Source organism: Pararge aegeria, chromosome 4 (assembly GCF_905163445.1).
Source record: "Pararge aegeria chromosome 4, ilParAegt1.1, whole genome shotgun sequence".
In the NCBI taxonomy this organism is placed as follows: Eukaryota; Metazoa; Arthropoda; class Insecta; order Lepidoptera; family Nymphalidae; genus Pararge; species Pararge aegeria.
Genome location: NC_053183.1, coordinates 12,739,557 through 12,863,418, shown reverse-complemented (window position 1 = coordinate 12,863,418; position 123,862 = coordinate 12,739,557). Strand labels below are relative to the sequence as shown.

Genomic DNA, 123,862 nt, shown 5'->3' with positions numbered 1-123,862 from the left:
TGACTTAGCAACAGAGACTACCTAGCGTAATTTTATCAATGTTAAAAGGCCTTTAGGAGGTTTATAGCCCGAGCTAAAAATATATGTGCTGACGTATTTGCTCTAAAAACTTTTATTTTACGTAACGTGTCGGTTTCCACGACATTTCATGAGGTCGCAGGGATGGGGAGTATCGAGCTTTGGGCGTACAGCGTCGTAGGTCGTGACGCGACGCCGATGACGTCACTCCCGCGGGTGGAGGGTGCGACAACCAGCCAGGGTAGTCACCCCCCAGTGAAAGTCAGCGTCAGTACGATCCGTACCTTCAAGTAAAGAACTCGTCGCGCTTTTTTTTTCTCTATGTACGCCGATAATATAACCTGCAAACTTTTCACAGCTTCAAATCAGTGGTACAGTGAAAATGTATTTCATGTCTTGTGGCGTTATATGATCACATAATAAGTTGGTTTATATATTTAATTCCTTGATCTACATTCCTTGAAGTGCATCTAAATTAAGAGGCTGAGTAACGACAAAATCCCACTCGACTTTAAATTAGAGGTTTAATTTTTATAAAACCTTAAATAATCACCACTAACACCTACGTCATCTAGAAAATAGAAATCCCTAGAATCAATAACAAATAATAAAAACAATAGAGATATGTTTTTTGTTAGCATAATTTAACCTTGAAAAATATATGTATTTATTCATAAAATAACCATAGCTCTCCTATTTACCTAGGTAGGCACTTTGGAAGTAGACATAATTTAATTATCATAACCCTAATAGGGTTCTCATTTTCCAATAATTAATGTGATTAAATATGGCCCATCGAGTTTGTCCAATGGGGACTACGACTCCTGTTAACCCAACATTTTTATTTACAATCTAATTTCAGCACCAATGCACGAAAGCTGCTAAAAATAGCTGGGGTTCGCGCGCTCGCGTCGCCCGCAACCGGCACTCGTTTTCACTACTCACACTATTTCTGTCTATAGAAAAGCAATAAGATTACAATATATGAAAAGAAAAATAGATCGACTCATGTGCGGACGATGAGAAAAGTGCGAAAAAAATATCGATAGTCGCAAAGCGACAGTGATTCCCGATGTTACAGTGATTACAGTGACTTTATTTAATTTTACAACGCAAACGCCGCTGAAAAGTAAGTAACGTACTTAGAGCTGTGTTTCAATTCATACCGTATGTGCTTATATTTTTTTTTTTCGTTATTCCACTTGCGGTTATAATAACCGAATCATTCAAAGATAACATGAACGTCCTTTTTTTATAATATTTATTTTTTATTATTGTTTAACAATATTTCGTTTAGGTTTTTAGTTTTAAACTCAGATAGTAACATCTTAAATCAATGGTTAAATTACGTTCTGAAGGAAATGTTAATAGTTAAGGATTATACTGTAATATATTTATAGTAGTAGTACTTATCTGCAGATTGACTTGATTTTTCAAAAGTGCCTGTAAAATAGGTCCTTTATTATTTCCAAATGGGATCAGCCGGGAATCAAACCAAGATCTAGACCACTTACTAATGATGTTAGTTGCGCGGTGTGGAACACAGCAAGAAACATTAAATACTAGTTACTTACTTCTATATCTATAAATTTTGTTACTAATATTGAAAGAGTCACTTTCAATGTTCGCCGAAGAGTACCGATTTCCACATGTCATTGATGTTTATAGGGTAAAACAAAACTGTATTTATAGTATATCTATACCTGATAACTGATAGCAACAAAATGTGTTCCCAATATGGAAAGCTTATTATTGTTAACTTGAACGATAACACGATTTGAGAATTCATTGTGTGTCCTATTCAAAAAACTAGAACTAGGCTCTTTCTACATAAGAAATAATATTTTGGTTTAATTAACTGATTTTAATTATTAAGTGCAATGCATTTAAACATAAGCTCGTATATAACGTACCTACGGCCGACTAAACTTAAAATTTTTGGATTAAGAAAAGAAGATAAATAGGTAATTATTATTAGTATATTGAATGAATGAATGAATACTTTTATTGTACACCAAAGAAAAAAGTAGTTACAGAGATATAAACATAGAGCAAGAGAGTACCTACAATTTGGTGGCCTTATCGCTACACAGCGATTTCTTCAGGCAACCAAAGGCGTAAAAGGAAAAATCATAGAAAAGAGGTAGGTAGTGCAATCAATAAGATTAAAAAATCTTTAGGTATATTCAATAATATTTAATTATCTTTATACTTATATTGATTTTTTTATATTTTATGGAAAGTATCAAAATGGAAATGAAAAGTAAATAGTTCGTCTGAATCTAGTTTGATTTCAAACTGTCAGTTCTCAGTTACATATATTTATTATCCCATTAAATTATATGTAATGCTGAAGTGCTTACTCGTATAATATACGGTTTACCTACGTGCATACCTTCCTATGTGATCGCGCTCACATTTGGTAGGTATCTAGCTACGGCCTGTCATAACATTACATTACGCACACATTGTGTGAATCAATATTGCATGTCTGTATAATTTCTAATCAGTTCCAATCGCGTTTTAACCTTGATGGTAATAAAGTTAGTTTAATATCCCGTAGTTTCATTTATAAGCGGTGAGTAACTGTTTGAAACATGTTGAAATTTAAAAACATTTTGCTTATTTTTACGTGTTATGAAACCAGAATAACAAAAACTGATTTCGCTTCAAATTTATAAACTGTTTGGTGATAAGTAGGTACAAAAGACTTTTACCGGTAAAGTGCTAACAGGCTGCGACCGAAACCTCCCACCAGACACGATTTGATACAATTATTAAGAATTTCTCCAATTTCGTAGAGTTTTCCGACATGGCACAGTGATTAGAGTTACGGTCTTATAAATGTATGGTCCCGGGATCTGAATTGCTTCTGCTGTGGGAGGCTTTAGCCGCCGCCAACGTGCCGCCAGCGAAAAGTTTATGAACGGGATAACGTCTAGTGAAGTAAAGAAATTACATTCCCTAGTTTGATATTTTTTTACCCATTTGATTGTATGGAATCTTAAGAACGACGTCTACTTAGTTAAAGTTTGTGAATCAGTATGTCACTAGAAGAATCAAATGAAGAAAGAAATGTCACCTTTTATTTCCATACATATTTCCATTCAAACTTTTACAAGATCGAATTAGTAGAAGATCGCACACTTGGAACTCAGTTATCAGTATGCATCGCAGCACCAGCGCCATTTAAACAAGTGTTTTTTTAAATCTAAAGCGAAGGTTTTACGGCTTATGAGGTAAATAGCTTAAGTTAAAGACAAAATCACCAAAAAAGTATTTAGAAAACAATGTAAAAATATGCAGTTCCATATTTACTTACATACATAATCATATGTTTCCCATGACATCGTCTGCGTATGATTTCTGATGTGTCCCGTACAAACTTTAATTACTGCTCCAAACAATAGGTAAGTATACCTTTATCCACCGCGTCAAGTCAGTGTAATATCAATGAAAATTGTCATGAGGTAGACAATAAAAAAAATCAGGATTTATAAAAATTCCACCCCCCAACGAATTAGATTCGCGCTTCGATTTAAAAATCTTTTTTTTTGCATTATATTTTTGCCCTTATTCTTGCCTTATTCTTGAGATTCTAAAGCAGGAGGCGATGACACGGTGTGTCGGGTTATATTATGTGGGATACCGGAAGAAACTTGAATGGGAAACTTATAGAAAGTTGTACAAGGACAAAGTCGCGGGAAACCGCTAGTACTTTTATTATAATTGGTGTAGTATGTACATACCTACGTAGGTATTCGTATCGACTCCTCATCAGTGAATAGCGAAATCTCTAGCACTTCTGGCATCTGGGTAATGTAAGCCGTTAAGTTTCTGATTCGGAATGAGCTAACATTAAAACATTTTAACGTAGATACCATTCTTGCCTCTCTCCGGGATCGGCCTGTTCATATAGGCGAACGTGGTAAAAGGCTGCACGACGAGGCACGGGGCGAACTTGAAAATGAATATAGAACATTTTTTTTAGTGCTGTGAAAGACACCGAATTTTAACTCATTTTATCTACCATAATTTTTTTTTTCTCTCCAAGTAAGTAAGATTTCTGCATCTATGCATTGTCTAATGATTGTTAGATCCCGCCAACACGCATTGGAGCCGGGTTTTTATACTGTGAATTCCAGTCACAGCATTTTTAGAGAACCGCTAGCAAAATGTCTTAAATTAAGCTTGTCGATGAAATTACGAAGTTAGTCCGTCTGACATACCTAATCTTAAACTATTAAAGGTGTTTTAATGTTATCGACAGTGTAGTAACATATTAAATGAATGGCTATCGACTTGAAATATGGAATGTTTATAGAAAATGCTTGTTTAACTTGAATGCGATTTCTTTTAGATAAAAGGTCAAGAACTTTATGTACGTTAAACGAAAAGGGATACGAAAAGTACGTATCCAATAACGTGATACGAAGTGTACGTATCCATACGTAGGTAAACCTTAACCTAAGCATAGTGATCCATCGTAGGTAACTCATCTATTTCATCCACTTCAGTCAACGTTAAGAGACCAGCGTAATTGCTGTTATAACTAGTTCATAATCTTTTTATTCAATAATCTAACATACAATAACTCAACAATAATGTTAATAAGCAGAATATTATAAATTCCGTCAAATTCTGCCTTCATTGCCATTGATCAACTAATAACAGTTAATTGACGCCTAGACTCTTGAGCAGAAGTCGATAATCTCGATAATTTTACCACAGTAGTCGTTCCAAAAACATCTGTCCACTGTCGTGTTTTTCGTCATACCTACCTACGTCAGATGTCGCAACATGCGTGTAATAATCATCTAAGAATTTGACCTACATTATTTAAGCTAGAACTATTTATCGTATGAATGGAACAATTGGGCGTTCACGTTAATTAAAAACAAGAGTGGTTTTAGCCCGGTGGTTAGGACTTCGGCTTCACTATCGGGTTCACATTCTGGCACGCACCTCTAACTTTTTCAAATTATGTGCGTTTGAAGCAATTAAATATAACTTGCTTTAATGGTGAAGGAAAACGTAGTGAACCTAAACCCTTCTCATTCTGAAAGGAACCCCAGACCCCACTGCGCCAATCGGCCGTCAAAAAAAGAGAAGAAGATAAGTTTTTGTTTAGTATACTATGTGATAAAGCCACAGAATTAAGAACATACATTACAAAACCAATCCACCTCAGTAGTGTTTCTCCAACAGGCGGTTAGTCACTTAATTCCATTTAGCAGTTGACAATAATTATTTTACCTCTAATGTTCTAAACGTTTACCATAAAATGGGAATATTTTCTGAGATGGCAAAATTCCACGGGTGTAAGACGTGCGCGGGGCGTTTTCACTGTTTTGGACACAAAGAACTGCATGGAATAATGGCTGAATTAGGATTCTGTATTATCTTAGTTCTGAGGATAAAGCCAGCCAAATTCACTCTCCAATTGTATCTAGACCATAAAAATTAACTAAAAAATGTAAAGGCAGTTTGAATAACATGTGTATGTGTACATAACACACTGCTATTGTATTCAAAGGAAATAATAACAAAATAATATATTATATTTATAAACTTTATTAATAAAAACAATTCAACAAGCAAAACAAAATAGTATACCTAACAAATGACATTTTCTTGTGTAAACAATTGGTTCTTTATATATTTATAAACTTATCTAATAACAAAGATTTAAACAGGTATAAAAATTTTATTTTCATAACATTTACCACTATTTATTTGTGCTGATTCATGCTGCGAATAATTATTATGGATTTCATCCATCATACTTAAAATGGGATAATGTGAAATTAGTGTGGATGTTGACTAAAATTATTTTGAGACAATAAAACTTACTTAATATGACTCTAAAACTGATTGTGAAACCTAAAGTATTATTTTCAATTACCTACATCTAATATTTTTAACGAATATGAAACAAATGTTTTAACAAATCCAAAACCCTTATTGTATTAAAATTTGGTAACTACCGTAGGTACACAGAACTAAAGGTTACACATAATCTACGACTCTAAGTCTCTAACAATACCCAAAACTGTTAACAACTACTAACTACTGTTAGCTATGAATAGCTAATTACCATAACAATTATATAACCTTAAATGGTTAATGAACTCTTTTCTTAATTATATTAAAAATAAGGCACATAATTACCATCATACATTAAAAGATATTATTTCCCAGTAAAAGATATTGATTTATTAAATCCATTTGAGCGCAAACCAATTATTACTTTAGGTATATTTGTAGGTATGATAAAATCCTTCAAAAGTATATATTTTAAACAAAAATATCAATTCATATATAAACAATATGTATTATGACTAGAATAAATAGGATGTAGGCCAATTCTTCGGTCAAATTTTAATACCTAAAAAATATTTAAGTCACAAATAAAAATCTTTGAAATATTTTTACAAGTTTTTATGGCACTCACTCAGCTGGCTTCAACAGAAAGAAATATTTATTAGTAAATACTATCAATTATACCTTAAATTTTTTGGCTTTTGTGTAAATATTATAATCTGAATTGTCAATAGGACCAGTTTATTTGATGGTATGGTAATATAGACAAAGTACATAATCAATAAATATTATCAATGCTCTCTACATTACATTTTGGTATAAAATTAGGTTAACTTTTATAAAAAGAGCATATTTAATAATTCATTAAGATATGATGAATTATTATCATCATACAAATAACATTCTACAGACAACAACAGAATAAAAAAGCAAATTTGTAATGCAAGGTTAAGTACATTTTTAACTACTGGAAGACTAAGTTTACTGTTTTCTCTCTTAACAACTGTTTCATATTTTATACTAGAGCTATATAAACATACAATTTTTTCTGAAACAATAAAATAACTTGTTAGTTTTTATTTCTTGAGAAATAACTTCCCACTGCATAAATACTTCCCTGCTTTAACAGAACCCTTTATCAACATTTAAAACTCCTTACACTTTCAGGAAAATAGGATCTAAGTAAGCTGTTGCTTTGGGCCATATTTCATCAGAGGTTCTCCCTTCAAACTCTTTAAGTATACCTTTCTCTCTATAAAAATTAATAACGGGCCGAGTAATCTGCTCATATATTTCCAGTCTCTTTTGTACGGCTTCAGGTTTATCATCCGGACGCTGAATCAAATCCTCTCCAGTTACATCATCTTTGCCCTCTGATTTAGGGGTATTAAAACCAATGTTGTACACTCTTCCAGAGGGCAAATGGACCCACCTACTTTTCACTCTATCAATAATTACATCAAACGGTACTACTAAGTTTAACACCACATCCACAGGCTGTTCTTTCCACAGAGCATTGGCCTGGGCCACAGTCCTAGGGAAACCATCTAAAAGCCAAGGTCTATTATCTACTTTCTTCAACTCTGCTATCATAAACTTTATCATCACACCATCAGGAACAAGTTTTCCCTCATTAAGGTACGATTTCACTTCCTTTCCTAGCGCAGTCTGTTTTTCTATATGGTCCCTAAGCTTATCACCACTAGAAACATGTTCCACATTGTATTTCTTGACTATTCTAGACGAAATCGTACCTTTTCCAGATGCCGGAGCACCCAATATTAAGGCTTTTAGGAGTTTGCCTTTAACAGTCATTTTCGCTTGATATCCTCAGAGCGACCTTTGATTTGCGTACTTTGATACGATGATATTGCCACTACTATCTGAGGCGGCCTGGCCTTGCTTGCGTCCGTTCGGACTTATAAACTATATTATCGTTAATAATCTCACCGATCGAGATTACGTCATTTTGATAGCAATAATAAAACAATACTGATCATTTCCATGTTTCTGATAAGAATTTAGTAAATCGAAGCGGCAAGCGTAGAACTTTACACAGTTTATACTTACAAGTTACAAAACCTTTCCTTACTAACATATATCACATATTTTATAAAATTTCACATAAAATTCAACACTTCTAATTAATAAAAAATATAAAAAGCAAAAATAAACATTTCGAAGACGATCAACAAAACATACTGTCAAATTCCACTACACAAATGATTCGCCATTCGACAACATTCAGCAATAACATTGAGCCCATAGACAATTTGAGCCTTGGGGACATGCGCCAAACATAATGTCAAACGTCTCTGGAAGCGTTCACAGTTAAATTTATAACTGGCAGTCTCATTCTATATCTGTCCCTCTTTGCTGCTTAGTAGAGTACCTATAGAATGTTTTTTGTAAAACGTAATGCGCAAAGCATTACTAATAAACTGTCCCTAATGTAGCCCCCTCTACCTCGTTGTGGTCCAGTTTTTAACATGTTCGATCACGAGTCATTGGGTTCGATTCCAAGATCAAGCCAAAAATAGACTGGTATGCTGTTAGGATTAATGAAATTTCCCTAATTCCTAGTGAAATTTATCCACCCCAGTTCCTCACAGAGTATCTTAATTACTTTGTCCTTTAAGTTAGGAGACTAGTGTCTTGCGGTGTGGCATTAAGACTGCGAATGGTGATGAGTAAGATCTTTTTTAGGGATCCGTAGAGCCCCTGATAGAATTGACATGCCTGTCTGTTTGTGCATATGTATGTCTTAGTCTAGCTTAGCTCAATAACTTTTCGTACTTCAAAAGCTGTAATTTTGTATGATTAAAATGCGTAAGCATATTTTTAGGGATGCCTACAAAGAGATAAATGAGATCGAAAGAGAGAAAAAACTACGTAATGAAAAGAGTTTCGTAACGTCAAAAAAAGAAAGACCGGTACGATATTGCGTAGAATCCAAGGGTTGTTTATTGAATTTACCTAACTGTTGTAACCCATAAAGATTAGCGTGTTATCGTCTTAGACGGCATCATCACTTATCACAAGGTGAGAGGTGTACTTAGTCAAGGGCTAACTTGCAGTGGAATAAAAAAATAAAAAAGGTACCCGAGGCCAAAGGATTCTAACAGACGGTACGGACCCTTCCACTATGTCTCATGAACTCTAATAGATAGTTGGAATTCGCACAGAATGTGTATTTGTATTGCTTCTATAAGATAAAATGAATGAAAATAAAAATGATAAGTACCTAACAATTTATTGTTTTATTTTGCGCTAAACCAAATAATTAAATGTACTTGGAATCGTCTTTTTATTGAAAATTATTTAGAGTTAAGTTTCGAAACCATGTAACGAAAAGGGTGAAAAAATATAATAATAACATTATTAGGTAATAATTTCTTTTCCTTGTCTAGTGACTTCTTTAAATAATATTGTTTCTTTAAAATATAAATATAACCTAAAATAAACTATTTAAAACTAAATAAAATCTAAAACGTCCTCGAAACCACCGCAGCGAGGCACAGTTCCTAAGATGCTGGCAGCATTGCCCCTTTGGATGGCCAAACTAATTCGGTGGCCAAAGTAACTGCCCGCTCTAGGATCACCGGTAGAGTGATTAATAATCGTAGTTAATAAAAAATAAATAATAATAATTTATTAATCATCTATTATTTTTGGTAATAATCACAATTCACACCTAAACAATCATTATAAACAATGTTCACGTTCTGAATACTGTGGTTCAAAAAACATTAGACATTGGTTGTAGTTCCTTTGTTCAGAGTATCAAACTAAGTCCACATTGTATTGTGAAGGGCAACTAACTATACGGAACTCTATGTTGCGCGTGGCATGACACGCCTTAACCGGTTGTTAAACATTTGTAACATCTCTGTTGTAGGATGATGGCAAAGTTAAGTTAGTTAGTTTTCAACTTTTACAGATTTGTTTGTTATTTCCAGAATGGCGCTTGTAATGTTACCCTGCGACCTTCCCTGGTGGACCTCCGTGCAACGTCATTTAAAACATCTCCTTGTAGCTTCTTCATCTGCAAAATTAACAGCCAGCATGTTGAAAATTCACGATATGTGCAAGTTTGTATCTTTCAAAATTTAAGCTATCATAATAGTTTACCGACGCTTCTTTTTTCGCTAGCCAAACGAGACAAGAAAATCCTGTCATACATTAAGTTATTTTTAAATAGGCTTCCTGTGATGCTCGGACCTGAGACTAAAAAAGACAAATCAATCAAGTAGTTTTATAAGAAATCACATCTCCTACAGTTTCTAAAACCTATAAAACTAAAACTAAGTATCTCTTGCCGTAACAATGACATTTTCTGTTTGAAATTATTGTTTATTCTCGTTTTAGTATAGGGATAGATCCAGATGACGATGTCAGGGATCCGGATCTGATGAAAGGGTTCGAAAAATTTTTAGAGGAAGAATTAACTGATGAGGAACGCAGAACTTTCTTGGACAATACAATCCGAATCATGGTGAATAGAGCACTACATTTAAAAAGATGGCGCCCACCCAAAGGACTTATGTTTAGTTTACAGCAACAAAGTAAGAAATTCTATTTATAGTAGGCATGTGAAAATATTAGCTTTTAATCACTAAATGTTAGTGGGCGGCTTAGCAGAAGTTTCCTTTTGTAATAAATATAATAATATTTAATAAAAGCAGGCGTTGCTTTGCGAAAATCCATGATATATTATGAAAATTAAGCTTAATTTGCTATACTCCGCGAAAAGCAGGAGAATCTGTATGGTGTAATTTATAATTTCTTCTATCCTTATACTCGCCAAACCAAACAGATTCTCCTGCTTTTCGCGGAGTATAGCAAATTTAGATTTATTTTCATAAAATAATAATATGCCCGCGACAAGTAGACGTGGCGTTTTCAACTAAAATAAGGGGAACAATGTACTCGTAGGTAATAAAAGCGTAACCAAGATTTTAACCGTATAAACGAGTCCCGAATTCGTACAGCCCGAAAATAAAATAACGGAGCCCTAATTATCGTCTATTCCGGCCTTATGTCCACTTCAAAATCAAAATCACTACAAAATCCGTTATGTACAGTTAATTGTAATTTGAAAATGCCATGCAACGACTCGATGGTGCCACTGCGTTGTCTCCAGCATTATGGCGGCTAATTTAAATGAACCTTACCGTTTAAGACAGGTATTAAACTTAAGCTTTTCATTGACAAGATCTTTATGAAAATTATTAATGTGTAATTAATTAATTTTCATTTTTCAGGTGACGTGACTGAACTCGACTATAATTTCCTTTCGTCACTTGTTGCCCACGCATTCTTTTCAACTTTCCCGAAACGGACGCTCAAAACACATCCGACATTGCAAGACTTCAATTTTACGCATTTTTTTAAGAATTTACATAGGTGCGTCAAAATTTTCTTTCATAAACTTAATACAGTTACTCTCGTAAGTCATAATGGATTATCCATCCATAAGTATAGCTACCTGGCCATTAAATTATCTATTATTCTTTATTTTGTTACAGAAAATCCCAAAGAAATAAATTAAAAAGTCTCCTTCATTACTTCGAATGGTTGGATAAGAATAGTAACGAAGGATGTATTAAATTAAGTAGACAGGTATAACTTTGGACTTAAATTTCTTTTCCCATCTGTTTCTGCCCGAATACACATTTGTTTACTACTATTTGCATACTTATAATCATTTCAGGTAATGACATCTAAGCAGTGGTTGACAATAGAAGACTGGTTGGAATGCTCACTACCTCTTTGTAAATTGTTGGTAAGGCACGAGGGTAGGCCGGAGCGATGCGAGACCGATGATGCACTAAGAGTCTGTTTTGCTTCTAGCAGAATCGGTGGGGAGGTATTACTTGATGGGGAGTCGCAGGTTAGAATATGATTTTTTTTTTTAAATATAAAATTAGAATTTGTAATAAAATATAATACAGAGCTACTATGTGAATTCCACGATGCTATTGGAAATTTAGATCAAAAAAGAAAATAACACGAAAAATAAATGAAAAGTAGGTATAAGTAGCAACTAAAGCTGTAGCAAATGTATCGCAAAATCATTTTTCAGGAATCCTTAACAATGTTTATGATGCCTGAACTTCTACCTGCCATGCTTTCCGTAGAGGCGCTCGAAGACAACGAAGTTTTAAAAGTAGAAGGTGTTAGAATGTTTAGCAGAATTAGTGACAAAAGGCAGAAAAACAATATAGAATTGCTGGATGAACCAAAAACTGTAAGTACCTCTAAAATCTCTCAGGCACTAGTGGAACAGGTAAAACGCTACCTCTCCCCGAAAGACGTCACACGTGTTCAGTTAAATAAAATCTCAGTATTCGGTTTGCCCGGACACCGGTGTTAGTAATGTATTTCTATCGTCACGTTGTCATCAGTGTTTCTCGTAATTGGCTAATTTCAGGTGTAAAGTAACGAGAAATTAAACATTCACTTATATAGTATGGTTAAATTATTAATACAATTATTACATTGTTTAAATTTGGCAGGTAACGGTGTGTCTAATGGATGCAGAAGATTACAGTGCACTACCACTAGGCCAATGGGAAGAGGATAACATTCTTCGAGAACTAAACAAATGCCTGTTAGCATACCAACAAACTCCAATGAAAAGCCGCGAAATTCAGAAACTTGAAAGACGGCTGTCCCCTATAGGTATTTACGTGTATCCTTACAAGCTTTTAAATGTTAAATAAATGGATTGAGAACCCACATATATTATATTTTCATTTTGTAATTTTCAGGGGAATCGTTTAGCCAAACGCCCGAAGTTGAAACCACAGTAATGATAAAACAAGCTTCCTCATGTAGTACATTAAACAGTATCGCCAGCAGAAGTCCTTCACCGCAAAATTACAGCGCAACTGCCCTCAATCTCAATGATCCAAGTAAGTTCAAATTGACACGAATTCATGCAGTGGAAGAAAATAGTGCCCTCATACTCCTACGTCTTTGTCGCCGTACCATCCTCAGCTTACCCATGCAACGTTAATCGTTAATTGCCAAGTGGAGCTCGTCCTTCCTCCTGAAATTCGACGTAATATATAAACCGATGTAGAAACTGAACTAAAATTGTATCAGTCATTTCAAATAGGTAAGTTCTAACGTAAACATCTTTAGATATGCCACATATTGCGTATTATTATATTGAAATGCAAAACCCAGTAGCAGTTCGACCTTTAGAATGCATAACTAGAAGTAATAGATGCCATCCGTCACAATGAATATGTGTAGCTCATTAAAAATCAATAACAGAGACGTGGCATAACTGTAAAGATAAACTACGGCTTACTGTTACTTACTCAATGTAGTAATGTCTTAATTATATATCCTCTGTCTGCCTAAAAGTCTGGTTTAAAATCAAAAGCCCGGAGCTCGCCATTGATTAGGTATGCGTTATTGTGTTGCTGATTTGCTGTACCTAGTTATGCGTGACAAACCCATCTATGAAGTACTTACCGGCAAGGTGTTCATGTTCAAAAAGCAGCAGATGCGCCAATGATAAGATTGCAATTTTCATGGGGTAAACTTTCGTTTCAAAGCTAACGTGCAACTTACAGGTGTGGAATTACAAAAGCGTAAATGCTGGCTTTCGCCCGATGCTGGCACGTTGAACAACCGGCGGGGCAGATTCATAGTCCTTGGCTCTTCTGGAGAATGCCTGCCCGTGACACGAGGTTCAGGTCTCTCGGACACCCAAGAAGATAGCCTCTATTCCAGTTGCAACTCCAGCGATGATGAATTTCATAGTGCCAATGATAGCTTTGATTACGGTGAGTTTTCAAAACAGGGATACCCCATCTTTAATCAAAACCAAGCGCTTGTATGTTGTTAATCAAAACCACACAATGTTTTGACCTAGAACTGCCTTGTGACTATTTCCACCTATGCTTAATGACACTCCAATTTGTCTGAATACAGACATAAAGCTTCTAAACAATGCAATCATTAGTCGAACCCAGAGTTTTAACAAGTGAAAGTGATCTGTGATTTTCACAGTCCAGCATCGAAATATTAGTACCTAACTATTCTGAAATATATAGGTAGCGAAGACGAAGGTAGAGGAGAGAGCGCACGTCCAAATTCATTCCAATATTCCAAAGATTTATCCACGGAAGAAAGGAGGATAAGTTTCGCCGATCGCCTTAGGGAGGCTTTGCGGAGGGAGGCAGAGAATTCTTGCACAACAAGCACAACCGGGGACTGGTCCACGGACAGTTCAAGTTATGCTGTCGGAATCAGCATATCTGGTGCTGAAGTTAATGACAATGATATTAGGTGAGCATTTTCTTCTACGCCCAGGTTAAAATTTAATATTTCCGCTTTGCACTACCTACTACTTATGCAATACCAATTACTTATTGTTCAAGGACTTACCTTGAATAATAATAGGTAGTGGACAGTCACAGGCAATAATAAATAGTTAATAAGCATTTTATATACCTACTTAGCTATTATAGCTAGACAAACACTTATTTATTAGACGATTATTCGTAAACGTAATAATCGTCTTTATAATGCTTTTTTGTACCTCAGTGCAAAATAATCTCATGCCAAATAGGCGACTATTAAAACTTAAATTGCCCTTGTATTGTAAATTTATAAAGATTTCTATCGGTATTCGATAATTATAGAAAACTACGCGATGGCGGTAGAAAAATGCGTCCCACATTCGCACAACGCCAGCGATTTTTCAATCTTAAGAGTGAAAGTGAGCAGAGAAACAGAAAAAGCGTTTTTATTCTTGCTCGTTGTTTTCACAAAAATTGTGCGAGTGAACCACGCGGGTGTCCCTATACTATAACAGCATGATCTTTTTACAGGGTTAAACGTGGCGGATCCGTAGGTTTTGTATTGACGGAGAAAGATAATTTAGAAAATGGAAACCAGCCCCCGAGACGTCTTCTTTCCAGGAAAGAAACCGGGAATAGTTCCAAATACAGCTTCAGTACAGAATACACGTGAGTATAGAATTTTTACCTTGAAATTTACTTTTGATTACAACTTTAAATTTCTGAATTTTCTCTGGTCCGGCTGGTGACGTTACAATCACTTATTGGCGATTGCGTTTACTTATACGATTTAGCGTTCCGGTACATTTAGCTCCATATCTCGTTATTATTTTTTTCTCTGCATCATCACGTCAAGAGCAAATTTGTAGGGGAATTAAAAAAAATACCAATAAAGCTGAAGCGGTCAGTAGTTATTTGTAAGGGCCATTACTGAAATTTAACAGAATATAGGAACTGCGTTATTGGCAAGTTTTATGAATGGTTTTATTTTAATTTCAGTTCAGAATTAGAAGAAGTTTACGAGCAATTCAATCAGTGGCTAAACGATCCAATCGTTGATAAAGAAAACACAGAAAACAAAAACAGGGAACTGGATTCTCGAGATTTAGCTGTGATAAGGTATGTGATCTATAGGTATTTAGATAAACTATTAGAAATAGTAAAACAAAAGGGCCCATGTTTAACTTGCTTTCAATAATTTTAATTTGAACAAGTTGGCAGTGACCCTGCCTTCTGAGTGTAAAGCCGTGGGTTCGATTTCCACAACTGGAAGAGGTTTGTGTGATGAGCATTAATGTTTTCAGTGTCGTGTGTTTATCTATTTATTATTAGTATTTATGTAAATATTCCTAAATATTCATCAGTTATCTTAATACCCATAACACAAGCTACGCTAACTTCCCAAAGTTACAACATCACACAAGCCTAGATGTTGTTAAATATTTATTTATATATATTTGACAAACTCACACTGAAGATGGGGCGTTACTTTACGTTGTCCATATGGCATAATGGCATGTCACATTAAAGCGTTGCGTCGTACTAATGCACTAATAAGACATCGCCAGGAAATTTGCGTAACGTCTTTGTGGAGATGAATCTCTGTCAGCAAATTAATTCTATTGTTGCTTAAAATTTTCCAACAAATTAAGACCATTTACAGATTTGCTGGCTCACTGTTAAAGAGAACGCTAAGTGAGTCAATGGCGAGCGGCACTTGCAACGCTGGTGCTGATGCGGCAGAGCTGTACGGGCGGGATTCGCGGGATAGAATGGCACCACGTAGCCTCGCTCTCGCCGCTCGCTCGCTGTCCCTCGAGCTCGCAAGACATCGACACCGACTCGCCGCGCATTTGGTATGCACATGACGAAAATACTTACGCATAATTCAAACGCATGAAGCATAACAAAAGCACAACCTGAGATCTACCTTTTCAGTTACCTAACTCGGCAGGACGCTTTGTTTATGTTACCATTCGGTACTGAACAGATCATGGGCTTATCAAATTAGAGATTAGACGAATTCACTACACTGCAAAAACTATAGTCACACAAAAATAAAAAATATAGTTATATTATCGAAATTTTTTGAATTTTTGACGAATTATGCTATGACGCTCAACTAAAACATTCTTTCTTGCTTTCTTGCGCAATAAAATTTACGTATAAGTACCTACCAATCTTATCTACTCTACTACGTGACAAAAAAATATTATACATCTAAAAAATATGAGATACGAGGTTTTTATAATAAAAAGAAAAGTAAATGGGTAAAGAAAAAAAAAACATCAAATGAAAACTAATTTTTTCAGTTGCAAGATCATTTACCGCAAAAATCATAAAATATCTTTAGTAGTCTTGCCGTGATGTTAGTACGATATTTTAAGAACTTTAATTAGATGCTTTGTTGTTGTTAGGATAGTTTTTTTTTTTTTATTGTTATATAGGCACGTCTGTGTTTTTGGACTAACGACATTTCTACACTAATATTTGTATACCTACTTACCTGTTAGTGTGAAATATTCTGAAAATTGGTTTGGAGCTTTAGTCGTACTTATTTTAAGGCTGGTATGTATTTCGAGCCTAAAAATTTAATATGTGAGCGTAGAACGAATGGACTAAACGCGTAAGGACTAAGGTAGGTTAGAAATTAAACCTTGCAAAAATTATTATTTAAGCAAAACAAAAATCTTTAACCACTTAAATATTAAGTAGGTAGGTGGTTACCTCTTGCTATCTAAATTCATAAAATGGTGTATTTTGACAGAAACGTAAAGTTAAAGAATCGATACCAGAAGATGTGTTAGAAAACACGGCTGCCAGTTGCGATATAGATGATAGAGATTCCAATGATAACGAAAAATCATTCAATTCATCTACTGAAACCAACTCTACACAATTATCCAACCCAGCAGTGAGAAAGAAAAAACTGAATTGGGTAGTCAACATGATAGTCGAGACTATAGAAGAAACTGTTGAATGTGAACCAGTGACGATTAAAATAAAAACACCGAAGGTCAGATGTGGTATCTGCTGTCTCAGTTTCAATCTAAAAAGCGTCTAAACCAAATTACCCACTAACATTGTTGATCGAAGCTAACGAAACATAGTTTGAAAGCACTTATCATTTGTGTATGCTTGATAATGCAAAGTACGTTTTTATGTAGCATGAAAAACCGCACGCACGCACTTCTGTGAGTGTGATTTTCGACCTACGTTTACTTATTCGATTGCGATCATATGGAATCGAACGTGCGCCATCTAGTTAAAATACTAAGAAACAGTATATCATTACTGATTTCTTATTAAGGCGGGCCCTAGCGCAACCTCGCGGAATCCAACCCGGGTAAGGAGACGATGCCTCGAAGCCCGTACCCTCTGCTTCCGACCCGTGTGGGTCATCTCCAAGCGGCCAATAGGCCGGTCGGGGGTACGGGCATCGAGGCAGCGCCTCCTTACCCGGGTCATATTGGTTCTGTGCTTCCGACCCACCAGATTTCCCGCTTGATGTTTCAGTATTGTAACTAGATGGCGCTCTTTTACTTTACGTCGATACGATATTATAATCGACTAATACGTACCTAAGTTACGTATCTGTAAGTTAAATATTTGGTGTTTCTGATAGATTTTAAATCTAAATATTACTTATATGAGACAGTTATTTTAGTATTCTTATGCTCGAAAGCACCTCCTAATCCTACTAAGTAACATAATCTGACACTTATACCTTTTTAAAAAGTATAAGATCATTCCGAAGATGTGCTGCTAAAAAAATTCTTAACTAACGGGCGGTTGAAAATATCGATTAATTACCTGTTTAATGGCTTTTGCATATTTTGCTAAAATTCCTAAAAGGCTAGTTGGAAAGAGGGTTCTTAGCTGATATTACCATATTAATAATAATAAAAACATATTGTTCCACATTTTTTTCCTGACATCAATAGACATTTTTAGAGAAATAACCGTACAAAGTTATTCAAAGTAAAAGTCAAAACTACCTTTATTCAAATAGTTTCACAAATGGTAGGTACTTTTGATACGTACTTACATTTCATGAAAAATGTGTAAACGACTGTGAGATGATGGCGATAACCATATTTGTAAACTTAAAACTAATGCTACTAGGCTCGGTTACTGTTGGTGAACCAAGCACATAGAATAATGTATCTCATACGAACTTATTGTTTTTCCCAATTACACCAAACCTCTTTTATTACCACTGGACAGGCTAAAGCTTTGTTTTATCCTCCAATTGACTGTCGCTATTTTAATCTAGAACGAGAATAAGAATGAAAACAAAACACTATATTACTTGTACCTACAAAAGACAAACATATTATAACAAAGGTGACATGCCGGTTCAAATGGGGACAAGAAGCTTTTATTTAAAAGGGACAGCCAGTAGTATGTTAATATTAAAGGTCAGTGTTCTCTTCTCAATCTCACTTTACGGCGCCGAAGACCTCTTTACCGTGTAAAGTCAAACTCAAAGTCAAAAATATCTTTATTCAAGTAGGCCCATAAGTGGCACTTTTGATGCGTACATAACATAAGAATTACACGGTAGTGAGATGATTGCGATAACCATATACGTAAACTAAAGCTATGAGGGGAAAATACATAAAATTTTCAAATATGTACTGACTATACACTGTCATTATTTTAAAATCTTTAAATTTAACTCTCAATGGATCGTAGTGTATTTAAATTGTTTTAATATCACAGAATTATAAACATAGAGAACCCTCATTCTGCCATGATTGCATGCAGTGCATCCTAAAACAGTGAACATGCCCGCGCACTTCTGACTTCACATCCGCGGAATGTTACAAGCTCAAAAACTTTTCTTAGTTTCCTAATTTAATGGTAAACGTTTAGAAGGTAAAATAATAACTGTTTACTGCTAAATTTAATGAAGTGATTAACCGCCAGTTCGAGAAACACTACTAACGAGTAGTGGTTTTTGATACTTCAATATTAGCCCTGTACACGGTTTCTGTATTTTTTTTAATTTTGTGGTTAAAATATAGTTTTTGCTTTCAGTTAAACCAACTGGCTCACAAGATAGTAACGGGAGGTGCATGCCGTCCGGTTGCCACTGGCAACTGGGGATGCGGAAGGCGGCAGCACGGACAACCGCAACTAAAACTTCTCCTGCAATGGTTAGCAGCCAGTGTGGCTGGCGTGCCAGCTCTCATATATTACACTTTCGGGAACGAGAAGTTATTTAAAGTAAGATTTTGACAATTTATATAACAACTGAGTCTTTGTAATAAATACATATTTAAAAGGCATTTTGTTGGCAAAAAAATAAAAAAAAAAGTGACAGCCTAGTAGGTAAGAAATCTAGAGTAACGAGTTAGACCCCGGCACGCCCCAGTGGCGTGCACTGGGTTTCTTAACAGGGTATGCATACGGCAGGAAAATTGCATAAAATGGCATAAATCCTCCTGCTATAAGAGTTATATATAAATTTTTATTTGCTTTTGCGCATGTATGAAGTGCACGCCACTGTACGCCCCTAATACTTCTCGGAGATATGTGCGTTTCTAGCAGTTAAATATCGATTGCTTTAACGGTGAAGGAAAATATCGCGAGGAAACCTACTTGGGCGTTCTTCATAATAAATTCCTAATATATAATCGAATCCGGACTTAGCAAGATTGGTGGACTACGGCCGCAACCTTTCTTATTCCTTATGGTGACCTGTGCTTTGTATCGGTCGGTAATGGATTTGGGATATAATAGACACAGTCCTAATCCTAGATTCCTGATTAAAACTTTTTTTACACAAAACTATAGCTTTCTAAATTTAATAATGACATATTTAGTGTAACTACGAGGTTTATATCTCCATAAGACCGTTCACGTTCCTTCCCAAAAAGGACTGTAATTTGTTTGAATTAATTAGTTATCAGTATTACATAAGTACGACATAGGTAGCTCAAATAGTTGCGAAGCTAAAGTGGCAATGGGCGGGCCGCATAGCTCGGGGAATCGATGGACGTTGGGGTCCAAAGGTGCTGGACCCCAACGTCCTCACACCGTAGACGTAGACGGTTGATATCGAGTCGCAGGCAGCCGCTGGAGCCAAGCGACACAAGACTGTAGTATTTGGAACTTCTTACACTTTTGTAGGACACCTATGTCCAGCAGTGGACGTCCGTTGGTTGACATGATGATGATGGTGATTGGTTATGATAAGGATGATGATGATAATTTAATGCACTCACTTCTTTTACAGTTGGATACATTAGTAAGGGTCCTAACAGACAGAAAGTGGACAGTGGGTCAACTGGCACGGGCAATGCTAAGATTCGCACGACAAACGCTGCACGAACCGCACGTCATTCCTGATAATCAGACACTGTTCGACGAGCTCATCGGCATAGAGAAAGTCCCTGATGATTATTAAAGGATTCTTATCAATTATGTTATAAGTAAAAAGAGATAGAAGTGCAACGTTAAAACTTGGCTAATTAGCCAATCAGAGATCAGTCGTGCGTTGTGACCCAACGTGATCAGTCTTGTTGACACGACCTGCATACACTCGGAGTCTCCGGACCAATAACTCCATAGTCGTTTGTATGCTCCATATAATAGGTACGATGTCATCTTGTGACATTGAAATGATCGTTTCTTGCCATTTCTCTACACATTCCTTTTTACTTATAATATTATTGCAACTTTCTAACTCGTTTATTCTATATATTTTTCTTTCTAGTTATAAATGAAAACTTTATTCTACTAAGTAAATTATTTTTATCATTTTAAATGAGACAGGCTTATGATTACGCCGTATAGCTTTGGTATAAGTCCTGTCACGTAACAAGACCGCTGAAGCTCATTATTTAACATTGACATTGTTGCCAGCATTGGCAGGTCTATTAAATTAGTTAAAGTATTATTAAATTAAATATACATTTGTCTGCAGGTATTAAAAAAAACTGCAACTGTGCTTAAAGTATGTCCCTAATTTTTTTTTACAATTGCTTGCAACATAACCACACAAGCTGTGCCCCGCAGTTTTACCTACGAGAACTGTAAGTCGTGGCCCATTTCCTTCCTCAACAAACGAGCTATTTAACGCAGTTTTTTAGTTGATATATTTATATTAACGCGTAAACATTTAACAAACCAAATCTTCATAATATTAATATAAATAATGACACTCAGTTACATGTAATTGTCCATTAAAATATCTCAGGTCGACCATCGGCGCCCTTTTTACGTGGCATCTAATGTTCAAATATACTTCAATATCTCAACTCTCTTTATCATCAACCTCTTCAAAATGTGTATTATTGTGAATTTATTACTTAATTTAAATTGGTAGAACTACCCACTTATTTATTATAATATTATTTAAGTAAAGTTTTTTAATTACTCATACGAAGTATTGATATTATGTCATACATATTTTTTTCTGCGCTCAATACATGTTTAATGCATTTATTTCGTCATTTCTAATCTCGATGAATCAATCTAATCTACAATTTATAATAGTATGTGATTATGGCAGCTGTGGCTTAGGTAATATAATATACAATGTTTGTGCAATTGAAGAAGTAGTATCTAAATTAGAAACACTTAAAAGCAATATAAAATGAATATTCGAATTAATATTTTTGTACAAAATTATCAGTACAACTGTGTGTATCAATTTATACCTATTGTAGGATTTTTATGAATTTCATATGATAAACATTTAAAAAAAAACTATAAATAAAACATTTTAATACGTATACCTTAACCTAGAATAAATATAATTTATTATACCTACACCTAACAACTACTCTCCATTTTTTCTAACTTGTCTTATACCTAATGTAAACAATATTCTCATTACTTATTACTATTAAGTCTGTTTAAAATATAAAAGTACAAGTGTGATTAAATGAATAAAAACAAACAAAATAAAAAGAGATTCATGTTGTGTAAGTGTGTTTTTATTATTTTCTTAACAATTTAAAATAAACTTTACACTAAAACAGAATGATTGTTTACATAATAAGGCAGGTAAGGAAAAATAGACTTTACATTTAAGTATATAAGCTCTATCTCACGAAGACTGTTCGGCTAAGGTTGTTTTACATGCACATGCAGATTATTACAACAAGATTTAAGGCTCTTTATCACGTCAGCCAACTTATATGCCACTGGTGTGGCAACTACTCGTATATTGAAAGAATATGCAAAGCTGTTCATACTTTGGAAGGTCGTAAAGATTGCATCGGTTTAGGCCTAAGTCATTGTGTGGCCGTAATATCAAGGTAGGTACTAGGAGCTGCAACTCTTTTTATATTTAATGTATATAAACCAAACTCAAATAATGTTAGGAAATTAACGTTTCCAATTAAATAAGCGTAAACCCTTTGATCACTGTGTTTGATTCGGAACACTTTGCACTCCACTACAACAACCGAGCCTTAACGATCTTCGTAAGACAGAAGGGTTAAAAGCGATTTCATTAAAGTCGCGTATAATGTACCTAATGAAAATAAAACCACACGCTAAAAATTAAAACTTTTCCAAATACTTATTAAAAAAAATATATTTTATCGTATGTAAATATATTGCTATCGTTATTATTTCTTTTGAAACATTAAAACTTCTATAACCAAAGAAAAGAAGCAAAGCGAGGTGATCTGAAAACTGAATATAATTCTGCCTGCTAACGTCCCGTTAATTTCGGCCCAGCCGTTCCTTGCTTCTGTACAAACAGACTTACACTTGAATTTTATTTATTTGTTTAAGTATTGGATTTATGTTGATAAACGTTTGATTAGTATTCATACTCCTAAGTAGCATTATTTTCAATTTAATTTGCTGTATGTTATAAGTGATGTTACTAAATGTTGAAATTCGGATAGTGCAAAGACAATTAATTTGGTCAATATTTAAGGTAGCCTTACCTTAAATATTGTCTTTCAAAAACACATAAAATACAATGTAGGGTGCGCTTAACCCCTAGTCAAAATTCAACTCCTCTGCGTTGGATTATAAGAATGTTACAAAAGCGACTTTTACCTACGCCGCCTATTCAAAGGGAATCACTTAGTGTCACGAAGTTCCTTAAATACTAAATAGAGGAACTACGGTATAGTCTTCGAATACATATACTTAATTTGATATAATATCATCAACTGAATGTAAACAATGAAAAAGTCTTGTTGCAAACAAAACAGAGTTGGTATACCCTCCACTAGGTTGCCAGACAACATCAAGCAAGTCTCAGGGAGACTCAGGAAGTCTCAGGGAGTAGCTGGACACGAGCGGCAAAAGACCGTGAACTGTGGAAATGTAGGGATTTCCAAAGGAAGACGTATGCCCGGCAGTAGACGTCCATGGATAAAGTGGATTGAAATGATGGTGTTGACGAATGTTATCAACATTTGCCAAATGTTTTATAGCTTTAGTATAAGATTTTCATGTAAGCTCATGTGCCGAAATTTCCGTACCGCTGATTTTTATTTTACAGCGTCCTGCCTGTGGGTGACACGAATTTGAATCTTAAAGTAAGGTCGACCAGTTTCACTTTACTGTGACGTTTTAGTGTTTCAAGACTCTAAATCGACCCTACTCGTTGCGAGCTTTCAAATTTGATATAAGAAAATAAAACACTAAAATGCAGGCATCCCTGTGTAATGCAATTTTTTACTTCAATGTGTCAAATTTCTATGAACTTCTCTACTTTTTTTTATGGTCCTCCAGTAAAATGATAGATTTACGCTAACTTGGATGTAACGTTAGTTTATATAAAAACTTACACTAAAGAAAAGGTAAGGTGGTGGCATGGTACGCTACGCTACACGATTTGCACCGGCAAACGACACGTTTTTACATTCTGCGATGTATGATATACAGTGTCTTAAAACTCGAAAAGGTCTTCCATAGTATGAATCTCAATGTGTCCAAAGTTTTGTTAATTTTGTGTAATTAATTGAAATAACCAAATACGATGATGCTAATAAAATTACTGCGTCACCTAATCGCTTTTTTATTTTAACTTCTTGAAGATGATTTTTATTTGACTTCAAGAGAACTTCTAACACTAATACTGTGTACACTGCAAGACCTGTTCCGTTTATTTAAGATTTGTTTACTCCTAATCAAATGATGTTTCGACTAGAGGTAAAATGGAAATTATCCATCATGTTTTTATGCGTGTTCGTCGTCATCAGAATAAAGAATTTACGACTCTAAAGCAAAAAAATTAGAATAATAATTATGCTATGAGGGTACAGTGTTTTGATACTCGTCGACGACTCCACGATTGCGAGACAAAACTAATACTAAGCGTTCTGAAGTTTGAATCATGGTCGAAAATTTCTATTGTATCACTGGAGTACATCTTAGGTGCATCTACATATCGATTAACCTCTATTAATATCCCACATTAGGCTGCTGCTATGCAATTGACAGCTTAAATTTCTCACAAGAAGGATGTTAACAGCGATTATAAATAAAAAAATACGCTTGCGTAGGCGTATTTTTCAAAACCTTTACTTACTGTACCTACTTTCCATAGTGTAGTTTGGAATCATAGTCCAAAATATATTATGTTAGCAGGAAGTTGGAGCGACAATAAATAAAAATTCGCCACTTTATGTTATTATTATTTTATTATTCCTAAAAAATAGTTTACATGTTCAGTCGGCATTCGTTACTATACACGCATGGTAACTTTTCTTGACGATCTCTTTAAAGTTACACCACAAAACAGAGATTTGAGAATTCTTTTAGGTTAAGAGATTAATATTAATCGACATAACAAGATGTTTAAATAAAAGCATTATTTAAATTTGGAATAGAATGATGGAAAAAGCGACTCATTCGACTACTTTTTTTTGAAAGTACGATGGTGTACAAACGTACAATAACTCAAAACTTGCTCTGAAAGAAACTGATAACCTTGTATGCAAAACACAACATCAATATCTAATACAATGACCTTTGGAGAAAAGGGTAACAAACATACACAAACAAATAACACACACACATCTTCTAAGCACGGAATACAACTTATAGCCTATTTCTGTAGTTGTGTAGAAAATCTGAAAATAACCATATTAAAAACTTTTTAATTTTTTTTTTATTCCACTAAGTACAAGTTAGCCCTCGCCTGCAATCTCACCTGGTGTGATGATTCAATCTATTATGGTAGCTGGCTAACCTTTTTGGGAGTATGGTTGTCATACCCCTAATCCGTCTTAACGCGACATCGTATTTAATAATATATATATATATAGTTTTCTTATTATATATATAGTATTATTTCAATAACAAAAGTAAGTATCTAGTGACAATGCTGAATCCGAGTATACCACTAGGTAGAAAATCTCACACCAGGCACCCAGTGGCGGTACTACCATACAAGCCGAAAAGCCGGGCTTGCGTTACAATAAATATCTCTTTTAAATTTTTCTCGACTATTCCGAAATGAAATTAACAAAATAATTAAAACTTGATAGCAATGAGGATATAAATATAAAGTTTAACTTTTGCTCAATAATGTATATACTCTTTGTCGACGTTACTGCAAGCACTACGTAACTCTGGCAGATAGACTCTGTGGTAGTAACCAGCCGAACGGCGCGGCGCCGCGCCGAACTATCACTACCGCGCTCTTCGCGTGTCTTCGTTCACGATCGGAGGTCCCGCTTTGTCTCGCTCACACTCATTTGCTTATAGGGGGCTTTAATTTTACTGCTCTCTCTCATAGAAATTTCAATGGATTTAGCAGAGACAATCTAGATTATTTAATAATTTAGTATGGAGAACGAATGCCAGATTGCGAGTTGAAGTTAGTGAAGATGAATTGAAACAACTTCATGCGTATAACACGCATGTTTGCGTTAGATTTAGTTGACACTTGACAGATTAATTAATGAATATTGATTAGTTAGAAGTTTATTATTGTTTTTTTGAGTTGAATAGTGCATTATACTGGTTTGTTTTCTCATAAATTAAGGTAAACGTTGTTAAATATGAGCTCAAATTGTGTGCAAATTGTTTCTGTGGCGAAATCAAAAAATAATTCGCGAACAACAGGTAATTTTTTTTAATTTCTTAAAAAAAAATACAGCTCTTTACTTCACCGGAACCTACGCCAGACTTGTATATTTCTCATACTAAGCCGATAAAAGACATCCATTAGGATCTCTTTGTTTGATTCTCCCATTCTAATAAATTGTTTGTTGGTATTGCATGTTTTTTTTTTTGATGAAAAGAATGGTTGGAACGCGGCTGGTTATGACATAAATTACCAGGCATCATAAAAATTAAAGAGAGCAGAACTCACAGAAACACTTGGAGTTCTATGATTATTTTTTAATTTTGGCAAACAGCGCATAGAAACTTCTTTATCCAACCAATTATCAATCGAAATTTTCAATCATAATTCGCGCGCTGACCTTAATCGTAGTGTTTTTCAGAGATTGTTGATATTGTTTATCATTTAGCACAACAATAATGGCGACTTAGAGATCATGACGAGTTAAATTGGTCCTTCAGGCAACTGGGCTTGCTCAGATTCAAAACCCTAGGAACGCCACTGCAGGCACCCAGTATACCGAGAGATGTGTGTGAAAGCCAGTTTCTTTAAAAGTATTTACCTATAACTTTAAAGTCGAAATTCTTTACTTCCATACATCCTATGCCATTATGACTGACTGTATTTAATGCTGGAGAGTGACTTGTCTCATATTATCGTCCGCCCTAAAAGAAGAGTCCTCTCATGCGACGGCCCATGCCCTGCCTGTCGTACAGCACGTTGAAACGGTTGACGAGCTGATTGATAGCGTTGCAGCCCTTTGTGATCGTACCCAAGGAGGTCATGAGGGCAACGTCGTTGCATTGCTAAAAAGGAATTTCATTTATTTGAGCATAAAACCGACTTTACAGTAAACACAAACTATTTTGGGTGGACTGAAGTAAGTGTATATGCCAACGTGGGAATATACAGTTTTAGGAATATAAAATGTACATTCGACGAAAACCAAGCAAATCTGCGCGGGTGCCACTTGTAATTTCTTCAATTGTTATGAAAGCAGGCAAGCATTTTTATTCAAGCATGGCACCTATACCGCGTTCATTGTCGTCTTTTAATACGCTTTTGGTTGGGATTACGCTCAATGGGATCTATTCCATGAAGGACCGAACACCTTTGAGAACATTATGGAGAACTCTCAGGTATGCAGGTTTCCTCAGGATTTTTTCCTTGATCGCTAAGGCGAGTGATATTTAAGTGGCTTAAAACGCACAAAGTGAAGTGGAAGTTCTACCCACTGAGCTATCACCGCTTCCATTTATCATAAATTATTTATTTTTGGTATTCAAATGAATTTTAGCTTATTAATAGACGACATGAAATAGTAGATAGTTGGTCAAACAAAAACTGAAATTTACCTTAAACCAACCTTAATCACATAAACATCGGCTTGCGCAAAGTTTATATCATCCGTGAGCGTTTCATTCGCAAAAATTAACCATCATTTGATTTTTATACAGTGCAAAATGAAGTTTAAATTGTGTTATATACTGTACAGTTCGCAAACCTAGTCTAATATTGCTGTAGTCAGTGGCATGCACAATATTATTGACCAGAGTAGGCATAAAGCTGGAAAATGGTATAAAATGGAAAAATTCTCCCCCCATTCGAGTTATATGAAATTTTAAGGGTAGGCAGTGCATTTGTGCATATACGTAATGCACGCCACTGTGCACAGTGTACAGTGTGTAAAATAATTAAAAAAAACTTACATTATAGAAGTGTGTGCGGAACTGTTGTGAGGTTAGCAGGGGGAGTCTGTTCGATAGGGCTTTTGCCTCTCTCAGCAGCGCAGGTCTGGGAGGAAGACTGCCATCGCGTATTGCACGCACTGTGGCCAACACCGCTCGTACACGCGAAACTAGCATTTTAATAGCCGACCGTTGAGCTGTTAGGTGTTCTGCCACTGTAACAATATAAGGAAAATGTTGTATTAATTTTATCAAAGGCTCAGTGATATATCTTAAACACATCTGGCCAACACTTATGCCCGTTTTCACTATGTTGCTCTGTTTATAGGATATGAATGTCTCATAAATCAGCAAATTATTACCATTTAAAAAACTCTTGGTTGTCGATTCCAACCAGCTCCAGCTATTTTTGTCAGCATTAAAATGCAACGAGTTAAATGCAATTTGCTTTGCAACAATATCATGTAGTTTGAAGTTTTAAATTTAGACAATAGTCGATTAAAATTTAGTGATAAAAATAGTATGAAACAATTTTTTTATGTAACTAATATTTACTTATGATTCTTAATTTTGTTTAAATAAAATGTTTTTAACAATTAATCGTCTAACTTGCATAATTAACGATCTCAAACAAATCTGGGATCGTGAACATCCTTACCCAAGCTGTTAAGCGCTGCTTCGCCAGAAGACACCCTAGCAACATGATCAACGCCGATCCTCTCTGCCTCCTCTGCTGCCAAGGTGTATGACAGAGGTGCAAGAAGCATGGTCGCTCGACCATTGACTACGTCAATAACTGACTCATACAGCACCACTGGTAGTTGCTGAAATGATAGTATTATTTATATAAGTATTAAATATTTATTAAGCATATTTATTATTAATATGAGCCTTGGGGTTCAACTATTTATAACCTGTGGTTTTACCAACGTTTTTCAAAAATACACTATAGACCAAAACGAGCTGATGTGCTCGACAATTGACGGACGGTTGAGCGATGGCTCCCTCGTCTGTAAATGCCAATAACTCACCCAGCACATCTGATTATAGTCTCGCGACTGATTGCAGATTTATAAAATTAAAAAAAAAAAAAAAAAAAACTATAGACCATAAGTTTCCTCAATAAATGAATAATAACTGGCAATTGACATGGTATTTAATGATCATCGTTACCATAACTAAACTAAGGCATTGAGGATTGTGTATAACTTATTGTTGGTAAAATAATACATGAAAGAACAATAGGCCGTAGCACCCCAGGTAAGCTTCTGACATCCAACCAACTCCACTGGTTCAGGACACAGTGCAGCAAACTTTATATGTCAAATCAAAGTCAAGTCAAATATTTCTTTATTCAAATAGGCACATAGATGGCACTTTTGATGCGTTATTGTATACAAAATGTGTACATAGCAGTGAGTAGTGATGGCGATAACTACAATCGTAAACTTAAAACTAAAGCTACGAGGGTTCCAATCGAGCCCTGGTCTAAGAAAAAGCCCACAACAAACTTAGCCAGGTGTTCTTTTTGTTATCACCATCTCACATTGTCATTAGAAAAAATTTAAGAAGCAACCTGGTTAGAGCAATTGTTTACACCCAAGCTTTTTTATCGTTTACTTAATCCTTTATACTATAATAGGACTTTTCTATAAGCTTTCGCTTAATACAAACTTATGCACTCGCTGGAGCTATGAATCCATACAATATGATGCTATGGGTGTAAAGATATCATGAAGGAGGCCCTAACCAGCTTCAACAAACAAAACAACAAAACTCCTACAACTATACTGAGTCTAACTCAGAACAGTCTTTGGGATTATAACAGGGCCCTGCATACTAAAGAAACACTTTCATAGGTATAAAAACAGTTTTCCATGCAGAGCAATACAAGTAATGGAGTATCCAACCAATGCCCAGCACATCTTGGCTCTATATATCTTGGAGCTACCTGGCCAATGCATCTGGCCAACAAAAAGTTTGAAAACAGGTCTAGAAAGAAATAAACACATCAAAAAAAATACATACATCTCCTTTAATGCCAGCTGGATTTAGCATTAGCATCACTGGACACTCATTTATATCACAAATTTGTCTGTGAACTGCAATGTCCCTTTCAGTGGGAGTGTCTCCAGTTGTGTACCAGCCCAGAAAGTCCATGTCAGAGAACACTTGTTTAACTGTAAGCCGAATATGTAATGGGATTAACTTATTTTATAAAAAAAGGAAAGTTACAATGTTACAATGTTACTTCAAGGACCTGAAGTTGGATGTTGTAGCAGTTCATACTCTTACCATATACAATGTCACCACCACTGAATTCCTAAAACTGGATTTGTATGTACATATTCAGTAAGACTAACTAATTAACACAACAATTTAGGTTTAATTTTTTAGTAACTGGCAACTGCTGTAATGCAAGAAAATCAAGTTACTTACAATCATTAAAAACAGAACAACATTAAATAAAATCTATAGATAACATTAAAAGTTATTCACTAATACTCAGTCAAGTAGTCATAAGTTAACATTATTTTAAAAACATGTTTAAACTCATGCTTAAGTCCATATAAAGCCAACTACACTACACTAAACCCTACTCTGCATGTGGGGCACTTTTCCTTTAATATTTTTAATATGCATCCAGTACTTACATTGTTCTTCCTTTAAATTGTAGTAATCTCTGTCTATAACAATATCACCATCGATAACACTAAAAACCAATTCGAAAGAGTTCATCACTTCTATGTTCCGGCCCTTTTGTTTGCCAATGAGAGCTCCAATAACTAAAAATAAATATTAAAATTAAAACATTTTTGCAATTGAATGATTAAGTTATGCCTATTGCCTCTTACGATTTGTTAAAGCTCTATTTTCATTACTTTTTAGTTCTCATGTTAAGATTACAAAACATGTTAAAATTCATTATATGTTTAATTATACACCATTTCACTTGATTACCTGCACCTTTGCCTATGTACAACATCACAAGTTACAAACTTTACTCACCTAGTCTACACAATACCCTGACCCAATGAAAAAGATAGATATAAGCCTGTTAAACAAACCATTCAAAGGGTCAATTTCGGAATTTGTAATTTCTAAATATTCTCTGGTTGGTCTGGAGGGAAGCTTCAGCCTTGGCTAGTTACTGACAAAGACATGCCACTAAGCAATTTGGCATTCCAGTATGATGTTGCATAGAAAATGATTAGGAGTATGATTTAAATATAACTGGCAAACTCCCTAATAGGTTAGCCCACTACTATCATCGACTGCATTATCACCATCAGGTGAGGTTGCAATCAAAGACTATCATAAATAATAAACAGTATAAAAAAACATATATAAAATTTTTGTATGTTTTTAACACAATTGTTTATTTTCATCATTTTAAATATTATTCTTAAAGTATTGGAAAGATTGTCCAAATTGTTAGAACGGTTAGAAGAAATTTACTGTAGTTAATAATACTACCTGTCTGTGGTGAACCTTCCTGTGCTCGTAACCTCGTCCAATGCTCAGAGACATTCATTATAACCAGCGGGTGGAGAGATACTGTAACTGAGCCTGATGTAGCAGTAGTTACAACCACGCTCTTGGTATTTCCAGTGGCAGGAGGAGCTGGGGATGTCGGATTTGGCAAATCTATCGGCGGTCCTGATGAAGCACTCTCCACTTCTACCTCCATTTCAAAATCAATTCGATCGGCACTAGACATGCTTAGTTTTATTAAATTTAACAAGTACTGAGAAATCGTCAGTGATGGAAAAACATGAATTTTGACTAAGACGAAAAAAACAGCAAAAATGTTATGTGTCTTACAGAATCAGCACAATAGATAGATGTAAGTAATCCTAAATTCACAGTTCACAGTTTCGCACTTCGCACCACCTTCACACTAATGTTGACGCCTGACGGTGACTTTGACAGATTTGTCGTTGTTGTTGTTTCTTTTTTTTTTAAGGGGTCCCGATCAGGTAAGGCAAAGATCGTTGACCATACAGCCAACGACCTTGGACCATACATGGATAAATAAGCAGTACCGAATAGAATAGTGAATACAGATATATCTCAGAGATTAGTTTCACAGACCAGTAAATAACTCATGCTGTGGTTCTTTGTGAAGTGTGAATCAAAATGTGTTTTCGTATTGTTGGCTAATCGTCGTAATAAATAATTATAGAATACAGAGAACCACGATAAAATAAAGCAAATTGATTTGTTACTTATATTCACTAAATCTACGCAGTCTGCGAAGGAATACGGCTGAACTGAAGTTGATCCACAGGTCAGCCAAACAACCACTATTGTTATAAAGTTCCCATCATGGCATCTGCAGCAGTAAAAGTAGCTGGCGCTGCTAAGGATATATCGCCCCTGTACTACAGAATTTTGTCCAAGTTCCCACAAAATTTCACTTTTTGTTTTGCCTATGGATCAGCTGTCAAGCCTCAAATAGGAAATGAGAAGAAACACAATATGATCGATCTTATATATTGTGTTGACAACTCGTACCGCTGGCATGGTGCTAACATCGAGATTAATCCATCACACTACTCTGCTCTTCGTTTTTTGGGCAAAGGATTTGTTGCAAGATTTCAAGAAAAGTGGGGTGCAAAGGTTTACTTTAACACACTGGTGGACATTAAGGAAGAAAATGTAACTATCAAGTATGGTGTTGTGTCCCAAAAAGACCTAATTGCTGATCTGCTTGATTGGAACAACTTGTATCTGGCAGGCAGACTTCATAAGCCAGTTGAGATTATCAAAAAAACAAACAGCTCTCAACTGCAGATTGCCCTCCAGTCGAATTTACGCTCTGCCGTTCATACAGCCCTTCTGATATTGCCGGAAACCTTTTCAGAATATGATTTTTATTTTGCAATATCTAATTTAAGTTATGCTGGAGATTTCCGCATGACCTTTGGTGAAAACAAAAATAAAGTTCGCAACATTGTCCAGCCACAATTGCTAAACTTCCGTGAACTTTATAGACCAATCTTGCAGCAATTCCATGCCTATGTAGATTTTCCAACTGGTGATGCTCAGTGTCATCAAGACATACATCCAGAAACAAAGTTGCACCATTTAATGCAGTTACCTATGGTTCCACAACAGAGAATAGTGAAATTCTGGAACCATGGAGGGCTTCAGCAGGATATGGAGGATGTTCTCCGTGCTGTTGCCTATGATATTGATTGTGCTGTAATTTTGAGGCAAATACTAAAAGACTTGGTATGGCAGTCTAGTGTGAGGCAGTCCCTGAAGGGTATTCCTACAGCCGGCATTCTTAAATCTATCCGTTACAGTGCTAAGAAAATAGCTAAAATGTTCTGATCAAATTATTTAAATAACATTTACTGTGAATAGTTTAGTTTAAGGAAAATAACAAAGTGTATAATAATAAATCTATTATGATGCTTAATTTAAAATTTGTTTTTATTCCATATAAGTTATTACCATTTATTTTTGATTTTAGGTGCAAATATGCTATCTGATGAATCAAGCAGTGATTCAGAAACTGGCAGGTTCAAAGGTCAAACAAAAAGCCAAGATGATAAATCACATAATTCAAGTTCAAAAAGAGATAACTTCCACATTAGACCAACAGGGCGAAACAGGAGATCTGCTGACAGATTTAATAGAGATGCAGATAGGAGGAGAAATGAAAGAGAGAAGTTTGAAAGGCAATTGGGAGATAGAAATAGATACTCCAGGTATTCTCCTATAAGAAGATATTCAAGAGATAGAAGTAGAGAAAGAAGTAAAAGATCCTCAGAAAGGCATAGAGACATAAGAAGAATAAGTTCGAGGTCCAGAGAGGACTCGGAGAGGACTAAATCAAACCCGAGAGAGACTAGAAGCAATAGTGAAGATAAACACAGGCATTCTAGATCTAGATCTCATAAATCGCCAGTAAAAATAAGGAATTTAAAAGATGATATCAAAGATATAGTTACAAAAAGAGATAGAAGTTCAAATAAAACTGAATTACAATCCAGTAAAGAAAAGTCAGTATCCCCAGAACCTGTAGTGAAGAAATCTGTTGTACATATACCCATATCTGAGACTTTTAGAAAGAAAAGTGAGAGCCCTATTTTAATTGAAGAACATGAGACCAGTGATGTTTCTGATGAAGTACAGCCTGGCTCATATTATAATATGATACCAGCAATTGTTAAAGAAAAATCTGAAGAATTAAAGAAAAAATCTGATGAGTCTAGTGAAATTGATTCTTCTGATGATGAGAGACTAAGAGCAAAGTTACTGAATTTAGAAAAAGAGTTGCAAAAAACTAAAAAAAAGAAACATAAAAAAAAGCATAAAAGAAAATCTTCAAAGTCTGATAAAGATAAACGTGAATCCTCAGCCTCTGTAGAAGTTACCAGTACGACAGATATTCCAGATGTTGTTATTGATTGTACTAAATTAATTGAAAGTGCTGAAGTTTCATCTACACAAAAAAATAACCTGAAAGAGAGTAGTGAAGAAGGTGAAATATTAAGTGATGACTCTCAAAGTGATATTGATCCCAATGACCTAAGACATAAACTTAAAAGATCAAAAACAACCCAAGATGAGCAAAATATAGATGTATGGGGGCCAGCACTGCCTCCACATTTAGAAAGGCGTATTATAAGAAGTACGACAGCTCCCATTGAAGGACCTTTATTACCACCTCATTTACAGAGGAAAGGTCATCAAAATATAGGTACATATAACAAACTTAGCTTATTGAATAAGTTTATGCTTATCCATTTTGTAAATGATTAATTATTATGGTTTGTTTTACAGGACCATCAATACCAGAAGATATGCGTAAAGTTTTGGCAGAAAACAGTGAAATAGTCCATGAAGTAATACATGACAGTTCAGATGAGGATGATGGTATAGGACCATTACCTGTAGGAGCTGAAAATAGGTGGTTGGAAGCCCACCAACATCTTGAAGAGAGAGCTATTGAGATAAAAATAAAAAAACTTGATGGGTATTCATTACAGAACTCAAATATCAAATCACGAGAACAATGGATGTTAGAACTACCAGAAGGCAAGACAAAGTATTTAGGTTTAGAAGCACGCAGTTTTAGGGCTAAAGCAGGGCCTGATATGTCTGACAGGTATGTAAAAGAAATATTACTAACAAATTAATAAATCTTTATATATATATTTCTTGTGTGCCACTTGTATGTCACTGAACTCCTAGACGGCTGGACCGATTTGAATGAATGTTTCGGTATGAGTTAGGGTGGCACCCTGGATTCTTTAGATTCACAAATGAGCCCGACAGATGGCGCTGGGGTCAGCTAGTAATATATAAAAATTACTGATAGACACTAAAGTCCCAGAAAACATACTAGGCGATAACCCATTCCTGAATGTTGTTAGGTCAAGGGTGAAGAAGCAAAATCTTCTCTATTAGTCTACAAGTATATCCTTTACTTTGTTATTCATGTTTTCATGTCTGAAGAATTCATTACGAAAACACTAATGAATTTATATGAGGCTAATATTATAACTGCTATAAGTAAGGTCATTTCTGGTAATTTCAAAGGTCAAGCTGGACGGACACCCCTGAAGATAAAGCTCGTAAGGCGTTAGGAATAGCAAAGGAAGAGGACAGCAATGTAACACTGCAAAGAGAAGCAAGAGAGCGTCACATCGCAAATCGGGATGAGGAGCAAGAGAAAGCTGCCAAGTAAAATCCTTTTGATTTTATTGATAACTAGACGTCCAGTTGTTAAGTATGGGTCGTAACGAAATGTTATATTAACGCATGCCGAGCGGTGATAGCGAATTGGGTAGGAGCTCGACTTCATTTTCGGAAAGCCGAGTTTGAATCCCAGCACGCACCTCTAACTTTTCTAAGTTATGTGCGTTTTAAATAATTGAAATATCACTTGCTCCAACGGTGAAGGAAAACATCGTGAGGAAACCTGCATGCCTGAGAGATCTGCATAATGTTCTCAGCGATGTGTGGAGTCCACAAATACGCCAGGGTTGACTTAACCCCTTCTCGTTTTCTGTAGTTGGCCGGTAATGGATTGATGGGATAATGGTAATGATGATGCCACGCGGGTACCTTCCTCATAGAAATTAACTCTACAAGACGGGTCCCGTAGTTAATAGAATCATCTTCAAACTATGCATGCTAAACAAAATGATTTAAATTGCAATATTTATTTACAAAACGTTATCTTAATACATATATTGAGTGGCATATGACATTTTTGTTTACTTTTTCAAAGAATTAATAAGATATGCCTTTTAACTTAAATTTTTCTAATTATTTATGACGTTAAATTCTTATTAATAATAGATAGACTTTGCTGACTTTTTTAAATCGACTAAAGAGCATTTTTTGACATTTTTTGTAGTACACGCTATAGTGCATTTTATTCTTCCGGCTGAAATTTTAATTTTTAATACTGAAATAACATACAGCCTATGTTACTTCTGAATGAGATAATTTTCTAATGGAAACAGATAATAATTAAAATCGTTTCAGTAGTTGATTACAATCAAAAAAATAAATCTTTCTACTTCATAATATATAATTATTGAGTGGAACTACAAACTTCAATTTTTGAGTCTCCAAAAAAATATACCTAAAATGTCCTATATTTTAAATCAGATATTAACTTTCAGAAAACACAAAAAGAAACATAAAAGAGAAGAAAGTTTATTGGATATGCATCAAAAGAAGCTAAAAAAGAAGAAAAAGGTAATAGTGTTAAATAAATAACACCAAAATAGTATTAACAAAACTGTTGTTTGTAAAATGGTATATTATTGTTTTTTTTCTGTATAATTTTACAGAAAGAAGAAAAAGACGAAGAGAAAAAAGAACGCCGTCCATTCAGCCGAGACCAGGACTTGCAAGTCAACCGTTTCGACGAAGCTCAAAAGAAATCCATTATCAAGAAAGCGCAAGGCCTTAATTCTAGATTTTCAAGCGGCGATGCTAAATATTTATAAGGAAACGCTACGCTGGAACGTATAGGTACCTATTTATGAAAAATGTACATGACATCGTTGATAGTTCCGTGACAATGATGATACCATAACAATCCAGAAACATATGAAAAGATAACACAACTGTAATTTTTTCAAATATGAAATTTTATAATTAGTGCAATATTCCATTACTAATGAGGAAAACGATGGTAATAACTACCAGCATGGCTAGCAATGGCAGGAGACAATTATATCCCCGGGGAAAGGATATAAATTTATCTTCTCCCACAGCTTTATCAACTCCCAGAGCACTGGTACACAAGTGGAAATAATATCCAAATAATATATGTGTATTAATAAACGTAGGTAAGCTTCTCCTATTCCATGTTCCGGGTATTTAGCAGGTGGGCACGTTAATTATATCCCTTGTCATAATCGGGGGATATAATTTTGATCTCCCGCCCGTGCTAGCCCTGCAGGGGGTTTTCTGCTTTCGGTTAAAACAGTTATTGACTTACCTTGACATCCTTATAATAATGTCCTTATAGTTCTGAAACAAGAGCGTCTACTTAATGAATACTGCTTCGAGCGGTATTAATAAACCGCCGGTTGGTTATTTACGTTTATTCATTAAAAGAAAGTTAGTTTAGCAAGTGTACTTACTCGGTATTTAAACATGTTATAATGTTGATGATGATGATGATGAGTTACTAAATATGGGGCAATCAACAAATATTATATATGAGCAATACAATGCATCATGCATTGCAATGTTACAATAGTTTACAATGAATTAATCCAGAACGAAATTTGCAGTACAGCAGTCTAGTAAAGCATAAACCATATAACCATTTTTAAGTTTCCATACAAGAACAGCATCAGGAATTCGAACTAACCTGAGCTATAGCGATTTTCGAAACGCATTATGCCACGAATTGGGCACTTCGTGTCTTAAACATTTTGCAAAATATATACGACCGACAGAAGAGCTGCAAGCATCGAAACGCAACGCATAATTTAGTCAAAATTTCCGACCTCCCAGAGCTTGAAAATTATAAGTTTTTTAAGTTACAAAACAGTTTCTCCTTAGTGAGACGAAACTTGCGCCCCGCTGCGGGTCGTTATATATATCTATATTAATTTCTGCTTATTTCACCAATATTTTAATAGAGCCCGAAATAAGTTTTTTTAGTCATCATCTTTTCTTTTTAGCCTTGTTGGTTTTAATAGCCTGTTCAGTAACGGATCACAAGGTCCCCGTCGGGTTGAAATCCCGGATCGGGCATGACACGGGGGTCATGCGTTAATCCGTCGGTACCGATAATAATCACTCACTATCAGTGGCGTGTACAGGGTTTTTGACCAGGGTATGCATAAAGTATGGGCTTGGCATAAAATGGAAAAATTCCCCTTCAATACGAAATATATAAAATCATTTGGGTATGCAGTGCTGCTTTTGGGCATATGAAGTGGACCTCACTGCTCACTATTAATATAAATATAAATTTATTAGTTCTGAACCCTAAATCCCTCTTCCCTCTAAGATAAGAGGGATGTGCCCAGCTATAGGACAATAATAACTTGATGATGATGATGATGATGATGAAAAAATCCTCTCAACTTTCTCACAAAACCGGGTAAACAATATGCACGGCGCTTAAGACTTTCATACCGCGTAATAACAATGTTAGCAAGGTACAGGGTATAACACTAACTCTATCTACGCGAAATTAGCTTCATATGTAACACATATGTCAAGTTATAATATGTCAGATCAAGCCTAACGCACAGTTATGCCGCTTCCATGCCACATAAGCCGGGTCCAAATTTGTAACGTGTGAACGCCATCCATATCATACTATCTCGATCGAATGTCAAATTATCCAGTTGTGTCATAGCTTTTCTTTGGTGGCCAAAACCGACTGGATATGGGACGAACTGTATCGCTTATCCATATCATACAATATATTGTGCGAACATCATAAGCTTCGGCGTTATGGATACGTTGATCGATTCGGGAAAATGACACATAGTTACTATCTGAATCCGGCTTAATATGTGAATTGACTATTATATTATAAGGCTTTGACTTCTTGTGGAATTTTGAATGCATATTTTAGCTGTCATTTCGAAATATTTTTCAGTTTGATTTGATTTGCGCATATTGACTGCAATTCTACTTAGCATAATATTTATGGAACAAAAGAAAATGTTATCCTCTATACCCAAGTAAGTATTAATAAACAGTGACAATTACTCGATAATTTTTCTTGGGGTGATTTTGGATATAGGTAATTAACAATTAATTATTTAATTATTTTAACTTCACTTTATGCACGTGAGGAATGCTATGAAAAGATAATCGCGAATAGTATAATTAACGACTGTCGTAATGCAATGATGATTGTTTTATATAAATAGGAATTTGGTTATTTTTTAACATTTAAGTTTAGTAATGGCCTACTATGTATACATTTAAAGAAAACGGTCTTTTAACAACCTAACATCGAATAAGCTGGCTTACTTGCCGGTGTGGAATGAAAAAAAATATAGTGAATGTACACAAAAATTTAAACACTTCGTTTAGCCGGATTCACATTAGAGTACTGTGTGGTATTCTTAAGAACACGATAGAAGGTCCGTCTTAACCTCATATGAAATTATGTGCACTATATTATGATGCACAGTGCACACGTATCAAGACTGATTCATATAAAATGCATGTCTCTGGCATTAATGTGAGCCCGGTGTTATTTTATCTCATGCATTGAATTTTATATAGGTTAATAAGAATAGGCTATTAAGTAATTCGTGTTGTTACATTTGATGCATTAATGTATAAAAATTTTGTAAATAGACACGAGATTTTCAACTGTATCAGACTATTTCTTTAGCGGGAATCCTCTACTTTGATCACTTTAAATTACTGAATCGCCATGTTATTATAAATATAATCGCCATGCAAGTCTCCCAATTGCAAGCTATAGGCGAAAGCAAAAATTTCCTTATAATCCGTCTAGTCGGTAAGCTCACAAACAGATGGTATCATTTTTATTTAAGACCATTAGCCCATTTCACAAAGCGGTGATAGGCTGGTATTGGACTGCAGCCTCTCTAAGGTTCGATCCCTGGTTCGAGTACCTCTTTATTATTCAGAGTTTTATGTACGTTTTAAGAAAATTAATTACCTTATTAAATAAAATAAATAAACAAAACTATAAGAAAATTATAATCATTTAATCACAATACATTCAATAATAATTCATTAGCTAATATTTTTGGATGGAAGCATTAAAGGTGGACAACGTTGGCTGGCACCTTTAGAATGCAACAGCTGTAGTGGTGCTGATGCTTTTGGTAACTTGAGCTGATGCACAAACTTTGATCTTCGAATTCTCGCAACAAAGGGGCTCGTCGGCTGTCATGTCTGCGTAGGTCCAGGGCTTATCGCATGCTTGGTAAAATGCTGAAAGCTAAGATAAAAATCTTTAATATTCAGTTGTGTACCTGAAGTAAGTACTTACCTACCTAAGTTTTATCAAAAGGCACGAAACGGAACTATTAAATAATTTAAAAAAGAATGTCTTTGCATCGTATACCGGAACGCGATTGGCTCCTATTTGCCATACCACTTCTTAACATGTTTTTTTATTTATACAAAAGCTTAAATAGCGGTACCCCGTGACTATGTCCGCGTACAACTTCTGAGAACTAAACATCCGCTATTCTACTCAATACAACCCGACCCAACGCTTCGCATCGCCCGTCCGTCCTATTCATTAGATGGCTCGGCTTCTCAGGTTTGTAACGTGATGTTGAATTGCCTATAACCATCCTCAAGATTTGGGCTATCAAAAAAGATTTTGTCAAATCCAACTACTTAGGTACCTACTTAGATCAAGGGCTCCGTGCCTGTAAAAACCAAACTCTTCAACTTAACATTAGTATGGATAGGTATTATACAGGTACGCTCACCTTAAGCTCATTAACGTCGCCAAGTCTATAACACAGGATCTCGGGTCCCTTGGCCTTTGTAGCCGTGGCTAACGCGAGGCAGAGACTCTTGCAAGTGGTCTCGCCTTCATCAGTGCAGACCACAACTAGTCCTGGCGACTGTGATAGAAGGGGAGCCTCCTCTGCACGAGGAGTTGAGGTAGGGAATCCACCGCACGTGCAATTGCCTCTAACGCCATCGGTGAACGCTCCTGAGCTGGATAAGTGGAATATAAAATTTGCTACCAATCATCTCTCATTATTAGACGAGACGTCACGGATTTTGCTCTGTACACTAAACTTACTTAATATTTATGCACTGAACTAACTTAAACGTGTGGCGCAACTAGTATAATATGTAGACTAGTGTAGGTACCGTCCAAACGGTTTTGCAATCTACCCCGATATTGAGATAGAGCTCTGATTCACAAAATTAGAATAATTTTGTAAATCTGAGTTGAAAGAGATTCCGTAGAGCTTTAAATTCGTAGAGTACCGCATAGTGACATATTAAAATAATGACAGCACTAATATTTGAAGCGAAGCAGAAAGTATTGATATGGACAAGGTGCAAGGATTTATTATTGTTCTTTATAGGGTAAACTCTACAAAGTGTACCCTCTTCGAATTGTGATAATCAAAAGAGCAGTATTCAAATCATAAAATATTATACGAAGTCTCTTCATGGCTTATGCCGCGTAAAGACAGATATACCGCGAGGCACCGTAAGGATCTGCATCCCTACGTGGTCGCGTATCGCTTCGCATCTTCGTTTCTGATCTGGAATGCTCTTCCAGCTTCCATTTTCCCCAGTTTCTACAATATGAGTACCATCAAATCAAGAGTGAATAAGCATCTTCTAGGCAAGCGCGCTCCATCATCCTTAGGCTGCATCATCGCTTACTATCAGGTGTGATTGCAGTCAAGCGCTCGTCTATAAAAAAAAAAAATACACACGGACATGAGGAAATTCATAATTACCTATTGGTAGCAATTGTTTCTCCATAAGCTATTCCTAGAAACACAAAGTAGACGTACAAGCTTCTTGATGACATGTTGTCGCAGGAAACAAACAAGCAAGACTAATGAACTGGAATTTGCTGGGGTGTTACTTAAATACTTGAACTTCTGTAAGTCAGTAGGGCGACCACAAAGAATTGAGGAACAATAAAAATTCAAATTTATAACGGTCTTTATTAGTGACCAAGTTAATCCTGCGAATCTCCACATTACTAGTCTTTCTGGAAGACTACTTAAATACCCAATGTTAAGTGATATTCGAATTCGACCCAAATAATTTGAAGCTTGTGGCAAATAACTGTGGAATGATCGATCGAAACGATCTTAAGATTCTGTGAGACCTTTGAACTATGCTTAAGAATGTAAGTATCCATTTAGTAGATCTACCTTTCAGTTATTTCGGATATTATCCTTTTTTAATTATAAAAAAGGATGGGCGTACAAAAAGGAGAGGTAAATATAATTTTTAGTGCGCTACATCTATAGCTATAATCTTAAAATAGGAATAAGTAGTTATAAATTATGCTTATCCGACTTAATCGAACAAAAGGTGGCGATAAACATTAAAGAATCATACCAAAATCGTTATTTTATAAGTCCTCACTCTGGTTTGCACTTTTATTTTTCACCCTATGTGATATATATAAGATTTTTCTGATAAAAAGCACCACCAACAGGCATTGGAGACTCGTGGTGGGTCTATGCTGTAAAACCCCCCCTACAAGCCCTTCGTTATTAGGATGATGATGACTGTAGCTACGAGTTGGCACTATACCAGATACTCTTAACTTATGGACGTCTTATTGATAATGGTACAATGTTTTGGCGTGTATATACGATCAGTTGTTATGATAGTATCAGTTGTACAATAAGCAGTCACAGGTCTTGTTTCAGTTGTTTAGGAAGAGGCGGACACTGATGTTCTGAGTGTACCTTTACATCTTTTTGTATTATATTAACGTTTTTAATATGGTATCTATTATCCATATATCATCCATATATATAGGTATCTATCTATTAGCTTCCGATAACAATTTATAAAAATAAGTAGGTATGATAATATGATAAAAATCGGAAAGGTTCTATACCTAGAACCTACATAATAAGTATCTAACTCCTAATAAAGAACGCTGGTACCATCGTCACCACCAAAGCAAACGGTCAAATTCGAAGTCCGACGAGACTTTACGGAGGCTTTTCGAAGTTCGGATACACTGTGGAAGAAACATCATGGGGTAACCTGCATCACTTAGAGTTCACCTTAATGTTCACAAAGGCGCGTGAAGTTTACCAATTCGTACTTGGCTAGCGTGCACTACGGCCTAAACCCTTCTAGAGTCCACTGTTCGATCCTCAGTTTTAATCATACAATCACTTCTCGTCGCTCTCTTTATATTAAGGCGATGTCGGTCCATTATGCGATATTCATTCGTTCATTACACAAACTACTTATATTGGTATAAACTATTGCTCAAGCCAGCTTGCATTTTGCATGCAATGTGAGATGATAATAACAAAAATAATATCCGTCTTAGTTTGTGGGCTTTTTTTTGTGATCCCTGGGGATCAATGTAACACAATAAATTACCCCAATGTTGAGCAGTCTATAATATATACATAAGATTTTGTCTTCTTATTTTTATTACCATACTAGCTCATACCCGCGACTTCGTTCGCGTGCATTAAAGTTTTGATTTCCCGGGATAAAAGGTAGCCTAGTTTCTTTTCCATGTCAAACCATTTGATCTAAATTCGTTCAGCTGTTTTTACGTTATTGGTTAACAAACATCCACACTTTCACATTTATAAAATAGGGTAAAGGGACTGGCTAATTCTCGGGATACAATATTTTTAAATAAAAGAGGTTTTACTCGAAAAATAATTGTTATATTTCATCAAGCTATACATAATGCTTGGAAGTATGGAACATTATCTCTGTGGGGCTGGGCATGGTTTTGGAATTTTTCCTAAAAGGCCTTGAATTTCTTTCTTTTCATCATAACTCTTCCACATTTCATACAAATTAATGATAGTTCTCACTATTTCTTGGATCTATAACAAAAAGAATAGTAAAAGTTAATAGTTGTCACAACCTTTACAGTTCTAGCATTTTTTTAATGCCTGTATTTAATTTAATATAATAATACAAATGCTTTGTACGCATACAATTTGGTTATTATTCAAAACAAAAATTTTACCTACTTTATTTTTTACTAGCTGTTTCTTTCGTGTTTATTACGGAATTTTACGAATCCCTTGGGAACCGTTTGTTTCCTGATATAAAAAGTAGCCTATCTTACGCTCCATCCTTTTCACTAACTCCATTCCAAAAATCAAGTTATGGTGTGAAGGAATAACAAACAGACAAAATTTTGCATTCATAATATTAGTTTGAATTGTTTTTTTAAGATTTTACTGAATATGAAATATTGACTAATAGTTACTAGACTTTATTTAACTTACTTTATCCATATCAACGTTAAGCTCAGCGAACCATGGCTTTAGGTTCTCTTTACCGAGCATCACACAAGCAATATGAAGAGCACTTATAGCAATCTGAAAATGATAATTACATTTTTATCCTAAAGCTCCTGGATGTTAACAAAACTATTATGCCTACAACAAATAACTTACAAATAAATATTGATCTTGTCATAAAAAAGATTTCTCACAATCATCCTAGACAGACACAAATATTACTAATAATTGCAAATGAGTGTTATTTTTGAATTGACTCACAGGCAATCTAGGCCCATAAAAACATGGAATAACTTGCTCTCAGATGGAATACAGAATACAGTAGGGGCATATCAGAATGTGAATGTATTACTATATTAATAATACAAAGATAGAACAGTATGTCTTATTATTACAGTTAGTTTCAGGCATTTTAAGGGAAAAGTTGTTGCAGTAAAGCTGCTGGGCATGTCAACATATTTAGTTACCTGAACCTTGTTCTTAACCTACTCTGAGAGATAATAAAATAAAGTTAGTAAGAAAGTTAAATTTGTATAAAACATTACCTGGTAAGGAGGATAAAGTAAGCTGACATCAGTTCGCAGTGAATCATTAACGATTCTCCAAGCATATGTGAGAATTTGATCATCTTGTACTTGTGTGTGTATATCTTGCACAAATAATAACAAAGGTCGATATGGTTGGTAGACAATTAAACAACAATCCAAATTTTCAAGTAAATAAAATTCACACTCTAATATGTGGTTTGTCCTGTAAGGAAACTCCTGTTGTCCATATGCATAGCTGAATTTGTTCTTAATTACTGTTTGACATGTGGTTATTAGTCTTGAATTAGAAATTACACCAAATTCTTCTACTTTAGACGCTAGGAACACACAAGTGGGCGCTAAAAGTAACGGGTCTATACATTTTAATGAATTTCTAGCATAGAATCTTTTAAAATAAACGGTAGCAGTTGCTATGACTTGCTGTCGAAGTTTAAGCTGTTCCCCTAATACTTGTATGATGCTTGCGAAAAAGTTAAATACTTTTTGGTACTCCTCCTCAGTCAGCTTTGCTAAGTCATGTTGTCTATCTCTAAACAGATCTTGTTTATCGAGTATCCATTGTTGATGATGTGAACTTTGCCAAAAGTTACCAGCCATTGTCAAGATCAGATTTTATGGAATTTTCACTATTTCTATAACTATTTAGTATAATATCATTAAAACATATCTTATAGGTTTTGTTAAAAAAATAACAGTTGTCGTTTCTAGTGCTACTTTAATTTAAGGTAAATATAAAACTTTTATTTACATTCATATTTTAACACCGATTCTTTCAATTCAATTCTTGTTTATGGCTTTTGTCTGCGCCAACTGGGCACAAGGTATTTCGCCAATGTCTTGTAGATGAAGAAGGCACGAAGGAGATTGATCGGTGAAACTAATGAAAAGTTAATTTTGAATTTGTACCAAGAAATAGTTGTTATTAGCTAGTTAGCTCTTTAACCTAAGGACACAGACAACACATGCATATATATCTTACACGGATATTTTTTGTACATTATACTTTAATTTTATTACTTACTATATATTTACATAAAAATCTACAATAAGGACTGAAAACAAACATTAAAAAACATTTAACACTCAAAGGACGGGGGACTTTGGGAGGAAGAATGGTGGGATTATGAAGGTTAACTCATGTTTCTTGGGACGTAAACTTTTACAGTTCCACTGTAGCAGGGTTATTGGGCCCATTTTGGAGTAGTTTAAAAAGTTGGCTTAAGTTTTTGGCAACGTTGGGCGGTAAGGGAATTTCACTACATGGAGCGACAATACTAAGTAGAAATTCGGAGATAAACTCAAGCATTTTACCTTGGGAGGGAGGGTTCTCAACATTGTTGTTGAGAGCGCATCCATTAGGAAGGGATGAGGAGTAATCACCGACAATAGTCTGAACAGCTTTTTTATCGTAGCCCTTTGCTAGAGGAGCTCGGGGACGAGGAGAGCGGAAAACTGTTTGCCGGTAGGAGGTTTTGGAGGAAGTTACATTAGTAGGAGTAAACATTTCTTTTGTTATCTCAGCATAGGACCTGCGGACAGGAGGAAACTGAGATGATGCTTCAATGTAAGATTTATTATTCTGAGACATGACCATTTTAATAGATTGCTGCCTGGAGAATTCTGGGCAGTCTTTATCAGTAGCAAAATGACTACCAGAGCAGTGTAAACATGTAGATAATTCCTTGATGACCAAACATGAGTCACCTGTATGGGGCTGAGCACATCTGTAGCATCTGGGCTTAGATCTGCAGATTGTTTTAATGTGGCCAAAACGGCAGCAGTTCTGGCACTGTATTGTTGGAAGTTTATATGTTTCAACTGGCAGTGAGGTGTGGTATGAATATACCTTAGCAGGAAGCATTTGCCCCCTGAAGGTTAGGACAACAGATTGGGTAGGCACCCAAGTGATGACACCCTCTGTGACAGATTTTCTGTTCAGTCGCCTTGATTTCAGAACCTCACCACAGCCAGGCGGGAGCTCTAGCGAATCAACAAGCTCGTCCATCGACCAGTCCACGGGAACTCCTTTCACCAGCCCCATTCTGGTTATGTTGTATGTGGGAATTATAGCTCTATATTTGCATAACTTCAAAACTGGACTAACCAGAAAGTTGTTGGCAGCTTGGGCAGAAGTAAACTCTACAGTAATTTTGTTGCGGCCTATATTTTTGACGCCGTCGTGGATAATTGAACCAATTTTGTGTTTGTGCAAGAATTGACCGAAATTTATAGCCCGTAATGACGCTCCAGAGGATGGGTCCTCCACTTCCCGTGAGACTTGGACGATAAAAGGCCCATTATCATCGTCAGAGTATGACTTGGCGCCTTCGGTGAAGGAAGGATGTATGTAAAGGCTTTGAACGGATGGGTTTACCTGAGTAGGATCAGTTATAGTTTTTTTGGCCGCATATACGTTGGTATCCTCTCCTTGTCGTTTGCGAGACGAGGCTGATGCCCCCGGGTCGGGCGGCTCAGGAGGTGTATCTAGATCCATTTTACTGGAAACACTATAACTACAGACACATAATAAATATTTAACCAACACCAAATACGGTTAGATTTATACGAATATCACCAATAACAACTATTTCTGCTGCTGTGTAAATTCACATAAAACACCGAAATTACACCGGAATCTCACTAACACGTGTGCACAAATTGACAGGCCAAGTTACAGTTCAATATAAACAACACCAAATCCTTTTCAAGACGAGTTTACAGTAAAATCAAAGAAAAATTTGAGAAAACCGCGTCCGCCATGTACGAAGTTTCCCGCCGAAAAAAACACACCGATTCTTAAAACCAAAGAAGTGACAAGTGACAATGCAAAGTGACAATTGACAAGGATTTGAATATTTTTTTAAAACTGGTTTTTACGGCTTACGATTCCGGCTTCTAATCTTTTTGTGCCTATTGCTTAAATGCATATACACACAAAAATACAAAAAGTCCACGAGGTTATATTATGTCTTACTATTAACTAAGTAAAATATTCTCTAGCCCAGTAAAATCTTGGCTAGAGGATATTTTACTTTCTATAAACAGCGTTAAGACGAAATATCTGTGTTTCAGTATATACAAGCGAACTAGCCCTGATATAGATTTTACTTTTCCTATACACACTTTCTCTTGTAATCACGGTTTGCCAAGTGCTAATTCGAGTTTAACTCATCATATGCTTATCATTGTTTTAGTAATGTTAGCAAAAACTTAAAAAAAGTAAGTAAGTTTAACCTAACTAAATTAGTTAAATCCTGGCTAGTAGCTCTAGACTAAGACGCTTACGAAAACATTTTAAGAGTTATAAAATAATTTAATTTATTTAAATATTGGTTTATTGTCTTTAGTGTACGTGGAACTTTCTAATTACAAACATTACATATACGCACACACATACAAGTCAATTACACACGCACTGACACCCAGAGAAGCATACGTACATGCTCATTCTCATCTACAAATACACAAACACGCACGCACACACACATAAACGCACACACTATCACTCACACACCCACACACAACAAAATATAGATACCTACAACAGAATTGGGAACACGCTGTGATGAATTTTGTATTTTTATTATTTACTGGCTGTTTCCCGCGACTTCGTCTGCGTTTAATTTAGATTTTTGATGTGGCATTCAATTTAGTTGTAGAAGTATTCAGTATCACTAAGCCTTACATGAGGGGTTTGCTGTTGTCCGCTGAGGAGTTCTGTCCTCTATCTTCAACCACAGTTTGGGCAAAATTAAACACATATTATAACCTCTATAGTACAAAAATAATTAATTAAATGGCTTATAATTTGTCGGAGTTATGGTGTAAAATCGTCAAACACTCATCCCTTCTCCCAAAGGAACCGAGCTTAATGTCGGGATAAAAAGTATCCTATATTACTTCTAACACTTCCAAGAATATGTGTACAAAGTTTCATGAGGATCGGTTAAGTAGTTTTTGTGTGAAAGCGTAACAAACAAACTCACATTTATAATATTAGTAGGGATGTACTAGAACTGTGAATTGTGATAACAAACGTTAATATAATATAAGGCAAGTATACAAAAGAAAGTAGACATGAAACAGAAAAGTTTGAATGAAAACACAAATAGCAGCGAATTTTGATATAACTAATGACAATAAAGTTAATAATAAAAATTAATCTTGCGTTACCTAAGAAAAGAAAGATAGGTACATTTAAGCCTACCTTACTAAAACTTTTTTAGCACTGTTAAACCATTTTCGATTATCAATAATTATTGCTCAGTTATTATTGCATTTGATGTTATTATTTATTAAGTAGCTACCTTAGATTAAAGCATGAAATTACAAATTTCCGTTACTAATAAATAATATTTACACAACCCAACAGGCAACATGTACTTAATTATTGTAATCTGAAATTAATTTTATGTAGGTATACCTACTAGTTCAAGTATGTACCTAACAAAAAGTTATTTATTGGAAGGATTCCAATAAGAAGTCATTTAGTCTTCATTCTAACAGTTTTGAATCGGAACTAACAATAATGGCATATCCAATTGGAATCTTAATATGGGGTATCTTATTAGTTGTTACAAAAGCAGAACTACATTTCAGCCAATTATGTAAGTTGAGAATTGAGAGAGAAAAAGCCGCTTATTAATTTAATTTGAAGAATAAAACTATCATGGGCCAATTGTTAATTGAATTTTAACAAAAAAAAATGAGATTACATGAAACTGCGGATATTTAGTTTGTCATCTATATTTTTAATATTCTTGTAATCAATGGACCAGACCTGTAAGTAGAAAACTATCGTAAACAGAGCAACACTGCAGTGCATGTTGGAAACCTAAAATTTGCCATTTAATAGTTTGAATTTAGAAGATCACCATTCGCCAAAGTGAGTGTTAAAATTAGGTATAATAATCAAACGAAGGTAGGTAGGTTGGTAAAATAGGTAAGCTTGGTAAAACCACGTAAGATTCTCTTACGAATTTTTTTATAGCCTACGAGACTATTTTTACAAATTGATACTCTCTTGTCTGTGTTGCTATTAAAATAATACCTGTCACTGTTAAATTAAGCTACGATATATTGCATATGATGATAATTACGATTATTAAAAAATATAGCATAAGGAATATCAAGAAGTAGGTAGGTACTTTTATAAGTATTTAATTGTTTACGTATGTTAAATTATTGTAATCCCGACGTGATTACTCAAATCGAATATGAGGAGATCCGTAGTCAAAATTGAATCCCCCGATTGAGGGTTATGGCAGTCATAAATTATAATATTAAAACCATCCATCTGATCGGTTTCTGGAACACTGAGCACTGTTACAACTATTCTCTGGGCAGCACGTCTTTATTGATAGGGTTGTAGCCTAAGCCATATCAGAGAAAATATAGAAATCATAAATGCCCAAATTTTCACGGTCTGGGTTTCCCACTTTTAAGACCACAGCACAGTGCACACCAATACGCCAGGGAGGTAACTTAGGGCATCCTTTCGTTGAGTTGATTATATATTCAATTAATAGAGGTGATGACTAAGGACTGATTAACTATATCTACACACAACAATATTGCGTAATTATTGTGCATTCAAACGTGACAGTAGTGATTGTGAAGGTAAAAAATTAATCCAAAATCTAGATAGGTTTATACCAAAACTCGTTAGATTAAAAGAAACAAAATAGGGCAAGCAATTTTTAAATCCAAGCTATATACTTAGGTAGGTACTAAACTTTTTATGTTGTTTTTACATTGGACAGTAAGGGGGAGAGAGTTCGACCTCGGCCCTTACAACGCAGACCTGGAGATTGGCGTACTACCAGATCGCTACCCGCATATGTCTGCTGAAGATCAAAAAGCCTGCTACAATGTCCGCAGACTGCTGGAAATGTTGCGGAAGTCGTTTCATACTGGAATCTATAAAATTCCTCCTTTAGATCCATACATAAATAATAATTTTTCACCAGTCACTCTTAATGTACCTTTACTAACGTAAGTGAAATTTATTATTATTTTCTCTAGTCTACATATACCATTTGACTGCATTGGAATGTATTTAATAAGCTAAAATATGAAAAGGGCCTTTTTGTAGCGACTCTACAACCCGAGTGGAAGGCATTTAAGCTCAAAATAATAATAATATCTATAGTCTATGCATGTACACAAAAAAAAAACTTATTTGTAACGTATCCAAATATTTTTGGAGGGTAGTGAGGCCTATGTGCAACAGCACATTATTATAATATCTTTGGATTGCGGTATTTACGTAAGTCTAAGTAGGTAACTGGAGGTCTAAATTTCGTCTTATTAGAGTAACTCTAAGGTCTAACTCATATGCGAGGGCAAATTTTTTTTTTTTTTTGGCAGATATTGATAGTTAAATTATTATTATCATAATTCACCCATTACTAGTCCACTACAGACTATACTGATCACGTCTCCTTTCTCAGAATGAGAAGAACTTAGACCACAACGGAAAGCGGATTGGTGCAATCCGCAAGCCTTTGAGAACAAAATTAAGAACTCTCAGGCATGCAGGTGTTCTCACGATGATTTTCCTGCACCGTTAAAGCAAACGATATTTCATTATTTATAACGTATAGGTATAACCACTGACTTTAGAACATGCAGAACCATAATTCAGCCATTATTGCATGCGTTTTCACTGTTTGTGAAAACAGTGAATACGCATATCCCGCCACAACTGTGCAATGTTGCTAGCTCAAAATAATTTCTAATTTTCCCCATTTTATGGTTAACATTTAGAACATAAGTGTTAACTGCTAAATGGAATGAAGTGACTAACCGCATGTTCGAGAAGCACCGTGGAGTTGGTTTTGTTGCGTCAACATTAGTCGTGTACACGGTTTCTGTATGTTCTTAATTCTGTGGGTATAACTGAAAAAGTTATAGGTGCCTGCAGGGGATCGATCTGGTTCCACACGCAACTGAAGTCCTAGCTACTAGGCTATCACCGCTAACAAATAAAAAAATAATAGATAATTTTAATATTTTAGCGGCGAAGTTGATGTTGCGCAAGTAATAGTTACTGGTCTACAAGCTTTTAACATAGAGCTCATCGAGATGCGCTTGGACACCAACAGAAGCGACTTTATTTTCTCAGTGCCTTTGGTAAATGGAGTAGGTAATACTATAGTGTCAATCGACATCTAGTATTCTAGTAACTAATAAAAGTAGACTTTACTGACTTTACTGTGTTTAAAGCAGTAATATCCTATTCAGGTTAGCGCAATACCATATTAGGATGCATCGCCAGTCTACACGGACAACTGTCAAACACAGTCAAGTCGTACCTAACAAATAAAAATGTTTTAAAAAAACCGATTTCGATAATAAAATGTATACCAACTAAAAAGTTCACACATTTTTGCATAAATCAAGCTAGACTTAGTGTGTGCTATGACAAGCTTTCAGTTGCGAACAAAATTTCAACTACGACTACCCAACTCATAAAAATTGTGGGTGTGCCCCGAGATACTGATTACGTCTGTGTAACCTTTCAAGTGTACCTACAGGCGTGATATTATCATATTATGGGGTGTGATTGCGTGAACAATGCATATTTATGAGATTGCAGCAATCGCGGGCGCGGTTTATTTGACAACCTCCTCATTTTTTAATGAAGTCGGCTAAATAACCATTTTAATCAAAGACAGTTAGCTTTTTGCTAACTACACCTATCAGTCGGATGGTTAAGTAGGTTTTTATATTACATTCTTTAATGCTGTATTTTTTTTCTAGTTTATTTTCAAGCAAATCTGGCTTTGGGAGGTTTATTCCCAATGAGTATTAAAGGAAGATTAAGGTTAGAATCAATTAAAATATTGAATGTTTTGTGACTATTTACAAATGCGCCATAACTGTATTTACAAAAGGGACTTTTTGATTAAAATGAGTATTCAATTATCCAGAGTACAATTACAAAATGTAAAAGTTGATGGAGCAGTTGGTGGCCATGAGAATATTTTCCCACCTAAACATTTTTACTCCTTGACGGCGTTACAAACACATTTTCATGCAGACAACGTGAAGGTATGTACACGTATAGCTATTTTTTATTATTGCATAGGTAGGTACTTTGTATTGGTGTTGGTGGTGTATTATTTTAAGATTTCTTTTTCTTTTTGCGAATGTTCCAGGTTAGGTTAGATGGCCTGAATCTTGAAAAAGATGTTTTGGAGTCTCTACAGTCATTAGGCACAAATATTGCACTAGAACCTATTAAAAAGGTCGTTAATTATTATGTAGCGCAAGAGATCCTGAAACAAATGAACAGAATTATCGAAAACTTTTCTGTAGCGCAAGTAAACGCGTATTTACTCGCTCGTTAGAAATAAAAAAATATGTATATTATAAAATTACAAGTACGCACACTGCATTTTTATTTTCCTACCAACTTATGAAACTGTAGAATTGTAGAGCTTGATGCCCAAGAATTTTGTTATTTATTTATTATTACTATTTATTATCTGTCGGTAGTGTAATGATCAAGTCCAGATCTTATGAAACAGATGACATAACTAATTCGACTGTACATAAGTCATATTGGACCTAAACAAATCTCTAAACTGAACTAAATTGACGAGTGTAATTTATATTATTATCTTGCTCTCTATTGTTTGCTAGATAGTGTAATACATTGGTGCCTATTCATTTTTAAACAAATCTCTAAACTAAACTAAATTCTAAAAACAGTGCGATCTTGTTCATTGTTTACTTTCGTCGAATTAGCTAGATATCCGTTTTATAGGATCTTGACGTGAGCAATAGGTACACTAGTGACCGATAATACACTGTAACACAACAAAACCGATGAAACGTTGTTTTATTCGTTCGCTGGTTTATAGGATTGCTTTTCGGAGTTTTTCATCTGCGTAAACTCATTTAATAAAACAATTTAAATGTCAATATTATTTGATATTATTGTTGATAACATATGAATTCTCGCCGATATTAGTTGCTATTTTTAAAAATTCTCTCGGTGTTACTTTAGCTAAATAGTCGTTGACGTATGGTACAGCGTAGTCTTGCACGATATTCACGATGTCTTCGTGAAAGTTTTTTATAATTTCCACGCCCTCTTTGTTCAGCACGTGGTTTATTGGCCATGTGCTATTCTCCAAATCAACCTGCAATATATATTTTTTTCTTAGTGGCAAAGTAATGGACACGTCACAGAATTAACTAAGTGTGCACAACTAATATTGTAGCATCAAAACCACTTTACCTTAGTAGAGTTTCTCGAACAGGCGTTTAGTCATTCTTTCCATTTAGCAGTGGACAGTAATTATTTTATCTCTAATGTGCTTAACGTTTTCCATAAAATGGGAAAAGTTTGTGAGCTAGCAACATTCCGCGGATGTGACATGGGGTGCATGGGGCGTTTTCACTATTTTGGACACTATGCAGTGCATACAATAATGATAGAATGATTGAAGATAGGATTCTGTATATTCTTAATATTGCGGTTTACGTATACTTTCGTTTTAAACGTGTCACAGTGAGATTTATATAGTAAGTATAAGACAATAAACTAATTAAGAAAGACAGGCAAATTTCTTAAGTTAAAACTCAGAGCTTGTTTACATTCTAAAATAATATCCTTTTCCACCTTAATTTTGTCGAAAAATTGCATGTACCTTCATTTATGGGTGCCTACCTATTTATAGCTCTACCCTCGTCCAATATTTCACTGCTGGGCTCAGGTCTCCTTTCGCACAGCAGAGAAGGTTTAGGAACTAACCAGGCTGCTTCAATAATGGTTGGTGGGCTTTAATGATTATTATCAGCTAGAAAAAAATACCGTCAACTAGTAAGCCTAATTCGAGAATCGCACAGATGACATTTTGAGTCGAGCATGCTAACTTCTAGACCAAAAAGGAAGTTCACCTTAAATACATCATCTTAGTAAAACACATTGGAATGTAGGTTGTTGCATTACAACACCACAATAAATTCAATATCAAGGAAACAATTTGAAATTATAAGTGTCGAAATTTTTTACACAAATATTTTATTGGAATGCAAAATGAAATAGGCAATAAATACTCACATCGACCGAGCCAGCACTAAAATTCAATATGAAGTCGTCTATCTTTATACCGACATCACCTACGTTAGCAAAGTTAACACTTAATGATGCATCCACATTCCGGAACATTGCCCTGGAAAAATAATTCTATCAGTAGCGACTACGCTTAATCCAGCCTACTTATGGCCTATTGCTTCTACTAGAAGATGTCCGCGTTCTTTTTCAGTGTTTATTACGGTTTTTACAAATCCCGCTGAAACTAATTCTATGCCAAAAATCAAGTTGATTGCTTAATTGAGGCGTGAAGGAAGGACAAACAAACATACAAACAAACAAACAAACACACGTATAATATAATATTATGAAGTATTATTATTATTACGTGTGTTTCCGCGTGGGAAATAATAATTACAAACTAAAATTAATATTTACAATAAATATAAGCCGTCTAACTGTTCACTTATGGGCATGATACCCAAAACGCTATTCCACTTTGAGTTGCTAGACTTAGCCGTTGGGCTAAGTAAGCGCCAGCTCTTGGATCATTCCGTGTTGTTATTGTGTACGAATTGTACCAATAATATTATGTACACTTTGACTTGTTCAAAGTAATGATAATAAATAAAGTTTAGTCATATCATAATGCCAAAGGTGATAGACGTGATTAGGATAATATAGTTTTTCTACAAAAAAATTTACTCACGACATTTTACCGAAACCTTCCAGTGGATACAAGAAATAAGCACGGCCCTTTAGATTATATCTATCTGAAAAAAAAACAAATAATTAATACAGTAGGTACGTCCCATAAAAAGTGGATCAAGAGGAGATAGTAGCCAATCCACTTAAACTTGACCCATTATTGATGGGACAGCCTACATTATGATACTGTTAGCGACGAGCGACAAGCGATGTCGCCAAAATCGACGTTTAAATAATTCACGCTCTGCTCTGTATTTTTTATTTTTTAGGAAAGAAAATACAGTAGGTATTTGCGTTCCTAAAAAATAAAAATGAAGTCTTTCACTCGTTATGCATAATAATAATTTGATAGCAGGCCAAACTGATTCTTCGTTGATCATTTAAAATAATTGCAAGCGTGAAGACTTACGAATGTAAATCGACTCTCGATTTATATCAGTTATTCTTCAGTTCGTAAGTTTTTGGAATGAATCCCGACTTATAAAGCTAAATAAGTTTATTTTTTATATTAAGTTAACCAACCTGAGCTAATAGTTAAATCGGGTACGAAAACTTTCACAGAAATCCGAATATCATCCAAGCTTTGCGTCACTTTTAAATATTCTACTGTGAAATTGTCCAGTCCACGCAGCTTCATATCTCCAATTGAAAATGTGATTCTAATAAACACAAACAAGTTATAATTATCTAATAGGAAGATATATGAATTACTTAATGAAGTTTGGTTGTATCAAAACTTTAAGTAACTACTTCAATCTATATCTATTCTTATAGTACAATATTCTTGTAAACAGGTCCAATTCTGTTCATTGAACACAAATATTTTGAAATTCTCTTTTTGGAGGGCACTTCATAAATGATACTGGATCCGAAACCGTAATTTTTGTCATTTTGATCTGGTTGTCTTCATCTATCTATTCATTATCATTTGTTTGTTTTTTTTGGGTTGGTCATGGGTTGTCTGAAGGAGATCGCTCGATTGATCGATCTATAAGATAATTTAACACAATACCTCCTTTAAATGAGAACTGATTTTTATGATGCTTTTTGCAATGTAAGGGTTGTATTATCAGTAGGTATGCACCTGTTTTTTCGAGTTAAGCACAGAACTCCTCAGTAGACAATAGTATACCCCCAGTTGAGGCTGAGCCTTCCTCCAAGACCAAATCCGTTTGCAAGAATGTATCATTGGTTTTTGGGAACAAAATAGGTTCTACTTTAAAACATGAAGCATTAGATAAAGGAGGCCAAAATGCAGCCAAAGAACGGTTTGTTACTCAATCAAGCAAAAACCTCTGAACGGATTTTGATGAAATTAGGCATCCATGTTGACATGAAAAAGAACATACCTTGTATACCGATTCCTCAACCAGTTCCCGAGGGAAAATTGAAAATTGTTTACGAGCAAAGCCAAGGCTCCAATTTTAATTACTAATTAATAAGTTCAAAAATGATACTCACTTAATGCCTCTCTGATCATAATAGCTATCTATTGGGTTTATGTTTATTAGGTTTAATGGAGGAAGTGGAAATAAATTAGTTTGGACTCCGCCTTCACGCCATTTGTTTAGAACTGAAAGTATCTGTTTCTCCAGTAGCTGATTTGTTGCTGTTCGAAATATTGAATTAATTATGTTAAAAAATTATTTACATACCTAAATATATAACTATGAATAAAATTAAAGAAAAGCTTAAAGTGAGAGGAAGAAAACATGTTTCCATTTGCAAAGCAACTTGCATGGCGGGAATCAGAATTATTTGAAAAATAAGCATTTCAATAAAATATTATTCAATAAGAAGCTGTTTATAAACTTACGTGTAACACTATCAACACTAGAGACCGCAGCAATAGCGAATAGGACAATGTAATAAAAAAATACCATTTTTAAAGTATCGCTCGATCGATAAAGTCGGTAATTTTATGTGATACCTACGTGAATTCAAACCGTGCATTTAAAGGTTTGTGGTATTTATTTACACACCACTGTGATATGATTACGTTATTTACTGAGCTCAGTGAAATATCCTTTTCGGAAATAAGTACATAGCACGCCAGTTTATTGTTGCTTGTTATCAAATGTTTTACTGCTCTGGGCTCTGTGGACTACACTGCATATACTTAATTTAAAATACTATGTTGGGATTAGATGATACCATGACCCAGTACTTATATTGCTATACAACTTCAATTACCCTTGAACCGAATATTTTCATGGGTATCTATGAGTAATTAGAATTGTACATGGCAATAAAAGATAAAAGCCTCTTGATTTCCAACGCTGTAAGTAGGTATTAACGCTTGCAGCTATTTTAGTATAATGCTTATTTTACAATCGAACGTACTTAACCGCTTACTAAAATGCATCATGCATAACTCATTGAACAAAATGCATTTGACCATCAGACCACGGCACGACCTCGACATGTCTTCATATAAAATTCAACATAATTTTGTTGTTTTAATCAGCAGGGTAACCCACCACAACCACTTTGGAAAGATGCCAACAAATAACGTCATAACCATTGCCATGCATTTCGTAAGTGGATCTGCCAATTGAGTTGACAGGGACTCATGAAACTTCAGAATCAGAATGCAAAAAAAAAAAATAGGGGGGGGGGGCATTTTATACTAAATAATAGTAATAGTATCCTACACACACACAACACGCACACACACATACACACCCGGCTAGTTCTTCCCCGGAAGAGACCTGTTACAAAAAGCTTTAATGTAGTACGAAAACAAGTTTGGGATACTAAAGCTTTGGGATATCTTCCAATTTAATACATGACCCCAATTTGGGGTTTTCGACTGGGCTACTAAGCCCAGTCGAATTCTTGTGACTCCTCAGCCTCCTCAAAGGTTTTCTTACTTAACTTTAATTCTTCTTCTTCTTCTTTTGATTTATGGGGTGCCAAAATAGCACAATGTACTTTGCCAGTGTCAAGTAGGGAACTTTAATTCATATACTACTTCAATACTGACATTTTCGATAGTCATGGGTACCCATCAGTATAACGTATTTATTATTTCACATAGTAATGTGTGTTTGTGTGTGTGTGTGTGTGAGTGTGTGGCTTCAAATTTCCCGAACTGATGAACTCATTTCGATTATGTTTCAAATAAAATAGCTTGAAAACAGCATAATGAACACTTTATTGGAAGTTGGGGGTTTTTTTTAATTAGGATAGGTTCTTGTCTAGGCACAATGGCTAAGACCGATAAGCTAACTACTTCAACGAATATATACCAATAAAATGACTATGTAGTCTGTTACTCGCACTTTTGAGAATTATTTGCAATTTATGTTTAGGCCTCAGCTTTTCCCATTCGAGATCGCAAATAGTTTAGAGTTTCGGAAAAATGCTATCACTCTTTCATTCTCATTTTTATAAAGTTATATCTCACTTCAACCCTAGATATATTTTGCGCCCTTGGTAGTGCACTTGTTTTGAACGCGATTTAAACCAGGAACATAATAAGGGCCAGAGGTAATCTGGCGTGCCGCACAGGGCAGTAGTTTCCTACTCTCAACATTGTCTAACTATGCTAATGCCATTATTGTCACTAGGAACGTTTTATATAAATTTGAAAATAATGTATCGTTATAATAGGCGTTATTTAGAGTATGGATAGTACTTCAATTTTATAAATTTAAAATGCATATAAAAATTTTCGGAACCGACAGGATTTGAACCTGCGACTCTCGGGCAATCGCGGCCTGAGCGTTTTCACCAATTAAGCTACTGCTCTCCTACCGTTGCCGAAAATTAGTATATGCCTTTCACATCAGTCTTATAACGACTGTATAGGTATATATTACTACATAGGTGGATCGTACTTTTTCAGCCTTCATTTGTCAGGAATCGTGAGGGCCACACCACAAGCAGATTGTGTTTCAGGCTTCAGGGCAGGCTTCCACAAAACCTTCTTAATCTTACCTCCATCCCACATAATGTTAAATCAGCACCTACATCTCTTCTACAGACTCAAAGACAGACTTGTTGTTCTGGTTTTAGCATATTTTGTACGACAGACTGCCTTTCTATCGATAACCCTTCTTAGAATTTACAAGAACTTCTGTGATAATTTCTACACTTGGAAATAAGTACAAAGAAGTAGTATTTAAGGTCTTTGTGGAGTTCGTGGTTAACTTCCTAAATAAAGTCAAAAGGCTAAGAACCCAGAGCGTAAAGCAAATGAATAAAAAAAGACAGTCTTCTTCTTCTTTTGCTTTTTTTGGCTTTTAGGTGTGCTAAATCAGCACGTTGTATTTCGCCAATTACGCACGTGTACTTGGGAGATCCACAAAGATTCAAGTAAAAAAATAAACATTATATAAATATAGCAGTATACTTTTTGAGGTTTTGTGACGTTTTCCAAAGCTACGTGTACCTCGGCTCTACCATCTCTAACACTGGTAGGTGTGAAGAAGAGATTCAAAGGAGATGTGCTATTACAAGATCTGCCGTTGATAGACTAAAAAAATTGTGGTGCAACCGCAATATAACTAAGGCCACGAAAGTCCGCCTGATGAGAAGTTTGGTCTTCCCAATATTTCTGTATGGCGCAGAAACATGGACAGTGCGCTTGAAAGTCGCAGAATCGATGCACTAGAAATGTGGTGCTGGCGGCGACTGTTGCGGATCCCTTGGACAGCTTTTCGGACTAACGTGTCGATCCTGGAGGAATTAAAAGTCAAAGAGAGGCTATCGTCGACTGTGCAGATACGAATCCCCAAGTTCTTTGGACACATAACTAGGAATAAGCACTCCATGGAACGACTTGTTGTCCAGGGGAAAGTGGAAGGCAAACGGTCACGTGGTCGATCACCACGTTGGACCGACATAATTAAAGCTATTATCGTCCTTTTACAACAAAACCTCCATAGTCAAATGTTCCAGAAACGCTGAAGATCGTGACAAGTGGAGGCGCATCCCGGAGGCTGCTGTAGGCAAAGAAAAAGAACCATCGTCAACCACGACCATTCTGTCAAGAGTGAACGACTAAGAAGGAGGATACTTTTTATAAATCTTAGTATTCCATAATAAGGCGTTCGTAATGGAGTGTGGTAACTTAAAGACAATTTTTATTATAAATCATAATAGGATATTTAGAGCTTAATTTTGTTAAATTGAATATATTTACATACAAATTTTACATAGCGACTAAATGCATATGAAAACTTTGGACATTTAATGGACTGGGAATATTAGGAGGAAGAACATCGTAAAGCCTATGAAGGAGTTTCGGGCAGGAAAACAAAATATGAGCGACGATCCCTCGTCAAGACCACATTCACAGATCGAGCGGTATGACCGATACGCAGCAGACTTATTGTGGACAGCACTTAACAATTCATATTACGGTAAATAAAGAACCATGGTTTGCGTTGTATATCTCTAATTTCACTGACTTCTATTATAGCGTGTTATAGTATAATTGAGGTCAGTGTAAAATATTAAAACGGCTGTGCGTTAACATACCTTTGCAATTTCACTACGGGAAAGAATAAAGAAAAAAAAAACCAGTTGCCACTGTCAACTTGACAACCTTAATTGCTTTTTATTCAATTTTGTAAACAGTGAAAATAACCTAACCATGTAGCTTGGCACTTATCTGGGACTACTGACCTAATCTTAAAATAGATATACAGAAGTATTTATTCATGAATAAAAAGACCGCTCGCTGTACGAAAACATTTTATAATCATGGGAAATCCAAGCAAATTTCAAGAAGTACTGCAGGAAATAAAGAAATTATTCACATGGAGTAATTTAAAAGGCCTAGTAATGAATCCTGGCCAGGTATATTTCGTCGCATTTTTTATTTTATTGGCTGAATTGGTACTAAATATTATTATAGTAGAAAGAGTGCCTTACACAGAAATTGACTGGAAAGCTTACATGCAGGAGTGTGAAGGATTCCTGAATGGAACACTTAATTACAGCAAGCTTCGAGGTGATACAGGACCATTAGTGTATCCAGCAGGTTTTGTCTACATTTACTCTATATTTTATTTTCTTACCAATCATGGTGAAAATATAAAATTTGCTCAATACATATTTATTGGTATTTACTTGATCTTGTTAAGTTTAGTCCTTAGAATATATACAAAAACTAGGAAAGTACCACCTTATGTTCTAGTCATTACTATTTTAACTTCATATAGAATACATTCTATTCATATTTTAAGAATGTTTAATGACCCAGTTGCTGTTCTATTCTTATATGCATCATTGAACTTCTTCCTTGACTCAAAATGGTATTTAGGAAGTCTATTTTATAGTTTAGCAGTATCAATCAAAATGAACATATTGTTGTATGCGCCTGCGTTATTTTTCTTTTATTTGTTAAACCTTGGGTTAAAAGATACTGTTAAACAGCTAATGTTGTGTGCTGTTGTACAATTGTTACTTGGTTTACCCTTTCTAATTGTAGAACCTGTGGCATACATTAAAGGTAGTTTTGATGTGGGTAGAGTTTTTAATCATACTTGGACAGTTAACTATAGGTTTTTAGATTCAAATATATTTGAAAACAAACTATTTCACTTAACATTATTAACAATTCATATTTTTCTTTTGATTATATTCATGCCTATGTGTATAAAATACTTCCAAAGTTATTGCCGTTTAAAATATGTGCAAAGACAAGTGCAACCACAAATTGATGTAAAGAATCAGGAAAACAAAAGAAAGAGTAAATTAAGAAAAGACATCAAAACCACATTGAATACATCTACCAATCAAGAGGAAAAGCTTTCAAAGGAGCAGGAAGACTTTATAAATTCATTTGAAGCTGTATTGCAAAAGTCTTCAGATAAAGGTGGGAAAAAACAACTTAAGAAAACTATTGATAACAAAAGTAAACAGCACTACAGCATTAATTTTGATGTTTTGTCACAGTTGTTTATTTTGCCAATGTTCTTAGTTAATTTTATTGGAATTGTTTGTGCCCGCAGTCTTCATTATCAGTTTTATTCATGGTATTTTCATACTTTACCATACCTTCTATGGTCCACTAATTATACAGTTATTGTCAGATTTTTAATATTAGCCCTTGTAGAACTATGTTGGAATACATATCCTAGTACTGAAATAACAAGTGCAATGTTACATATCTGTCACCTTAGTATATTATATGGTGTTTTTGATAAAATGTCAAAAGAATTAAATATAGCATCCAAAGTACAATAGTATTAAGGTTTATGCAGGATTGTTGTTTTTAAAAAAAAAGTAATAAAAATATTTATCACCAGTATGATTGCTATTTATATTATTTTACGAATTTTTACCTCTAGCACCATTTTAAATTATGAAGAAAACTACAATGTAAGCGTTTTGAGAAATATTTATTATGAACCTTATTAAATACAACTAAAGGAAATCTAATTAGAGTCCTTAAAATTTAGAGATAGAGGCGCATAATACTTCCTCCTTTATCACAATATCCACTATAAATGGAAACCATCGCCTCTGCCCAGTATTCCCAAACGTATCATATTAGCAGAAAGTGGCTCAGCACAATGCACAAGCATGGTCCAATATACTTTCCATTGATAATTAAAAATATAAAGTTGAGATTAGTATGTATACATAGAAACAAATTCCATCTTGCATAATTATATCTCAAATTATATTAGAATTAGATAAGTACATAATTATCGATGAGAAATGTGTGTGCTCGACCTTGCTAGAGCAGCTCTTTGCTTGTTCTGTGCTGATCCTATATCTATCATAGTCTATGATCTTTTTTTTCTATATTGTAACAAGCTTATAAGGAATAATTTTTAACACTTGCTTTGATTGATCTTAATCAGGCTAAATAAATAAGGAGTTGAATCAAATGCAGATAAATATAGACTGGATCCAAACATATTTATATATTTATATATATATATATATACATATATAAATATATGTATACAATAGTTTATCAAGACAGATCAGGGTAAGGTCAGGGTCCTGTTCAGTTTCAGGAACAGAAAAATAGCGATCATACCTCTATGTAATTACTATATATTGAAAAATTGCATGAGAATTTTTTCTGTTACTGCTGGACCCTAACACTGATGTGTTAATATGCCATTAAAAAAATTGACAAAAAAAAAAGAGAAATTAACATGTTCTAGTTATTTATTAAAAGTGATTATAAAACAATGCCACTTCCCTGTTTGCATTAATATATGCAAGTCACCAGACTAAACAATGTAACAGAGTCAAAATAGGTTATTGAATAGGACATGTACAACAGACTACCATTATATGACTGAATAATGTTAGTATGGCCATAAATTAGTTTTAAATTAAAAACTAAGTTCTCCATAGGACCTATTTTTTAAATTGTATCTATGTACTTGTGCTGTCCAATATTTACGAGGCGTTTTTGTTATGTATTAATGTAATTGAATAAAACTATTCAGTCAAATAAACCCCAGTCATATAATTTTATTAGTGGTAGTTTTCAGTCATATTCGTCATAGGAATATAAATCATACATCAGTATGAACTAGTGCTACCATTTTTCGAACTAAGTTATTTTATGGCATTCTATAAATACAGACGTACGGTATATTAAACCTAACACAGACAGAATACAACGGCAGTCTTAAGTGACTGAGCTTACACCTAAATGAAATACATAGTCACTGCATAGGAGCCTTTTTACACGAAGCCAAAGTTTTTAGTTTTTATTGCCAGTAATAATTTATGCTTGAGCACGTGTCGCGAAGAATATAGCGGTATGTAGAGTCGAGAGATGCAGGTGTTGGCAGTGGGTAAGTGCGCGTCGTCTGCCGGCCGAATCGTGACTGACGGCATCGGTTGAAAGCCTTCCTCTGACGCCGGTAGTGCGGGTGATCCCGTCCAGAAATATACCTGAAACGTTAATAAATTTTATCTTTGTTGCTATAATTTTTCAAATAAAATATGCAGCATTAAGTTTAGCCATGATGAAATGGTGATGGAAAAGCATTTGGGAAGAGATTGTGTTTGGCATTTGCATTAAAAAAAAGGATATTTAACATAAATAAGTAAGCATTCATAATTAATTTGCTTTTAATATTTGTTCATAAAACAAACTCAGTGCATTTAATGTGAGCAATGAAACAAACACTTACCAAATCTTGTCTTTCTAAATGTGTCATCTTATCTACAATAGCCCATAGCCACCGTTTGAAACGAGCTAACCGCTCAGAGGGTTCACCGCTTTCGTCGTTGAAGCTTGTATATGATACTAAAGCAGCTACGTTGATATCGCCTACGCCGTTTAATAGAAGTCGCAAGTCTTCAGCCGTTAAACCTTCCAAAGCCGATTCAGGTAGAACGTCTAGGACACCAACACGCATGGCCTGCAATATTAAAAAGTATTTTTTTTGTCATATCACGAACAGAGTGTTTTATTGGTGGGCATCATTTTATACCACCACTTCATCAAACAAATCAAATATTATTTCACTATGTCAGTATAGTAATTATAATTGAAATAATTTATTATAAATAATTTATTATTGAAAGTATTTATTTGTTATAATCATAATCTTTGCACGCAATGGCAACACATAGTGACTTCGCAATTGCAACACAAAATAAAATGACTAAGACATTAATACTGAAGCTAAAAAAGAATATATTATATGTGAATGTAGGTATTACGATAACAAATGTAATGCTATTTATTATAATTATTATTTAAACTTGGAAAAATTAAGGATTGAACGTATAAACGAATTACCTCTAAGGCTTTCTCCTGTGACAGCAGCATGCGATGCTGTGCGTATTTTCGTACGTAGTCGTACACATTGAGCGCGGTGACCTCAATCTCACGTCCGCCAGGCACCAACTCTACGCACCCACCACCTTCCTCTTCGCACATTTCCAAACTAAAAGTTAAAAATAAATATCATTAAACCTGTCAATACAAAGAGCTGCCCACTGTCAAATAGGGAAAGGGATGTAGTGCCAGATGCTTACAGTGTCTTCCATCACCGAACATCATCCATTTAAAAAAAAATAAGAAATTAAACCTAATTTATAAAAAAAGAAATTAAACCTAATTTATATACTATTATACAAAAATTTTTAAAAATACATAAATTTAATTAAAGGCCTTATTGAAAATTGGTGTCTGACTTTGAGGCTAATTCCGTAAATTTTTAGCACATACTTAGTCGCATGAAAAAACAGCCAAGTGCGTGTTCGATTTCTACGAGTTTCCATATCAATTTCCATCTTTTAATCTTTATATATATTTTTAAAGCAACACAAAATACACTTTCTATGACAATTTCTACTCTTTTTCTATGGTTCATGAGATACAGCCCGCTGACAGACAAACATACAGACAGGGGAGGCTAGAGCTAAGACGCATATGCACGGACTAGATGCATGTACTGCTGCATAACTTCATATTACCGATAATCTTCACGCGAATTAATCCGCAACGTAACGCGTTTCATTTGCATCAAACCAATTCATTACTTCGGGAAATTTTAGTTAACACTATTTATCTCGGGCGCGGTCGGGACCATTGGGAAAAGAAACTTCAAGAACAGTTGGTTGAGATGACAGTTTGCAACTCTACTGTCCATATATAATACAACTTAAAAAAATTACTACACAGTCCTGAATTAAAATACGCGAAACCTTTAAAGGGTTAGGGTACACATGTTTAGACCACTATAGGTACACGTTGTAGCATGGTTCAGGAGACTAATGCTAATACACTGAGCAAGTAAAATATCAAATAGGGTGTCTTAAGCCATGACTTACCTAAAGTTGAGATCAAGAGCGACGAACAATGAATGTGAATCTCCGGTCTCTGCGTCCACGACGAGCTGTCGCAGGCTCTCGTACACCACGGGATCGAAGAAGGCCAGGTCGTGGAATCGCACTGGGCGCCCCAGGATGTACTTTAGGACGTGCCGGTTCAGGAACATAGGACATAGTTCGTTTTGTAATAAGCAAAGGCCGATGATTCTGCGAACAATATATAAAAAAAGTAAATAAAAAAAGAAAGAAAAAATACCTTATTACTAAAATAAGCCACACTCTAAACTCAATATTTTAACGCTATGCACCTAAGATGCCAACCTATCGCCTCCGCTAATTGAGGATGCACACAAAACTCAATGCACAGCAAGCATAAACGCCGGGATAATACTCGTCATGTGTATAGAATGCAGATAATAACCCTGTAGTTAAGAACTCTTATACTTTACTATATAATTAAATACATAACACTCTCAAGTGAATATAAACTACTATCGCCAAAGGTTGTCTGGGAGAGATCGCTTTAGCGATAAGACCGCCTTTGCACACCTAAACTAGTTTTTTTTTTTTTTTTAATTATTTCTGTAAATGTGTTTATTTGTATTTTGTTTTTGTGTGTGCAATAAAGAATTTATTATTATTATTATTATAAACTAATATAAATAGGATTTCTATTGGAGCTACGTATCGAATTATAAATTTACTTGTAGCATGAACACTGTTCGTAGTATGTAGTAATCATTGACGGACCAAGCCAAACAAAATAAAAGTCACCTACCTGCCGACGTTCCGGAAGGCGTTGATCCGTTCGGGCGTGGCGCGGCCCTGTCTAGGCGAGTAGTAGCCGCGCTTTCCGGGCGAGTAGAAGAGCGGCGCGGCATCGTCGGGTGCGGCACCGGACGAACCCGCTCCCGCCGTGCTACCCGCACCCCCTGCGGCTGTGCCTCCGCCGCGTTCCGACAGCGAGAACACGTCAAGATCTAAGTACACATAAAACACTCCACTGTTACATCCATCAATCAAGCAAGCAAAGAATCAGTTGTCACTGCTTTTTGCTATGAAAGACAATTCTCTTGCCGAAATAAAGATAAAACATTTAGTTTTCTCTTTATTTCGTCACGAATATACTACTCATTGAAGAAAAAGACATGAAACGAGATAAATTTATTTCTGTTGATGTACATGAAGTATGGAATTTCGTTCTTGAAGATAATAATCTAATTTTTTTAACCAACTGCGGCTAAAACCAAACGAATGGCGCAATTAACGTATTGGTTGCATTAACATATAAATCTGACTAAAAAAAATAGGCTAAAACAGGCAGTTTATTTAATCTTGCTTTATACCTAATATTGCTTCCGAAGGATGCATGACGATGAGGTCCATGGCTTCGCGAACTTTCTGCCGCAGCGCGTCCTCGCTCGCCAGCAGCACTAACAGCTGCGCCGGCGTTAATTCTAACAACATACCCGTTATCTTGCCAGCGAATGTCGGATGTAAGGAGTGCACCTAAACAAAAAAAATTCTATCTGTTTTATAGTCGCAAAGCAAATAAATTTAAAGATGAGAGATGTAATGGCATAACAATAATTATTTTGGGTGCTTATATTGCAAAGGCTTGATAAACCTTACGAGATTAATTAAATTAATTTATTACAAAATTGTATTAAGTATTAGGCACCCCCAAACTGCCCCACATGAGTATTGACATTGTACTAGTATGAAGCTGAGAGTTAATATCAAAAACATTTATTACATAATAAAAATGTTTAACTATTTTATCTTGTGAAATGCAACCAGTATTCCTGGTACCAATGTTCATCTGGTAGTATGGTAATTAGTTTCCATTCTATTTTGAATTGTAAAAGGTTTTTTAACGTTTCAATAAAAAAGAGGTATAATATTTTAATTAAATGAGTAAAAACTGCCTTATAAATCAAGTTAGCTAGGAGAATGGTTAAATCATGCTTGTAAATTTCAAATTATTTAAGATTTCTTTGACTTAGGCACAGTAAAAAATGGCTCTCTATTAAAGTCAACTGTTGGCCAGAAACGATGTCTTTCTTACCTTAGGGTACAAACGTTCACCAAGTTGTGCTTGATGTAAGGTGAGATGCTCATTGTGTCCTCCGGGTCTGTCTCCACTGTAACCCGCGCCTTCAGTGCCGGGAGCAGCCTGGGCCATTACATTCAATGTTAATAATTGAACTCAGTTAATCACTGACATTTTGCTTGCTATGATATAAGCACAATTCAGACAATAAAAGTCAGAATAATCCAGGTGTACACAATGACCTCACTCCTATAGTTAGTGTAGTTTATAAAAATAGTGTATCAACATTTTAATCTAGCTGCAATTATTATAGTTCGAAATCAAAAAAGAAATAAACAATGATTTTCTTCTAAATTGAAAATGCCACGTTCAATCTAGTAGCTAAGATATTCAACAACAGATCAAGTGATCCTGTGTTGGATTACTGGGGGAGGCCGAGAATTATAAGGCGTTGGGTTTCTGTAAAAAAATTAACTTCAGCAGTCCAAAGGGTTAAGAAATTGGCGGTCTTAAGAAGCGAGCAGCACCTTGAGCAGTAGTCCTAATTATTTCCACTAACGTATAATTGTGGGATCTAATGATTATAATTAAAACCTAATAACCAGCAATGGATCAGCGTGGTGGATCAATGCTCTTCCTATGAGATGAGACCTGTAGCCTACTTCCTTACATTTAAACTTACACACATACACACAGCACTTATATTTATATCATATTAATAACAATATTATTATCTATTTATACAATATATTAAACACTATATTATACACCATATTATACATACATAATATTAAACAAATTATCATAATAACTAATAATCACGACATAACAGTATCAATATTTCACGGCATTCAAATCGTGCAATGGAAACACGCGCGATCACTTCTTTAAACTCGCTTCAGATACGCACACAAGCGCGCGTCGGTCACCGGCGGGGCGCGCGCGCCGTTTCTGTGGAACTTTACTTTTTCTCGATACTTTACACAACACCTGTGTGTCGCTTGTCTCTTATCGTTATCGCTCTGCCATACATTCATCTATTACCGCTAATCTTTGCTTGTAACTGTCACTCTATACTCCTGCGTATTTACTATGGTGTTTATCTTCTTCTGCCTATTTCTAACTTCTGTGCTTGTGTTTACTGTGTACCTATCACCTTTTACCACCAACATTAAACGGATTTATATCTGGACAACTTGTTTTCGTGAATCCCATAGAAGGTATTTATTAGAATAATTATATATCTACCTATAGAAGAAGACAACAACCACCATAGACCTATGCCCAGGTAGTGGGACGTTAATTGGCTGGTGATGGCATACAACGTTACTAGCTATTGCCGAAGCTGTTGGTAAACAGTCAAAATATTAACCTGTGGCGAGTAGGGTCGAGCGTCAACGCTTAGAACTCTTCGCGGCTCCCGTACGGTCGGCGGCCGAGGCGCTGGTCGGCCGGGCGCTCGCCTGGCGTTGTCTTTAGCACGAGCCCTGCCAGCTCCACTCCTGTTCAATAAAAAAAAAACTTATTATTTATAGTTATATTATGTACGTCATCTAAGATAAACTTAACACGTTGGCTGCTGAAAACACAACGTTTGTGTTTGATAACTACGTAACGCGTGTGCGGCTCGAACACGCTAGGCGTGTTAAAATAAATGTACCTACAAGGATGCGGCCGAACACGCTGGGCGTGTTTTTTCGGCGTTCTGCGAGTGCGGCAAACACAAACGCTGTGTTGTTTAAATATACTGTTAGAGCGGCCTTTACGCAACAAGTGTGTTATACGTTACCGCAAGTACGTTTTATTAAATATTAGTTAAACGTTAACGCAATTACGTTTTATTATATATTAGACAGTATACCTACTTAAAATTCGTTGTTTTGTGAGTTATCTAATCATTATACATGAGTGTTTTTCTTAATAATTCCCATGCCATCGAGAGAATCGACCATCACACGTATAACTAACAAGTTCATATAAAAAACATGTTTTCGACCAAATATTTGCAACAATAGTATAATACCATCGATCACTAAATAATACCCACCTAGATAATTGCATTGTTTTAAAATATTTTATAGGGACGCGAAATAGATATTGATATCGATATAGGATCGTCGTCCTATATTTTAGCATACTCTACAATGTTTTTCTGCAATAAAGGTATCCGCAACATAAGTTTGACGTCTATTTGTATATTTTTTAATATTTGTACGCCTGAGTTCGCCTGCACTATTTTCATTGGTATCGGTATCGTCAATAATTTATTTTATAAATATCGGTTTGCATTCCATTATACCGACAGAATTACAAAACGATGCATCCGCATCCTTATTTTTTCTTATCTTCTTAAATAAACGTTATCGGTGCGGCCAGCGGTACCAATAAACTACTCAGGAATGAGTTACTATTGTTTCGAATTTAAAAGTAAATTTAACAATGGTTCTGTATATTTACTGGAAGGATTATTATATTTAAAATGCATATTATTTTAAAATTTGCTTCTTTGTCGGCAATCCGCATTCGTATGTAAGTAGGTATTTAATACTGTTTTTTTACTTATTTTTTTGCGCGATTTTGAATATAGTAAAATAGTGTACCTACCAGATGTAAAGCCACTATATTTAAAGCTCTTTAGAAAATGATTAATTTTGAAAAAAAGAAAATCTGTGTTGACTACATTAAAGTTTTATTCTATTTTATCCAACAAAAAAATACAAATTGCTATTCAAATTCGACAAGTGTTGGGTTTTCATGTTGTTCAATAAATAAATGAGGAAATACGAGTGATGTAATAACACACCTGTTGCGTAAAGGCCGCATAGCTGTCGCGATAAGTTTAAACACGCCAGGCGTGTGGGGCCGCATGCTCGTAGCGCCTGTTTCGAATACGCTTCACCAGTGCTGAAAACACGCCTAGCGTGTAATCCTGCCGCACTCGTGTACCGTATTTGTTAATGTTAGGCAGCAGTCAACGTGTTAATAAACTGAATTTTATGAACTGAACTATGAAACATAAATGAATTTGAACTTAGACCAACAAAGAGTAAGAGAGATTGGTTATGGTGCCTAAAGTACAGGGGAACCAAATTTAGTCACCAGAGTCCAACGGGACTAAATTATAACTTTTATCGCTTGTTTCTTCTTGTAAGATTTGCTTCTTCATATTACTGCATTATATATATGTACCGCATATTAAATCTTTTTTGATATGAAAAGTTCTTTAAGCGCTTTTTGGGTGAACAAAAATCATGGAACTCGCGTCACCGCAGGCTTTCCATGAGCTATATATATACTGTGTATATAGTATCTGTATCTTTTGGGTGAACAAAAAGTGATAAAGCGTCATCGTCACCGCACAATTATGAGTAAAGTATTATATATGTATACTGTTTTTTTATTATTATTGTGGACATACCTTGTTCCACTATTGCTGCTGGCACCACTAGCAGTCGTGCCAGTTGATCCCGAAGTACCATTAGTCGTGCTGTTATTGCTACCACTGCTGGTAGTGGTTTCTAAGGGCGGAAGTTTTTCATTTGCTAGCAACGCCTGAAAAAAATAAATTGTTTGGCATTAGTAATAATTACATACTGATGTATGTAATAAGTAAATGTATTATTTATTTTATATACACTAGGGCATGACTGCAATAACACTTGATAGTAATAATGATGGAACCTAAGGTTAAGCCTTCTAGCCTAGAGGATTACTATTAAATCTAGATTTGAGAATATTAACATGATGATGGGAAAACAGAAGCGAAAAGGGCATTCAATCTTTGGGAAAAATCAAGTCATCAAATCCCTCATATCAATCCCTCCCCCACACATAATAGGGGAATTTGATTGCTTTTTTACCCTCTTAAATAAACCAGAATGCTATTTTAAAGCTTAGTAATAAATATGTTCGTCAAAAACCTTGTCCCAGATACATCAAACAAGTCTGGAATAGACTTACCTCAGCGACACTGGTGTAAAATGAACGCGCAACACCGCTACCTTCGCCTGGCTCGTCACGGAAGGTCACCTTCACCCTGTTAACTACGAGAGGCGGCTGAGTGCTGTGCGCACGACGGTTCTGTCCAGCGAACGCGCTGTTTAGCTCTGCGAACGTTTGTTGCAGTAGTTTGGCACGATCACGCTCCATCTATATTACACGAATAAGTAGATTAAAAAAAATGTATATGTATCTACAAATTACAGAAAACATGACAGATTACCACAATTTTGATAAATTACGCTTGAGGTTCATTGTTTTTTCATAAGGAACAAATTAAATTATAGTCAGAAATGAAAACCACTATTGTAGAATGTAACACCAGCTTATAACCAAACTTTGAAGAAAAAAGAACAACTCAACTAGTCGCTTTGTCATCCTATCATTAAGACATTATATTGAAGCTTTGAAGAATACTTAAAATTTTAATTGAATAGTTTAATAGTCTACAATCAGTAAGTAGTAGGTAGTTATGGGTAGTTTCTTTTCTGTTTTCATAATAGAGAGTACAAGAACAAAGGTACTTTAATGAAACTTAAATATAATTATGTTTAATTATTAAATGTTACCTTGTGCAAAGTCAAATCCCTCTGTTGGGAATTTCTTAGCTTTTCCATATCACGGCGGAACTTGACCTCCTTTACGGGAAATCCACCAAGCTCGGCCACCACGGAACCAGGCTCAAGTCCAACATCTTCTGTGAAGACTCGCCCGAACAAATCCAACGATAGTCGCCATCGACCCAGCAGCAAGTCGTGCGATACTGACGCACCGAGTGATGGGCACGCACGACTATTTGTAACATAACCAATACTAAAAAACATTTATCGGAATCGCAATGATTAAGACACAGGTTACTTCACTTTTTGAGAATGCTTTTTTCAGCAGATGATAATGGCAAGACTTGAATTAGTAAGTTAAATGTAAGTATGTTTAATGTTAAATCAATCAAATAAATAAAATACATCGTTGAAAAAGGTCTCGTCTAAGTATTTCTTATCAAAAAAGCATCATTTTTATGCGTCGCGGTTAGAAAAATTAATAGGGGTGTCCAGGAAACCGGATCAGTTAGCACCTGAGTTTTCCGAAATATATTCTGTAGAATACCAAAAGGCAGACAAAGTTCAGCCATGTCTTAAACTTTGAAGTTTTTTAAGGTTTATAATTTATTACATTTGATATTTATACTCACGGTTGCGCCGGCGCATTCAATACTTGTGGCGGCAGTGCAGGCGCTAGTGGCAATCCGGTAGTTTCTACAGTGACATGGGCTGATATTTCTTGCGATTCTAAAGGGTCTGCCGCGCTTAGCAATTCACCCTAAAAAAGATTTATTCTGTCAATGCAAGATAAAATTATGACTTACGAGTAAAGTTAGTCAAATTAAGAAAGACCCAACTAAAAAGGTATTTTTTTCTACCCAAACAGTATGGTATTGTAACATCAAACCATATTTTTTTAGAGTGATGCTCGTGACGATATATTCAAACTTTATAAACTTTATTCATTTGTAGCTGTCAAATTAATTTAATTAGTTCCGCACCAAGATGCAATATTTGCAAAAGACGCGTTTCTTGTATTTGAAGTAGGTTGGGTATAATTTTGTTAAGAAAAAGTCCCCCAAAAAAGCGGAGTGACTTACAGCACGTACAATAACGCTCTTGCCCGGACTGCGCGATGAAGACGCGCGTGGCTCTTGCGCCGTCGATACACTGCTAGGGCCTGTTAAAATAAAATTATTTTACAACATTCTTAACAATTAATTTAAAAAAAATAAATAAAAGAGTATAAATTACACCACACAGATTTTTCCACGAGTTCGATATCCGGCTCCGGATATAGGAAATTCTAATTTGCGGTCTGGATTCGGCCGTGGCTAGTTAGCACGTCGACCACCCGACAGACAAATATGCCGCCAAGCGATTCAGCGTTCCGATACGATGCCGCCTGGTTGGAGTCCAGTTAGCCCGCTACCAACTCAGACTGCATCATCACTAACCTCTATACTATATATGATTTCGCAGTCAAAGGCCAACTTTTATTGGAACGGAAAAAAAACATATCAAATTGAGTAACATATCAAACATATCGAATTTTCATTGTATTCTTAAATTAAAATACTTAGCTACTTTATACCATTCAAGCTTTATTATTTTACCAGGTGATGGAGACACTGTCTGTTGATGCGGCGCCTCTATGATGGAACACGCTGTGTCGACTAAGGTGTGGAACTCTGATGCGGACGTACTAGGTTCGTGGTGATTACTGCTGTTTAGCGCGCTAGTGTGAGGATGTCTAAACAAAACAAACGAAAAATGTGTTAAGACACAGATAGTTTTACACTTAGACAGAAGATTTATGTAATATTGTATCATAAAAAAATCGCCTTGCTTACCTATGAAGTTTTTTCCAATGCTTTTGATGTCTTGCTTCATTTGAGTCTGAATCTGACACGTATTCAGCATCTGTGTCGATGTCCATTTTTGTCACAGTATCCTTCGCACAGGACAGATCCTAACAACGGAAATGCATGTGTTACATTTTTACTCAATACAGGGACAGTAAATTATGTGGGGCAAGACGTTTTGTGTGTGTGTGTTGCCATTTTCATCGAAAACAACAGAAGCTTTTTGCTTTAGGCATGAATCACATCTGAGCATGCCTCTCGGCATGTACTGGCAGCCAAAACACACTATGCAAAAATCGCTCGTGACGGACAGACCAACAAACTCAGAGTGAGTTTGTGTTCTTAAAATATTACATGTTTACCGCTAGTCTATTAAAGTACTACTGCTGAGTACAGTCCTCCTTACCTAAAGGAGTGTTTTAGAGCAATGAACCATCAAACTGCGCCAATTTGCATTGGTGGGCTTTAAAGATTATTATTATGAAATTTTGCTACGATGTTAACTCTCGCACTTTTAATAGTGGTCGATTTTTCAAAATGTCAATTTTTATTAAAAAATATAATGTTAAACTAAAAAAAAGTAAATACACATGGATGGTATTGAGGCCCGATTGCGAATAAATTGGGAAATGGACCAGAAGAAAAAGAAAGTATCATGTGTATTATTATCCAAGGATTCATTGAACCTTATAGTTCATCAATATCTGTTTTAACCTTTATGCCATTATCTTTCATTCTGGAATATGTTCCAGTACCCTAATGGACAAAGCAGCATTGCAACAATGCTGCTTTCTCCATTAGGGTATCCCTTTTCCACAATTTCAACTTTCCTATTTTCTGTACATATTGTAGTATGCTCTGTAGATGACATAGTAATGTTTACAAAGTTGTGCTAAATGTAATGTTAGATTACCTGTGGCTCGTCTCTAGTCAAGGTGTGATTGTGGGTGGGCGGTGCGGACGCAGGTCGCGCGGGCGGCGACCACGCACGCTCCGTTCCACGGCTCGACAATCCTAACCGTCTTGGTACCACTGTGAAATAATTTAATAAACTGAAGATCAACAATCCAAGACACCGTTATAACCCTAACATCCTACTGCTAAGCTAAGTCCCCCTTATCCATAAATAGCAATGTTATTATCAAATCTTAGTGAAAATAACCGGGACCGGCAGCTTAAAGTGCTCTCCGAGGCTGGATACCATAACCTAAATAAGGTTGGTTTCAAATGCTTTTTTTTAACTCATAACCCCAATAGAAAATTATTACCCTTCATGGGTATTGAAACAGGGTCCCCCTGATCTTAAAAAACCGTAATGTGATATTCTTTATTAAACACCCATATCCAGTAGTATATGTTTGTTGGTTGAGATTATGCTACTATGGTTTGTTAGATATTTACGCGCGGGGTAAGATGACGTATTCGGGAGTTCTGCAATGTACTTAGTTAGCCCAAGTGACGACGTAAAAGTACGTCGTGCGTATATTTTGCACTATTGTTACAATTTCAATTACAAAAATTCGCGCAAATAGCAAAAATGCAGAAGTCTGTTAACAATTTTGTACGATAACAATTTCTTAAGTTTTACAATACCGATGATCAAAGAATTCGCGAAAGCCTATTTGTACGTGCATTTAAATAGTAACGAAAGCAAATAAAATATATTGATAATTGTTTTTTTCCATATCAAAAAAATTATTTCGGTTTGTAAATTTCTAACACCTGTTAAGCATTCTAATTCAAAAAAAATTCATTTTTACCGATATAAAAAAGTTTTTTTTTTTTAAATACAGCTGGAATGCTCCTTGTATTCTATCAACCATAAAAAAATATCCTTTCCTGGATGCAACTATCTCTCTGCCAAATTACATTAGGATTGTGCTCTTCTTGAGCTTAACATAGGTAACAAAAAAACTGACAAATAAATGAACAAACAGAAACAGTTTCGCACTTACAATGTTAGTAAAATAATTGGTTTCATGGTTATTGACAGATTTTATATGAAACTGTATATATTAAAACATTACGTAAAAAATGCATAAATAGCTTATTATTATACCTTCTAGAGGGTTGTTGGCACCAGGCGGCCCATCTCCAGAGGCTGGAACGGTAACCGGTTGCCGTGGCATCCCAAAGAGCTCTTCGCGGCGTGCATTGGGTTGTAGTAGCTGCGGTTGGTCTGCTAAGGGTAGCGCGTCTTGCATTGTCACTGTGAAATATATTTTTTATAGCATTCTCGATCCTAAATTTTAGGAGCTAACAAAGAATAACGCAGACATCTGCTTGACGAGTAGTATATCTTTAATCAGGTATAAATTGTATGTATAGTACCCATATAGGTATTATAATAATAAACAAGTAAACACTTTCTCTATCTACCAGTGTCATTTTTATGAATATTTAATCTGTATAAATAATGGTTTAATTAAACCATTATTTCCCGATGATTTTAAAAACTACTAAAGTTAACTTCCGGCTATGCTTAAGACCACTAAAATAAAAAAATAAAATCATACACTTTCTCGCATTTACACTAAAACTTACTATTATTTATCAAATCACAATACACAATACATTAAAAACATTTTTTTTAATTAGTAACAGGTCCTGGCCCAATAAAAATTGGCCTTCTAAATTAATTTCTAAGGTATTTCATTTCAATACTCTTTTACATAGGAACTAGTCATATAAAGAAAATGGCACTATCTAGCTAGATCATACGAGTATACTCACTGTTAAACGGATCTGGCGGTGGGCATCCCAAGCACAATGTGGAGTCCGATCTTTGGAAGAAGGCGTGCGTGCGGCCACGAGCGCTCTCACCCTCACCATCAGACTCAGCGGCCGCTCCACCGCCCACCACCATTTCTTCTTCTCCTTCTTCGTTCTCATTCTCATCCTGGTCCAAAAACATATGTTCAAGCGGTTACACATCTGCGCAAAAATGTGACCACACGTTTGTAGTGTAGTAGACACACTGAGTGCACAAACGCTCGCAAAAGGCGAAATACTTGGGTGTTCACATATTGAATTACGCCTTAACTGCACTCGTGCAAATATGTACTATAAATGTGGACATACACAACATAATTCAGAGGACAGAGTTGGCCTGTATCATTCACCCTACTTAATTTTCATACATATGCTAAATGTAATAAAAACAAAAAGGTAAGTAATGTTAGGAATTTATTAATACTATAGTCTTCTTTTCACCACAGTGAAAGTTATTGAAAAACAAATGTAAACATATGTCTGTATAAAGAAAAAGATAATTATTTGATTGTCACTAATACATACCGGTGCCCACAAATGTTGGTGATGATGCGGTTGCGGTTGCGCGGCTCGCATATAGTACACCAACGCGTCAAGTACGTATGCCACGTGTTTGAGCGCCGCAACATCTAGCACAGGCAATTGCTCGGCGTGTTCCGCACTGTGCGCACGCAGCAACGATAAGCAGTATGCGAGGAATTCACGCCGTGCGTTGCCAGATTCAACACCTATAGAAGCAGGTAGTTTAATGGTTATATTTAAATCTTGATCGTCATCAATACCTGTAAAAATCAACAAATGAACTAAAATCGTATCCCAGCGGGAGGTTTTGACCAAAAAACACCACTCTAATCTGACGGCTTGTTGACCAAATTGTAGTAGGAGCCCAGAGTAAACTGCTGCCCGTTCTCAGTTATATTTCCGTAGTTCATGGTACCACATCCGGCGTCACTACACGGAGCATTTAAATATATCCAGGAATAATTCCAAACTGTCACAAAAAAATGTATTTATTAATATAAACTTAGATTTGGTACAACTAAGGGGAGAAGTGAAATGGACCATAAATTGTAATCATCTTTATAGAAAGCGGAATGATTCATATTATGCAGATTATAAACGCATAAGAAATGAAAACAAACAGAACTAAGGTAATTCTACAAAGTAAGCTGAAAAAATCTAACATATAGCTATAAATACCTTGTTCTCGGTCCCTGGCTCGAGGTCCTTCCGAAAAACCAATAATTCTAGTAACTGGCGACGTTAACGAAGTAGTGCGTCTAGCAGCAGGTGCTGAAGAACGCGTTTCCCCGCTGGAAGTACTTGCGTTGTTAGAAGTCAATGAAGCGCCAAATCTGCAACAAAATATACTTCAATTAATTGAAAATAAACATACTTATCATATTAATAGTACAATTGACCTATAGAAATTGTCCCCGCGCACACTTTGAAAGGCTGGTAACTAGTCAGGTTATGATTTAACAGAATGTACAAGTAAACATTTTAAGGTTGTTTTCTCCCCTGCAGATCACCGCAGATATTTTGTCCTATAGTCGTAAAAATATAATAGGCCCGTTTTGACATTTGTCATCGCGACGTAACTAGTTATGGAACCATAAGACTCTGTACTCGATACTCACGATAAATCAATTCAAGTTTGTATCAGTACTTGATTGATATTATTATGTATTGTAAAGTGTTCGTTCGTTCAAAGTATTCCTTTAACTCCACAACCAATACGCGTGACTGGCTGTTGATTATACGTCGACTTTTCAACATGTTGAAACAGAGTTAGTACTATATAACAACAAACACAAAAATCGAGTCAAATCACTATGTTTAAATTAATGTCCAAAATAGAAAAGCCATAGTTAACGTAATAGTAAACGGGCGCACAGTCAACTTTACAAGATGAGGAACGAAAAACTGCGCAGTGCGCGCGGGGACGCTTCAGTCATGTGCCGCTTGGTCAGACACATCAACTCAGACTCATTATTTAGAACCCATTTTGAGAACCAAGCTTATTCTTTGCAGTAAAGATAACTACACAATATTTAATTTCGATATTCAGTAAAAAAAATGGTTACAGCTCTAGTATAAAAAAAAAAAAGACTGAGAACGTAACTGTTTTCGGAACGTTTCGCAACAATTATAAATTGCATGCTACTATGAAGTAAGCGCAAAAAGAATACTCGCGATATATTGTTTCATATTATTTAACGTCCCAAAAAAATTTACGTATTTTTTAAAACACTGTATGTAATTGATTTTTATTTTTTTGTTTCTTTCAGTTTCGTTCCAAGTTACATTCTATGCTTCACTACATTCAGCTTGCAATGCATGGAGCATTTTGATTGCAATGCATGCATTAGAAAAGTGGGCCATAACATATACTTTTGAGCCTTCAAGCTGGATTATTAAACAAAACCAAACAGTTCTTCTAGATCATCTAAATCACGTACCGCAGTTGTGCCTCAGTAGCGTCCATGACAGTGACGAGCCAGTCCCACGTCTGTTTAAGCTGCCTCTCAAGGTAGCACTGAAGTCGTAATGCTTCTCGATATGCAAGAGGCAACATGCGTGGCAAAGGAATAGTCACTCGTTCGTATTCCCACAATAGATCGGCGATTTGGCGTATAACAATACCTTGAAAAAAGATAAAAATTAAAAACTGAGCTATAATCGTTACTAATTTGAATATTGATTGATGAAAAAAAAATTATTGGATTGAGAAGGTTACAATGTCTAGCTGGGTTAGACAAAAGTGAGTCATATTTTTTAAGCTAATATTAACAATGAATATACGCATTAAATTAAATTTCATACCAAAAGCCCTGGCAAGGAAAGACGCGGTAGTGGAAGTAGAGTTGGGATCGTGCGCGCCAGCTGCGGCCGCTGTGGTCGAACGGCGCAATGAAGCAGGGTCAATAAATACTAGTGACGATCCGCCTGTTAGCCTGACCCCACCAGTACCGCTGCTTGTGCCACGGGATGTTTCACGAGACCTACGACAAATGTAAAACAATCATCATCATCAATATCAACCCATTATAGGCTCACTAGAAGGCACAGAGAAACTCATTCTGAAAGGAGTGTTATCCTCTCAGAATGAAAAGTATAAACAACGTAAGTTATGAAAATGAAGCTTAATTTGCTATACTCCGCGATAAGCAGGAGAATCTGTATGGTTTACTTATAATTTCTTCAATCTTTATACTCCACACCAAACAGATTTTCGGCAATGTACCCTCTACGCACGTTTCGCTTCGAAACCGGAGCATCCTTAGGAGATGTTGACTTTACAATTAATATAATAATATACACAGTGGCGTGCATTGCATATATGCAAATAAGCAGTGCATACCCTACCCTCAGGGTCTTAAAGAGCCTTCAGATAGGACCATTAAAGTTTTGTAATTAAAAAAACACTAAGTAAAAAATATATGAAAGCACCATCTAGTAATGAGCGGCCAAACTTCTAGGTCAATTGTCGCTAGACAGGCGACAGCGCAACCAGCGCGCGCGAGGCGTATAGCATACAAAATAAAATCTTCTACTTCGTATTTTAATATCTAACCGTAAATGCTAAACATTTACCTTTTAAAACACGTAAAAATACCTATATTATTATTTAAATCTCATGTTATCGATTGCAGGGTAAATCAATTATTATAAATCACTCGACATATGACGCCATCTACTGTTGCATAGAAATATCAAATAAAATAATCACGCCCAAAGAAAGAATCGTTCTGCTAGATGTGTGCGTGCAAGTTAGTAGTGTGTGTCGTGTAATGTTATAATCGTGCGCTTGTACTTACAAGATTAGCATCGGTCTTGTGTGAACAGTTTCATTCATAAATTCTCTAAGTGTAGGGTGTCTATAAGCACTGCTTACGGAAGTGGATAATCAATTACGTGTTTGATTTTTTTATGATTAAATGATTTGCTTGGTTTGTAATTGTTGTATACTGCCATTATTCTTTTTTAGAAATAAAAATATCATTAACAAGTGTAAATACCTTACAGTGTCTTTTAAGAAAATTAAGGAACTAATATTATCAAATTAGTTTTTCGTTTTAAAAATGAGTTATGAAATCAAACGCTGTCTTAATTATGAAGAATGAATAGTTTACGTTTTTCAGGAATCATTGGAAAGTGAGAAAGTTAACAATAAATATGTTTTCTATTTATTGTTTACATATCAAAGTAAAATAGCGTTCTAACCTATACTTACAAAAAAATTAAAAACATATTTTGACTAATTTCGATTGCAATGTTTTCATTGGCATATTCAATCGCCATTATTGTTTACCTTCGAACAATGCTCAATGGCGTTGGTGACAAATAAACGGTTCAAGTGCATAAATTCAGTAACTTATAAAAGTTTGAGTGATAGCTTAATGTGTTATGGTTAATTTATAGTTTATTCATTCATTTTAAAATGAAAGCATATTCGTGCGGCCTTTGTTTGGGTTCAGTGTGCCTGGAAAAAGTACTTAGAGAAAACTTTAATTTCTATCCCTATATCGTAAAATTAGAAATCATTCGCAAAGGAAGGTGTGTACCAATGTTACAAATATCCCAAAAAAAGGTGATAAAGTAACACGTATGTTTAATAATAAATATTACGAAAACTATTCTTGGCTAAGCGGCTTTGTACACACCAATCGATTATTTTGCTTTCATTTTGTTTTATTGTCCAATATACGTAAAGTGTGGAATGATAAAGGATGATCTTAATAATTTTCATAAAGACGCTAAAAACATGATATGTTGGAAAAAAATCTTATCATCATCAGTGTGCTTAGAAAATGCTGCTGATTGGTGTGTCATAATTTTGTGACGTAAATCAGGGTTTGTACTTTTATTCAATTAGCAGTAGATACACGATAGTATTAAATCAATCAAAGATATAACTTTCGTAAAGTAATTTGATAATAAACCGACATATCTAAAATCTAAATTTTACTTTATGTTTGTGTTGAACACCTTGTGCATACCCTGGGTCCAAGGGCTATGCACGCCACTGAATATATATTATTGTTAAGTATTCTTAACAATTATGTATTAGTATAGCCAAGCAGAATATAGCAAATTAAGCTTAATTTTCATAATATATCATGTAATTCCGCAAAGTAACGCCTGCTTCTATCCAATAACACCGTAAGTATCATTCGACATACCGTATAGCCCACTGCATAGAATGCGGTGCAAGGTTCGGTCTTGCGGGCGGTGCCGAACGTCGTTCCACTGTTTCCCCACCATCAGCAAAGGGCGGTTCAGCTTCGGCATCTTGTTCATCTGTCTCCCCGGCTTCAGAGTCTTCATCTTCAGGTTGAGTCGAGTCTCCGCTCTCGTCTTCTGGGTATAGAAGCAGCGACGCTATGCCTGTTGCAGTGTACCAGATAATTTCAACAATAATTTATTGGGCGGATGCCCTGCAACTCTGTCTCTCCAATAAATGTTATACAATTTTATAGTTATACTGATTTAAAATACTAAGTTCTTACTAAAAGCAATCGGTTTTTGTCTTTAAAAATATCATAGAACAAACCAACAAAAGTTATAATAATTTTTAATTTCGAGTATCACTAATTATCAAGAAAATCCCAAGAGGCAAAAAGTAACTGAAATTAATATCATAGCCAAAGTGAAGCATGACGAATCTGACCTACAACATAAAAATCGGTTTCAATGACCTATTATTCTATAATTCACTATTCCTTACCGGCATCAGAGCCTTGTGTAGCTCCGGTTTGCACGCTACGTTGTGCTGACTCAGCATTATCCTGGTCGTCTGAGTCACTCTCAGTTTCTACTTCAGCTAGCAAATCTAATTCACTCTCACTTTCACCGCCTTCAGCGCGTTCTGTACCATTTTCAACTACAACGTGTTGTTCTTGACCTCTGTTGACATCCAAATAGCTGCAATTAACTTCATTATGTTAATTATGGGCGTCGGCTTAGTTGCGACAGTCGACTGAGTTGGTGCAATGTTGGTAACAGCTTGGGTTACAGCTTTTGGAGGCATGAATTTGGCCTTAAATCTAACCTCCATACTCCTCGGAGAGAACGTCAATGTGTCTTCGATCATTATTACGAACACCCAATTGCAATGCATTCAGATTGGCCGATGCTTTTGCTAAAATGCTGGCGCATTGCTGTGCACTAGGATCTTATAAGTAGGAGATTTTGGGTTCCAATTAGGGGTGATACATGTTTAACTTACTAACCTAACAAGTTCCGTTACAATCTCAGCCTGTATCGTCACTTACACCATCACGATGAATGTCTCGTAGATTAGTCGTCATCTTAATATAGATGGTATTAATCGACCCACTGATAACAAACGTGACTTAAAGAATCTATGTTCGTTGCCTTACACAGTCAACTTGCATTGCAGCGTTGTTATATTCAACTATGGACAGTTGAGTAAGCGTAATGCATAAATCTTCACATATACAGTGAAAAAGCGTAAAGAGTAAATTCAACATTACATACATTCAATATTTGCGTTTGTTTAGTTATTTTATAGAAAGTTTCTACAGTAATTTATATGAAATTTCAAAAGGTGGTTTGTGACTACACCCTTATAAGGGTCGATATAAGTAAGGTAAGGGTGGTAAGGTAAGGGTTGATACCAGTTGGTTTGACATAGTTACATGGGATTTCGTAGACGATTGCTAGTCAATAATTACGAACCTGTCTCCCATAGGATCATCGTGATGCTGTGATTCAGTCGGCTGTACGGGCGGGGGAATGTTGGGCTCGTCAGTTTCTGAGGCATCGTCGTCCCCACCAAGCGCTTCGCCCGCGACATCATCAGGGTATTCAGTAGCTACGGGTGTTGACGATCGGTCAGGGACTAGTGTGGAACTACCCATTGATGTTCCATTAGCTGCGGCCCGACCAGCTACACTCGATTCTCTGTAACCAAACTCAAAGTTAATTATCATGTAAAAAATAAGCATAAACTTCCTTATTATTAGTAATTTCAGCAGCAGTAAGAGCATATTGACGTACATATGGCAATAGTGAAATTTTCAACATATCTCGCGATTATTATTGAGTCATTGAGTAAATCAATTTTACACAAGCGACTCGAGCTTTGAATATATGCAATTAAACTGCAATCATTAAATATCAATCATATAATATCATGTAGCCGATGAATGTCCACTAGTTTACATAGGAATTAGAATTCGGAAACGTCTTCAAAATACCTACTTCTACAACTTAGTAGCTTTAATAAAGAAACCCATTTTAGTATACCTAATTTTTTAAGTTTATTTTAATAGTACTATGTAGTACTTGTAATTAAAATTAAAATTTTATAACTGGCGAAAGATATTATTTTATGTTGAAAAAAAATTTATCATAATCAAAACTAACCTTCGAGAATGCGGCAAACGTGAATGGCCGGTAGATAAAGGTTCCACTCCAAACAAGTCTTCACTGCCGTTGACTAGGTCCACATAAGTAGTGGCAAGCGGGAAGGGTGCAGTGGGACGAACCACACCCAAACGCACTGGTGCTAATAAGGCATCTGCTGCCTCCACTAATTCTTCCACAGCTAAGGCTACGAGTGCGGCGAATACGCGTCGACAACGAACCAGTGATGCAGTAATTGATAATGGCCTGGTGAAAAATATATCTTTGTTATATCTGCTACTATCTACTAATTTGCGCGTTAAACCAAACTATCTGGTTTTTATTAAACCATCTCCACACATGAATTTTTAAATGTTGAGTAAAATTTATTTCTCATAATAATATCAATATTTTAAACTTGTTTTAGAGAATCATTTCTTAATATTATATTTTAAAATGAAAAATGTGTGTGTTATCAATTTCAACATAACTTTTACAGCTTTAATATTTAAGAATGATAAATAAAATTTCAATTGGCACAAAATGAATACATTTATGAATAGTTCATAAATACAAAGTTAAATTTTCGATATGTAAACTGTATGCATTGGGTATGTGTCGTCGTTATAAATTAAATAAGGAACTTGTTCAAGAGAGTTAAAGATATGGTTGTACTTTACCCTTTTTTCTTAGCAGCACCGGGAGCCATTTCAACACTAAATATAACGAATATTCTAGCAACCGAGCGCACAAATCGACGAGTAACTTCCCGAGCACGTTCGGCGCGTCCTGGCACTGAATCATTCTGTTGCTCTTTTATCAGTGTATTTAGCAGGGTGTCTAGCATCTGAAATAGTTATTTATATGTTTAAACTAGTTACAGTTTTTCTACACAAGAAACATGAATTGATCATCATCATTATTATTAGCCTATTAACACTGTTACTGTTGCATGTGTGTAATGTTGTATGCAAACAGGTATATATATATATGTGTAGGGTTGCGTGTTTTTTTTAGTTGTGATTGATAAAAAAGAACGTCTTGCTTCTCGAGTATAAGTTTATAATTACTATGGATGGCTTGCATTCATTTATTTAACATAATCTAGATGATCACAGGTTAAAAAAAAATTAAACATCTCTGCAGCAGAAATATTGAGTATTGTTGATGAACTTACCTCATTGGTGCATTTGACGATAAGAGCATGCGTGAATTTGTCCAATAGTGTAGTCCCGGACTGGTTAGGCGCCGGACTGGCAATTGGAGTTTCATTCTCAGTTTGTCCATTTGAACCACACATAATTGCAGCTTCTACTGCAGGCCAGTCAGCTGAGAAATAAAAAAAATAAGGGCTTGAATAAGGGCTGTGTAACACCTATTACGAAAAATAAAAATTAGATTGGTTGAAGTTGAACTTTTGTTTTATCAGGCCATTAACAAAGGATAACCTTTGTCAGAAATTGAATTATGTATGTTCATGGTTGTAGTGAAAAATAACTCATAGTTTGTAGATAATGTACCAAGCCTGAGTAAAATGTTGTAGTAACTTGTGCATAACCTGTGAACGCGACTGGTTAAAATTTTTCAGCGCTCGCAAATGTAGAACGCCCTATATACACCATACACCATACACCATTAGCATAGCAAATACCATTTATTTTAAATGTGTATGAGTGAGGCATCAGTTTGTACATTTTAAACTTTATCAAAATGACAATAACAAGATTTAACTACTTTTTTGCCCAAAATGGTCAATGCTGCAACTTCAAATGCTTATTCGAAAACTTACCTAATAAATGCAGGAGAGCACGTCGAGCAAAACGCGGTGGCTCCAAATCATGATCGGGCACATCGACCTCTGCGTCAGATCCTGGCTGTTTACGAGCTCCTCGGCCACGGCTACTGCTTGCGCGGAATTGTCTCTGTTCCACAGCCTGCCTCCCCACAGTTTGAACCAGGAACAGGAGGATGGATTCACCCCTAAACAATATCAGTTAATTTATTTTACAGACAGAGTGAACATATTTTCACTACAATTTAGTAGAAAATTTGATTTGTAATGTTATAAAAATCAGCTTGTAGTTATCTTTTGCATATATTAGTTTTCACACGTCCACAGTAAAACTTTCGTCGATACGCAAGTTTACCGTCAAAGTGAGTCACTTTTACAGACAGAAAGTTCAAATAAAAATTAACTGTTAGATACCTTGAGTTAAAGTGAGTAGCAAGCTGAGTGTCTCTTGCAAGACGCCCAAGTAGGTCACAACGTGCAGACCAGTTGCCTCCAACTAATGCTTTGCAGCGGCATTTCTCCCAGCAATCACAATATGCCGTTGGTGAAGTGCGTTTTAACTTGCAATCGTGTCCTTTATGGCACACCTATAGAAAAAGAAATTCAGATGCTATACAAATTCTATATCATAAATGCATAGCAATTTTTTTTTAAATTAAAAGAATCTAAATTATACCTTTGCACATTCCGTGCAGCAACACAGTGACCCAGTAAGACCACAAGTCTTGCACTCGAATATGTCCTGTAAATAAAGTTTTTATTAACAATTTTGTCAACAAACAAATAATCTAGTCACTCTGAAATAACAGCAAAATGATCTTTTTAGGGTTCCATACAAAATTTTCTTATCACAAGTCAGAAAATCAAGTCTTATTTCATGACCTGCATATTTTATTTTGAAATTTTGAATAGTTATAAATATTGCTGGCAGCTTTTATAAGATATGTCTAAAACAAAATATAATGCCCCCATCCTTGCATCTACGAAGTTTGCAAAGAATTAAATCTATACAAAATATAGTTGCTACAAGTTGAGTTTAGAGAGATATTTTGGCAGTTTGTAGAAATCAGCAATAACAATCCAACCTTAGACATGCGGTTCCAGACCACGGGGCTATGAATATATAATGCGGAATAATTATCTGAATAGAATAACTATTTATTTTCCCTTTTAAGGTTGGAGAACTTTGTACAGGGAACAAAGTTCTCCAACCTTAAAAGGGAAAATAAGTAAAGCTAACATTATTCGATTTTCTCAAAGTCGTGTTACGTGAGGAACGTGTATCGAAATTGTGTTGGTTTGCTTGTCTTTACTTAACGCCCTAACCAAACATTCAATCGGCTTGATTTTTGAATTAGTTAAAAATACCGTAATAAACGCAGACATTTCAAGAACTTGGGCAACAGCTTGTTAAGAATATTTTTCATAATTACCTGATTAATATGATCTTGTCCGGTCCATGTGAAGCTGCAAGTGTCATTGCAACATAAAACCAGCAAGGGCGAGTGATCGTGGTGAGCGTTGGGGGGAAAGATGGCTGCAGAACGTTGAGCTTCATCCGCTTCTGGACACGCCCGAATCGAGTCTAGTATAACGAGCGCCGCACGATACGCGCGTTCCGCCACCGCGGCCATTAGAGGTGTCTGGCCCATGCCATCCCTGTAGAGTTAAAAAAAATACTCAAACTAGGGAAGGACAGAAAGCCTGAAGTTAGGAAATTATCGTCGATCACGCGCATTTGTTTATTAGGCACTAGGCACTAAATTATATCTTATGGGCCTCTTTTTAGTCGCTGAAGTTTAACATAAAACTGCAAACTATTCTGACGTTATAGCACGTTTATTTATAAGACCATATAAGTGGTAGTTTAATTAAAAATATGGATAAGTAGTAGTAGTAGTAGTTGAGTATCTAAACAAGATTAATTTAAATATAGTTCAACGGGTACATATACCACCATAATATTTTTGGATTTGTCGATATTTCGACCCAGTTGTCAGGTCCAACGACGGGACCCCTCGTTGGACCTGACATTAAACTGGGTCGAAATATCGACAAATTGTGTGTGGTTATCAACATTTCTTAAATATATTTACCACGAAAATATAAGTTTAAAATGTTTAAGATTTATTTAAATGGGGTATTTCACTTACTTGGCGGTAAGTAGCTGCATGAGGTACGGTTGCAGAGCTGTACTTTCACACAAAGCGCGTAGAGCAGACAAAGCGTTGCCTCGCCGCTCGGCCGGGTCAGCACTCACTGCACTACCTCCATTGGTGCCACTGCTGGTTATTTTTCTAAGATAAACAACGAAATAGTCATGTTCTCACAATAATCTTCATTTTACCCACGACGCGACGGTGCGGACACTGTATATTCGTTTAGGGTAAAAAGTTATGTGTTTGTATGTCTATTACGAGGTACACAACTTGGCAGAATTTGATACAGTTTTTTTTGCTAGATAGTTCGTACAACAATACTTGGCCGGGCTAAAGTTGGCTCTCCGTGACGTTCACGTATGTTCCATACACAAATTGCACCTTTATTATTGAATTCCTAAAAACTGTATCTTTGCCGCCACTTGACACTTATTTCAGTCTGGTTAATTTAGATCGCGCCGAAGCATATGGTGGATTACCTTAAAAAATATCTAAACAAGTGGACACTTCTTGTGTATTGCAAAAATGTGGCTTATGGCCGTGTCCATTTTTCAGCACAGCGCGGGTATGATATTAAAATACTATATATTAAATAACATTTTTAATAAAGAAAAATCCTAACGTAACATTACGAGCAGCGAGAATTTTTAGTGGATCGACTGGACTAGGGGCGCTCAAGACGGTTCAAGAATCCTGCGTTAAATACTCCTACTTAACACTTAAAATCATGGCAACTGTAAATAAATGATTCGTTTCAAAAAGAAACCAATATAATATTAGTTTTTAGTATCCTAATTCTCCCGTACGTAGAGTGGTCACCAAAGTTATGTTAAAGGGCTGGATCGATTTGGAATTTTATTTGTATATTTCAATGGGATCCTGAATGGTTTGAAAACACAATTGGTGGCGTTGCTGTAGGTATGTAAGCAAATTTGATTAAAATATTATATTAAATGTGGGACTGTTTATCTGGGAAGGAAGAAGTCTGTCCGCTAGTTTGCTATTTACTTTGTTATTATGTCATACCCGTTATTAGTGAGTCCCATTAAGCTGTCCTCGTCTCCAGAAGCTTCGAAAGTCTCCGGTGGCCAGGTTAGTGCAGGCATCGCTTCTTCCGCGCTGGCACCGCCGCCACTGGTACCGCCGCTTGGTGCATTGGGCATAGATGCATTCTCGACGGCTTAAGAACAAACGGAATCCTTGTACTATAAATCATAGTATGCTTTGAAACATTATCACGTAGAAAAACATTGTTATGCAAATTTCGTCTCACAAACTAAACAAAGTTGAAAAAAACAAATATTGAAAAAAAAAAAAAACAAAATTTTTTACTTAGAAATCCTACCTGCACTTACTTTATAAATTTTGGTAGCTTTACGTCTATCTGTTTGGCATAACTCTACCACCAGTTCAGATGGCAGATTCTACCGAGAAAAACCAGTTAAGAAACTGAGTAATTACTCTTTTGCAAACATCAACATTTTTGCAATCAATAATCTATCATATTATCTCTAAAAGAGAATTCGGGTTCAGCACTAAATCCTTAACTTTATTTCCCTATAAACATGGACCTATTGGTATTTATTTTTTCCTTTACGTCAAGTGGTCAGCGGAGCAGCTTAATCAATTGGATTCCGGTCATTAAACTGAAAGCTGATAAAAAACGTAGCCAAAGTGTCGGTAGTCGTCCTAAGCCCGCCAGCTTGTGCCTAAGCAGAGAGGACACCTATCTATACCCAGCAGTAGGTAATTCATAAAAAAAGCTGATGTAATTATGATGATATTAAATAAATACTTGTACGTAAATACTTGTAAATAATTGTTGTTAGCAGTTAACTTACCAATATCAGGTTCCTTGTTGGACGTTGGCGCGCACATATGCACGCAAGCATGCAATATATTCCTATTGCCGTCGCAACGCTCTTGTAAAATCGCTAAAATTTGTTGTTCTGTAAAAATAAATTTTATAGGTGAGTGTCTAAATTAGACAAAATAATCATTAATATCAATCACATGATATAAGGATGACTTTCCCCATCCAAGGATATACAATGTGTAAATGAAAACTGAAATAATACTTCACAGGGTTTAGAAGTACATTATGTATTGTCTTTCGTTACTGTCATTTGTCAGTTACACATTGTATAAGGAAAGTAAACAAACGGACCCCTTACTATGTATTTGTATAAAAAAATAGCGCTTATAAAAATAGAGCTTCAATGCAGATTCTACAATAGCTTTCTACCTTGTAATAAAATATAATACATATTAGATTAGATTCGATTGACTTACTGTTAGTATCCGATTCCAGCTGATGTAAAAGTTGCCGGACGCCATCCAGGTCGCAACGTAGAACGCGCGGCATCATTAGCTGAGGTTCGGGGACCAAAATGATTAGTGCCACCTGTTAATAAAAAAAAAAATAGTAATATAAGTTTTTTCACAGAGGGATTAAAACCTACTCCGATAAAATGTTATTAAGAAAGATCGTAACTTACACCACCTGAGACGCGCTTTATACATAGGATTGACATTAATAGGTTATTAAGCATCGGATATGTCTCGACGAATATTCTGGGAGAAAAAACCGCCCCGCCCGCCTCCACAAATTATTGCGGCTTGTTCCAGTTCCGTCGAACCACTATAACGAATAATAGAAGTGTCCAAAATCCAGATTGCTGTTTAAACTGGTTTACCACGGCCTTACGGTTCTGGGTGCAAATTAAGATAGGTTTATAAAGGTGAACAAAAAGCTGACTAATGAAAATGCCCAAAATCTAGGCTGTACTCCAACCTAGAAACCGAGCGGAGCGGTTTGCGCAATCAAATGACCTGCCTCCTTACTAGCGGTTACTTCGAACGGTATTATTTTATTATTGTTCAAATTTTGCTTCAGTTTTATTTTTAAGACATCAGGGGCTGTCAAATAAACCGATGTTAGCAAGTCCCCATGCTGGAAAAGAAATTTCGATAACTGATAGACAGAGATAAATTCTTTATTGCACACAATTAAAGGATAAAGATAATATAAATTGAAACATAAATATAACTGAATTGATGAGAGGTTCAAATGTGGCCTCAATTTTTCTTACGAGCCTCTAAGGGCACATTAAGCTGCCAATTCCGTACATTCTTACTAAATCACAAGTACTTCACTAAATAGACTCACATTTGGGCAACACGTTGATCAACGAGATGGCTTTCCACAAGAGATGAGACCCTGTGACCTGGTTGATGGTGTTTTCTTACCTGGGACTTCAAGGCAGGATGATGCGGATGGTGCTGATGGTGAGGTTGCAATGGCAGCGCGTGGGCAGACAGCGCTCTCGCGGGCGGAAGGTTCAGAGGTGGTGGTTCACGTACTGCACCCACGCAGTCGCGGGCCACTGGGTATATAGCACCGTTGCCGTCTAGCATCATCACGACCGGCTCACTTCCCTGTTGGCGTTTATCCATATTTAACACGTTTGAATTTGTATTATTAACGAATAATTGTAAGTAAGAGTGAGAGTAAGACATGTACATGAAGGGATCCGTTCCAAGCTGCAAATTTCGTCTCACAAACTAAACAAAATTGATAAAAACAAATATTGAAAGAAAAAAAAAACAAAAATTTCACTTAGAAATCCTACCCACACCTACTTTATAAATTTTGGTAACTTTCCGTCTATCTGTTTGGTATAACTCTACCACCAGTTCGGATGGCAGATTCTACTGAGAAAAACCGATCCAGTTAAGAAACTACTCTTTTGCAAACATCAACATTTCTGCAATCAATAATCTATCATATTATCACTAAAAAAGAATAAGGTTCAGCACTAAATCCTTAACATTATTTCCCTAAAAACTTGGACCTATATATATATATACATATATTTTTATTCATTTTTCCTCCATGTCAAGTGGTCAGCGGAGCAGCTTAATCAATTGGATTCCGTTCATTAACACTGAAAGCTGATAAAAATCGTAACCAAAGTCGACCGGCTCACTTCCCTGTAGGCATTTATCCATATTTAACAAGTTTGATATTGTACAATTATTACAAGGACGAATAATTGTAAATAAGAGTTAGAATAAGACATGTATATAAAGGGATCCGTTCCAAGGTGCAATGTGAAACCCTACATAGTATTACCATTATTAGGATAAAGGTAAAAGAACCAGAAAATATAGACGCATAAAATCAAATGCAAAAAAGAGTTACAATTTTAGAGAATCAGAGCTCTGATTTAATAATTTAATTTTTGTGAACCCTACCTATATACATTGTCCTCCAATCTTGGGCCAGTACAGTAGCACATGAGAAGGTTGAACATACCATTAAAATACTATATTAATATAATGTCTTTTATAATGCTTCATGTCATCTTTCATTCATTTGTTACACAGTTATCCATAAAATATGTAGTTCTATCTAGTTAGTGTAAGAAGACCCGCCGTACAAACGAGATGTAGAATAAATATATAAATAAAACCCACATTCAAAATTCGTGCAGACCTGGTTAAATAATTAGAAAATATGAATAAACTCACCTCAGCCGCAGTCGTAAGCTGTATAGCCTGTCCATTAGAATAGCCCAATAAAGCGCTATTGTCCGTTGGGAAAGTGCTGTCGGTGAGGGCGCGTGTGGTCCCAACCGCATATACTGCGTACGCCAATGCGCCGCCTGGACGACGCACCACGGCGTGTACGCCGCGATTATCCACCTTCAAAGAAAATGTTAGAATTAGAAGCTGTTGTAAAACAAAAATAAACTTTGTGAACACTAATAATCACTAATGTACTAACCGCAATTGTTATAACAGTTAAGTCCGGTGGCAAGGAAATCTTCCTAGGGGTCCTCTGCAAGCAATCTGGTCCACGAGGACCAGCCGATCCTCCGGCACCCCACTTCACTGCCACCAAATCATCCTTCCGAACTAATCTACAATCTTGTAGTAAAGCCGTCCAGTCCTCGGGAGTAGACGGTACGATCTCTTTGCCGTCCTTTCCAACTGACGGGAATCGTACTGCTGCGTAAGCCCCATCAACTTTTAACACCCTACCCAGTGGTACACTTTTAACATCTTCAAGGAAAACAACTTCTTTCAGTGGCCACTCCTCTTCGTCGCGTTTCGAGCCATCATTTGAAGATCCTTCTTCGCCGCGTACAGTTACTCGTTTAGCTCGTTCTACAATTTTACCATTATATATTAAAACCATTATATAATAAGTCACGTAATAAAATAATTGACAACCTACAATGAATTCACAAATAATTTTGCACGTTTTTTACTACCCCCAAGTTAGGCCTTGAATGCCTTCTCACCTGATGGTAAATGATAATGCAGTCCAAGTTGCTAGCGGGCTGAACTGTTAGAGTAAAACAGTAAACGATTTCCACACAGTATCGTTCTGGATAATGCTAAATTTCTCAATATTCTTGTCAATAGAATGCTACCTAACCACTACCTAAGCCCACTACCAGACCAGAGGAAATTCATAATTTATGAATTGCAAAATTGCCCTAGTAAGTATTTACATGATAGATGAATATAGACTATAAAAAGTATACAAACACATCAATACCACATTATATTATTACAGCAAAATGCTAAAGAATTGAGGTTTTAGAATTGTTTCCGCAACAGAGAGGGAATTCCTATTATTTTAGTATCTTTAATATTAATTATTGTCTCCACAAAAAAGCTAAAAAGACAATCTTACTGTGTGATGTGCTGGTATCACTGCATGTCGAGGAAGCCGGGCTGGGAGGCGGCGGCATGTCTAAGCGGTCAGCCATGTCTTTATTACTGTCTTTTCCTGCATCCTTACTATTGCTGCTGTTTGATGAAGAAGCTTTCACTGATGACACGGTTAGCGGAGACTGATTCTGTAACAATTTATTTTATTTAGTCACAAGCAACAAACAGATTTTAAGTATCGTTTAATATTTATCAATGCGGGACTCTAGTAATAACCCAAATAATAGTTTTCGTTAATGTGCTATTCAAAATTTTTATGTTTGTCACACTAGGCAGTTAGCCAGGTTGGCAAATTTAGCATACTATTGCGCGAGTGTCGTTGCTGGCTAATACCGGCTTGTGTTTACCCTTATATAGATTGTACTGCAATTTAATTGCTTCTCATTGTGGGAGGAGACCTGTGCCCTGTGGGCCGGTAATGGGTTAATATGATGATTATTATGACTATAATTATAAATTGTAGCTTAACAAGGATGGTTTGTCCTACGGTCTGGACATGGGTCTTTCGGAGGGAGTTCAAAATACCACAGTCGTGTTGGGTTTAGTGGTGGAACACTGAAATTTCAAAGCAATTAATTCAGAAGCAAAATTTACTCTTTAGCTATCATAACAATACACATAGCCATTACCTGTAGATCTCTCTTGTCCTTGTCAGAAATAGAGCGGTCGGGCTGCGGTGGCGGCAGAAGTTTAAAACGGCAAGTGTCTGACAGATTCCATGCAGCGTTCTGCAGTATGCCCACCTTTGGCACTCCGGTTGACATGTTGAACCCTGGAGAATAGAAGAGTTTGCTTAACTAACTTTACGACACCGTTATGAGGTATCGATACACAACAAACGAAGTGACGTACAACCTGCAGTTCGTTCGTCTGCCTGCGCTTACTGGGAGGCGGGCGTCGCATACTTTAAAGCACGCACAGTATTTCGGAGGTTTCCGATGCCTATAGCTATTATTTCGATTTTCCGTTGTTTCAATATTGAAAAAAAGTTTTCAAAACACAACATACTACAAACTATTTCAGCGAACAAACTACACACATTATTGAAGTAAAACTTCTTGAGGGGCGCTTACGTCAGACGTCTGTGTAGTTTCCGCTATTTAAAAATGATAATTTGGATTGGTCGTAAGTATATGTCATATACTCCACGCTTCTTGACTTATACACCAACTAGTGGCAAAAATCAATTAGGATTATTTATTTCCAGTATTTTCAAACAGATCAATTGTGAATAGCGAAGTGAATAAAAATTCAACAGTTTTAATAAAATTATCTTAAATTTCAGTTTTTTTTAAATCTCTAAATATACCTATTTTTTAATTACTTTTGTAATAAATAAATTATTAATAAATTTTCTGACGATTGAGATATTCTATAATATTCAATGATAAGGTTATATGGACATGTGGTGATCTAACCTTCAATTTTCTACTTTCAATTATTCTTTTTAACAAATTGAAATATTTATAAAATCTGAAAGTGATATTAATGACTTTTTAATAAAATAGTGAATATGAAATGAAATGGCGGAGTCCTAGGAACATTTTACCCTTTCATCAATAAATAATAATAATAGTTTTACTTCAATCGCGCTTAAACGCACACACTTTTATGAATAATACAAGTAGTCAACTTTAAATGTAGCATACCAATAGCTCCTGGCTGGTACATGGGTGCGTTTTTCATAGTAACACTCTGCCCAGCTTGCAAATCCTGAGGGGTGTTAGAGGAATGTCCACGCTGCTGCTTGCGAGAACGAGCTCTATGTTTCTCCCAAAGCCGAGCCCTTTGTCCGAGCGGTAATACACCCCTTATCAAAGAAAATACAATATTAAAACACCAAAAATACTTATGGTACTTTTTTGTATATACAAGGTTATTGAGAAACACGGGTTTAGAGACCACCATACCATCTAGAGATTTTTTTTAAATAAAAAGTGTATGGATGTCTAAAAATGATCGTTTAAATTTAATGGTCACAACTGTTTTTTGACGAGAACTTTTTTAGAGTAAATAAAACTACAACAATTATTGAATTTGGAAAAGTAATAACACAAATTTAAGAATACTGTAATAATCGAAATGAAAGAAAATCAAGATGATATAATTCATTCAATTTTAGACTGCTTACTAATTATTGCTATATCTGCATAGTAACTGACCACATTTTTATACCTAGCTGCATTATTATAGTCCAACCAACAGTTTAAGTTTATCCTATTTACATAGACGGTATAAAATATATATAATATTAAATAAAAATTTACATGAGCTACATATAATAAATAAATAAAATAATAAATAAATATACTATAGTCGTAAAAATGTAATAGGCCCGTTTTGACATTTGTGCAAGACCATAGAATGTAACTTGGAACGAAACTGAAAGAAACAATAAAATAAAAATTAATTACATACGGTGTTTTAAAAAATACATACCTACATACTACCATACATAGTTTTATAAAATAATATGAAAGAATATATCGCGAGTATTCTTTTTGCGCTTACTTTATAGTAGCAGTAGCATGCAATTTATAATTGTTGCGAAACGTTCCGAAAACAGTTACGTTCTCAGTCTTTTTTTTTTTATACTAGAGCTGTAACCATTTTTTTACTGAATATCGAAAATAAATTTTGGTGTAGTAATCTTTACTGCAAAGAATGAGCTTGGTTCTCAAAATGGGTTCTAATTAAAGAGTGTGAGTTGATGTATCTGACCAAACGGCACATGACTGAAGCGTCCCCGCGCGCACTGCGCAGTTTTTCGTTCCTCATCTTGTAAACTTGACTGTGCGCTCGTTTAAGTTTGATATATATTGTTTACTATTACGTTATTTTGGACATTAATTTAAACATAGTGATTTGACTCGATTTTTGTGTTCGTTGTTATATAGTACTAACTCTGTTTCAACATGTTGAAAAGTGGATGTATAATCAATAGCCAGTCACGAGTATTGGTTGTGAAGTTAAAGGAATACTTTGAACGAACGAACACTTTACAATACATAATAATATCAATCAAGTACTGATACAAACTTGAATTGATTTATCGTGAGTATAGAGTCCCGAGTCTTATGGTTCGTAACTAGTTACGTCGCGATGACAAATGTCAAAACGGGCCTATTACTTTTTTACGACTATACGACAATACATCGCCATCTAGTACCAAAGTAAGCTTGTGTTATGGGTACTATATACTGTACGAATATTTTTTATGAATAATATACATAAATACTTATAATATATAGATAAACACCCAGACACTGAAAAACATTCATGTTCATCACACACATATTGTCCAGTTGTGGGAATCGAACCCACGGCCCTTGGACTCAGAAAGCAGGATCGCTGCCCACTGCGCCAATCGGCCGTCAAATAATGAGCTGACAATATCAACTCTTTTCCTGTACGGACCTTGGGCATTGTCTATTTAACATCTACATATTGAGCCCACTCTTACAAACATGTTAAATCTGCTGCAAATTGCTGAAGTGTAATACAGCAGACTAGTTGAAGCTGCAACATGAGGTATAGGAACTATGTCGAAAATACCACAAAATACTAAATTTTATAGTTAATACAATATATTTTAAAAAAAAACTTTTTGTTTATAGAATTGGTAATAATAGCAACAACGGTTGTGATTATCTAAAAATATAACTTACCACCAGTAAAGAGAGCCAGAATCCAGTTTCGCGACGGTGTAAAGTGAGCAAACATGCAGAGATATCGCCTTCTCAGAACCAAACTCAGTAAATGCCTGCAGAGGATGCTCCAAACGTACAGCTCCAGGGGCATGGGCTAAAAATTATATCCATCATGATCATCTGATCAGCATCCACAGTCTTTTAATGTCCAAGAGCATTAAACCCACCACGCTGCTCAAAAGGGGGTTGTTGGTGGGCTTTACCGGTTATTAAAATATGATCAGCTTAGGTTCCCTTTCGGGGGGCAGGAGTTTGATCCCCGGCTCGCACTTCTTTTTTTTTAGCTATTCAAATGTCACTTTTTATAAAGGTGAAGGAAAACATCGCGAAGGAAACCCGCATGCCTAAGAGTTCTCAATAAAGTTTTCCCAGGCAAGTTAAGTCTATCAAATCCGCACTTGGCTAGTATGTGGTTGGTTCCATCCATGTTCGTAACTGAACTTTCGTAACCAGTAACGAACGTGGAATTTTTTTCTTCCTTTGATTACCACATGCAATTAGCATAATTCTGAATTTAGCAGATCTCCACTGCAATTATTCGTTAAAAATTTATAAAATGTATTAATAAAATTGAGTCTGATCAAGGTTACTCCTAGAAACTTACCGATTGATTCATCCAAAAACGTACAAATACGACCAGCGTCAGTAAGAATAGAGACGCGTATTCCCGCAGCGCTAATATTGATGATTCGTTCACCAGATGCAATACCTAGCCAATTGCCACGAGGATGATAAATGACGCCGGAAGCCTGTTGACGAAAAATTAATACAATCTCACTTATATTTCAAACATACGTGTGTGATGTTGTGTGGACCTTTGTTAATGCTAAAACAACGTTCGTTGCTCAGGAAAGCAGTAGTAGGAAGATAAAGACGCGGGTGGAAAGGAGCTAATGAAAAATATTAAAACATGTGTGTGAATTTTCTGACATTATAGCCGCATAAACTAAATTGGTCTACTCCTACGTGTCTTTGTTTCACTCCACTAAGTGAAATCGCGCCACAAGCTTATCAGATGAGTTAATACAAATAAATATCTATTTTTGTCATGTGTTTCATACACTTTCTGTTTTAAAAAAATGCTTAAGTTTTTGTCGTAATTTCCATTTTTGCGAAAAAAGTTGATACAACAGATAGGTGGTTAATAAATGGGTTTAATGAATGTGTTGTAAGCACTTACATCACTACGCTGGTACGGATGTGCATCAGCCCAGCGCCATTGGTGCAGTTGACCGTGATTTGATATAGCGATCAGTTCGCTGTAGGTAGCCGCGATATGCGTGAACCGAATGCTGCTGTCCCAATACTCGAGCTCTTCTGACACCCAGAGTGGCGAGGCTGTCATTCCGGAATCCTTTTTCTTGTTTTCTACTACAATAATACAAAAGGATTTATATCATAAGTGCGATATAATTTTTATAGCCTATTGGGAAAGACTGCTTCCTATCTTTTGGGGTCTTCCTGTCTCTTCTTAACTTTTCGGAGTTATAATAATGTTATATAATATAACTGCATCTGAATGATGTTTTAATAGGTGCCCAAAGTCTACCAATCCGCACTTTCCTAGCAAGGTAGACTTCGGCCTACACCCCTGTAGTGAATATATACAGTATTCACTACAGGGGTGTAATAATGAAACAAATAAGGGCATATGCTAAAATCAGAGTACTGGCCTCATGTTCATGATTTCAAGCATAACTGTTTTAATAATTATAATGGTTAAACCACATTACATCCCACAACTTAATAGTTTCGAACCAAAAAAGGGATCCTCGTAGTATAGAATATAAAGCTTCATGTATGACCCCAACACAGTCCCTACATGCATTGTTATTTATTTCATTTATTTATGCTATATTTATACTGGCAGTATTAAAAAATATGGTGTTACATGTAAGGTTGTTGAAAAGAAGATAATAATAATAAATATACCACGACAATACACACATCGCCATCTAGCCCCAAAGTAAGCGTAGCTTGTGTTATGGGTACTAAGATGACTGATGAATATTTTTATGAATAATATACATCAATACTTAATATACATAAACACCCAGACACTGAAAAACATTAGTAGTGGAAATCGAACCCACGGCCTTGGACTCAGAAAGCAGGGTCGCTGCAAACTACGCCAATCGATTTATGATGATTTCTTCATATTATCATCAGTATACCAAAAACTTGAATATTTCATCTTCTTGCTGAATCAAATCGATAGCACTTTTTATGCCCGTTTTCAAAAATAATCTCAATCCTTAGATCTTAGCCTTAATCGGATGCTTAGTGATTTCGGTGATTCTTTCTTTCTTTCTATATAATCCAAACTAAATACCACAACTTTAGGCAAGAAGAGAGCGCTTTAGTGATAAGACCGCCTTTGCACGCTCTGTTTTCTATTCTAAGTTTCTTCTGTATATGTGTTTAATTTGTATATAATGTGTGTGTGCAATAAAGCTTTCAAATATACAAACAAAAAAGAACCATACAAAAGTATCTGAGTTGCCTAGTGAAATTGGGTGAATGGTATATGTATACCTAGTTTGTGAAAACGGGCATTGGTCTTCTATGAAGAAAAGGCTTCAGGAAAGGGCAATCAAATTTTTACCTCCTTCCTTATCCCAGGAGGTGTCACGTAGTGCAGACTCGAGCCACCGTCGCGGGCCGAAGTACTGGCGCTCGCGCCAACGACTGAACTCCGATGGCCTCTCCTGCGTAGAGCTGCTGCTCTCTCGGCTAGCACCGGCACGTCCGCCTCCACTGCCACTGCCGCCTCCACTGCGACTATACATGAATTCGTTACTACCCTCAAGTTTAAAAAAAATGTGACATTGTCCACTACATGATTTTTATTTTGATAAGACTGAACCGTGATATTACAGAATGTTACGTTATCATAATGTAATATGTAAGAAAATGTACTTACACATATTTTGTACTGATAAAGGAAAAAGGATTACTAAAATACACGTAAAATGTAAATGTCGTAGTATATTTATTTATAAGATAGTAAATAATATAGGAATTCCATTTTTATGTTTATTCAACTATCAGCTGTCAATACACAATGCTGTTGACGCTGGTGTATCATGTAGTGGATCAATGACACAACAACAGAAAAATTAAGACATGAAAAACCAAAAAAAAAAAAAAACACCCAAACACAGAACGGAAACGGAAACTGCGTAAGCGTGTTGCGTGCTAGATTGGGTTGAGGGCTACATTTAACTATAGTGGTAGGAGAGACGAGGCTGAGGAGCGTAGCTTGGCAGGATACCTTCTGACAGCCGCGTACCCGAAGATGTCCTCCGAAAACATGGCGTCGGCGTCAATGATCACAGACTGGTCCTGTTGAGTGGCGTGAAAACCTCCGTCAAGAAGAGAGATGAGGTCCTCCGGAACATAGCCGTCACCGCCTTCACCGCCCTCCGGCTCCTCACCCTCTTCGTCGTCACGAGACAGCAGATTGTTAACGGCCTGATTCACGTCCAGGTTTGTACGCTAAGAAAGAACGGATACCAAGATTACACTGTAACTCAATGAAAATATCCACTAAAATAAATTCAAAATTCAAATTCAAAAATTCTTTATTTATTTATGCCTATCTCAGACACTTATGAAGGGTTCATACATATATGTTTACAGTATTGTGAGGTAATAGAGATAACTACGTTAGCCAACTTAAAGCTAAAGCCACGAGGGTTCCAAACGGTCCCAGGTCTAAGAAGAGCTCACAACAAACTTAGCCGCGAGATAATAATTAGACACCGAGTGCTTATATTGTAAAAAAGGTGAATGGTTAAAACATAGAATATTGCGGCTAGGGATTCAAAAGCTCTAACCTCGAACAATTTTGAAACCTACGAAACAAACAACGCTTCATCTATAAGAAGTTTAATAATTATTCAATTCCGTTTGACCATTTCGTATATTCGCTGTTATATTAATTTATATTCTACTAACTAGATGATATTTCTGAAATTTCAACCTTTAAACCTTGCCTATAACATAAAAACTAATATTACCTGCAACTCTCGTATTATAAGGCTTCTGCTTTTGCCCTGTAGGACCACTTGGGCCTGCGTCACTAGATCTTCAGGGACAAAAGGAGCTGGAACCGTAGAAACCACACGACTAGAACCCGTTGCCCCGATGATCACACCAGTAGCTCGACTCGTAGATCCTGTAAAAAATGAAATTGTACAACGGACATAATAACCAAGTATGATCCACCGAAAATAGAAAATATTAAAATCCACATCTATACTTTGCTTGCTTACTATACTATTTTTTGTTTGCTTTTATTCAATAGGCTCCGAAACTACTGGACAGATAATTTGGAATAGAAAGTTCTTGATAGTTAACTATCATGAAGTAACAAAAGCTATAATTTTTTTCAAATATTATAATTTAAAGAAAATCGCAATCATTTAATCTAAAGTAGCAAAAAGTTGTCTATAAACTTCATCATTTGGCGTACGCTGAGAAAACTATTGAAGATAAATTATAGTTATGTACAATAAAATTAAAGAAAGACCGTTCCCCCGCATTTGTTAAGATCCGAAATCAACTAATAAAATAATTAATATGGTAATATTATGAAGCAGTGATAGCCTAGCGGGTAAGACGTGGCCAGCATGGTGGACTACAGCCTAAACCCATCTCATTGTGGGAGGGATACCCGTGCCCTAAAAGTGGGTCGGTAATGAGTTGATATGATGATGATGATTTATATTGTTTGTATTATACAATTTTGAACATACTGAACGGTTATATAATTTATCATTAAAAAGCTATTATATCCAAAAGTAAAATAAGCAGTATTTTTTTTTTTTATATTTCAGTCTGATGTACTTGCAAAGAAAACCAGAAGACACAACTTTAACATGCTGCTTTATCATCATGCTTTAGGACAGGATTTAAGCAGCAAGGTGTTAGGTGTATCTACATCCTAGAAAACCCGCCGGCCCGCAAGGATATATTGTATTAGCAAAAAAGAGTTAAGTTTACTTTTGATTATGGAATTTCTTTATAAAATACACGGCCGAGCGATTCGGTTTGTATTTTTTATTTCCTTTGATATCTTTGAATTTATCGGAATGATATACTGTAAATATTAAAGTTTTAAATTATAGTTTTCAAGAACTGTGCAAGAATATTGCAATATTTATTCAAAATTCATTTAAAAAGCACTTTTAAAACAACAAGTATGACTGTATGTAGTGACTGTACCATGGGTTCGGAAGGCAGATTCTACCGAGAAAAAGCCGGCAAGAAACTCAGCAGTTGCTCTTTTCCAACATCATTTAACAATAAAACAATCATTGTTGTGTCTTGTGAGAGATAAAAGCGGAGCGGCTTGCTTTCAAGCAACCTTGTCACTAAGAAATTTATCAATAATATAGTAACTTCTATGTATTTTATGTATGTACTATGTGTTTTTGTACAATCTTTAAACTGCTGTAAAGGTAAATCTAATATTACCTTCGGTATCATGTTATTAAAGTATATACTCAGCCGAAGTCGTATCGTATAAGTCGATATGCTGATATCACCGATTTATGTCCGTTTCTAGTAAGTCGATTGTTTATATCTACTTTTTTTTATAAAGACTAATGTTTTGTTTTACAAAGATTAAATTATTTTAAATATATTGCAAAATTATCTTTTTTTTACAGATTTTTTTAAATTGTGGCTTATATAAAAGATTTAGAAATAGGCCAGTATTTTTGTAGAATGTAGTATTCCTTTATGACTGGCCATTTAGACAGCGTACGTGGAAAAAAAACAAATCGCGAGCGTTTATCTTTAAGGCTGAAATCTTATTAATACAGACAATAAATATAGCCTATGTTTTTTCAGAATAAAGTAGCTTTCTTCTGGAAAAAAATATTAAAATCGGTCTAGTAGTTTCAAAGTTTATCGATCGCAAACAAACAAAAATTCTAACCTTCATAATATTAGTATAGATAAAATCGTAAAAACCGTAAGTTAACACAGGTGAAACCGCGGGATCAGCTTGTGGTCGATAAATGTAGTCTATCTGTATAAGGTAGACTTTATCCCTCAACTCTTAATAGATCAGCGGAGTTTAGGTATCTGGGACATTTAGTAACAGTGGACTTGAATGACAAGAAAAATATTGAAAAATATTGAAAATATTGGGAGCGTAGGACGTTGGCGGCTAGATGTTACATGATAGCCCGCAAGTTTTCGGTTTTTTTAATAATCTTAAATCCATACGAAGAATGCAAAAATATGATAATGGCATTTTTCTACTTCCTCTTAGGACTTATGTTAAAGTTTGATTTATTGCAATAAATAGCTAAAAGTGTCACCCCCTTTATATCATAATCTACAATAGTAGTGTATGCCAACTAGAGACCCAGCCAGCAATATACCAGCAATATATCAGCCATAATATCATAGGTTTTAATGATAAATTAGTTAAAATTTCTTTTAAAATATACTGTGAAAGGCTATTATTTATTACTATATTAAAAATATTTAGAAGTGCTACAACAGGGCTAACAGAGGGACAGCCCACTAGAAAAGCTGCATATAACCAGCAATGTAAATTTAATTAACAATACACTAATAAACAATACAAAATCCATATTTTAGATTTAATTTTTCTTGATAATTGTCATGAATAATTCATACTCAGTCTATAACTGTCCCACTGTTAGACAAAGGTGTCCTATGAGCCTAGAACATCTGAATTGCTCCAATTCAGGTTGGAGGTCTTTAATAGTTTTACTATCAGATGTAAGTCATGAAAATTGGGCTTTACCATGCTCTGCAAAGAATAGATTATATAGATTATAACCTTTATTAAGCCTTAGGATATAAAAGTGAGGAAATACTAGGTACCTTGCGAGCTAGGTGCAGCACGAATTGAATTCCTCATAATTCTTGCTCTAGTGCGAGGCTGTTGCCTTGATCCACACCCACCACCACTTCCTCCTTGCTTGCCTCCACTCGTTCCACCACCACCACTTCCACCACCGCCATTTCCTCCATTTTTACTCGCATCAGCTTTACTCAAGTCCAATCTGTCAGGAATGATGGAAAATGCTGCCCGACATATGGTGCCATCTTCAAGTAGGCAAGCAATATGGGCTGGCCCTGCAGCGACTGCCCGTACACCCCGCAAGGAACTAAGAGCTGATGGTGCCGCTCCAGTACCATATCTATTCCAACGTTCTGCTACTTCTCGAAGTCTACAACAACACAGAAGAAAATAATTAATAAGACAGCCATATAAATAGGTTTGCACGATACCAATTGCAGAACACAAACATATTGGCATAACTCTGCTACTGTGTATGGTGAGACAATTTAAAAAAAACTTGTTTTTTCCCTCAACTTTTCTAAATCTTGTCAGCGCTTTTTCTGTTTATCTATATAATAAAGCTAAAGTTTGTTTTTTTTCTTTAAGCCATATAATCTCTTGGGAGTACTTGGCTTATTTAAAAATTCTTTTATCCCATTGAGGAAGATTATATGGTATATAAAATAACGCTATGACCCTTAAAAAAAGAGCAACTAAAAGAAAAAGCTTACTTATCATTAGTTGCATGAGGCTGAAAAGAGTAAAGCTTCAACTAAAAGTGAGGATTACCAATTTCAAATAGTGTTGCAACTTGTATTTGAAAACAGTAATCCTCACTTTTAGTTCTAAATCTAAATCTATGAAATAAACATGTTAATACTCTGTTACCGCCTCAAAGAATGCAGGAAGGTATGTAATATTTGTAACATGTTAACCTAAAATTAGTATTAAAAATAAAATAACCAGACTAAAAAGTTACCTTTTTCACTCCAAAACCTATTTACCAGTGGCAGTACTACCATAGAAGCCAAAAAGCCAGGCTTGCTTTACAATAAATATCTCTTTTAAATTTCTGACTATACCAAAATGATTAATATTTAAAATAATTAATACAATAATAGCAATGAGAACACAATATTTTAAGTTTTGCTCAATAATGTATGCCACAATGAGTATACAAGCACTACGTTACTCTGGCAGGTAGACTCTGTTGTAGTAACTGGCTGATAAACACACACAACACATAGAGCAAAATAAATATGTTAATGACTTATCAATAACATATTTATTTTGCTCTATGGGTGAGCGCTGAAATATTACAGATAGTGACTTGGTACACGTTCAGAGCTCTTGCTTTGTCTCACTCGCGATCATTGGCTTATATGGGGCTTTTATTTTATTTGTATCACTCATAGGAATATTAATGTGTTTAGCAGAGACAATATAGATTATTTAATAATTTGGTTTGGACATAAAATGCAAGATTACAAGTTGAAGTTTGTAAAGATGACCAGCAAGTCAACTTCACCCTTTTTATGATTTGTTAGTATAATTACTAGCGCTTTCTACATTTTACTACTAGGTTCTTTATTGTTTTTTTCTTTTTTTTTTATTAAAAAAAGTTAACAAAGAACTTTTGTTAAATATGAGATCAAATTGTGTGCAAATTGTTTTTGTAGTAAACTTAAGTGTTCAAACATTAATTGGCAAACAAAAGGTAAACTAATTAAATTTTTTTAATAAAAAAAAAACAGCTCTTTCCGTTATTGGTTGTTTTTTTTTTTTGGCAAACAACACATAGAAACTTTGTAATCCAACTATCCAATTATCAATCAAAATTTCAAAACATAATTTGCATGTTGACCTTAATTGTAGTGTTCTGCAAAGATTAGTTGATATTGTTTGTCATTTAGCACAACAAGAACAGTATCTTTTAAAGGTCATGTCATGTCAAATTAGTCCCTTAGGTAACTGGGCTTGCTCAAATTCAAGACCCTAGGAACACCACTGATATGGTGTAATGATATAAATATTACAGATTAAGTTATTTGTTTGTCTTTTCAGCTGCAACCAAACAATGAGTCAACATGATATTTCTTCATGGATATAGTTAGATCCAAAGTGTCAGACTTCTTTTTACACTAGGAAAATTATGGGGGCTCTTATTACATAAATATGATTAAAATACTTTTTTTTTATCAAATGGTATAAGATATGATTATTATTTACTAACCAAATAGGTAAGGGGTATTTTCCATTGTTTTATGATTAAAACTTACATATATTTTCACAAATGTGAAAACAATGCAGGTATTGTGGAAAATGGGGTTCGCAAATTAATCGCGGTTCGCAACATCGTGTCAACTAATGGAATATAATAGATAATGCCCCTATTCATTCAAATACTGTGATAATGTGACAAAAAAAAACCATGAAACAGCCATATTTTGAAGAAAACTATAATTTTGACAGCTGAAACAGGTAGTCCACTAAAATAATCTTCGGAATTACCATCATCTCCTCATTCTTTCTCATGAACATTTAGGATCTTTCTCTGCATTGAGCATCCGATGACGGATTTCATAAGATCAACGTAATGGAAAACGTCAGCCAGAAAGTTAAATAATAGGCTTACCTATCTATCAATTGATCCTCTGTTCCAGGTAATGGATGAACCACAAAATGCATTGAAGACATTTCCTCGAGATTATGTCAATATAATTTTAAAGATCACATCCACATAAGCGTCCACAAAAATGCTGTAAGAACAAAAGAACACTCCGAACTAAAATCCTTTTCTAACCACCATATTTCTTGTGGTTCCTCTCAAGTCTCAATTCGTTTCAATAGCGTTTTTCGTTCTCAAATACATGTGAGTCGGTACATGACGAAAAAAGAAAGAAAATATCAACATGGCTTCCTCTCTGAAATGTTGGTAGCATTGAAAATAGAAAAGCGTTTCATAAAGCAACTAAACGCACAGACTATTGATATTATAAAGCAAGAGAGGCACTATCAATCATTTTAGCATAAAGTTTACAGCAGTATTTGTATATTCATTGATTTCTACAAGTCTATACGCACTAAAGCTCTTCAGCAACTGCTAGAAATCGCAAATTGCAGCACCATTGTTTGATTTCGTTTGCTGTCTTACTAAAAGAAAATCGTAGATACTGGGTAAGTTGGCCCCTTTTGGAACATCTTGATAGTCCATGCCGTATATGTACTTGCAAATAAATATTTTTTTTCAACTGAAACCAAATGAAAAAAAACAGTTAAAAGCCACGGAAGACCATACCGTGGTAATGTAGATCAGTTGGTACATATTTTAGTGATAGTAATAACTTGCTATATTACTATATATTATAATCATTTTGATTACCCAATTTAAATTCCAACCATACCATTTTAAATAAATTATTTAAAAATAGCCTCGAACAGTCCAAACTGCTGGACTAAAGGCAGGCCCCGCCCCCGTTGGGAGGGATTGACCATAATCACCACACTGGACAATCGCGACGGGTTGGTGATCGCAGTAGACAGAAGTGGTTTATAGAATACATAATAAAGGTGTCTCCATACGCTTGCCAAACTACGGACAACAGCGAACACAAAAAAACAAAGCACTAAAGTGTGGAAGGCTGTTTTGCCTATTTTTGTTTGTTATCCAGTGTTGGGCGTCGGTGGAGGTTTTTGTACACAAATCAAAAATTGTTGTTACCTCAGTTTGTAACGTTATACCGTTTGGTCAAGTTAAACTGATGATGAAGACCACTGATGACCACCGGAACTGCGTATTATATTAGAATTACACGGGTTGCAATTCAATATTGTTATAGGTTTGGTAAGCGTTTAATAATAAAGGAGCTGATGATGAAGTGCCGGGAGAACTCCTCAACCACTAACACCCGGATTAGGGAAAAGCAACATTTTCGAAAAGGTTATGAGCAGTTGACGTTCGGCTTTTAGAACATAGAGAGTTGCAAACCATCCAAAGTTCCCACTAAAAAAGTGACGACACGAAAAAGTAGGTATCTAAGTACTTTCCTTGCAATAATATAAAAAGAACGTAAACAATGTATCTATACTCAGTGATTTTTACGTTTTACTAGAAACAGACTTGAGTTGAGATTGTAGCAAATATAGGTTTTTATTAACAAATTTTATTTTATTTTAATAAAAATACTCTTAGGCTGTGCTTGTAGATCAACCCGCAAGTAATATCTGCCACAAGGCATGAACTAAAACATACTACGTAAAGTGTTCGCCAACAACTAATTTGTGCGACAAGCGTTTTGATAAATCGCAAACGCGATTGATCTGTGTACAAAACCACCACCGAATACCGATGCCGAAGGTTGGCAAACCAACAAAAAATAGGCAAACAGCCATAATTAACTAATTAATTATTAACACTATTTCGTAGTGTATACTTGATAATCATAGAGTAGTAGTATAATTGATTCTTGGTAATCATAGAGTATGTATATTTTTTTAATAATTGCAGTCGAAGAAATTTGCTGATAGTGTAGTTTTCCACTTAGAACATCTGAGCTTTAACATAAACATCTGTTGATGTAACAGAAAAACAATGTCAAAAATGGCGGCCAAGTCAAAGAAGCGGCTGTCTAAAATAGAAAATAAGTTACTAAAATTAGAAAAATTGGAACTCAGTGATGTTATTTGTTCAATATGTCAGTCGATTTTAATAGAACCTGTAACTCTGCCATGCCATCATGATTTTTGTCAATGTTGCTTTAATGAAAGTATTGCAAATAATGCTTTGTGTTGTCCTTTATGCCGATTGCGAATAGGCTCTTGGCTACGAAAAGCAACAAAACAACAAAATTTAGTTAATAATCAGCTTTGGAATTTTATTAAAAATAAGTTTCCTAAAGAAATCGATAAGAAATTCAAAGGAGAAGATCTAGATCTAGTTTCAGGTATATTCAAATTATTGATTTTAGATTTTTAGCTAAGTTATTTTCATTGCGTTTCCATACAAAATCATAAAAACACGACTTTTTTTACAGATACCCCATTACTCAGGTTAAGTGCACCAGGAGAGATAAGATCAGAATATGAAGCAGAGTTAAAAAGACTCAGAGCAGAACGATTACGGCTTGAGCAAAAACAATATCAGGAGACAGAGATTCTCATAAAGTTAGTATACAACTTTACTTCATAGTACTTATTTGAATACCATAATTTGCAACTTCATCAAATTGAGATTTGTGAGTGTACGCTGAGTGTCCTTAGGTCAAATATAAATTTCAATGGCCACCATAGAGTAAGTATAAAGCTATGATAATGGTCCTATATGTATGCTGGTATAGTTAGAAGTGCCAAACCACTCCTGTCTACATGTACAACTGATATGTTTTCCATTGATGGGTCTTTCATTGAAGTAACACTAACTCTAAATGGCAAAGAAAGTACCCATTGGCAAGCTACATCTGCACTGACTACTTGCATGTGGTTTTGTAAACAGAAATAAAGCTTTTTCATCATCATCATTATATCAACCTGTTACCAGCCCAATACAGGGCATGTAATGCTAGACAAAGCTCTGCAAACATTTTTCTAAAAGAATACCATGTTTATTTAACATTATCAAAATTCCAAATTTATTAATGACTGCATTATGGATTAGGAATATGGATATGTATGCTGTTCTTTCACAAACAGTATAAAAATTATCAAAAGCTTAAAGTTGATTTCTATACAGTTACCATTGCAGCTATAGAAGTTATTTACTACAGTCAGTGTCATCATCATAATTTTTAATGGAAAGATAAAAATATAACATACAGTTTTTCTTTGAAAACCAATTTTTGGAGGGTCTTAAGTGGCAATGTGTACTTCTGTTATGAATTTTTATTCTATGCAAACCTTTACCCACTATTCTACCTAATATATACCAACCCACTGTGCCACATTACATCAGACTTGAAGAACAGATTGCATGCAAACAAAAATCAGAGTGGTTAAAGGGAAAAATTATATAAGTATACTTATATATTTCTACAAATTTTTAATATTTATATATTATATTAAAGGAGACTCCATAAAGAAGAGCAGGAGACACACAAAAAATATTTGGATAGCCTTAAACAGGACGAAATTTTGGCTCAACAGCTACAAGAAGATGCAAAAATAGAAGAAGCCTCAAAGAGAAACAAAGTTAAAAGTTCCTTTTCTAAAGCCAGGTTAAAACCCACAACAATAGATAGTTTTTTGGCTAAAAGTATAACACAAGCTTCAATTGTAAATAAGTAAGCTATTTTAATTCATCTTATATTTTTTTAGCACATTCTACTTATATGGTCATTTGGAAATAGGGTACTGGGACACCAGCTACAAAAATAATCACTACTTAGAGAAATGGTTTTAGTTCAAAGTAAAATACTTCAGTTTTCATATATAAGTAACATAAAAAATTTGTTTAATTTCTACATATTGTGTATGTTGTTCCACTTATGTGAATTGTTTTTACTTTGATAGTAAACCATACTGATAAAATTTTGCCATATTGGCAAGTCTATACAGCATTTAAAAAAAAAAAAATTTGCAATAATGCTGGCCAACTTTAAGATATACTTTATTTTATTAAAGGGCCGTTTCTGGCTCCATCTCAGGCGCAATTTGATAATTTCTGTATTTGTTCTGGTCTGGCTAGTACCATCCTACTGGCAAAGACGTGCCGCTAAGCGATTTCGCGTTCCGGTGTGATGCTGTGTGGAAACCAACTAGAGGTATGGGTTTTATAAAACTGCTTTAGTCCTTCCTTGTTAGCCCACTACCATGTTAGACTCACCACCAAGTAAGGTTACAGTTAAGGTCTACCTTGTAGAAAAATTAAAAGAAAAGTTTTATATTAATTAGCAATATCAATTTCAGCAGCTCACAGTTATCTGATGACAATTCTAGTGCAGATGCCTCACCTCCAACTGCCCCTTCTAATAGAACCATTAACAGGGTGTCTCCAGAAATATTACCTAACTATGGCAAGTTTTTGAAGAATTTTTTAGATAAAAAATTAAAAACTGGAACTAGTATTTGGAATAAAGAAAATGGTGAGAAACTGAAGGAGAAGGTAATTTTTTTTTAAATATAAGTTTAAAAGAAGAATATAAGCAGTATAAATTATTTATAGCAATACTTATTAAATTGTGATTAATTTTCAGGAGGAAGAACACCAAATGGTTGATAAAACTGTCAGTAGTGAAGAAAAAACCATAGTTAAAACAAAGAACGGTATACAATCAGTACTTGTCTCCTTACCACTGCCACATACAGGAATACTGCATCACAAAACAAGTTTACCAGACAACAGGAATTTGGAAACTGGAAGTGTAGACTCAATGCGGCAGGAATTGTGCTATTTTAAGCCCATTGAAGGGACCACACCAACCAGGTATACAATTATTTCGGTTATATTTAAAACGCTGGAATTGTTTGTTTTCCTGGGAAAAAAAGTATCATTTGTTCAGGTGCATACTGAAGAAATGAGAAAGTTACTAAAGCTAATCCAAAAACAATCCAAAACTTCAGCAAAATTGGTTATATTAAATATTCTAGCCGGCAACAATGTAACCTAGTTTCTGTTCCTGGATAAAAAGTAACCTGTTTGTGTCTCTTAATACATAAATATAAAAAAAATGATAAGCCATTTTGAAGAATATTTTTTCCCTCAAAATAAAACTTGCCTTGAACAAGTCATTTGCACAGTTGCACAGTTTTATAGATATGAGAACTATTTATTCCTATTTTATTATTGTAAACGTAAAAATATGTGTTTGTTTGTCCTTATTCCTTAACTAAGCAAACATCAACCTTTGTTGGCACAAGAGTTAGTTGAAAGCACGAAGAGTAACACAGGTTACTTTTGGTCATGGGAAAACGTCGAATTCCGAAGGGTGGTTTAACGAAACATTCGTATTTTTACACGAAATATAGTCCTTCATTCACGACGCGGGTAAAACTGCGGGTGCAGTCAGTATGTTTAATAAATAGACTTTTTTCGTTTTAGAGGGTTCCTTCTATGATATGATATATGATACTCTGTATGCTGCATGTATCCATATTGTGTAACACTCGTTTTTTAAATATTTTCATATAAATTTGTATTTCAGTTTCATTACCAGTAAGAGTCTTCCATTGAGAGTGCCAGGAGTGAGAGTTGATAAAGAAAAGATAAGCCCGAAGAAGGAAGTAACGCCTACTCGCGATCAATACATAGAGGGCTTGAGCCAGCTACGGAACTTGTCCTTAGCACATAAACTACCCTCTGCGTTTGTTATTGCACTTAGTATATTGAGATCTAAAAAGGTTAGTAATACAAAACTAGTTTTTAAACTGCATAAAAAAAATTTGCTGTCATATAACAGAAGGAGAAAAAAATGGTTCTAAGGGCTCTTGACAGCATGATGCTGTGTAAGACAGGTCATAAACTATACCCTCAAATACTGTCAGATGTGATGAAGAATTAACTAGGTGTAAAAAAATAAATAAAATATCTGTTTGATTATTTATAAATAATAGATTAATTAAATATAGGACACAACATATGCAGAGGGAACCGTAAAATAATCTTTTTTTATATTTTTTCCTGTAGGGAAAAGGTATATGATTGTACAGCTATGTCTTCAGAATTTAAAATTCGTATCTTATTTGATTTTAGGGCATAAAGCCATGTCTTAAATATTCATACCCAACTTCATAGTAAGGCTTAAAGCCATTTCTTCAGTAGAGTAATTTTCCTAATTCAAATGTTTTCAGATGTTGATGTAATATATTCTAATATAATTTTTTAAGCTTCCGTGTTCTTTAAAAGCTCTTGAGTAGAGCGCGGGATAATCTTTGGTGGTTTATAAATCTCTGAATGGAAAAAAGGCCTCCTTAGAAGTACAAAGGTGCGCCCTCGAAATCCCATAAATTTTCTATTCCAAACATTCACAAACAACAATTTCACACATTCAATCCCGATTTCCCTCGTTACTATTGATGCCTTCGCCTTCCGCAGCCTCTGCGAATACCGTAGACTCAACCTCAACATTTAAAGACCCCATGGAAGCCTGCTCTCCCTTTTCTTTAACTCCACGTTTCTTCAGACTACCTCTTTGATATACAAAACTATCCCCAAAAACGCGCCCTCGCCTAGAAAGTTCTCGCCATTTTTCCAGCTGTGTACAGATAACTTTGGCCCTAGATAAAATATAAAAGTCCTAGATAATATTTAAAGAATAAATAACACAGTCACAAACATATGCGTGAATATCCTTAATCATAACTAATTCAAAAACTAAATAGTTGTCTATTGAAATTTAATAATTATTCTAAATCTTAATAGCTTTGTTTATGTAGGCATATTACTAAATACGGTTTAAATCAATCCACAGAGTCCTAAAAAAAATGCAGCAAACACAAGATTGAGAGTAAAGAAAAGTTCGCCAAATAATATGTGCGTTTCAAATATATTCAATTCAAAACGTCCTGCTGTAAACAGAAACAAGCATACAGAACTTCTTGATGGAATCACTAAATTAAATAATACAGTTTCACTGAGGCGCACCAGGTCTATGGGAAGCATTTCGAAGGACGAAAATGAGGTTACGCCGAAGAAAAAATTAAAGGAAAGAAAATCTTACTCAGATAGAAAGCCATATTTGAGGAGCGACTCGAAAAGAATGCATGCCAAATCACCCTCTTGTAGTCCGACGTCGTTGATTCAGATCACTAATAATAAGGTTAGTTTAGCGGTTAAAAATTTATCTAGTCCATTGGAGAACTGTGATGTCAAAAACATTTTGCGGGAGCAGCTTCGAATTGAAAAATTAATTGAACAGGAGAAGAGTGACTTTGAGATGGCACAGAAGATGGACGCAGAGTGGAACGGGCGGAGGCTTCGACGAGCCCCTGCCAAACGGCAGGTCACTCTGAATTATGCACTCAGACCTACTAAGAAACTTAAAGTTTAGTGCAGCTACTTGAAATAACTTGACCATTTTCACCCTATTTACATTTCTGCATCGATTAACAACCGGCTTTCGACACATTAAAACATTTTTCAATTCTTTTACACCCAATTACAAAGATATATAGGTAGTAGTTCTGTTGGCCATACTACGTTGGGTTTTTCACAAAATTAGTATAATTTTATTGATCTCTAAATCGTGCTTTCGTGCACACACGTGTCGAATGTCGATCGCCTGTCATTCGTCGTCGCTAATAATATATAATCGAAGGCTGTTATATAAATAGAACAATGTGGTTAGTTATATAAATAGAACAATGTGGTTATAACGTGTGTTAAATTCATGTTGACTGATTGTAAATTCAAAGGTAAAAGGTCGAATTCAAATGTACTAATCTCTCTTCTCAAAGGGCTTATCCAGGGTTGGTCTATGTGGGGGAGTCTGGAAAATCAAATAAAGCAACATGAGCAACTGTCGTGTTGCAATTTCTATACGTACTAAATATATAAAATGAATACCAATTTACCAGTTTGTAAAAGTGTCATTTTTCATGTTATATACATAAATTTGGTACTTTTACTATTATTTGCTTTAAGCTCTTACTGGAGAAAGGCATATGCAATCATCAATTGCTAAAGATGAGCAATGAAACTAACTAAAAATATTTTGAATCTAAAATAAGTAAATTCTTAGTAAACAATAATTATTGAATAATTTATTAATAAATTATCTCACTACTATTATCGCGCTTATGCGCATGTAATTGTATAAATTCTTCACTGTGCAGGTCCACTTGATTAACCCTAACCCTGAGAGACTACCCTAACTTTTTATGATTAATGGCCTTTTAGGTTGAGCATTTATCCCACCTGTTTTAATTTCAATTTAAATGTTAATTAAATATCAATAAATCTCTACAGTAATGATTATTTTAACTAATTTATTGTTAGACATTCTAATTATAAAATTACATGGTAATAGTGGGCAACATTACATATTTGTTTATTCAAATATGTAATGTTGCAAATTCTGTTGTAAAATAATCTCTTAACTAAACTAAACTGACAAGTAGTTGTGGTATCCTTTTCCAGGGCAAACAGTTTAAAATAAAACTTATTTTAGAACTGTATATTAAGTTTTGTTTAGAGATTTGTGTACACAAACATTTGCAAATACATTATACAATCGCTAAACTAAACTAAATTGAAAAACTAAAAGCAAGTGCTGTGCCATCCCTTTCATTATGTTCTTTGTGAGTATAGAACTCTTTCTAGACCTGACAGTTTAGTTGAGATATTTGTGTAACAGAATTGGCACCGCTAACTTATTGAATTGGGCAGCAACATTTGAGCAAACGTTAATATTGAACATTGGCGCGTCTTTTACAAAGAACACTTTGTACAAGACGTGCCAATCAAATCTTATATGTGAAACATTTTATTTTCATGTATAAATATTATCAGTTAAACCCTAATTTCTCTATCAACTAATGCTACTAAAATAAACCTCCATATTGTCTTAAGTGTTTATATGGTTCCGAATTATTATACTATTTATTCATTGTTACTACTTTTAGCCCTCGAAAGAGTTAGTGCACAGATAGACAGTCAGTGTTTTGAATGTGTTTTAGGGTTCAGTGGTAAAACGGTATAACGATTTAGACTGGTGAGACTTGGTCCGTCACAGTAATATGAAAAGGTAACCATTATCAACATCGATATGATATAGACCTAAAATTTGGCATATTGGTTGAGTTGTTACAGAAAATTTATAAAAATTAATAAAAAAAACATCTCAAAAAATAATAATTGGGTAACTTTATTTATTTGTAAAAGGGATCAGATGACTACTTGTAGGTTCTTTCCCGTATACAAAGCAAACTATCTTAAATAAGTAGCTTTTTTCGACAAAATACGACTTCAGGCTCAAACACCTGATTCATTAATAGATTTCTTTTGAGAACATTAACCAACACAATGCATGGCTATAAAGTTAGAATTTTCTCTAAAATGCTTAGGTAGTTCCTTTATAAAATATGTGTATAATTTTGATTCGAATTCAATTCCACTTCGCCCTAAAAGCGACAAAGCGTGTATTCTGAAAGGTCGCGCCGGATGAGGGAATGGATAATGTTTCTACCATTACTATTACAACCGAATTTAAGGCGCAGGCAGGCACTGTTATTTTTTTACACTAAATGTATATACCGATACGTCTTCCGATCCAAATTGTACTCATAAAAGTCATTATTTTACAGAAATAGAGCATTTATTGACATTTTCTTAAAACAGAACTAATCGGCGCTGTGTTAAAAGCAATTAAAATAAATGCTTTATTCAAAGGAGGCGGCCATAATAGTTACAATCTACTCTTCAAATTTTTTTTAAATAATCATCTCATGTGAACGGCGTAAACGGTACATTTCCCGGTATAAGATCATGCGTCATTTGAAATATTTTTTAAATTATACCCATTAACGCGTTAGAAAATCAGATGTGTCGATTGTTTTTCTAATGAATGATTCTTAGACCTGATTAATCATGTTTTGGCGTCCCTAAAGTTTCGTGTTCTTTCCGGTAAAATATAACACCTCTATGCCGTACTTTAATGTAACGCCTACCTATCGAAAATCTGTTACTTTAATCCGATCGCACTTTAGGAAAGATTTAATATCGCACGTATGGTCGTGGTCGTACGAACTAAGTGCGCATATTGAATTAGTTTTTCTTCGCAAAGCAAATTTGTATCTCCAAGATAATCATTATCTATAAAATAAAAAATATTATATTAATTGACGGCCGATTGGCACAGAGGGCAGCGATCCTGCTTTCTGAGTCCTAGGCCGTGGGTTCGATTCCCACAACTGGAAAATGTTTGTGTGATCAACATGAATGTTTTTCAGTGTCTGGGTGTTTATATGTATATTATAAGTATTTATGTATATTATTCATAAAAATATTCATCAGTTATGTTAGTACCCATAACACAGGCTACGCTTACTTTGGGACTAGATGGCGGTGTGTATTGTCGTAGTATATTTATTTAATATTTTACGCACGAGTAAAATACAGACGAAAGATTACTTAAAGTGCACCCAGCTCGTAGTATTTGATGTTAGCCATTACCCAACTCAGATGTAATTTACAGGCGTAAAATATACTGCGATTAACGTCAAAGAAGTATAACTTCTTACGTGCGCACATAACACATTACTTTGGAAATTCTTATTTTATACTATGATGAACCATAAAAAGAACGGAACGCCTCCTTAATTAATGATTAAACTTAAGTAGCGTCTAAGAAAAATGTATCTTGTCAATTTAATCCCTGTGTTATATTTTGGTAAGACATTTAGGATTCATGTAAGTTTATAGACTTTTACCATAATATACCAATGTCATCTGTATAGGCAAGTAGAAATAGTAACTTTGCTATTGGAAATTCTTGATGTTAAATTATATGGTGTCAGTTCCATTTTTACATGCAATTATCACATAATTATACAGCAATGTTAATGTTAAATAAAAATTTGCCGGATTAAGAAAGTGTAATTATTAAATTGATTGTAATTTTAATTGTTTTATTAATTTTAAAATTTATGGAATAATTTAAAAATTATATAGTTATTTGAAAATTCAACTTCAAACTTCACTACTTTTAGTTAATAATTTCAGTTCCTAAACCTACCTCAGCAAAATTTTAGTGCGTCATTGAACTGACACAATATAGTAATATACTATATTATTATAACATACAAAGGTTTAAATTATCATAATGAAAACAGTATTTTAAGACTAAGATGTTTGTCATTCTAATATTACGTCTTCACATTATAACAATCTCTCATATATTGTATGGAAATTTTGTTTTGTTATGTGTCAGTCATATAAATATAACTATAATTTGGGTAATAATTGATTTTGTTTGTAAATGAGAATCAAAAAATATACATATAAGTAAAATACTTCAGTTCCATTGTTGTTATATTTAAGAAAAAGAAACTTATCTAAAAATTTTAAGTTTTTGCTATGTGGCATATATTTTACCTATTTAAAATAAGATGTGTAATGGAAAACGAAAAAGTTTCAATTGTTATTTATGTAAATGCTTGCTGTGATATACCATGAGTATGTAGTTCTTGTAATAATTCGATTAAAGACTTTATCAAGCTAATGGTAAGGAGTTTTAGTTATAATTCGTTGTATTTAGTGAATATGCATTCATGTGTAAATATAAAATTTTAATTAAACAAGACTTTTTTAATAAAAAATAGCCAACAAAATAATTCTAATCTTCTCTGCTCAATCTTCGTTGATCAATCATTCATGTCTCCTAATCTGTAAAAAAAAAGACCAATAAAACTTTTTTACAAACCATTATTTAATATTTAGTTTAGCTAAAGACAGACTTTCTTATTGGACAATGGTTGCTTGTAATTTTCATACAACAATCTATGAAATGGGATAATTTTTTTTGAGGTATCTAAATAGTTTTTTCCCTGCAGTGCAGTTCCATTCCGTTAGTTTCAACTTATAAATATTACTTCCTTAATCAAATCACATATAAGCACCCAACAAGTTGTGATAATGGATTTTATTGCTGCTATTTACATAACATAGATTTTTCTTCTAGCTAGTGGTTCTAGCTAGAGGTAGTTATGCCAACCATCATCATATTCAAGAGTAAGTTATTATATCAACAAAAATGTTTTAGGCATGATACTTTATAGTTATTAGACAAATTATCACAATAAGTTTAAGTGTGGTCTTTGAATATGATAAAAATATCATGTTATGTAGTTTTGTCTAAAATAAATAAATATTGTACCAATAAGTCAACCATGCAGCTAAACAGTTAGTGACTAAAATTAATGGAAATAAAATAAAAGTACATACCTCAAACTTTCAACTGGCAAACTCTGCATACCTTTTACTGAACTAAGCAATTTTCATCTCAATTGAAATCTCTGAGAGCAGCTGAAAAATATAATATTGATTAACTGTTGATATTTCTTTTGTGAAATAGAAAACAAACCATAAACAAACTTTGTGAAAGCTTTTGCATTACTTTTATTAAAATTTCGATATCAATTTAAAAACTTTTCAATTATTACAACATTAAGAATTTCTACTGCTACAAAAATAAATCATTTCCCTCATATGCACAAATAAACATCACAGGGCATACCATTTCTACAACTCACTCACCACTTTGAGGTGGGTGCACTCAGACGGCAGTATCTAATTCCAGGAACACTGCAGCCATTTTTTGTCCACACACAAGACACCAAGGAATCTGCTTCTTTATAACCTTTTACAGTAAATGTTATGTCTCACACCAAATACAAGATACATTCATGCCCAATTCACAAAGAATTGAGATCAATGCATTCAACCATTTAAAAAATTACTACTTACTATTCACCCTTGATTCTATCATACTTCAATAGAACAAAACCCACCCAAACACAATTGAAACATCCCTCGCAGAGTACATACTTTATTAAATCAATATCTCACACATCATACCAAATCACATTTTACACTCAAGATAGTAGACTTAGATCTAATACAATTAACTTAAGCTTACATTTCTGTTATAGACAATCTGTACATAAATATGAAACTAATAACCATAAAACTTACTTAAAACTTCTCTCACAAACATTTCTGGTATAAACAGCTATGTTCACCTCATGTTTGAGATTTGTTCCATCCACCACCAGACCCAGCAGAACCACCCCCACCATTACCACCCCAACCTTGTCCACTCGGCCAATTCCCTTGGTTCCAGTTACCATTTTTCCCACCATTCCAATTGGGATTGTTACCCTGATTCCATGCTGGAGGTGGTCCATTTTGTCCCCAATTTTGGTTACTGTTCCAATTTTTACCTGAACTACCTTGTGGGGGGCCACCTTGCCAATTATTTGGACCTGAACCCCCCTGCCCTCCCAAGAATCCACCCCATCCAGCTTGGTTGAGAGCTGCAGCGACAAGGCTTATAGGCAAATTGAAGTTAGCTGGTGGACCACCATTAGGGTTTATTCCCAAGTTTTGCATGTTCAATGTATCAATATTGTTACTGTTTCCATTGCCATTAGATCCACCAGAAGGTCCAGAACGATTACCATCCCAATTGTTAGAACTGTAAGAATCATCCTTCCAATTTGGATTGGACTTGCTTTTGATTTTTGGTGCAGCACTAGATACAGAAACTGATGCACCTTTGATAACATGGTCTTCACCACAGAGACTCTGTGCCACTTCAGGGTCTAGGAAAGTTACAAAACCAAAAGCTCTAAATGGCCGTGGAACAAATACATCTGTTACTTCTCCAAATCTAGAGAAGTATTCACGAAGATCATCCGCGGTCATATCTTCAGTACACCTGCCAACGAAAACTTTGCAAGGCATCTGTGGAACTACTCCTTCTTTAGAGTTAGGAATGCGGACATCAACCCATCTGCCATCAATATTATGCCTCTGGGCCAAAGCTCGCATTTGCGAAGCGTACGTAGCAAAGCGTATGAATCCAAAGCCTTTAAAGGCACCGTTTTTATCTCGTTTCAACTGAACCATTACTACCTCACCAAACTGCTCAAAATATTGTTTTAAGGATTCTTCAGTCGACTTCCAAGGCAGTCCCAGGCAAATTAAGTCTGAGCAAGTGAGCTTCTTTTCTAAGCGTTTGGTCTTTGCTGCAGAGTTTTCAGGTGACACATCTTCCATCTTCCGCTTATTTTCCTTCGGGAATACGCAAATATATAAATATTTACCCCATCCTGCTTCACTCGGCGGATGCAGTTTGCCATCACTGAGACGGATACCGCGTATCGTTTTGGTTTCCCGATGTCGATATTTTAATCCACATGCTCCAGGGAATTGAGCCACCAAAGTGGATATCAAAAGAGTCCCATCAACTTCACAAGGTATCTCTACGGCATTACAATCATCTTCATCTTCACTAACTTTGATGTACTCAAAAAGGTCTTCAAACTTAACTGGGTTATTCATTGTTCAAAACAGTTTAACACCAGTTTTAAAATGTAAATTGTAGTATCCAATTCTTCAAAGCAATGCTTTTACTTTCGCAATTTATCAATACGAACCGCCAATCGCAAAAACAAAGTGAACTTTTCAAGATGGCCACCGTGCAATTGCAAAGATCTTTAATCTGTGGTGCATAGACAACATAAAAATAAACAGATAGGATTTTCCTATAAATACGTCATTAAAATCACTACTCTTTTTGCCTTTACACCAGAGGTGTTGGTCGTTTCTCAGGGCCGATCAGCTTAGCTTGACACATGGTTGGCACTGTCTGCACTAGAGTTCAAAAATTAAGGAAATGCAACGTTCTGAGTTGGGGTTTATTTTGTAGCATTGAATTAAGAACATACAGAATCCTCATTCAGCCATTATTGTACGCAGTGCATTGTGTCCAAAAACAGCTAAAACGGAATGTTGCTAGCTCACAATTTTTTTACCATTTTCCCATGTTATGGTGAGCGCTTAGAACATTAGAGGTAAAATATTTTTTCTCAACTGCTAAAAGGTATGATATGATATTCTAAACGGTATATCAACTGCTAGTAGTTTTTGATGCTTCATTATTTAGTTGTGTATTATTAATTGTATGGAAAAGTGGCGTTTGACAGCAGTGATTGCAAGATTTACGCCTGTCGCAAAGCTGTCGCGAGATACGTAATCACCCTGCCGAACTCAACTCGAATGAGGAAGTTCTTTGATTCGTTGAAAAAAGTTTTAACTATGAATATTAAAAAACCTCAGTGAATTTAGTAAGGTTGAGTCAAGTGGTGTAAGTTATGAGGTCCTAAATCGAGCAAGAGTGCCAACTACAGCATTTGAGTCTCAGCCGATCTGCCTAATTTCCTTGCGCTCTGTCCATCGGGAAATGTTTTGCAATTATGACATTTAAGGTAGTAGGGTTAAGGTAGTCCCTACTACCTCAACCATCGCGCAACGAACGTAGAAGCACGTCAGTAGTCGTATGCCGTATCCCTTTAGCTCGCGCAAGCATTTAGAGCTCCGAATCTTACGTAAATCTGATGGTTCAAGCCAACCAAACCGCATTGAAGAAGCGCGGTGGTTATAAGTTCTGCAATTTATGCATATAAAAGAGGAGTCCCATGCACAGCATTGGCGCTTTAATAGGCTGATGATGATGATTCAATAATGCCGAGAATCTGTATGCTTATTCCAAAACTTTCATCTGCAAATACCATTTCACAGAAGTCTGCCTTACTTTCGAGGCCAGAGGCAAAGCAAAAGTTGACGACTATTATACTTTACACCTACAACTTCCTTAAATATATCCAACTAAAAGCCAAAAACAAAGGAAAAACAACAAGATATAACGTAGAGGGTAGGAGATTATTTATCGTACTTTCTCAATTCGTACCTATTTAAATTTTTAAATTTTGCAGCGCGAATTTACCTCTAATGTTTATCAAATTACTTTCGTAAGAGCCAAGTCAAAAGAGACAAGGTAGGTATACCCAGTATACGCTGAGTTTAAAAAATATTTAAATTGTATTAAGATACTAAGTCGAGAGTCATGCATAAGAATGCCACGCACAGTTCGCA

General features: G+C 35.3%; 12 protein-coding genes across 23 annotated transcripts; 5 read left to right on the top strand and 7 right to left on the bottom strand.

Moving 5' to 3' along the window:
- The first annotated feature begins 914 nt into the window (after positions 1-914).
- Positions 915-20,866, top strand: LOC120637822. 2 transcript variants are annotated; one of them, XM_039909847.1, is made up of 17 exons: positions 915-1,147; positions 9,801-9,932; positions 10,210-10,406; positions 11,106-11,247; positions 11,370-11,463; positions 11,555-11,734; positions 11,927-12,091; positions 12,360-12,525; positions 12,615-12,758; positions 13,431-13,643; positions 13,914-14,148; positions 14,694-14,831; positions 15,162-15,281; positions 15,826-16,018; positions 16,930-17,178; positions 19,206-19,394; positions 20,407-20,866. In XM_039909847.1, exons 2-17 carry the CDS (start codon positions 9,802-9,804, stop codon positions 20,575-20,577), a joined length of 2,727 nt encoding a protein of 908 aa, XP_039765781.1. In that variant the 5' UTR covers positions 915-1,147; position 9,801; the 3' UTR covers positions 20,578-20,866. The 2 variants fall into 2 exon arrangements, with proteins under 2 accessions (XP_039765781.1, XP_039765782.1); XM_039909848.1 differs by lacking the exon at positions 16,930-17,178.
- On the bottom strand, positions 6,871-8,140 carry LOC120637823 (GTP:AMP phosphotransferase AK3, mitochondrial). Its single transcript, XM_039909849.1, has one exon. It carries the CDS (start codon positions 7,654-7,656, stop codon positions 6,997-6,999), a length of 660 nt encoding a protein of 219 aa, XP_039765783.1. The 5' UTR covers positions 7,657-8,140; the 3' UTR covers positions 6,871-6,996.
- A 5,848-nt stretch (positions 20,867-26,714) lies between the features above and the next one.
- Positions 26,715-31,812, bottom strand: LOC120623382 (COP9 signalosome complex subunit 6). Of its 2 annotated transcripts, XM_039889384.1 has the most exons (7): positions 31,722-31,812; positions 31,383-31,687; positions 30,560-30,691; positions 29,934-30,085; positions 28,564-28,729; positions 27,927-28,120; positions 26,715-27,023 (listed from the first exon to the last, which is right to left on the bottom strand). In XM_039889384.1, the coding sequence occupies exons 2-7, from the start codon at positions 31,624-31,626 to the stop codon at positions 26,883-26,885; spliced, it is 1,029 nt and encodes a 342-aa protein (XP_039745318.1). In that variant the 5' UTR covers positions 31,627-31,687; positions 31,722-31,812; the 3' UTR covers positions 26,715-26,882. The 2 variants fall into 2 exon arrangements, with proteins under 2 accessions (XP_039745318.1, XP_039745317.1); XM_039889383.1 differs by having other exon boundaries at positions 31,383-31,812.
- Positions 31,813-32,011: 199 nt separating this feature from the next.
- Positions 32,012-37,222, top strand: LOC120637634 (serine/threonine-protein kinase prpf4B). 2 transcript variants are annotated; one of them, XM_039909544.1, is made up of 6 exons: positions 32,012-32,196; positions 33,388-34,620; positions 34,704-35,028; positions 35,463-35,606; positions 36,557-36,632; positions 36,728-37,222. In XM_039909544.1, the coding sequence occupies exons 2-6, from the start codon at positions 33,396-33,398 to the stop codon at positions 36,884-36,886; spliced, it is 1,929 nt and encodes a 642-aa protein (XP_039765478.1). In that variant the 5' UTR covers positions 32,012-32,196; positions 33,388-33,395; the 3' UTR covers positions 36,887-37,222. The 2 variants fall into 2 exon arrangements, with proteins under 2 accessions (XP_039765478.1, XP_039765479.1); XM_039909545.1 differs by having other exon boundaries at positions 32,012-33,210.
- Positions 37,223-40,156: 2,934 nt separating this feature from the next.
- On the bottom strand, positions 40,157-41,950 carry LOC120623246. Its single transcript, XM_039889164.1, has 3 exons — positions 41,840-41,950; positions 40,841-41,075; positions 40,157-40,338 (listed from the first exon to the last, which is right to left on the bottom strand). Exons 1-3 carry the CDS (start codon positions 41,911-41,913, stop codon positions 40,186-40,188), a joined length of 462 nt encoding a protein of 153 aa, XP_039745098.1. The 5' UTR covers positions 41,914-41,950; the 3' UTR covers positions 40,157-40,185.
- Positions 41,951-43,743: 1,793 nt separating this feature from the next.
- LOC120637796 (cyclin-C) lies at positions 43,744-45,670 on the bottom strand. The gene is made up of 3 exons (XM_039909813.1): positions 44,902-45,670; positions 44,342-44,434; positions 43,744-43,930 (listed from the first exon to the last, which is right to left on the bottom strand). The coding sequence occupies exons 1-3, from the start codon at positions 45,499-45,501 to the stop codon at positions 43,808-43,810; spliced, it is 816 nt and encodes a 271-aa protein (XP_039765747.1). The 5' UTR covers positions 45,502-45,670; the 3' UTR covers positions 43,744-43,807.
- Positions 45,671-50,672: 5,002 nt separating this feature from the next.
- On the top strand, positions 50,673-53,298 carry LOC120637936. The gene is made up of 5 exons (XM_039910008.1): positions 50,673-50,898; positions 51,924-52,051; positions 52,669-52,732; positions 52,839-52,959; positions 53,067-53,298. Exons 1-5 carry the CDS (start codon positions 50,744-50,746, stop codon positions 53,256-53,258), a joined length of 660 nt encoding a protein of 219 aa, XP_039765942.1. The 5' UTR covers positions 50,673-50,743; the 3' UTR covers positions 53,259-53,298.
- A 533-nt stretch (positions 53,299-53,831) lies between these two features.
- LOC120623311 lies at positions 53,832-57,599 on the bottom strand. The gene is made up of 6 exons (XM_039889270.1): positions 57,477-57,599; positions 57,122-57,269; positions 56,183-56,319; positions 55,662-55,725; positions 54,980-55,091; positions 53,832-54,056 (listed from the first exon to the last, which is right to left on the bottom strand). Exons 1-6 carry the CDS (start codon positions 57,541-57,543, stop codon positions 53,838-53,840), a joined length of 747 nt encoding a protein of 248 aa, XP_039745204.1. The 5' UTR covers positions 57,544-57,599; the 3' UTR covers positions 53,832-53,837.
- Positions 57,600-61,220: 3,621 nt separating this feature from the next.
- Positions 61,221-62,916, top strand: LOC120623395 (lethal(2)neighbour of tid protein 2). Its single transcript, XM_039889405.1, has one exon. It carries the CDS (start codon positions 61,373-61,375, stop codon positions 62,858-62,860), a length of 1,488 nt encoding a protein of 495 aa, XP_039745339.1. The 5' UTR covers positions 61,221-61,372; the 3' UTR covers positions 62,861-62,916.
- An 80-nt stretch (positions 62,917-62,996) lies between these two features.
- On the bottom strand, positions 62,997-108,201 carry LOC120637891 (E3 ubiquitin-protein ligase UBR5). 7 transcript variants are annotated; one of them, XM_039909941.1, is made up of 50 exons: positions 107,912-108,201; positions 105,315-105,664; positions 102,467-102,624; positions 101,719-101,942; positions 101,050-101,225; positions 99,625-99,815; positions 99,049-99,193; positions 98,403-98,538; positions 96,384-96,544; positions 95,364-95,506; positions 94,697-94,862; positions 93,779-94,161; positions 93,523-93,696; positions 92,239-92,427; positions 91,282-91,393; positions 90,831-90,938; positions 90,016-90,169; positions 88,984-89,127; positions 88,264-88,489; positions 87,507-87,572; positions 87,245-87,417; positions 86,828-87,018; positions 86,216-86,367; positions 85,719-85,885; positions 85,060-85,305; positions 84,370-84,594; positions 83,396-83,592; positions 82,851-83,055; positions 80,491-80,669; positions 80,127-80,310; positions 78,865-79,019; positions 78,190-78,392; positions 77,626-77,791; positions 76,952-77,101; positions 75,806-75,924; positions 74,881-74,999; positions 74,644-74,780; positions 74,128-74,207; positions 73,678-73,805; positions 73,055-73,298; positions 72,447-72,635; positions 71,905-72,038; positions 69,859-69,988; positions 68,502-68,609; positions 67,780-67,942; positions 67,212-67,413; positions 66,434-66,640; positions 65,397-65,544; positions 64,783-65,013; positions 62,997-64,540 (listed from the first exon to the last, which is right to left on the bottom strand). In XM_039909941.1, exons 1-50 carry the CDS (start codon positions 107,971-107,973, stop codon positions 64,328-64,330), a joined length of 8,613 nt encoding a protein of 2,870 aa, XP_039765875.1. In that variant the 5' UTR covers positions 107,974-108,201; the 3' UTR covers positions 62,997-64,327. The 7 variants fall into 7 exon arrangements, with proteins under 7 accessions (XP_039765875.1, XP_039765881.1, XP_039765876.1 ...); XM_039909947.1 differs by having other exon boundaries at positions 73,055-73,277; XM_039909942.1 differs by having other exon boundaries at positions 74,137-74,207.
- A 1,631-nt stretch (positions 108,202-109,832) lies between these two features.
- Positions 109,833-115,647, top strand: LOC120637878 (E3 ubiquitin-protein ligase RNF168-like). 2 transcript variants are annotated; one of them, XM_039909925.1, is made up of 7 exons: positions 109,833-110,219; positions 110,310-110,439; positions 111,336-111,551; positions 112,177-112,372; positions 112,464-112,693; positions 113,412-113,607; positions 114,678-115,647. In XM_039909925.1, the coding sequence occupies exons 1-7, from the start codon at positions 109,868-109,870 to the stop codon at positions 115,254-115,256; spliced, it is 1,899 nt and encodes a 632-aa protein (XP_039765859.1). In that variant the 5' UTR covers positions 109,833-109,867; the 3' UTR covers positions 115,257-115,647. The 2 variants fall into 2 exon arrangements, with proteins under 2 accessions (XP_039765859.1, XP_039765860.1); XM_039909926.1 differs by having other exon boundaries at positions 109,836-110,219; positions 112,180-112,372.
- A 3,412-nt stretch (positions 115,648-119,059) lies between these two features.
- On the bottom strand, positions 119,060-122,412 carry LOC120623245 (TAR DNA-binding protein 43-like). 2 transcript variants are annotated; one of them, XR_005658698.1, is made up of 3 exons: positions 120,899-122,412; positions 120,149-120,229; positions 119,060-119,590 (listed from the first exon to the last, which is right to left on the bottom strand). XR_005658698.1 is itself a non-coding variant. In XM_039889163.1 (1 exon), the coding sequence occupies exon 1, from the start codon at positions 122,267-122,269 to the stop codon at positions 120,947-120,949; it is 1,323 nt and encodes a 440-aa protein (XP_039745097.1). In that variant the 5' UTR covers positions 122,270-122,412; the 3' UTR covers positions 120,737-120,946. The 2 variants fall into 2 exon arrangements, 1 of the variants encoding a protein (XP_039745097.1); XM_039889163.1 differs by lacking the exons at positions 119,060-119,590; positions 120,149-120,229 and having other exon boundaries at positions 120,737-122,412.
- Between the last annotated feature and the right edge of the window lie 1,450 nt (positions 122,413-123,862).

Bases quoted from the DNA above. Each gene is read 5' to 3' on its own strand.
- LOC120637891 (XM_039909941.1), bottom strand. From the start codon at position 107,973: ATGTCTTCAATGCATTTTGTGGTTCATCCATTACCTGGAACAGAGGAT. The intron at 75,000-75,805 runs GTAATCTAACAT...TTCCGTTGTTAG, and splicing joins TGACTAGAGACGAGCCACAG to GATCTGTCCTGTGCGAAGGA. The intron at 74,208-74,643 runs GTAAAATAATAA...TTATTTTAACAG, and splicing joins GACAGTGTCTCCATCACCTG to GCCCTAGCAGTGTATCGACG.
- LOC120623311 (XM_039889270.1), bottom strand. From the start codon at position 57,543: ATGGTATTTTTTTATTACATTGTCCTATTCGCTATTGCTGCGGTCTCT. The intron at 56,320-57,121 runs GTGAGTATCATT...TGTGTTTATTAG, and splicing joins TATGATCAGAGAGGCATTAA to AATCACATTTTCAATTGGAG. The intron at 54,057-54,979 runs GTGAGTATTTAT...TATATATTGCAG, and splicing joins TTAGTGCTGGCTCGGTCGAT to GTTGATTTGGAGAATAGCAC.
- LOC120637796 (XM_039909813.1), bottom strand. From the start codon at position 45,501: ATGGCTGGTAACTTTTGGCAAAGTTCACATCATCAACAATGGATACTC. The intron at 44,435-44,901 runs GTAATGTTTTAT...TATCATTTTCAG, and splicing joins TACTTTATCCTCCTTACCAG to ATTGCTATAAGTGCTCTTCA. The intron at 43,931-44,341 runs GTAAGTTAAATA...TTTTTGTTATAG, and splicing joins TTAACGTTGATATGGATAAA to ATCCAAGAAATAGTGAGAAC.
- LOC120623395 (XM_039889405.1), top strand. From the start codon at position 61,373: ATGGGAAATCCAAGCAAATTTCAAGAAGTACTGCAGGAAATAAAGAAA.
- LOC120637823 (XM_039909849.1), bottom strand. From the start codon at position 7,656: ATGACTGTTAAAGGCAAACTCCTAAAAGCCTTAATATTGGGTGCTCCG.
- LOC120623245 (XM_039889163.1), bottom strand. From the start codon at position 122,269: ATGAATAACCCAGTTAAGTTTGAAGACCTTTTTGAGTACATCAAAGTT.
- LOC120637822 (XM_039909847.1), top strand. From the start codon at position 9,802: ATGGCGCTTGTAATGTTACCCTGCGACCTTCCCTGGTGGACCTCCGTG. The intron at 11,464-11,554 runs GTATAACTTTGG...TAATCATTTCAG, and splicing joins GTATTAAATTAAGTAGACAG to GTAATGACATCTAAGCAGTG. The intron at 19,395-20,406 runs GTAAGATTTTGA...CTTCTTTTACAG, and splicing joins GGAACGAGAAGTTATTTAAA to TTGGATACATTAGTAAGGGT.
- LOC120637936 (XM_039910008.1), top strand. From the start codon at position 50,744: ATGTCTGCTGAAGATCAAAAAGCCTGCTACAATGTCCGCAGACTGCTG. The intron at 50,899-51,923 runs GTAAGTGAAATT...TTAATATTTTAG, and splicing joins CTTAATGTACCTTTACTAAC to CGGCGAAGTTGATGTTGCGC. The intron at 52,960-53,066 runs GTATGTACACGT...CGAATGTTCCAG, and splicing joins TTCATGCAGACAACGTGAAG to GTTAGGTTAGATGGCCTGAA.
- LOC120623382 (XM_039889383.1), bottom strand. From the start codon at position 31,626: ATGTCTAGTGCCGATCGAATTGATTTTGAAATGGAGGTAGAAGTGGAG. The intron at 30,692-31,382 runs GTAGTATTATTA...ATTTATTTTTAG, and splicing joins GGAAGGTTCACCACAGACAG to TTATTGGAGCTCTCATTGGC. The intron at 28,730-29,933 runs GTATGTATTTTT...CTATCATTTCAG, and splicing joins CAGCTGGCATTAAAGGAGAT to CAACTACCAGTGGTGCTGTA.
- LOC120637878 (XM_039909925.1), top strand. From the start codon at position 109,868: ATGTCAAAAATGGCGGCCAAGTCAAAGAAGCGGCTGTCTAAAATAGAA. The intron at 111,552-112,176 runs GTAAGCTATTTT...TATCAATTTCAG, and splicing joins CAAGCTTCAATTGTAAATAA to CAGCTCACAGTTATCTGATG. The intron at 112,373-112,463 runs GTAATTTTTTTT...ATTAATTTTCAG, and splicing joins GTGAGAAACTGAAGGAGAAG to GAGGAAGAACACCAAATGGT.
- LOC120623246 (XM_039889164.1), bottom strand. From the start codon at position 41,913: ATGTCATCAAGAAGCTTGTACGTCTACTTTGTGTTTCTAGGAATAGCT. The intron at 41,076-41,839 runs GTAATTATGAAT...CCACTTATCCAG, and splicing joins GAAACAATTGCTACCAATAG to CTCAGGAGCGTTCACCGATG. The intron at 40,339-40,840 runs GTGAGCGTACCT...TTTTTATCTTAG, and splicing joins GCGACGTTAATGAGCTTAAG to CTTTCAGCATTTTACCAAGC.
- LOC120637634 (XM_039909545.1), top strand. From the start codon at position 32,235: ATGGCATCTGCAGCAGTAAAAGTAGCTGGCGCTGCTAAGGATATATCG. The intron at 35,607-36,556 runs GTAAAATCCTTT...ATTAACTTTCAG, and splicing joins GAGCAAGAGAAAGCTGCCAA to AAAACACAAAAAGAAACATA. The intron at 36,633-36,727 runs GTAATAGTGTTA...ATAATTTTACAG, and splicing joins AGCTAAAAAAGAAGAAAAAG to AAAGAAGAAAAAGACGAAGA.